At 44.0% G+C, this 144,179-nt stretch overlaps 2 pseudogenes; both read right to left on the bottom strand.

Annotated features, from left to right (window-relative positions):
- Window positions 1–34,022: 34,022 nt before the first annotated feature.
- On the bottom strand, window positions 34,023–108,830 carry LOC147960650 (protein FAR1-RELATED SEQUENCE 6-like; annotated as a pseudogene).
- A 10,673-nt stretch (window positions 108,831–119,503) lies between these two features.
- On the bottom strand, window positions 119,504–122,846 carry LOC147960649 (uncharacterized; annotated as a pseudogene).
- Window positions 122,847–144,179: the final 21,333 nt, after the last annotated feature.

The following is a 144,179-nucleotide window of genomic DNA, read 5'->3' as shown; positions in this document are numbered from 1 at the left end:
GAAGCAGACCTAGCCTAGCAGGCGTTCCAGTCTAATCCGGCACGCGCCGCTCAGTCGCTGACGTCACGAAGGCTTCAGCTGATACCACGATGTCGAGTGCCCATAAGTGTCCCCGCGTAGATGGTTAGTGTGTATAGACCAGTAGCCAGACTCAGATCAAATACCAAGATCTCGTTAAACGTATTATTTTGAAATAACCACGAACGCCGACCAGGGCCAGGCCCACCTCTCTCCTTTCGGACCCAATCCGTGAATCACTCGCGGGTACTCCTATGAGCCGACCTGTCTTTAGTCACCACAAGTATCATATATTATATAAAGGTATATACCCGTGATCAACTCCCGAGTGATCACGGCCCGATAGTATAGCATGGCAGACGGACAAGAATGTATGGCCACTAATGATAAACTAGCATCCTATACTAAGCATTAGGATTGCATGTAAAGGTAACAACAGTAGTAGCAAGGACAGGCTATGCATCAGGATAGGATTAACGGAAAGCAGTAACATGCTACAGTACTCTAATGCAAGCAGTATAGAGGAGAGTAGGCGATATCTGGTGATCAAGGGGGGGGCTTGCCTGGCTGCTCTGGCAAGAGAGAGGGGCCATCAACACCGTAGTCGTACTGGGTAGCAGCGGCGCCGGTCTCGGTGTCTAGTGAGAGAAGAGGGGGGAAGAAACAATAAATATCGAGCAAACAGATGCATAGCAATGCATGACATGACAAGTAGCGGTGCTAGGGGTGCCGTAACGCGGTAAGAGGTGGTACCGGTGAAGGGGGGAAACATCCGGGAAAATATCCCCGGTGTTTCACGTTTTCGGACAGATGAACCGGAGGGGAAAAGTTGCATGTTTGCTATGCTAGGGTTGCGTGACGGACGAACGGACTGCGTATCCGGGTTCGTCTCGTCGTTCTGAGCAACTTTCATGTACAAAGTTTTTGCATCCGAGCTATGGTTTAATTTATATTAATTTTAAAAGAATTAAATCATTTTTAGGATTTATTTAATTATTTTAATTCAACATCATCCAGAATAGTGTTTGCTGACGTCAGCATGACATCAGCAGTTGACCTGGTCAACCTGACAGGTGGGTCCCACTGGTCATAGACTGTTTAGTTAGCAGTTTAATTAGACAGAGTTAATTAGGTTAACTATCTAATTAGATAATTTAAACAAAATTTATTAAGTTAATTATTTAGTTAATTAATTAATTGATTTATATATATTTAATTCTCTTTTATTTTTTTATTTAAAACGTTCTGGGGCTGGGCCCCGTTTGTCATAGGCCCTAATTAACTTAGGTAGGGCCCGCTGGCAGTGGCACAGCCAGGCAAGGCAGAGGCCATGCTCGGGCATGCGTGCACGCACAGGGAGGGGCGCCGGCGGCCAACCATGACGGCAGCGGCTCGCCGCACCGGAGCTACAGGCGGCGGCCTGCGTCGCCGAGGCCACCGGAAGCTAGCCCGAGCCCGCGGGAATCCAGGGGAAGGAGAGGGGGCCCGCGTGGTTGGCTGGAGGGGGCTCATGGTGAAGCTTAGCGGGCGGGCGGCTGCGGCTATGCGGACGTGGCGAGGCAGCAGCCATGGCAGCAGGCGGTGGTGAGGCAAGGCGGAGGGCCACGGACGCAGGGGGAGGCGGCGCCGGAGAGGGCAATGGCCGGAATGGCCACGGGCGGCAACGGCAGCAGTGGGCGGCTGCGAGCGTGGGAGGTTGCCGAGGAGTGCGCGTGCAGGTGGCTAACAGCGCACGGAGGCGCAACAGATGGGGGTGGCGAGTGGAGGCGCATGGCATGCGGACGCGCGAGCGCGGCCAGGGACGGCACCGCACGGTGAACGAAGAGAGGAGGATGGGGGAAGCGAGCTCACGAGGCCCTGTAGTTGTGCTAAAAATGAGCTCGGGGAGGCGCTGGAGCTCGGGGTCGTGATGGTCGATGACGAGGATGGAGACGGCGCGATGCAGCCGCTGGGGAGGAGAGCCGTCAGGCAGGGGGGGTCCTCGGAGCGGCAGGCGGCGTCCGGAGCACCGCGGGGTCGAGCCCCCGATCTGGATCGATGGGGGGGAGAGCGAGCGACGTGGGCAGCGGGGAACGAGGGGGAGTGCAGGGTTCAGGAGCGAGGGAAGTGGGGATCGAGCGTGGGGGGGTCTCCCCTGGCGGCGCTGGAGGGAGAGGGAGGTGGGGATCGTGAGGAAATGGGGTTAGGCTAGGGTTAGGTCGGGCCATATAGGCCAGGGAGGGGTGCAGGGAATGGGCCGGCGTGACTGGTGGCTAGGTTGGTCGTGGCCCATTAGGGGGCTTCTTCCTTTTTTTTGTTAGCTTGTTTTCTGGTTTTTGCACTTTCTTTTCTTTTTTTCTTTTTTTCTTTCACTGTTTTATTAAACCTTAGTATTTATACAAAACAAAAGTGGTATCAAAAATAGTATTAATAAATATGCCACTGCCATGATTAATTTATGATTAATTTGGCACCTAAAACAATTTAGTTTGAAAATGTTTATTATTTTAGAAGCATTTAAATAATTGTTCTTGCTAAGTTTTATTCATTTTAGAGTATTTAAACATTTTATAAAAGTGGGGTTTCTCCACCATAATTACCTAAGCAATATTTGGTTCACTCCGAACACTTTAGTTTTAATATTTGAAAACTTTTATTGTTTGCTTGATTTTGAATTCGAATTTGAATCGGTTTTGAACTAACGCGAGATTAGCAACAGTAATCGAAGTGACGTGGCATCGTTAGCAGAGAATTACTGTAACTTAATTATCCGGGCGTCACACCAGGTTCGGGCCCTCTTGATGGAGGTAAAACCCTACGTCCTGCTTGATTTATTCTTGATGATATGAGTATTAAAAGAGTTGATCTACCACGAGATCGGAGAGGCTAAACCCTAAAAGCTAGCCTATGGTATGATTGTATGTCGTCCTACGGACTAAAACCCTTTGTTTTATATAGACACCAGAGGGGGCTAGGGTTACACAAGGTCGATTACAAAGGAGGAGATATACATATCCATATTGCCTAGCTTGCCTTCCACGCAAAGTAGAGTCCCATCCGGACACGAGACGAAGTCTTCAATCTTGTATCTTCATAGTCCAACAGTCCGGCCAAAGAATATAGTCCGGCTGTCCAAGGACCCCCTAATCCAGGACTCCCTCAACGATGGTGGTGGGGGAGGGGGCGGGCGCGAGGGGAATCGCAGGAGCGGTCATGAGTTAGCGGGTCTCAAATTTCGGAAAGCATTTTTGAATGTGCGCATGCTACATTTCCAAAAGATAACGCGAAAGCTCAAAGTGTTAAACTTAGTTCAAATTGATAGAATGAAATTAGCAATCCCGTATGGCATCCGTTTATAGTTGCTATGGTGAACAAAAAAAATAATCGGTTGAAATCTTTCTCAGTTAGTTATTGTCGAACTGATTACCCTAGCATGCTTACAAAGTAACTACACAAGACTTGGTGCATATAAATCGGTAGCAAAGTTGTTAAGATCCAAGATTAGCCTGAGGTTTGCGTCATGTTTGAGAAAATGAAATCATTTTATTTTCTGAAGCATGGATGCAGTGATTGTTTTAATATCTTGCAATGGTCGATTCTGCATTTAAGTAAGTTGATATATATATATATATATATATATCATAGAGAAATGATAAGACCCACCACCACATGTAACCATGCACAAGAAAATATTTTTATTTTATTATTCTATTGATATTCAATAAATATTTTATAACTATACATAATCAAATATAAATATAACATGTCGTATGTGTTTTAAATTTTGGCTACGTGTTATTTATCAAAATATTTATATTCCACACAATCAAATCTTCATTGAGATACATTGCAAGTTTGCAACCGATTCCCGTAGCAACACACGGGGTAACATCTAGTTTATATTGAGTTTAGTTGTTTAGTTAATGCTACCTCTTGAGCATGCCTTGGTTTTCCCTTGAAGAGGAAAGGGTGATGAAGCAAAGTAGCGTAAGTATTTTCCTCAATTTTTGAGACCAAGGTATCAATCCAATAGGAGACAACACACAAGTCACCTAGTACCTGCACAAACAATCAAGAACCTCGAAACCAACGCGATAAAGGGGTTGTCAATCCCTTCACGGTCACTTGCGAAAGTGAGATCTGATAGAGATAGAAAGATAAATATTTTTGGTATTTTGTTGTATAGATTGGAAAGTAAAGATTGCAAAATAGTAAACGAGTGCGATAATAAAAGAGATGCAATATAATAAGAAAGAGACCCGGGGGCCATAGGTTTCACTAGTGGCTTCTCTCATGATAACATGTATTATGGTGGGTGAACAAATTACTGCCGAGCAATTGATAGAAAAGTGCATAGTTATGAATACATCTAAGGCAATGATCATGAATATAGGCATCACATCCGTGTCAAGTAGACCTAAACGATTCCGCATCTACTATTATTACTCCACACATCGACCGCTATCCAGTATGCATCTAGAGTATTAAGTTCATAAGAACAGAGTAACACATTAAGCAAGATGACATGATGTAGAGGGATATACTCAACCAATATGATATAAACCCCATCTTTTTATCCTCGATGGCAACAATACAATACGTGCATTGCTGCCCGTACTATCACTGGGAAAGGACACCGCAAGATTGAACGCAAAGCTAAGCACTTCTCCCATTGCAAGAAAGATCGATCTAGTAGGCCAAACTAAACCGATAATTCGAAGAGACTTGCAAAGATATCAAATCATGCATATAAGAATTCAGAGAAGAACCAAATAATATTCATAGATAATCTTGTTCATAAATCCACAATTCATCGGATCTAGGCAAACACACCATAAAAGAGTATTACATCAAATAGATCTCCAAGAACATCGAGGAGAACTTTTTATTGAGAATCAAAGAGAGAGAAGAAGCCATCTAGCTAATAACTATGAACCCGAAGGTCTGTGGTAAACTACTCACGCTTCATCGGGGAGGTAATGGTGTTGATGTAGGAGCCCTCCATGATCGATTCCCCCTCTGGCAGATCGCCAGAAAAGGCCCCAAGATGGGATCTCACGTGTACAGAAGGTTGCGGCGGTGGAAAAGTGGTTTCGTGGCTCCCCCTGATGTTTTTAGGGTATAAGGGTATATATAGGCGAAAGAAGTACGTCAGTGGAGCTCCGTGGGGCCCACGAGGGTGGGGGGCACGCCTACCCCCTGGGGCGCCCTCCTGCCTCATGGCCGCCTCATGGAGTTCCAGACTTCCACTCCAAGTCTCCTAGTTTGCTTTTGGTCCAAGAAAGATCATCGCGAAGGTTTCATTCCATTTGGATTCTGTTTGGTATTCCTTTTCTGCGAAACACTAAAATAGGCAAAAAAAACAGAAACTGGCACTGGGCCTCCAGTTAATAGGTTAGTCCCAAAAATAATATAAAAGAGAATTTAAAGCCCATTAAACATCCAAAATATATAATATAATAGCATGGAACAATCAAAAATTATATTTACGTTGGAGACGTATCAAGCATCCCCAAGCTTAATTCCTGCTCGTCCTCGAGTAGGTAAATGATAAAAATAGAATTTTTGATGTGGAATGCTACCTAACATATTTATGAATGTAATTTTCTTTATTGTGGCATGAATGTTTAGATCTAAAAGATTCAAGACAAAAGTTTAATATTGACATAAAAATAATAATACTTCAAGCATACTAACAAAGTAATTATGTCCTCTCAAAATAACATGGCCAAAGAAAGTTCATCCCTACAAAATCATATAGTTTGGTCATGCTCCATCTTCGTCACACAAAATACTCAAATCATGCACAACTCCAATGACAAGCCAAGCAATTGTTTCATACTTTAGTAATATCAAACCTTTTCAACTTCCACGCAATACATGAGCGTGAGCCATGGACATAGCACTATAGGTGGAATAGAGTGGTGGTTGTGGAGAAGACAAAAAGGAGGAAGATGGTCTCACATCAACTAGGCGTATCAATGGACTATGGAGATGTCCATCAATAGATGTCAATGTGAGTGAGTAGGGATTGCCATGCAACCGATGCACTAGAGCTATAAACGTATGAAAGCTCAACAAAAGAAACTAAGTGGGTGTGCATCCAACTTGCTTGCTCACAAAGACCTAGGGCGTTTGAGGAAGCCCATCGTTGGAATATACAAGCCAAGTTCTATAATGAAAATTTCCCACTAGTATATGAAAGTGACAAAATAAGAGACTTTCTATCATGAAGCTCATGGTGCTATTTTGAAACACAAGTGTGGAAAAGGATAGTAGCATTGTCCCTTCTCTCTTTTTCTCTCATTTTTCGGGCCTTCTCTTTTTTTACTTGGCCTTTCTCTTTTTTTATTTCCTCACATGGGACAATGCTCTAATAATGATGATCATCACACTTCTATTTATTTACAACTCAAAGATTACAACTTGATACTTAGAACAAAAATATGAATCTATATGCATGCCTACGGCGGTGTACCGGGATGTGCAATGCATCAAGAGTGACATGTATGAAAAAATTATGAACGGTGGCTTTGCCACAAATACGATGTCAACTACATGATCATGCAAGGCAATATGACAATGATGCATCGTGTCATAATAAATGGACCGGTGGAAAGTTGCACGACAATATATCTCGGAATGGCTATGGAAATGCCATAATAGGTATGTATGGTGGCTGTTTTGAGGAAGGTAAATGGTGGGTTTATGGTGCCGGTGAAAGTTGCGCGGTACTAGAGAGGCTAGCAATGGTGGAAGGTTGAGAGTGCATATAATCCATGGCCTCAACATTAGTCATAAAGAATCACATACTTATTGCAAAAATCTACAAGTCATCAAAAACCAAGCACTACGCACATGCTCCTAGGGGGATAGATTGGTAGGAAAAGACCATCGCTCGTCCCCGACCACCACTCATAAGGAAGACAATCAAAGAAATACCTCATGCTTCAAATTTGTTACACAACGGTTACCATACGTGCATGCTACGGGACTTGCAAACCTCAACACAAGTATTTCTGAAATTCACAATTAGTTCACTAGCATGACTCTAATATCACCATCCTCATGTCTCAAAACAATCATCAAGTCTCAAACTTCTCCTAGTATTCAACCCACTTTATATGAATTTTTTTATTATACCCATCTTGGATGCCCATCATACTAGGACTAATTTATAACCAAAGCAAATTACCATGCTATTCTAAAAGACTCTCAAAATAATATAAGTGAAGCATGCGAGATCAACAATTTCTATAAAATAAAACCACCATCGTGCTCTAAAAATATATAAGTGAAGCACTAGAGCAAAATTGTATAGCTCAAAAGATATAAGTGGAGCACATAGAGTATTCTAATAAATTCCGATTCATGCGTGTCTCTCCCAAAAGGTGTGTACAGCAAGGATGATTGTGGTAAACTAAACAGCAAAGACTCAAATCATACAAGACGCTCCAAGCAAAACACATATCATGCGGTGAATAAAAATATAGCCTCAAGTAAATTTACTGATAGACGAAGACGAAAGAGGGGATGCCTTCCGGGGCATCCCCAAGCTTAGGCTTTTGCCACTCCTCGTTCCAAAATCCATCAAATGTTTACCCAAAAACTTGAAAACTTCACAACACAAAACTCAACAGAAAATCTCGTGAGCTCCGTTAGTATAAGAAAATAAACCACCACTTTAAGGTACTGTAATTAACTCATTCTTTATTTATATTCGTGTTAAACCTACTGTATTCCAACTTCTCTATGGTTCATACCACCCCCCCCCCCCGATACTGGCCATAGATGCATCAAAATAAGCAAACAACACGCGAAAAATAGAATCTGTCAAAAATAGAACAGTCTGTAGAAATCTGACTACTTCGAATACTTCGGGAACACCAAAAATTCTAAAACAATTAGGACGACCAGGAAAATTTGTATATTGATCTACTGCAATTGGAATTGGTATTTTGTCGCTCTATGGTAAAAAATGAAAATTATTTTCGTGAGCGCATACTTTCTGTTTTTATCAGCAAGATCAAACAACAATCACCCAAGAAGATCCAAACGGCTTTACGTGGCACAAACACTAAGTAAAACATAAAAAACACAATCATAACAGAGACTAGATAAATTATTTATTACTAAACAGGACTAAAGAGTAAAGAACAAAAATAAAATTGGGTTGCCTCTCAACAAGCGCTATCGTTTAACGCCCCTAGCTAGGCATAAAAGCGAGAATAGATCTAGGTATTGTAATCTTTGGTATGCAATCCATAAGTGGCTCTCATAATAAATTCATAAGGTAATTTAATTTTCTTCCTAGGAAAGTGTTCCATGCCTTTCCTTAACGGAAATTGGAATCTAATATTTCCTTACGGGCACATAATTCCTATTTGCAACAATAAGAACATCATTAATTCTTCCCATAGGTTTCTTAATGGTGGAATCCGCAAGATGCAAATTTGAAGAACAATCATCAAATTCACGGAAACCTAGCACATCACACAAAGTTTTTGGAATCGTGGAAACACTAGCACCAAAATCACATAAAGCATAGCATTCATAATCTTTAATCTTAATTTTAATAGTAGGTTTCCACTCATCATAAAGTTTTCTAGGGATAGAAACTTCTAGTTCAAGCTTTTCTTGATAGGATTGCATTAAAGCATCAACGATATGTTTACTAAAAGCTTTATTTTGATTATAAGCATGAGGAGAATTTAACATGGATTGCAACAAGGAAATACAATCTATCAAAGAGCAATTATCATAATTAAATTCCTTGAAATCCAAAATGGTGGGTTCATTGCTATGTAAAGTTTTGACCTCTTTAGTCCCACTTTTATCAATTTTTGCATCAAGATCTAAAAACTACAAATCATTGGGACGCCTTTTAAGTAAAGTTGACTCATCTCCAGTCCCATCTTTATCAAGATTCATATTGGAAAAAAAAAGATTTAATAGGAGACACTTCAATTAATTTTAGATCTTCATCATTATTATCATGAAAATTAGAAGAACACGCTTTCACAAAGCAATCTTTTCTAGCATGCATCCTAGCGGTTCTTTCTTTGCACTCATCAATGGAAATTATCATGGCTTTGAGAGACTCATTGATGTCATGCTTAGGAGGAATAGATCTAAGTTTCAAAGAATCAACATCTAGAGAAATTCTATCCACGTTCCTAGCCAACTCATCAATCTTAGGCAATTTTTCTTCAAGCAAAGCATTGAAATTCTTTTGCGAAATCATAAATTCTTTAACACTAGTCTCAAAATCAGAGGGCATCTTATTAAAATACCCATAAGAGTTGTTGTAGGAATTACCATAATTATTAGAGGAATTACTAGGAAACGGCCTAGAACTAAAATTTCCTCTATACGCATTGTTACCAAAATTCTTCCTACCAACAAAATTCACATCCTTAGATTCATTATTATTCTCAATCAAAGTGGACAAATGCATATCATTAAGATTAGAAGAAACACTTTTATTAGCAAATAATTTCATAAGTGCATCCATCTTTCCACTCAAAACATTAATCTCTTCAATTGCATGAACCTTTTTACTGGTGGATCTTTCGGTGTGACACTGAGAATAATTAATCATAATATTTTCTAGGAGTTTAGTAGCTTCTCCTAATGTGATTTCCATAAAAGTGCCTCCCACGGCCGAATCTAAAAGATTTCTAGAAGCAAAATTCAATCCGGGATAATTTTTTTGCATAATCATCCACAAATTCAAACCACGTGTAGGGCAATTACGTATCATTAATTTCATCCTCTCCCAAGCTTGTGCAACATGCTCATGATCAAGTTGCTTAAAATTCATAATATCATTCCTAAGGGAGATGATTTTAGCCGTAGGAAAATACTTAGAGATAAAAGCATCCTTGTACTTATTCCATGAGTCAATACTATTTTTAGGCAAAGAAGAGAACGAAGTTTTAGCACGATCTCTAAGCGAAAATGGAAATAGCTTAAATTTAACAATATCATTATTGTAACACCCCAGATGTAAAACTTCCATATTTGGCAATATATCCATGTTGATCTCCATCCAATTCCATTTGGGGTTCCATATTCCGGGCTCATCTTGTTTTTTATGTTGTTCTACTCATTGCATTTCCATGCTTACCTTGTCATATTGCATTTGTGCTTGTGTCTATTTGCATTCTCCATGTGTGGTTCTTGCACCATCACTCCTCCTTCCTTCCCTTTCTTCCATTTCTGCAAGTGCCATTTCCCCTTCTCTTTTGATGTTCATCTTTTCTCCAATATTCTAACACCTTGTACCTAGCCTCTCTGTCAAATTTCATCTCAATTGGAATTGTTTTGGTTAGGGTTTAAAATGGTTCAAGTTTGAATTTAATTCAAACTTGAATTATTTTTACTTCCTTAAAAATATCCAAACCAATTTTTTTAAATAGAGCACATTTTCAGGATCATGGGTATATTTTTATATTTCTCTAGATCCTCTCCTTTCCCCCTGCTCTTTCCTTTTTGTATTTCTGTCTGAAGGAATAGGAAGAAAAGAGAGCAGCAGCAGCAGCGACCCTAGCCCAGTCCCCGCGGCCCACCTTTTCCCCAGCGCCGGCCCATCCCTCTCCTAAGGCCCAGCCGCCCCACTCCCACATAAACCTAGCCCAATCCCCACGTGCACCCCCCTCCTCTCGATCTCCCTCGCGCCGCCAGGAGACAGCAAGCGTGCTGCCTTCCTCGATCTCCCTTTCCCCTCCCTCTTCCTCTCGCTCGCAGGGCTCCTCCCTCCTTTCGCTCTCTCCCTCACGCAGCGTACCCTGTCGCCCTGCTCCAGGACCTCGACTTCCTCCTCATGTTGGACCTCCTCTGGAGCCACGGCGCCTCCTGTCGGCCCAACCTTGCCTCGTTGCTCCGGCGACCTGCAAGCCGGCCACGCGCCACAGCCCGAGGACTTCTGCGCCGCCCATGCCGGCCTCTCCTTCCTCCTGCACGCGTCCCTCTACGGCCGGATCCTGCCTCGACCTCGTCGCTAGCAGCAACAGCAGCTGTTGCGCCCTCACGCCGTACCCTGCTGCCGCTGCCTTCGCCCGTGCCGGCGACCTCCACTACATCTTCGCCTGAGTCCTCCTAGTGCGCACCCCTGCCATCCTCAACCTCCTCCGAGCGCCGCCATGCCTCCCCTCCAGCTACTCCGGTGAGCTCCAGCAGCTCCACCACGTTCCTGTGCCGCCGGCTGATCTCGTCTTCCTTCTGCCCTGCTGCTGCCTTCGAGCACCATTGATGCATCTATGTGTGGAACCTGCCAAGTCCCGCATGCACCTCCACAGCCTTGGCGTCCAGGCATTGACCACCAAGACCATTGTGGGTTCTGTCAAGAATCTCCCTACCAGGGACGCAAGTTCATGTCCGTGGGTTTCACCAAGGCCCAAGACCCGAACGGCTACAATGAATTGTACATCTACGGAACATGTACTACTACCCGATGACCCGCCAAGTTCAACTACATTGACTACGTACGGTGACGACCCGAACATCTATGGAGAGTGTACGACTATAAACGTGTACCCCTACCGTCGACCCGCTAAGACCCTGTTGATGTCAAGTTCCGTGTCATGAACCCGAACATGTACGGAAACTTGTGCGACTAAGAATGTGAACGACTACCGTTGCCACGAGAACGACTACTTCCACTACCGTCCCGATGATCGCCGAAGACCAATAGTACCACTACTTCCACTACGACCATCCCAAGAACGTCTACTTCCCCTACACCGCATCGAACTCGACCCGTTTCGAAAACGTGTGCTTCGAAGGTATAACCCTGAGACGACCGTCCGAGAACGATTGCTTGTGTTGTATGAGATGCACCCTTTGTCTATACCGTGTCCGTAGTGTCTCTCGTTTTCATGCCATTGGCTCATGGGACATCGGGTATCCGGGAGCACCCCACCATCTTTTGCACGCTCCCACCACACTACCTTTTGCACCGGTATCTCCGTGAGCTACCGGAACCGATATGTTGCTGTGGCATCATTTTCGGATTCGTTGCCGTGGCACCCGTTTTGTTTCCGCCACGATGACAAATTCTTCATCATGCTCATATCAACATTTTCATAAAAATTGCATAAACTTGAACATGTCATCTGCATCATGATAATAACATTTAAACTGGTTAACATTGTTGTTGCATTAAATTGCTAAAGCACATGAGGATTACCGGAATTGTTGTTTGATGTTTCCGACCTCATTTAAAATGCCTAACTGTGTATTTTACTCATGTTTCACCTTTTGCCATGTTTAATAACATTTAATATTGTTGGGTACATAAGCGAGAGAGAACTAGATAATTGATGTGGTGTTTCGTCAATATGCAACTCGTGGCATATTGAGCTCCACTTAACATGTAGTTTTGTTTGTGCACTTTGCCATGCCATGCATTTTTAAATCGGACATGCATCATACTTGGTCGTGCATCAGGCCATGTTTATGTGGTGGTTGTTTACTATGTTGCTTGCTTTTTTCCAGGTTTCTTCTCTCGTTAGCTTCGGTTTCGTTCCGGAGTTGTGAGTATTCGTTCGATTACGTCCGTTTGTCTTCTTCATGGATTCGTTCTTCTTCTTTGCGGGATCTCAGGCAAGATGACCATACCCTCGAAATCACTTCCATCTTTGCTTGCTAGTTGTTTGCTCTATTGCTATGTCGCGCTACCTACCACTTGCTATATCATGCCTCCCACATTGCCGTGTTAAGCCTCTAACCCACCTTTCCTAGCAAACAGTTGTTTGGCTATGTTACCGCTTTTGCTCAGCCCCTCTTATAGCGTTGCTAGTTGTAGGTGAAGATGAAGTTTGCTCCATGTTTGGAACATGGATATGTTGAGATATCACAATATCTCTTATTTATATTAATGCATCTATATACTTGGTAAAAGGTGGAAGGCTCGGCCTTATGCCTGGTGTTTTGTTCCACTATTGCTGCCTTAGTTTCCGTCATACCGATGTTATGTTCCTTGATTTTGCGTTCCTTACGCGGTTGGGTGATAATGGGAACCCCTTGACAGTTCGCCTTGGATAAAACTCCTCCAGCAAGGCCCAACCTTGGTTTTACCATTTGCCACCTAAGCCTTTTTCCCTTGGGAGTCGCGCTCCCGAGGGTCATCTTTATTTTAAACCCCCGGGCCAGTGCTTCTCTAAGTGTTGGTCCAAACTAGAGCATCGTGCGGGACCGTCCCTTAGCAACTTGGGTTATGTTGGTACCTGTACGCTTAGCTTATCTGGTGTGCCCTTTGAACGATATATGTGCAGCCTCTATCGGGATTTGTCGGCACAATGGGTGGTCTTGCTGGTCTTGTTTTACCATTATCGAAATGTCTTGTAACCGGCATCCCGAGTCTGATCGGGTCTTCCTGGGAGAAGGAATATCCTTCGTTGACCGTGAGAGCTTGTGATGGGCTAAGTTGGGACACCCCTACAGGGTTTGAACTTTCGAAAGCCGTGCCCGCAGTTATGGGCAGATGGGAATTTGTTAATATCCGATTGTAGAAAACTTGACACATAACTTAATTAAAATGAATCAACCGCGTGTGTAGCCGTGATGGTCTCTTTTCGGCGGAGTCCGGGAAGAGAACACGGTCTCGTGTTATGTTTGTACGTAAGTAGCTTCAGGATCACTTCTTGATCACTTTTAGGTTCTCGACCGTGCTTTGCTTCTCTTCTCGCTCTCATTTGCGTAAGTTAGCCACCATATATGCTTATTGCTTTGCTGCAGCTCCACCTCACTTCCCCTTTCCTACCTTTAAGCTTAAATAGTCTTGATTGCGAGGGTGTGGGATTGCTGAGTCCCTGTGACTCACAGATACTTCCAAACAGTTGCAGGTGCCGATGTTACCAGTGCAGGTTAAGCAACTGAGCTCAAGTGGGAGCTCGATGGAGATCTTGATCGTTGTTTTGTGTCTTTTCCGATTGATCAGTAGTGGAGCCCAGTTGGGACGATCGGGGATCTAGCATTTGGGGTTGTCTTCTTTTATTTGGTTCCGTAGCCGGACCTTAATTATATTCTGGATGATGTATGTTTAACTTGTATTTGTGTGAAGTGGCAATTGTAAGCCAACTCTTTATCCCATTCTTATTCGGTACATGGGATTGTGTGAAGATTACCCCTCTTGCGACAAACCTACCATGCGGCTATGCCTCTAAGTCGTGCCCCGACATGTGGGAGATATAGCCGCATCGTGGGTGTTACAATTATCCACATCTTTCTTCTTTTGCATATCACACAAATCAACAAAGTTGTTTAGATGGGTAGCGGCATCTTCACTAGGAAGGACAGAAAATTGATCTTTCATAATAAGATTCAATAAAGCAGTATTAATTTCATAAGATTCAGCATCGGTAGTAGGAGCAATCGGAGTGCTAATAAAATCATTGTTGTTGGTATTGCAAAAGTCACACAATTTAGTATTATCTCGAGCCATTGTGCCAAACAATCAATCCAACACACAAGCACACAAGAAGCAAGCGAAAAGAGACGAACAGAAGAGGGCGAATAAAACGGCAAAGGTTTTCGAAAATCATTTTAGAAGTGGGGGAGAGGAAAACAAGAGGCAAATGGAATATAATGTAATGCGAGGGAGAAGAGTTTATGATGGGTACTTGGTATGTCTTGACTTGGCGTAGATCTCCCCGGCAACGGCGCCAGAAATTCTTCTTGCTACCTCTTGAGCATGCGTTGATTTCCCCTTGAAGAGGAAATGGTGATGCAGCAAAGTAGCGTAAGTATTTCCTTCAGTTTCTGAGAACCAAGGTATCAATCCAGTAGGAGACAACGCACAAGTCACCTAGTACCTGCACAAACAATCAAGAACCTCGCAACCATCATGTGCTTTGTCATTTTCATGCATGTTGTGTTGTTGCATGCTCCATGTGTGGTTCTTGCACCATCACTCCTCCTTCCTTCCCTTTCTTCCATTTCTGCAAGTGCCATTTCCCCTTCTCTTTTGATGTTCATCTTTTCTCCAATATTCTAACACCTTGTACCTAGCCTCTCTGTCAAATTTCATCTCAATTGGAATTGTTTTGGTTAGGGTTTAAAATGGTTCAAGTTTGAATTTAATTCAAGCTTGAATTATTTTTACTTCCTTAAAAATATCCAAACCAATTTTTTTAAATAGAGCACATTTCCAAGAAAGATCATCGCGAAGGTTTCATTCCATTTGGATTCCGTTTGGTATTCCTTTTCTGCGAAACACTGAAATAGGCAAAAAACAGAAACTGGTACTGGGCCTTCGGTTAATAGGTTAGTCCCAAAAATAATATAAAAGAGCATATTAAAGTCCATTAAACATCCAAAATAGATAATATAATAGCAAGGAGCAATCAAAAATTATAGATACATTGGAGACGTATCAATTCACTAGATGAAACGGGAGAGCAACACTTTTTTCGGAATACACAGTTGTGTGTCATTTCATGACAGTCTCAAGTTTGTGTGTCTGATTAAGACAGGTAGAAAATAGTGTTCAGTAGTAGTGTGAAGCTTGATTATGCAAGGTCGACCGTGCTTATGAACTACTCTTTCCATGGCCGGTGGGTACACCTCAAAGTGCAACAGGATATTATCAAACACCTACCCCTCTACCCTCTCCCCCACCCCCAAAAAAGTAAAACTTTGCCAGTGAGACGCCATCTTTTCTCTACCCACCGCTCAGGAGACCGGTGGTACGGAGGGCAGTACTGATGTCTCGGATCCGACTAGTAGTTTAGGCCAGGGGTTTTTTTCTCGCAGGGCGGTGTTTCGGCGGATGGCAACACTTCATGTCCGAGCTAGTTTTCCAGGCTTCGACCCTTTTTGAGTTCATCCATTGGGTTGGAGTGGATGAAGCTGTGGTGTAGATTCATGTCATCTCCCTAGAGCGACGAGGTTAGGAATTTTTGTAGTGAGTGCGCGCCAACGGGATTTGCTATCAGGCATTTCAGATCGATCAATGATTCAATGGCAACAATTGTGCCTCTAGGGAGATGGATTTTAGGGGCACATGCACGGACACTTCTCGAATACCATCAAAAAGGTCAAGCCAACTTTGATAGGGGAGCGGCAATAGCAGTGGGTCAATGGCTTGTTCTCACGACCATAGTGCTTTTTTGGTGGTGCAAGGTCATCCTCGATGTAATTTTTATTATATTTGGGGAGGGGAGGAAACATGAAACTGACCCTAGCACAGGTTAATGAAGAAAGCAAAGAAAATCTCAAAGGGTGAGCTACCACAACCTCCTCGCCTGTGTACTATATAGGGCCTACCCTGACGACGCTCGGCAGCGCGTCCAGGCCAGGCCCGGGGGCTCCTGTTGGTGCAACAAACCCCAGGCGTATGTTGCCCAGACTGTACACATGCTCAAGGGCAAGGTTGCAACATCCAAAGCAAGGCCAAGGAGAAGAGATAGCTCTTTGAGGAATCAAAGGGCAGATCAAGAGGACCAAGACAAGCCAAAGGAACAATATACCACTAAGGAAAAACCTCCCTTGCCGGGCAGGCGAGCCTAGCGAGGTTGAGGCTACCCCAAGGACAAGTCACCAGACTACCCCGGAAAGCTTGCCGGGAACGTCGAGGGAGGATTACCCCGCTAAGGCTCCACCACTCCACCTCACAGCAACGCAAGTCACCCATCGGTGCGGTGTCGATCCCCTAAGTGGTTAATTAAGTGGCTGTTATTTGGCACGTGGCAGCCATTTCTGAAGGAAATCACCTCCAAATGACACCCATCCAGGGAGTGTCACGCAGTCAGGAGAGAAGGTTGCTGAATGGCATGGCAAGGCTTGTCGGGCCGCACCCATGATGTGACACTAAGCGACGCATTTAATGCATCTTGTCCTATCTGCAGAGTTAGGTATGATAGCAATGTTTGCTATCTAATCAGTAGGTAATGACTGATTTGCCATTGTGGTGACCCCTTGACCTATAAAAGGAGGGTCGTGGAAACCCTAGAAAGGATTCGAACCCTTGTACACTCGTACACGCGTAGTTGCTCTTGTCCCGAGGCAACCTTTCCGGGCTAGAGCGATGCGCTCCCAACACGGTCCTTCCATCAATCCACCAAAGCAGGAGTAGGGTTTTACACCTCGCTACGGCCCGTACCTGGGTAAAAACTGCCTGTGTGATCACTGTCATGCTGCTCTGCGCTCTCAGCTCTTTGTGCAATGTGCTCTTCCCCCTTGCCGAACCACAAGGGGCCGATGGTCCCATAAGTGGCCGTGTTTTCCCATGACAAAGCAGTGGCAATAAACTGAACGATCATATGCTAAGCTAACGGATGGGTCTTGTCCATCACATCATTCTCCTAATGATGTGATCCTGTTATCAAATGACAACTCATGTCTATGGTTAGGAAACCTTAACCATCTTTTGATCAACGAGCTAGTCTAGTAGAGGCTTACTAGGGACATAGTCTTTGTTTATGTATCCACATATGTATTTAAGTTTCCGATCAATACAATTCTAGCCTGAATAATAAACCTTTATCATAAATATGGAAATATAATAATATTTCCTCTAGGGCATATTTCCATCAGTTTCCAACAGTTGCATTTTGAGCACAATGGTAACAAATGCTGCTCCTAGGTCTGAACAATATCTCCAGCAGCACCGAAGAACAACATCTCCTGCAGACAAGTAATCATTTGGAACAAAAAGAGATTTCTCTCAGTCTCTCATATGTTTCAGCTAAGCATCATAGTGGACCTAAGCTTCGATAACCCATACCCCTCTTAATAGTACGGAGATCCTATGACTCAAGTAAGAGAAGAAAAGTAACAACGAAAGGAATGCTACGTCTTCACTTCGCCTTCAATCTTCTCGACTGTAGTCATTTTTCCTCGGACACTCCGAACGAATATTTCTTCACTGCATCAATAATTTTAAGGGGTCAAATCCTTTGATACAATCTTTCACTGCCATGTCTTCTCAACATGTAGCTCATCCTTCTCTGCAAAGTAGATAATTTTCGGTGAAGTTCTTCGAACTTCTCTCCGCATACAACATTCTTCTTAGGCTTGCATGGACTCTTTCTCTCTGTGTGCACTAGCAAAAAAATCAGTCCATATATGTTTCTGGCAACAATCTCCAAAACACAATGGGGCAAACTATTGCACCAACATATATGTTCGTTTTTGTGGATCATAGATGAAAACTAACGGCTTCGAATGATGCTTTGAAAATGTTGATTGACCAAGTCACAACTATGATGGACTGGACTGAAACCTCATCGAGTTTTACACAACCAGAAGAGGTTCATACAAATAATTGTTCTTCTTTTGCATATGTGTTGCACATGATAATACAAAAGGTGTATCTCTATATATGTTTATTTTTGTAGGTTATGATAGAGATGAAGATATACTATGTCGATGTTAAAAAATAATCCATCGACGAGGGTCCCACGGCGATATCCTTGAAAGGACGAAAGATTCACCGAGTTTATACAACAATACAAATATATCATTGAAGGCACATGTCAATGCACAGGCGTTCTACTAGTAAGGTCTAATTTGAAAGAGCTTGGTATAAGGATTCCAACGGTTAAACGGATCTGAATTCCGATACATGCTCTGAAAGCTATGCCTTTTTCAATTTTGAAACCCGAATTTAAGGCAGAAAGCAAACTCTCATGGTGTGAATGCATTAATTGCAGGGGCATGAGACGTCCATCACATGGAAAGGAACATGTGGAATGGTTAGTTTTTAATTTCTTTTTTAGCTTTTTTTCCTTGTCAAGGATGACCAGGGACAAAATCCTTTCCAAAACGATGGCCACCATGTGAAATGATTGGTTGGTAAATTTTTCTTAGCTCTTTTTCCTTTCAAGATGATGATGGACAAAAACTTCCTTGAAAGGGTGGGGAGCGCTAATGAGTCAACGGTGGCTCGTTAGATGCGTCCAAATAAGAGTAATGCTACATCTACAAAGATTTATTAAAGATTTTATGTACAAACTATTGTGAAGTATTGTGATTGATAATAGGGGGGTAAGGGGGGCACCTCACTTAAAATCAGGGGGAGACAGGATTAGTTTGGGTGGCTAACTTAGACTAGTGTCATACATATGACACTAGTCTATGTTACTATTCTTATAGTGCAAAGTGTCATAGAAATAGTAACATATATGGTTGCATTTATTAGCTTGTACCTTGTAGACTCAACTTTTCTTGGGAAACGCTATGTGATGGTAACATAAATATGTTACTCCAAACACCTCTCTCGACATTAACTAGCTGCCACATAAGCAAACTTTTCTCGGGATGTGTTATGTTACTTGCCATGTTACTCCCACTATGGTCAGCCTAAGACTAGCCACAGTAGGAGTAACTTCAGCAGTAACGTTGAGTACAACTTTGCAAATTTGCCTATGTGGAAATGAATTAATGAGGAGAGAGATAGTTTGAGTAATACTAGCTAGTTACTGAGTCTATAGCCTAATAAGTGAAGCTTTGCATGACACCACACTTATGTGTTACTAACTATGAATGTAGTAACATAGTCTAGGGATATGTCGAAAGTGCGTAGGAGCACCCGGTGACTCCACACACCGAAATCTCACCCATTAACTAGCCTTGGGATTCACATCTTCTATATTAGTCAGTCTGTATTAGAAGTTTATTCGCCATGTATCTCTCACATGCATACTCTGTATCTAGGTCTGTTTTCTCCACCGACATTGTTGGACATTACACCCATGCCTCGATCGAGCTCAACCATTAGTGCCCAACCACCCAACACCCATCAATCTACTAAATCCACAGGCGCTCCACCCCTTTCTTCTCCCCATCACGACCCTTCTTCCCCTAGACACCAGTCCTTCCCCACCAATCCCTCCCCCAATCCTCTTCCAAGTTCATGCAATTTCCTTCACAGTCTTCTGCTTGCTACGTGAAACAAAGCCGGGATGAACTAGGAAGACTATGTTCACCCGGCTATCGTCTAAGCTTGCCGTCTCCTACGACACCACATCCGCCATGGCTGCCAACACCAAGTTATGAATTCTGCCGGCCAGCTACAACATCTGAGAAGAAAGCCATGTGGAAGACTATGCCAGCCATGATGGGCAAATCCAGGTGGCCGCCGTCTGTGCTTGCCACGTTTTGCATTCCCGTGGCCAGCGATAACTTCGTTGTCGGCCGCTTCCTTGAGTTACGTGTACGTCATCCGCATCCTGGCCGTTCTGGTCGTCGTCAAGCTTGGTCTGGCCATGCTTCGCCTCGGCAATAGACCAATAGTACAAGCTGTGCATGCCTTGGTCGAGGTCCTGGGCTTCATGCTCGTTGATGGCGTCCTTGACCTGGGTTTGCGCATGGCTTGCCTCCTCCGACCCGGTCCTGGAACCCGGATCCATGGTTAACCTATGCGAGTCCATGGTCAATCCACGCAAATAAGAACGTGTCTATGGGCCAATGGTCGTTCCCCTAAGTGAGTAATCTCAGAGCAGTTACCTTCCATGGTTGCTGAACCTGGATCCATCAGAAGATTTGACGTGGGAATCATCCCCCTTCCGTAAGTTTTGGAGAGATGGATTTCCACAGGAACTCACTGCCCCGCTTATCTTCTGTGACGCCCTCGATTCAATCGTACACTAATCATACACGCAAATGTGTACGATCAAGATCAAGGACTCACGGGAAGATATCACAACACAACTCTAGACACAAATTAAAATAATACAAGCTTTATATTACAAGCCAGGGGCCTCGAGAGCTCAAATACATAAGCTGGAAAACACAAGAGTCAGCGAAAGCAACAATATCTGAGTACAGACATAAGTTAGACAAGTTTTGCCTTAAGAAGGCTAGCACAAAAGCAACATTGATCGAAAAGGCAAGGCCTCCTGCCTGTGAGCCTCCTAACTACTACAGGTCGTCAGCGGCCATCACGTAGTAGTAGGCACCCTCGGGGTAGTAGTAGTCATCAATGGTGTCGTCTGGCTCCTGGGATCCGTCATCTGGTCGCAACAATCGGGTTTATGGGAAAAAGAGGTAGCAAAGCAACCATGAGTACTCATTCAAAGTACTCGCAAGACTTACATCATATCTAAACTAAGTATGCATCTGTATGAAAGGAAATGGGCTGTATCTGTGGACTAAACTGCAGAATGCCAGAAAAGAAGGGGAAAGCCTAGCCTATCGAAGACTAGCATGTTCAAGCATCTTCAAGCATCTTGCCGCATATAGAAGAGTACAGATCAACATAATGTAAAGTAGCAGTAGTGTTATCAACCTCGGCCAGAGATCCTTTCTCGACTCCCTGCGAGAAAGCAATCCCAGAGCCATACTATCCATTTCCCATAACCATTTCTCATCTCAAGTATCCAATTCTAGTTGTATCGATCGGGATACAACTCCAAGTGTCCGTTACCATAGGACAGGCTATCGATAGATGTTTTCTTCCCTGCAGGGGTGCACCAACTTACCCACCACGCTCGATTAACTTTGGCTGGACACACTTTCCTGGGTCATGCCCGGCCTTGGCCAAACAATACGCCGCAACCCGACCTAGGCTTAATAGAGAGGTCAGCACGCCGGACTAAGCCTATGCCCCCAGGGGTCTTGGGCCATCACCCCGGGAACTCCTGCACGTTGCATGGGCGGCCAGTGAGCAAACCTAGCTACCTCCTTAAAAAGGCAGGAGCTTACCAGTCCAACCCGGCGTGCGCCGCTCAGTCGCTGACGTCTAATAAGCTTCGGTTGATGTATACGACGCAGAACGCCCATACAATGCCCACGTGATGGTTAGTGCTATCAGGCCAGAGGCCCCTCGGATCAAATATCCAAATCGTAGTGGATTAGGAACGCGCGGTTACAAGTAGAGACTCACGAAAGATGTGACCCCGTTGCCCCATCTCAAGGACTTGCGGCAAGGGCTAGGAATGCCCGGCCACGCCTCGTAATTATCTCGCGGGCACCCTCTAGGTCAACCCGTCTCCACATCACTCGCGGGTACCCCTCAGGGTTGACCCGCCTTTTCAAGTAACAGTTGTGAAGTCCAAGTATTCGTGTCGGGGCCTGGACGTCGATCATGTTGATCGAGTCATCGAACGTAAAGCGGGGCAACTGGGACAAGGTGGGGGTCACTGATGGATCACTAACCAACCTATACTAAGTAGTTTAGGATAAGCAGGTAAGGTAATAATAAGCAGGTAACAAAAACAGGCTATGCATCATAGTAGGATCATACAGAAAGCAGTAGCAGTTCTAATGCAAGCATGAGAGGGAAAGAAATGGGCGATATCGGAATGCTCAAGGAGGGTTTGCTTGCCTGGAAGCTCTGCTGAAAAGGAAGAAGTGTCGTCGTTGACGTAGTCGATCATAAGGGGCAGCATCGGTCTCGGGGTCTACCGGAGAGAAGAGGGGGAAGAAGCAGTAAATACAGAGCAAACAGAGGTATCACTAAGCATGAAATGATGAAAAGCAGAACTAGGGTCAACCTAACGTAGTACTGCACGATATTGGTGAAGGGGGGATTCAACCGGGAATGTTTTCCTGGTTCCAGACCTGTGTCAGACAGATGACCGGAGGGGGAAAGTTCCATGTTCAGATAGTTAGAGGCATCTGACAGGTAAACGGACCGCGTATTCGGATTCATCTCATCGTTCTGACCAACTTTCATGTACATAGTATTTTCATCCGAGCTACGAATTATTTTCTACATTTTTTTCATAGATTTAAACAACATTCTAAATTTGTTATTAATTCGAAATTAAATAGCTAAAATGCTATGTTACCCAGCCCTGTGTACACAGATTGTACACAGAGGATGACAGTGGGGCCCAGGGGTCCCAGTTGGCAAGTACAATCGGCGTTGACTGGGTCAACGTTGACCAGTCAACAGAGTCAAAGGGCCCACATGTCATTGACTCTAGGTGTAGCTTACTTAGCCTGAATTATCTTTAAACTAGGGGGGCCACATGTCATTGTCACATGGGGGGGTCAAAATAGTTAAACTAATTTAATTAGGTGGATTAGCACTAATCAGGGGATTAGGCCCCCTAATTAAGTAGGGCCGGCCCCACTAGGCAGGGACACGGCCGGCCTCTCTGGCTGGCCTCGCAAGGGCACATGGGCGCCGGTGGGCACGCAGCAGGAGCCCTGGCCGGGGCGGCGGTGTGCGCAGGGCGGCTCGCCGGGGCAGCGGCGGACCCGGCCGGCATAGCGGGGCGCCGGCGGCCAGGGAAGGCGCGCGCGGCGGGCAACGGTGAGCGCTCACGGGGCTGCAGCAACGAAGCAGCAAGGGCGCATGGCAATAGGCGCGAGGCGCTGGTGCAGCGGCGACAGCGCGGTCGCAGCGGCCAAGCGACAGATGCGGTGTTGGCAGGGTTGCGGCGGGCGCAGGGACAGGCGATGCACTGGCGGGAAGTGGCGCGGGGCTGGGCGTTCGCGGTGACTGCGGCCACTGGCCGGACACTGGGCGGCTGCGGACGTCGGAATACGGCGGGGAAGACGGAAGGGGGAAGAGGGGAATCAGGGTGGCGCCCACAGAGCGAGACGGAGGCACGTTTGGCAGGGCGGAGGAGCTCCAGTGAGGTAGATCGGGCGCGGGGCAGCGGCGCCTGTAGGCGAGGAAGACGTGTCGATCCCAGCGATGCAGTGCTTCCCCGCTCGAACCGGTAGAAGTAGCCGAAGGAGACGTCCATGGCGCAGCTCCTGGACAACTTTTCAGGCGCCGGGGAAGTCGATGGACGCGACGACGACGACGTCCATGACGAGTATCTCTCGGACAAACTTCCGAATTGAAAGAGAGAGAGAGAGGCCCATGGATTTTGGGCTAGGGTATTCGTCTACTGGGTCGGGGTGACCTTATCCTCCTCATGGAGGTGCTGGATGCTCGACACGGGGGCCAGGGAGGCGTGGATGCCGCCCGATCCCTCTGCTTCCACTGTAGCGATAGGTAGCAGGAGACATGGAGGTGGGTTGGGCCTCCTCTTGTAGTAGTACGCCTAAGTGTGTAGCATTTTCTTCATTTTTTTCTTTTAAACTTTCTGTTTTGATTTGTTTTAGATCCGAATAAAATTTGTTACATAAGAAACTTGTCTCATAAATACTTTGTAATATTGTGGAACTATCCACGGGATTTTAGATTATTTTCGAAAGGCCTTAATTTCAGTTTGAATTTAAATGGACCACTTAAGCATTGTTGGTCCACTGTTTGATTTTCTAGGGGGGAAATGGGAAGTCAAAAGAGGTTGGTTTCTACATGATAAATACTTAAGGATTATTTTCCAAAACACTAACAATTTTGTTTGCATTTTTGAAAAAGTATAAATTTGACTTGCAATTTAATTTTGATTTTGAATTCATTTTCAATCAATGGGTAATTAGCTTAGTAAGTAGGGTGACTTGGCATCATTAGCGTGGAGTTACTGTAACATGATTCTCGGGGTGTTACAAATCTCCTCCACTACAAGAAATCGCGTCCTGAGATTTAAGAGGTGGAGTAAGGGGGAAAGGGTTGGTTACAAAATTCTAACGAGTGTTCACGGTCGTGGTTGCCCTTCTCGAAGAAGTTGATCCCTTTCCTTGATGCCTTCATTTCGCTGCATCGGGGCATCATGATGAAGCCATCGTCCTCCATTCAGGATCTTCACCATACTTACGAAAGGATGAGAGGGGAAACTTTGTAAGGCCGGGTTTTAACAAGATTGAGCATCGGACGATTAACTCAGGGGAAGAGGTATAAAGTGTCTCTCGAGTTGTTTGCATGAAACACCTCGAGAGCATTATAGGGGGGTACGAAAGTTTCAAATGGGTATGCAATCGTTCGATACCTGACGTAGAGTGTGAAGGGGATTCAGAGCAACGGAATAATTATTGTGTCTGATACCAGAATAGATTATATCTAGGACGGTGGCTCATGAATTACATACGAAGGCAACTGGAAAGGATACTTTAGAATCAAGGATGTACAGGAGAGTCAGGTTTCGATCCTATGAAACTGTGGGTTATGAGCTCACCATGTGGTTCAAAAGTAGGAAGGATGCTGACATATTGCACGGTCAGGATAGTCGGGTAGGTCAGAGGATAGCATGTCAGTTATGTTGGCATCAGTGTTGGTACCAAGGGCAAGGGACGAAGAGAACCATCTTCCTGCTCGTTGAACGAGGCGGACCAATAGGCAAAGTTCTCGTCCATCAGTGGTTACGAGAATGTCATCAACAATAGTAACAGGTTCTTACTGACAGAGTTCTACACCGAGGTGCTTACAAAAGCAGTGACTTATTACTGCTTAGATCATATATACCTCAAGAAGGTTTAAACAAAACAATGGAAAGGAAAATGTGATTAGTAGACTAAACAGAACAATGGAAAGGAAAATGTGATTATCAGACTAAACAGAACAATGGAAAGGAAAATGTGTTTAAACACATAATTCAGGGGGTATATCATTCGCAAGGACAAGCAGCGCATGATATCCATGATGGGATATAATTGTAGAAAACCCTTTAGGAAAGGGGAGAGAAATTTCATGACATTACCCATACAACGGTGTTTGGATAAATAAAACTTAGCATTGCGATTCCAATGCTCTTGTTGAGGTTTGAGTACCACAGTCATGCTTACAGATAGCATTGGCATGGTCTTCAAGCAAAGGTCAGACTTTGGATACACAAAGGATCCATCGGAAACCACTTAGAAAATAAGTCATACAATTTCAGCAAGGAAAAGATGAGGGTGTGGCCGATGGGCTCAGCAGCAATCCATCGACATGTCAAAAAAGGATGTATTTCCAAAATTATATGAACAAGTTTGTGTTGGGGAAGGCAAGGATGTTGTCGATGATAACACAAATCATCAAGGGGCAAGGATTGCATTTCTCATCATGAATTCGATTAATATCCTAGAAGAGCTCATGATGTTGATGATGACCACGACACATTTATCGAGAGATTTCATGAAGATGTAATCAATCGACGATAACATCAAGTCAAGGAATGATGAAGCGAAAGGTTACTAGAACCACGGGTACGACACAAACTAGAAATCCAGCTTGCTGTTCAAGGCGAAAAGATATGACGAGGAAGATCGACGTAAGATTACCTCATGGTCGAAATTTGTGCTTCGAGAAGAAGGACCAGGTAAAATAGTTAAAATCATCATGAAAATGATATAGTCTAACAGGATAGGAATGACTTGAAGGATTACTAAACTCATAAGCAACAAAAATTACTTAAGAGTTATAGAATCGGGGTGTGGAATCGATTCACTTATCGGCGTTCTCGAGTGACTAACAACTCAAAACCTAGGGAAATAAGAAATCGATGAGAAGCAATACCAGATGAAGACTCGTAGGAAGCAACACGGTTCTTTGTTATTCTCAAGATACCGGAGGGTAATGCTTGAGGGAAGATCAAAATAGAGGTTGCAAAGATGCATTTATCTACAGAAGACAAGTGCTTTAATTTGTCTGAGAAATGAAATCAAATGGGAACAATCATGGTCAGAACCACGGTTGCAAAGGATCAATTCATAGATACAAGATGAGCTTGTACCAAAGAAATAATTATTTTTACGAGCAGCTTCCATGACAACTTCTACATTGGGTCCATGGGCATGAACACAAAGGTTCAAGGTCAACTCCCACTTCTTAAATGCATAACCTCTCATTTACTTCTCGATCTTGACCAAGTTGTGGTGTAGAAATTTTTATCCGGCGTAACACCAGTAGAGTATGACCCATAGAAATTTTTGGGTTCACACAAATTAGGGAAAGCTTTAGTTCAACCCGTCGGGGCATCTTAGGAACATTTGCAAAAACTTCAGAGGTAATTAACTCAAGCTCGGAAGCAGAGCATGGTAGACAAAAGTAGGGGATTCAATTTACCAAAGGCATTATGTATTAGAGAAGAATTCGCAAGGTGATTAAATATGAAGGACACTGTGGGATGGTAGTCCAACAAAGGATCTGATGACCCATAACAGAGCTGATGTGGGTATCGGTACCCAATCAGACGAAGAAAGAATGCAAGGAGATGAGATTATAGAAACATCTGACTAACTCAAAGTTTAACAAAGAAATTATGAATTCCAAGACAAGGGATCAGAAGCAATGTTCTGATTAGGGATGGGTAAGTTGAATAGCCTTAGGGGTACAATTGATGACAATTTGATTGGTCGAGATCCAGCTCATGTTTAAAATAACGTCTGAGCCTGAAGGAGGAATTCTAGGATCTGATTGAGGATTGCGTGCATTCGCAACACATTGAATCAAGGGAGTCAAAATGATAACGACAAAGGATGGCAATAAGATTACCATACTTATGGGATTAATCCTAATGCAAGCAAGCAAAAATTTCAAGAGGAATAGGTTGTTGAGGATTTTCGGAATATCGAATGGTATTTTGAAGACTTTTATGAAATACATGAATCAACTGGGGATGAGCGGACACTCGGTAAGTGCAAGAAATTATCCGTAGGGGTATTCAGGTGGTAAATAACTGCAAGGAAGCAGGCACAAAGAATTCTCGGAGCAATAGAGAGAATTTCGGGGTATCTTGTAATAACAAGATCAACGGGGAATGATTGCATGAATGGCAAGTGTACATGGTTATCCATAGGGGGTTTATCGATGAAAGGGAATTGCAAAAGCGATGGCACATAGTCTCAAGAGAACATCGCAGAGTATCTTTGGAATCTTCTGGTGCAGCAGGTGATCATCTGTAATAAGGGGCTCTCCGGGTGGATGTGATCACGGGATCCTAATGTTAGAGTTAGTAAATTCATTTCAACCCGAATAGAAGAGAGATTAGAGTCCCAGAGTATAGGTTGAGGAATAAAACATCCTAATACCACCCAATGGCGATGTGGGCCCGTAAGACACACATCCAATGTTAGTAAAAGTTTTTCAGTGACTAGACTCAACTTCGGCCAAGGAGTTGGAAAGGGGGCTACCTACAGGCAGTCGGCTCTGATACCAACTTGTGACGCCCTCGATTCAATCATACACTAATCATACACGCAAATGTGTACGATCAAGATCAAGGACTCACGGGAAGATATCACAACACAACTCTAGACACAAATTAAAATAATACAAGCTTTATATTACAAGCCAGGGGCCTCGAGAGCTCAAATACATAAGCTGGAAAACACAAGAGTCAGCGAAAGCAACAATATCTGAGTACAGACATAAGTTAGACAAGTTTTGCCTTAAGAAGGCTAGCACAAAAGCAACATTGATCGAAAAGGCAAGGCCTCCTGCCTGTGAGCCTCCTAACTACTACAGGTCGTCAGCGGCCATCACGTAGTAGTAGGCACCCTCGGGGTAGTAGTAGTCATCAATGGTGTCGTCTGGCTCCTGGGATCCGTCATCTGGTCGCAACAATCGGGTTTATGGGAAAAAGAGGTAGCAAAGCAACCATGAGTACTCATTCAAAGTACTCGCAAGACTTACATCATATCTAAACTAAGTATGCATCTGTATGAAAGGAAATGGGTTGTATCTGTGGACTAAACTGCAGAATGCCAGAAAAGAAGGGGAAAGCCTAGCCTATCGAAGACTAGCATGTTCAAGCATCTTGCCGCATATAGAAGAGTACATATCAACATAATGTAAAGTAGTAGTGTTATCAACCTCGGCCAGAGATCCTTTCTCGACTCCCTACGAGAAAGCAATCCCAGAGCCATACTATCCATTTCTCATAATCGTTTCTCATCTCAAGTATCCAATTCTAGTTGTATCGATCGGGATACAACTCCAAGTGTACGTTACCGTAGGACAGGCTATCGATAGATGTTTTCTTCCCTGCAGGGGTGCACCAACTTACCCACAACGCTCGATTAACTCCGGCCGAACACACTTTCCTGGGTCATGCCCGACCTCGGCCAAACAATACGCCGCAACCCGACCTAGGCTTAATAGAGAGGTCAGCATGCCGGACTAAGCCTATGCCCCCAGGGGTCTTGGGCCATCGCCCCGGGAACTCCTGCACGTTGCATGGGCGGCCGGTGAGCAGACTAGCAACCTCCTTAAAAAGGCAGGAGCTTACCAGTCCAACCCGGCGTGTGCCGCTTAGTCGCTGACGTCTAATAAGCTTCGGCTGATGTATACGATGCAGAACGCCCATACAATGCCCACGTGATGGTTAGTGCTATCAGGCTAGAGGCCCCTCAGATCAAATATCCAAATCGTAGTGGATTAGGAACGCGCGGTTACAAGCAGAGACTCACGAAAGATGTGACCCCGTTGCCCCGTCTCGAGGACTTGCGGCAAGGGCTAGGAATGCCCGGCCATGCCTCGTAATTATCTCGCGGGCACCATCCAAGTCAACCCGTCTCCACATCACTCGCGGGTACCCCTCAGGGTTGACCCGCCTTTTCAAGTAACAGTTGTAAAGTCCAAGTATTCGTGTGTCCAAACAGCAAGGGGAAAACCCGAGGAATCACCCCCGGTGAATTCCACTCGATGTAATCATCAAGGTGAACGTAAGAGGATCCACCCTCGAGGTTCACACTTGAGGGGTTTCACGACAGAGCCGTATCGGAAGTGGTTAAGTGGGAAATCACCCTCGATGACCACGACCAAATAGCTACACTATAGAGGTCTCACCAGGAGTGATGTATTAGGTTCCACCCTCGACACTCGATGGTAACTCTGCAGAGTCGTACAACTAGGGGGGTAATGTGCGGTGTCGGGGCCTGGACGTCGATCATGTTGATCGAGTCATCGAACGTAAAGCGGGGCAACTGGGACAAGGTGGGGGTCACTGATGGATCACTAACCAACCTATACTAAGTAGTTTAGGATAAGCAGGTATGGTAACAATAAGCAGGTAACAAAAACAGGCTATGCATCATAGTAGGATCATACAGAAAGCAGTAGCAGTTCTAATGCAAGCATGAGAGGGAAAGAAATGGGTGATATCGGAATGCTCAAGGAGGGTTTGCTTGCCTGGAAGCTCTGCTGAAAAGGAAGAAGTGTCATCGTCGACATAGTCGATCACAAGGGCAGCATCGGTCTCGGGGTCTACCAAAGAGAAGAGGGGGAAGAAGCAGTAAATACAGAGCAAACAGAGGTATCACTAAGCATGATATGACGAAAAGCAGAACTAGGGTCGACCTAACGTAGTACTGCACGATATTGGTGAAGGGGGGGATTCAACCGGGAATGTTTTCCTGGTTCCGGACCTGTGTTAGACAGATGATCGGAGGGGGAAAGTTCCATTTTCAGATAGTTAGAGGCATCTGCCAGGTAAACGGACCGTGCGTTTGGATTCATCTCGTTGTTCTGAGCAACTTTTATGTACAAAGTATTTTCATCCGAGCTACGGATTATTTTCTACGATTTTTCAAAGATTTAAACAATATTCTGAATTTGTTATTAATTCGAAATTAAATAGCTAAAATGCTATGTTACCCAGCCCTGTGTACACAGATTGTACACAGAGGATGACAGTGGGGCCCAGGGGTCCTAGTTGGCAGGTACAGTCAGCGTTGACTGGGTCAACGTTGACCAGTCAACAGAGTCAAAGGGCCCATATGTCATTGACTCTAGGTGTAGCTTACTTAGCCTGAATTATCTTTAAACTAGGGGGACCACATGTCATTGTCACAAGGGGGGGTTAAAATAGTTAAACTAATTTAATTAGGAGGATTAGCACTAATCAGGGGATTAGGCCCCCTAATTAAGCAGGGCCGGCCCCACTAGGCAGGGACACGGCCGGCCTCTCTGGCTGGCCTCGCACGGGCACATGGGCGCCGGCGGGTACGCAGCAGGAGCCCTGACCGGGGCGGCGGTGTGCGCAGGGCGGCTCGCCGGGGCAGCGGCGGACCCGGCCGGCATAGCGGGGCGCCGGCGGCCAGGGAAGGCGCGCGCGGCGGGCAACGGCGAGCGCTCACGGGGCTGCAGCAACGAAGCAGCAAGGGCGCGCGGCAATAGGCACGAGGCGCTGGTGCAGCGACGGAAGCGCGGTCGCAGCGGGCAAGCGACGGATGCGGCGTTGGCAGGGTCGCGGCGGGCGCAGGGACGGGCGATGCGCTGGCGGGAAGTGGCGCGGGGCTGGGCGTTCGCGGTGACTGCGGCCACTGGCCGGAGACCGGGCGGCTGCGGACGTCGGACTACGGCGGGGAAGACGGAAGGGGGAAGGGGGGAATCAGGGTGGCGCCCACAGAGGGAGATGGAGGCACGTCTGGCAGGGCGGAGGAGCTCCGGTGAGGTAGATCGGGCGCGGGGCAGCGGCGCGTGTAGGCGAGGAAGACGCGTCGATCCCGGCGATGCAGTGCTTCCCCGCTCGAACCGGTAGAAGTAGCCGAAGGAGACGTCCATGGCGCAGCTCCCGGACAGCTTTTCAGGCACCGGGGAAGTCGGTGGACGCGACGACGACGACGTCCATGACGAGTATCTCGGACAAACTTCCGAATCGAAAGAGAGAGAGAGAGAGAGGCCGAGGGATTTGGGGCTAGGGTATTCGTCTACTGGGTCGGGGGTGACTTTATCCTCCTCGTGGAGGTGCTGGATGCTCGACACGGGGGCCAGGGAGGCGTGGATGCCGCCCGATCCCTCTGCTCCCTCTGTAGCGAGAGGTAGCAGGAGACGTGGAGGTCGGTTGGGCCTCCTCTTGTAGTAGTAGGCCTAAGTGTGTAGCATTTTCTTCATTTTGTTTCTTTTAAACTTTCTGTTTTGATTTGTTTTAGATCCGAATAAAATTTGTTACATAAGAAACTTGTCTCATAAATACTTTGTAACATTGTGGAAGTATCCACGGGGTTTTAGATTATTTTCGAAAGACTTTAATTTCAGTTTGAATTTAAATGGACCACTTAAGCGTTGTTGGTCCACTGTTTGATTTTCTAGGGGGGAAATGGGAAGTCAAAAGAGGTTGGTTTCTACATGATAAATACTTAGGGATTATTTTCCAAAACACTAACTATTTTGCTTGCATTTTTGAAATAGTATAAATTTGACTTGCAATTTAATTTTGATTTTGAATTCATTTTCAATCAATGGGCAATTAGTTTAGTAAGTAGGGTGACTTGGCATCATTAGCGTGGAGTTACTGTAGTATGATTCTCGGAGTGTTACATCTTCCCCCCTCGCTGGATATGGAATGGAGGCGTGTGTATGGAAGATGAACAGTGGACTCTTGAATGGATCCTTGCTTTTATTTGATCCGGCAATGGAGGGTATGCGGCTCGATCTATAGCAGAATGGACTCACTCTAACACGGGACCTATTTAATGCGACACACACGGTTCTGTTTTCTAGTGTACCCCATACAAACCTATTCAATGTTGATGCACAGTTACACGCTGTTTCAATGTACATTGCAGGCATGTATTCATATACTCCCTCTCTCTTAGTTTACATGGCGTGCACATACCTCTAGGTTGTCAACTTGACCAATCTAATACAAATCATATATTACAAAAAATATACCAACATAAACTTCAGATGTTCTATTTTCAAACGGTATAATTTTTGTGTTATATATTTTATATTAGGGTGATAAAATTGGCAACCTAGGTATACGCGCAGGACTTGTAAACTGGAACGGAGGGAGTATGAGAAATCTTTTAGTCCAAATATGCACGCATCCCCAACTGCCACGGCAGCGACCGTGATTTCAATGTGTTGAGTCGCCGAGTGCTCTTCGTCCGCTTTCAGCGATATGTGTATGTTATTAGTGTATATTACTCTCTAGTCTAAGTAAATCTTTGTAAGTCTTTGTAGGTCTACAATTATTGTCCAAATAATTAAGATCATACTATGCGTCTAGTGTGTACTACCTACCATACCTCAAATAGGACGTAGGACCAATGATACAGGAAGCCATTTCGCAAAAAAAAGATACAACAAGCAATGTACAGTTACGCAACCAGCAGTGACGTGCTGCAGCGACGGCCGGATCGGGTGCGGAGTTGCTGTCGGAGATTACTAGTACTACTCCGTACTTCTTATTGGAGTGTTCAATGTTTTGATTGCCGGACAATGCTAGACTTATGTAAAATCTGTTACGTGTTCTACGTAACCAGCATCGTGTAGAGGGTTTATTGGATCGATAGGTGAGGAGGGCAATAATGCTATACGCACGGACTAATAGGACGTTTATGGGGCTGACTAGGAAACCATCCGATGTGGCTGTGGGAGCGCAAAGAAAAGGTTATTAATTAAGAAAAAACACCGGGCCGAGCAAACTGTAGTTCCCCTCATGGCGCTGCGATGCGGCGACTTCCCAATCGGCGGCCCGACGCGGAGACGATGGACTAATCTGCTGGGCCAGATCATTGCTCAATTTTGTAACTTGCAGATTCTGAACTTTTGTGCAAATTCTGAACTTTGTGCAAGCTCTGAATTTTCTTCTGCTTTACAGTGAAAGGACTATAGACACTCCAGCATAAGTGGTATCCTCTGTGCAATGCGACAAGAAACACAAAGTGTTGTTTCACCAAATGAAGAGAGACCAAAATCAAAGGCCACATAAAATTGCAGATTATGCGTGTGTCTGCGGAAGATAACTTGAATGTTCCCAACAGAATTGCTCATGTAGTTCCTGTTGAGTGTAACATGTATTTCTCAGAAGTGCTCATGTAGTTGCTTTCAATTGTAACATGTACTTCTCGCTACATGAATTTGTGTACCCTGACCTTATCAATGAAATCAATATATAAAGTTGTTCAGTTCTGGAAAATTAAGGATGGAAACATCCTTATGTATTGTTGTTCTGGCAATGATTTTTGAGATTCTTAAGAGTAAATAAAGAGTATCACGCTGGGGATAGTTGTACATTGTTGCTGTCAATTTAGACAAGATTGACGTGGAAGCCATCTTACATACACTACATAATCCTGAAGCTCATGCAAGCAGGTAGTCATGTGTGAGACAAAAAGCTCTGTGATTGGAATTAGCCAGCGGCAATGTACACGCACATATATCCATGGATAGTAGCAGTTCTATTACTTTAGGGAAAAACAAAATGATAAAACATAAATTTGTTTACTTTCTAGGGCCCTGGTGCCTTTCATCTATTACCCTAAAGTTGCCAAGTGCCCTGGTGCCTTTCAACAAATTACATAAATCATGGCTAACTCTGATCCATCGTATTGTTGAGCCCTCCAATTCCATCAGAGTGTAACTCTGTAGAACTTGGCCGTATAGTCGATCCTTGGTGAACTTGAAACAACATACTTGTATATTCTCCTAAAATTGGAGGCATAAGCATTGCCGATGAACCTCCAAATGATACTGCAGTCGATCCTTGAGGTGGATTTATGTTCCCAGTGGTAATGCCCAGGCCAAATGGTTCCTGCCGCAAAGAACGCGATAGAATGACATGGATGCTCAAATGATTACTAGAGGTAAAAAGATAAGAAACAAAGATACCTGCGCTGTAGTACTACAAGCTTGGCCATCCAAATAAAAAGCTTGTGGACTCTGTTTCAGATTGCAAGAGTGTTAACTCGGAAAAGTGCATGAAACAAATAGTATTAAGAAACCGACAACAAGAAATACATACCGTATGTTCCATAACATTTTGTTCTAGAATATCATCCTTCGAGGATTTTCTCTTTTTACTGGACCTTTTCTTTTTCAAATTCATGGAGCGAGCCTGAAATAAATATGAATGTAGTGAGCTCAACAGGCGCGAATTTGGGTGCTTTTCAAAATAGAAAAACGTAATTTAAGCAACAATACCTTTTCTGCAGCCACCTTCTTCTCCTTCTGTGCAACCTTTTTTGCTCCCTTAGTTCATCTTTCTTCTTCTTTTCCTTCGCTTGCCGAATAAGCTTATCAACCTTAGATTCTTTTTTCAATGAAGGAGGATGTGACACTCCCGATTCAAACGTACACTAATCACACACGCAAACGTGTACGATCAAGATCAGGGACTGACGGGAAGATATCACAACACAACTCTAAAAATAAAATAAGTCATACAAGCATCATATTACAAGCTAGGGGCCTCGAGGGCTCGAATACAAGAGCTCGATCATAGACGAGTCAGCGGAAGCAACAATATCTGAGTACAGACATAAGTTAAACAAGTTGCCATAAGAAGCTAGCACAAACTGGGATACAGATCGAAAGAGGCGCATGCCTCCTGCATGGGATCCTCCTAAACTACTCCTGGTCGTCGTCAGCGGCCTGCACGTAGTAGTAGGCACCTCCAGTGTAGTAGGAGTCATCGTTGACGGTGGCGTCTGGCTCCTGGGCTCCAATGTCTGGTCACAACAACCAGGTATAGAAAGGGGGAAAGGGGGGAGCAAAACAACCGTGAGTACTCATCCAAAGTACTCGCAAGCAAGGAGCTACACTACATATGCATTGTTATCAATGAAAGGGGTAGTATATGTGGACTGAACTGTAGACTGCCAGAATAAGAGGGGGATAGCTAGTCCTAGCTATCAAAAACTACGCTTCTGGCAGCCTCCATCTTGAAGAGTAGAAGAGAGTAGATGGTAAGTTAACCAAGTATCATCGCATAGCATAATCCTACCCGACCATCCTCTCCTCATCGCCCTGTAGAGAGCGATCACCGGGTTGTATCTGGCACTTGAAAGGGTGTGTTTTATTAAGTATCCAGTTCTCGTTGTCATAAGGTCAAGGTACAACTCCAGGTCGTCCTTTTACCGAGGGACACGGCTATTAGAATAGATAAACTTCCCTGCAGGGGTGCACCACATTTCCCAACACGCTCGATCCCCTTTGGCCGGACACACTTTCGTGGGTCATGCTCTGGCCTTGGCAGATCAACACGTCGCAGCCCCACCTAGGCACAACATAGAGGTCAGCACGCCAGTCTAAATCCTATGCGCGCAGGGGTCTGGGCCCATCGCCCATTGCACACATGCATGTTGCGAACGTGGCCGGAAGCAGACCTAACCTTCCTAATACAGGAGCAGGCATTCCATCCCAATCCGGCGCGTGCCGCATAGTCGCTGACGTCAAGAAGGCTTCGGCGGATACCACGACGTTGAGTGCTCATAACCGTTCCCGCGTAATTGGTTAGTGCGTATAGGCCAGTGGCCAGACTCGGATCAAATACCAAGATCTCATTAAGCGTGTTAATTGAAGTAACCACAGACGCCGACCAGGGCCAGACCCACCTCTCTCCTAGGTGGTCTCAACCTGCCATGTCGCTCTGCCAAAAAGGTCCACTCAGAGGGCCGTCGGGACAAACGTCCTTTAGGACCCAATCCGTGAATCACTCGCGGGTACTCTAGGAGCCGACCCAACTTTAGTCACTACAGGTATCATATATTATGTATATAAGTATATACCCGTGATCACCTCCCGAGTGATCACGACCCGATAGTATAGCATGGCAGACGGACAAGAATGTCGGGCCACTGATGGAATACTAGCATCCTATACTAAGAGCATTTAGGATTGCAGGTAAAGGTAACAATAGTAGTAGCAAAGACAGGCTATGCATCAGGATAGGATTATCGGAAAGCAGTAACATGCTACACTACCCTAATGCAAGCAGTAGAGAGAAGAATAGGCGATATCTGGTGATCAGGGGGGGCTTGCCTGGTTGCTCTGGTAAGGAGGGGTCGTCAACGATGTAGTCGATCGGGGCACCAACAGCGGCGTCAGTCTCGTAGTCTATCAGAGAGAAGAGGGGGAAGAAACAATGAATACAATGCAAACATATGCATATCGATGCAAGACATGACAAGTAACGGTGCTAGGAGTGCCCTAACATGGTAGGAGGTGATACCGGCAAAGGGGGGAAACATCCGTGAAAGTATCCCCAGTGTTTCGCATTTTCGGACAGATGAACCGGAGGGGAAAAGTTGTGTGTTCGCTATGCTAGGGATGTGTGGCGGATGAACGGGCTGCGTATACGGATTCGCCTCGTCGTTCTGAGCAACTTTCATGTACAAAGTATTTTCATCCGAGCTACAGATTATTTTATATTAATTTCTAAAGATTTAAATCATTTTTAAGATTTATTTAATTATTTTAAATCAACATTATCTAGAATAGTGATGATGTCAGCATGACGTCAGCAGTCAACAGGGGGTTGACTGGGTCAAACCGACGTGTGGGTCCCGATGTCATTGACTGTTTAGTTAATTAACAATAGTTAATTAGCTAATTAGGTTAATTAAACATAATTAATTAAGTTAATTAATTTAATTAATCAATATATTTTATTTTTCTTCTGTGGGCAGGGCCCATATGTCATAGGCCCAGAGGCCTTAACGGGCACTGGGCAGACGGACGACGGGCGCCTGGGCGGGCGCTCGCCTGCAGGGAGTGCGGCAGGGCCAAGCCAGTGGCCGGCCGGCATGGGGAAGACGGAGTGCATGGCCGGCGACGAGCGGGCACACGGGTGGCAGAGGAGCAGCAGTAGGGGAGCCGAGGCGCGGCGGCGACGGCAGCGCAACAGCGCAGCGGTGGGGCGTGGGCGCAAGGCCAGCGTAGTTACTGCGCGACACGGGCACATCAGGGGGGCATGGTGAGTGCGTGGGTGGCCGAGGGCGGCGCCGCCGTGGTGAGCGCGAGGCGGAGCGATGGTCGGCGACGGGAGCAGCGGGGCGCGGCCGCGACGGGGAAAAGGCGCAGACGAGCGGGGCAGGGGAAAGCGGGGCGAGCGGCGAGGGGACGAGGCCGCGGCGGGATGGCAGGGCAAGTGCGGCGCCGCGGTGGCCACGGGGTGCAGCAATAGGGGAGGTCTGGGGCCGGTGCGGCCGGCGTGCATGACGGCGATGGCGAGTAGCCGAGGTGGGGGTGGGAAACGACGACGTGGCCGGCACGGCTGTGAGCGCGCGGGCGCGGGCGACACGACAGGTGAGCGGGGCGGCCAGAAGGCGAGCAGGGCAGCCAGAAGGCGAGCGGGGGAAGAGGCAGTGCGCCGTGGTGGCCGACGAGGGATGGCCGCGGTGTTGTCCCGAGCGGTAGTCAGGTGCGGGCGCACGCGCGAAGGCGCGTCCGTGGGCGCTACGAGGCCATGGTGAGCGCGGGGCGAGGGAGAGAGGAGGACTGGGGTCCGCACCGGGGGCTGTAGGGGTTCGGGCAGAGGTACGTGAGGAGGAGGACGGAGACAGCGCGTCGCAGGGGAGGCAGGCCGTTGTGGTGGCTCCGGGCGGCGGCTTGGTCCGGTGAGTCGGGGAGGCCTTCGAGCGGCAGCAGACGGGGCACGGTCGTCAGGTCGGTCGCCTCGATCCAGATCCAGCAGGGGGAGAGGAGAGGAGTGGGGAACATGGGGGGTTACGGTTTGGGGGAACGAGGCCATATAGACCACGGGGTTAGGGTGGGCCGGCCTGGCTGTTGTCTAGGCCAAGTCTCAGGGAAAAGGGGGGTTTTCTTTTTCTCTTGTTTTGTTTTCAGTTTTGCCTTTTTCTTTTCTTTATTTTCCTTTTTCTGTTTTATTTATTGTAGAGTGTTTTATCATTTTCTAAAAAATGAGTTTCCTCCACTATTATTACCTGTGCAGTATTTGGCACCAACCGAACATTTTTGTTTCAATGTTTGAAAACTTTTATTGTTTGTCGTGACTTCAAATTAGAATTTTGACCGGTTTAGAATCAACGTGAGTTTAGCAATAGTAATCGCGATGACGTGGCATCCTTAACCGGGAATTACTGTAGCTTAAATATCCGGGCGTCACAATTCTCCTTCACTACAAGAAATCTCGTCTCGAGATTTTGGATGTAGAAGCAAACAGGACGGGGTATTCAGCACACAGGCGATCCTCGCGTTCCTGCTACCTCTTGAGCACCGCGTTGGTTTTCCCTTGAAGAGAAAAGGGTGATACAGCAAAGTAGCGTAAGTATTTCCCTCAGTTTTTGAGAACCAATGTATCAATCCATTAGGAGGCAGCACGCAAGTCCCTCGTACCTACACAAACAAATAAGAACCTCGCAACCAACGCGATAAAGGGGTTGTCAATCCCTTCACGGTCACTTACGAGAGTGAGATCTGATAGAGATGATAAGATAATATTTTTGGTCTTTTTATGATAAAGAGTAAAAGTAATGATTGCAAAATAAAAGGTAATGGAAATAACTTGTTGACGGAAGATTAATATGATGGAGAATAGACCAGGGGGCCATAGGTGTCACTAATGGCTTCTCTCAAGATAGCATAAGTATTATGGTCAGTGAACGATACGTCTCCACCGTATCTATAATTTTTGATTGCTCCATGCTATTATATATTCTGTTTTGGATGCTTAATGGGCTTATTTATACACTTTTATATTATTTTGGGACTAACCTGTTGACCGGAGGCCCAGCCCAAATTGTTGTTTTTTGTCTATTTCAGTGTTTCGCAGAAAAAGAATATCAAACAGAGTCCAAACGGAATGAAACCTTCGGGAGCGTGATTTTTGGAACAAACGTGATCTAGAGGACTTGGAGTGGACGTCAAGCAACCAATAAGGAGACCACGAGGCAGGGGGTGCGCCTACCACCTGGGCACGCCCTCCACCCTCGTGGGCCCCTCGTGGCTCCATCGACCTACTTCTTCCTCCTATATATACCTACGTACCGTGAAAACATTGAGGAGCACCACGAAAATCTAGTTCCACCACCGCAACCTTCTGTACCGTGAGATCCCATCTCGGGGCCTTTTTCGGCGCTCCACCGGAGGGGGCATTGATCACGGAGGGCTTCTACATCAACACCATAGCCTCTCTGATGATGTGTGAGTAGTTTACCTTAGACCTTCGGGTCCATAGTTATTAGCTAGATGGCTTCTTCTCTCTCTTTGGATCTCAATACAAAGTTCTCCTCGATTCTCTTGGAGATCTATTCGATGTAATCTTCTTTTGCGGTGTGTTTGTCGAGATCCGATGAATTGTGGGTTTATGATCAAGATTATCTATGAACAATATTTGAATCTTCTCTGAATTCTTTTTTGTATGATTGGTTATCTTTGCAAGTCTCTTCGAATTTTCAGTTTGGTTCGGCCTATTAGATTGTTCTTTCTTGCAATGGGAGAAGTGCTTAGCTTTGGGTTCAATCATGCGGTGCTCGATCCCAGTGACAGTAGGGGAAATGACATGTATTGTATTGTTGCCATCGAGGATAAAAAGATGGGGATTATATCATATTGCATGAGTTTATCCCTCTACATCATGTCATCTTGCTTAAAGCATTACTCCGTTCTTATGAACTTAATACTCTAGATGCATGCTGGATAGCAGTCGATGTGTGGAGTAATAGTAGTAGATGCAGGCAGGAGTCGGTCTGCTTGTCACGGACGTGATGCCTATATACATGATCATACCTAGATATTCTCATAACTATGCTCAATTCTATCAATTGATCAACAGTAATTTGTTCACCCACCGTAATACTTATGCTATCTTGAGAGAAGCCACTAGTGAAACCTGTGGCCCACGGGTCTATCTTCCATCATATTAATCTTCCGTCAACTAGCTATTTTTTGCACTGTTTATTTTGCAATCTTTACTTTCAATCTATATCATAAAAATACCAAAAATATTTATCTTATTATTATATCTCTATCAGATCTCACTTTTGCAAGTGGTCATGAAGGCATTGACAACCCCTTTATCGCGTTGGTTGCGAGGTTCTTATTTGTTTGTGTAGGTAAAAGGTGACTCGCGCGTGGTCTCCTATTGGATTGATACCTTGGTTCTAAAAAACTGAGGGAAATACTGATGCTGCTTTGCTGCATCACCCTTTCCTCTTCAAGGGAAAACCAACGCATGCTCAAGAGGTAGCAAGAAGGATTTCTGGCGCCATTGTCGGGGAGATCTATGCCAAGTCAAGACATACCAAGTACCCATCACAACTCTTATCCTTCGCATTACATTATTTGCCATCTGCCTCTCGTTTTCCTCTCCCCCACTTCACCCTTGCCTTTTTATTCGCCCTCTTTTTCCGTTCTCCTTCTTCCCGTATGTATCTTTCTTTGTGTTTCCACATGCCTTCTATTTGCTTGCTAAAAATCTATTGATATGGATCCACTTAAAGTGTTCTACTTGGATCATCTTCGATCCTTATGCACTCGTGCTGAAACCCCAACTAGCCTAGTTGATGGGAAATCTTTAGATGAGCATGCTCATTTTGTGCATCACCATTATTCTGAAAGAGGGAGACTCTTATGGGATCAAATAAACAAATTGCTATGTTATGTTTGGAATCTTTGTGAAATTTTTGATCTTACTTGTTGCTCTAAGAACCCTAAAAAACACCTCCCCTACATATGTGAGTTTAATGATAATGAAATCTTATCTTCTTATGCAAAGGGTGTTTATAGTTACTATGATATCGAACAAATTGAAGAATTTGTTGCTTTTAAGGGTGCTTATGAAGTTGCTTCTTTGATTGAAAAGTATGATATTACTCTCTACGAATTTGAAAATTTTGACATACTTAAATATTGCTTTGAAAACTATGCTCATAATGTCCATGTCAAAGAATTTATTGAAAGAATGACCGTTTCTTCGGAAGAAAATAATGATATTCATGAATCTATAGATAATTATGATTCCGATGATTTTATTGAAATATCCCTTGATGAACATGATGCTTGCTATTCTTGTGGCCATGATGCCAATATTTATGAAGATGAATTTGCTATAGTTCCTTATGTTAAACATGAGATCGTTGCTATTGCACCCATACTTGATAGTTCCTTCGATGAAAAGCATGATTGCAATGATGTTATTATAAATTCTCTTAATGTCAATTGTGTTAATGATATGCAAAACCTCAAGCTTGGGGATGCTAGTTTTGCTATGACTACTATTTGTTGCAATGATCATGATTGGGGTGATTCTTCTTTTGATCTTGAAAATTTATTTAAGCCCCATGATGAATAAGAGATTGATGATAGTGTTTGCAATATTATTGAAAGTGGGTTTGGAAGAGTGTCAACTTTAGATCCCACATATTTGGAGCATGTTCAATCTTATGATAAAAGTGGGTTTGGAGAGGTCATGACTTTAGTTAATTTTAATCCCACTATTTTGGAAGAGTGTCAACTTTGCATACATGTGGATCGTGTTAAGAATATGTTTTGTGATAGCTATATTGTTGAATTTTCTTATGATCCTACATGTAATTATTATGAGAGAGGAAAATATGGTTGTAGAAATTTTCATGTTACTAAATTACCTTTCGTTATGTTGAGATTGCTATTGTTTCTTTCCGATTCCTTGCATATACCAGTTTTTGCTTGCCTTGATAATTTGTTTGCCTATAATATGCCTATGCATAGGAAGTATGTTAGACTTAGATGTGTTTTTCACGTGTTTTATGATGCTCCCTTTGTGATTCAATTCTTGTCTTTCATGTGAGCATCATCGAAATTATCAATGCCTAGCTAGGGGCGTTAAACGATAGCGTTTGTTGGGAGGCAACCCAATTTTTGTTTTGTTCCTGTTTAGTAATAAATAATTTATCTACCCTCTGGGCTGTGTTTTTGTGTTTAATTAGTGTTTGTGCCAAGTAGAACCGTTGGGAAGACTTGGGAAAAGTCTTTTTGATCTTGCTGTAAAAAACATAAACTTTAGCGCTCGCGAGAATTGCTGCCATTTTTATTGGAGAGTTCTATTTAGTTAATTATTTTTGAATATGATTAATAGGTAAATTCCTCACGTCCAGCAATTTATTTTAGAATTTTGGGGTTCCATAAGTTTGCGTTAGTTACAGATTACTACAGACTATTCTGTTTTGACAGATTCTGTTTTTCGTGTGTTGTTTGCTTATTTTGATGAATCTATGGCTAGTAATGGAGTTTATAAACCATAGATAAGTTGGAATACAGTAGGGTTAACACCAATATAAATAAAGAATGAGTTCATTATACTACCTTGAAGTGGTGTTTTCTTTTCTTTCGCTAACGGAGCTCACGAGATTTTCTGTTAAGTTTTGTGTTCTGAAGTTTTCAAGTTTTGGGTAAAGATTTGATGGATTGTGGAACAAGGAGTGGCAAGAGCCTAAGATTGGGGATGCCCAAGGAACCCCAAGGGAAAATCCAAGGACACCAAAAATCCTAAGCTTGGGGATGCCCCAGAAGGCATCCCCTCTTTTGTCTTCGTTCATCGGTAACTTTACTTGGAGCTATATTTTTATTCACCACATGATATGTGTTTTGCTTGGAGAGTCTTGTATGATTTGAGGCTTTGATTTTTAGTTTACCACAATCATCCTTGCTATACACACCTTTTGAGAGAGACACACATGAATCGAAGGTTATTAGAATACTCTATGTGCTTCACTTATATCTTTTGAGCTATATAGTTTTTGCTCTAGTGCTTCACTTATATCTTTTAGAGCACGGCGGTGGTTTCATTTTATAGAAATAATTGATCTCTCATGCTTCACTTATATTATTTTCAGAGTACTTTAGAACAACATGGTAATTTGCTTTTGATACTATACAATAACTTTCATATAAAGTGCATTGAGTACTAAGAGAAGTTTGATACTTGATGATTGTTTTGAGATATGGAGATAGTAATATTAAAGTTGTGCTAGTTGAGTAGTTGTGAATTTGAGAAATACTTGTGTTGAAGTTTGCAAGTATCGTAGCATGCACGGATGGTAAACGTTGTGTAACAAATTTGAAACATTAGGTGTTATTTGAGTGTCTTCCTTATGAGTGGCGGTCAGGGACGAGCGATGATATTTTCCTACCAATCTATCCCCCTAGGAGCATGCGCGTAATACTTGGTTTTTGATGACTTGTAGATTTTTGCAATAATTATGTGAGTTCTTTATGACTAATGTTGAGTCCATGGATTATATGCACTCTCACCCTTCCATCATTGCTAGCCTCTTCGGTACCGTGCATTGCCCTTTCTCACCATGAGAGTTGGTGCAAACTTCGCTGGTGCATCCAAACCCCGTGATACGATAAGCTCTATCACACATAAACCTCCTTATATCTTCCTCAAAATAGCCATCATGCCTACCTATTATGGCATTTCCATAGCCATTCCGAGATATATTGCCATGCAACTTTCCACCGTTCCGTTTATTATGACACACATCATCATTGTCATATTGCCTTGCATGATCATGTAGTTGACATCGTATTTGTGGCAAAGCCACCATTCATAATTTTTCATACATGTCACTCATGAGTCATTGCACATCCCGGTACACCGCCGGAGGCATTCATATAGAGTCATATCTTGTTCTAGTATCGAGTTGTAATCATTGAGTTGTAAATAAATAAATAAATAGAAGTGTGATGATCATCATTAATAGAGCATTGTCCCAAAAAACAAAAAAGAAAGGCCAAATAAAAAAAGGCCGAAAAAGGGGCAATGCTACTATCCTTTTTTTCCAAACTTGTGCTTCAAAGTAGCACCATGATCTTTATGATAGAGAGTCTCTTGTTTTGTCATTTTCATATACTAGTGGGAATTTTTCAGTATAGAACTTGGCTTGTATATTCCAACAATGGGCCTCCTCAAGTGCCCTAGGTCTTCTTGAACAAGCAAGTTGGATGCGCACCCACTTAGTTTCTTTTGTTGAGCTTTCATACATTTATAGCTCTAGTGCATCCATTGCATGGCAATCCCTACTCCTTGCATTGACATCAATTGATGGGCATCTCCCTAGCCCATTGATTAGCCGTGTCAATGTGAGACTTTCTCCTTTTTGTCTTCTCCACATAACCCCCTTCATTATATTCTATTCCACCCATAGTGCTATATCCATGGCTCACGCTCATGTATTGCGTGAAAGTTGAAAAAAAATTGAGAGTACTAAAGTATGAAACAATTGCTTGGCTTCTCATTGGGGTTTTGCATGATGAGAGCATTCTTGTGTGACGAAAATGGAGCATGACCAAACTATATGATTTTGTAGGGATGAACTTTCTTTGGCCATGTTATTTTGAGAAGACATGATTGCTTAGTTAGAATGCTTGAAGTATTATTATTTTTATGTTAATATTAAACTTTTATCTTGAATCTTTCGGATATGAAAATTCATGCCACAATAAATAAAATTACATTGAGAAATATGTTAGGAAGCATTCCACATCAAAAATTCTGTTTTTATCATTTACCTACTCGAGGACAAGCAGGAGTTAAGCTTGGGGATGCTTGATATGTCTCCAACGTATCTATAATTTTTGATTGCTCCATGCTATTATATATTCTGTTTTGGATGTTTAATGGGCTTATTTATACACTTCTATATTATTTTTGGGACTAACCTATTAATCGGAGGCCCAGCCCAAATTGCTGTTTTTTTGCCTATTTCAGTGTTTCACAGAAAAAGAATATCAAACGGAGTCCAGACGGAATGAAACCTTCAGGAGCGTGATTTTTGGAACAAACATGATCCAGAGGACTTGCAGTGGATGTCAAGCAACCAATGAGGAGGCCACAAGGCAGGGGGCGCCTACCCCCTGGGCGCACCCTCCACCCTGGTGGGCCCCTCGTGGCTCCACCGACCTACTTCTTCCTCCTATATATACCTACGTACCCTGAAAACATCGAGGAGCACCACGATAACCTAATTCCACCGCCGCAACCTTCTGTACTCGTGAGATCCCATCTCGGGGCCTTTTCCGGCGCTCCGCCGGAGGGGCATTGATCACGGAGGGCTTCTACATCAACACCATAGCCTCTCCGATGATGTGTGAGTAGTTTACCTCAAACCTTTGGGTCCACAGTTATTAGCTATATGGATTATTCTCTCTCTTTGGATCTCAATACAAAGTTCTCCTTGATTCTCTTGGAGATCTATTCGATGTAATCTTATTTTGCAGTGTGTTTGTCGAGATCCGATGAATTGTGGGTTTATGATCAAGATTATCTATGAACAATATTTGAATCTTCTCTGAATTCTTTTATGTATGATTGGTTATCTTTGCAAGTCTCTTCGAATTTTCAGTTTGGTTTGGCCTACTAGATTCATCTTTCTTGCAATGGGAGAAGTGCTTAGCTTTGGGTTCAATCTTGCGGTGCTCGATCCCAGTGACAGTAGGGGAAACGACATGTATTGTATTGTTGCCATCGAGGATAAAAAGATGGGGTTTATATCATATTGCATGAGTTTATCCCTCTACATCATGTCATCTTGCTTAAAGCGTTACTCCATTCTTATGAACATAATACTCTAGATGCATGCTGGATAGCGGTCGATGTGTGGAGTAATAGTAGTAGATGCAGGCAGGAGTCGGTCTACTTGTCACGAACGTGATGCCTATATACATGATCATACCTAGATATTCTCATAACTATGCTCAATTCTATCAATTGCTCGACAGTAATTTGATCACCCACTGTAATACTTATGCTATCTTGAGAGAAGCCACTAGTGAAACCTATGGCCCCCGGGTCTATCTTCCATCATATTAATCTTCCGTCAACCAGCTATTTCTGGCACCGTTCATTTTGCAATCTTTACTTTCAATCTATATCATAAAAATACCAAAAATATTTATCTTATTATTATTATCTCTATCAGATCTCACTGTTGCAAGTGGCCGTGAAGGATCGACAACCCCTTTACCGCGTTGGTTGCGAGGTTCTTATTTGTTTGTGTAGGTACGAGGTGACTCGCGCGTGGTCTCCTACTGGATTGATACCTTGGTTCTCAAAAACTGAGGGAAATACTTACGCTGCTTTGCTACATCACCCTTTCCTCTTGAAGGGAAAACCAACGCATGCTCAAGAGGTAGCAGTGAACAAATTACTGTCGAGCAATTGATAGAAAAACGAATAATTATGAGAATATCTAGGCATGATCATGTATATAGGCATCACGTCCGTGACAAGTAGACCAACTCCTTCCTGCATCTACTACTATTACTCCACACATCGACCGCTATCCAGCATGCTTCTAGAGTATTAAGTTCATAAGAACAGAGTAACGCATTAGGTAAGATGACATTATGTAGAGGGATAAACTCAAGCAATAAGATATAAACCCCATCTTTTTATCCTCGATGGCAACTATACAATACGTGTTGTTTTTCTTTCTGTCACTGGGATCGAGCACCGCAACATTGAACCCAAAGCTAAGCACTTATCCCATTGCAAGAAAGATCAATCTAGTAGGCCAAACCAAACTAATAATTCGAAGAGACTTGCAAAGATAACCATTTAATGCATAAAAGATTTCAGAGAAGAATCAAATATTGTCCATAGATAGACTTGATCATAAACCCACAATTCATCGGATCTCGACAAACACACTGGAAAAAGAGTTACATCAAATAGATCTCCAAGAATATCGAGGAAAACTTTGTATTGAGATTCAAAGAGAGAGAAGAAGCCATCTAGCTAATAACTATGGACCCGAAGGTCTGAAGTAAACTACTCTTACATCATCGGAGGGGCCATAGAGTTGATGTAGAGGCCCTCCGTGATCGATGCCCCCTCCGGTGGAGCTCGGGAAAAAGCCCCAAGATGGGATCTCTTGGGTACATAAGGTTGCAGCGGTGGAAATAGAGTTTCGTGGTGCTCCTGGATGTTTTCAGGGTATATGAGTATATATAGGAGGAAGAAGTAGGTCGGTTGAGCCACGAGGGGCCCACGAGGGGGGAGGGTGCGCCCCCCTGCCTCATGGACACCTCGTTCATTTCTTGACGTCCACTCCAAGTCCTCTGGACCACGTTTGTTCCAAAAAGCACGTTCCCGAATGTTTCATTCCGTTTGGATTCCGTTTGATATTCCTTTTCTGCGAAACACTGAAATAGGCAAAAAAACAACAATTTGCACCGGGTTAATAGGTTGGTCCCAAAAATAATATAAAAGTGTAAAATAAAGCCCATTAACATCGAAAACAGGTAATATAATAGCATGGAACAATCAAAAATTATAGATACATTATTGTGGCATGAATATTCAGATCCGAAAGATTCAAGACAAAAGTTTAATATTGACATAAAAATAATAATACTTCAAGCATAATAACTAAGCAATTATGTCTTCTCAAAATAACATGGCAAAAGAATGTTCATCCCTACAAAATCATATAGTTTGGTCATGATCCATTTTCATCACACAAGAATGCTCTCATCATGCACAACCCCGATGACAAGCCAAGCAATTGTTTCACACTTTAGTAATCTCAAACTTTTTTCAACTTTCACGCAATACATGAGCGTGAGCCATGGATATAGCACTATGGGTGGAATAGAATATGATGATGGGGGTTATGTGGAGAAAAAAAAGGAGAAAGTCTCACATCGACGCGGCTAATCAATGGGCTAGGGAGATGCCCATCAATTGATGTCAATGCAAGGATCAGGGATTGCCATGCAACGGATGCACTAGAGCTATAAATGTATGAAAGCTCAACAAAAGAAACTAAGTGGGTGTGCATCCAACTTGCTTTCTCACGAAGACCTAGGGCATTTGAGGAATTCCATTGTTGGAATATACAAGCCAAGTTATATAATGAAAAATTCCCACTAGTATATGAAAGTGACAAAACAAGAGACTCTTTATCATAAAGACCATGGTGCTACTTTGAAGCACAAGTGTGGAAAAAGGATAGTAGCATTGCCCATTTTTATTTTTATATTTCTTGGGCCTTCTTTTTTTATTTGGCCTTTCTCTTTTTTGGGGAACAATGCTCTATTAATGATGATCATCACACTTCTATTTATTTACAACTCAATGATTACAACTCGATACTAGAACAAAGTACGACTCTATATGAATGCCTCCGGCGGTGTACCGGGAAGGGCAATGAATCAAGAGTGACATGTATGAAAAATTATGAACGGTGGCTTTGCCACAAATACGATGTCAACTACATGATCATGCAAGGCAATATGACAATGATGATGTGTGTCATGGTAAACGGAATGGTGGAAAGTTGCATGGCAATATATCTCGGAATGGCTATGGAAATGCCATAATAGGTAGGTATGGTGGCTGTTTTGAGGAAGATATAAGGAGGTTTATGTGTGACAGAGCGTATCATATCACGGGGTTTGGATGCACCGGCGAAGTTTGCACCAACTCTCAAGGTGAGAAAGGGCAATGCACGGTACCGAAGAGGCTAGCAATGATGGAAGCGTGAGAGTGCGTATAATCCATGGACTCAACATTAGTCATAAAGAACTCACATACTTATTGCAAAAATCTACAAGTCATCAAAAGCCAAGCATTACGCGCATGCTCGTAGGGGGATAGATTGGTAGCAAAAGACCATCACTCGTCCCTGACCGCCACTCATAAGGAAGACAATCAAATAACACCTCATGTTTCATATTTGTTACACAACGGTCACCATATGTGCATGCTACGGGACTTGCACCCTTCAACACAAGTATTTCTCACATTCACAACTACTCAACTAGCACACTGTAATATTACCACCTTTATATCTGAAAACAATTATCAAGTATCAAACTTATCCTAGTACTCAATGCACTTTTTATGAAAGTTTTTATTATACCGATCTTGGATGCCTATCATATTAGGAATAAATTCATAACCAAAGCAAATTACCATGCTGTTCTAAGGGACTCTCAAAATAATATAAGTGAATCATAAGAGATCAATAATTTCTATAAAATAAAACCACCACCGTGCTCTAAAAGATATAAGCGAAGCACTAGAGCAAAATTATCTAGCTCAAAAGGTTTAAGTGAAGCACATAGAGTATTCTAATAAATTCCGATTCATGTGTGTCTCTCCCAAAAGGTGTGTACAGAAAGGATGATTGTGGTAAACTAAAAAGCAAAGACTCAAATCATACAAGACGCTCCAAGCAAAACACATATCATGTGGCGAATAAAAATATAGCTCCAAGTAAAGTTACCGATGGACGAAGACGAAAGAGGGGATACCTTCCAGGGCATCCCCAAGCTTAGGCTTTAGGTTGTCCTTGTATTTTACCTTGGGGTGCCTTGGGAATCCCCAAGCTTCAGCTCTTGCCTCTCCTTGTTCCATAGTCCATCAAAGCTTTACCCAAAACTTGAAAACTCCACAACACAAAACTTAAAAGAAAATCTCGTGAGCTCCATTAGTAAAAGAAAACAAACCACCACTTCAAGGTACTGTAATGAACTCATTATTCATTTATATTGGTGTTAAATCTACTGTATTCCAACTTTTATATGGTTCATAAACTCTATTACTAGCCATAGATTCGTCAAAATAAGCAAATAACACACGAAAAAACAGAATCTGTCAAAAACAGAACAGTCTGTAGTAATCTATAGGTTTTGAATACTTCTGGAACCCCAAAAATTCTAAAATAAATTGTTGGACGTGATGAATTTATCTATTAATCATCTTCAGAAAGAATTAACTAAATAGCACTCTCCAGTAAAAATAGCAGCAAATCTCGTGAGCGCTAAAGTTTCTTTTTTTTACAGCAAGATCGCAAAGACTTTCCCCAAGTCTTCCCAAAGGTTCTACTTGGCACAAACACTAATTAAAAGCATAAAACCACATCTAAACAGAGGATAGATGAATTATTTATTACTAAACAGAACCAAAAAGCAAGGAACAAAAATAAAATTGGGTTGCATCCCAACAAGCGCTATCGTTTAACGCCCCTAGCTAGGCATAAAAGCAAGGATAGATCTAGGTATTGTCATCTTTGGTATGCAATCCATAAGTGGCTCTCATAATAGATTCATAAGGTAATTTAATTTTATTTCTTGGAAAGTGTTCCATGCCCTTCCTTAACGGAAATTGGAATCTAATTTTCCTTTCTTTCATATCAATAATTGCACCAATCGTTCTAAGGAATGGTCTACAGAGAATAATAGGACATGAAGATTGCAATCAATATCAACAAAAATGAAATCTACGGGCACATAATTCCTATTTGCAAAGATAAGAACATCATTAATTCTTCCCATAGGTTTCTTAATGGTGGAATCCGCAAGATGCAAGTTTAAAGAACAATCATCAAATTCACGGAAACCTAGCAAATCACACAAAGTTTTAGGAATCGTGAAAACACTAGCACCCAAATCACATAAAGCAAAGCATTCATGATATTTAATTTTAATTTTAATAGTAGGTTCCCACTCATCATAAAGTTTTCTTGGGATAGAAACTTCCAATTCAAGCTTTTCTTCATAAGATTGCATTAAAGCATCAACGATATGTTTAGTAAAAGCTTTATTTTGACTATAAGCATGCGGAGAATTTAGCACAGATTGCAACAAGGAAATGCAATCTATCAAAGAGCAATTATCATAATTAAATTCCTTGAAATCCAAGCTAGTGTGTTCATTGCTATTTAAAGTTTTGACCTCTCCAATCCCACTTTTATCAATTTTTGCATCAAGATCTAAAAACTCCGAATCATTGGGACGCCTTCTAACTAAAATTGACTCATCTCCAGTCCCACCATTATCAAGATTCATATTGAAAAACAAATATTTAATAGGGGACACATCAATAACTTTTAGATCTTCATCATTATTACCATGGAAACTAGAAGAACACGCTTTCACAAAGCAATCTTTTTTTGCACGCATCCTAGTGGTTCTTTCTTTGCACTCATCAATGGAAATTCTCATAGCTTTGAGAGACTCATTGATATCATGCTTAGGTGGAATAGATCTAAGTTTCAAAGAATCAACATCAAGAGAAATTCTGTCCACGTTCCTAGCCAACTCATCAATCTTAGACAAATTTTCTTCAATCAAAGCATTGAAATTCTTTTGCGAACTAATAAATTATTTAATATTAGATTGAAAATCAGAGGGCATCTTATTATAATTTCCATAAGAATTGTTCTAGGAATTACCATAATTATTAGAGGAATTACTAGGAAACGTCCTAGGATTAAAATTACCTCTATACGCGTTATTACCAAAATTGTTCCTACCAACAAAATTCACATCCATAGATTCATTATTATTCTCAATCAAAGTAGACAAAGGCATATCATTAGGATCAGAAGAAACGCTTTTATTAGCAAACAATTTCATAAGTTCATCCATCTTTCCACTCAAAACATTGATTTCTTCTATTGCATCCACCTTTTTATTAGTAGATCTTTCAGTATGCCATTGAGAACAATTAACCATAATATTATCTAGGAGTTTAGTAGCTTCTCCTAAAGTGATTTCCATAAAAGTGCCTCCCGCGGCCGAATCTAAAAGATTTATAGAAGAAAAGTTCAATCCGGCATAAATTTTTTGTATAATCATCCAAAGATTCAAACCATGTGTAGGGCAATTACATATCATTAATTTCATCCTCTCCCAAGCTTGTGCAACATGTTCATGATCAAGTTTCTTAAAATTCATAATATCGTTTTAAGAGTGATGATCTTAGCGGGAGGAAAATACTTAGAGATAAAAGCATCTTTGCACTTATTCCATGAATCGATACTATTTTTAGGCAAAGACGAAAACCAAGTTTTAGCATGATCTCTAAGAGAAAACGGGAATAGCTTCAGTTTAACAATATCATTATCCACATCTTACTTCTTTTGCATATCACATAAATCAACAAAGTTTTTTAGATGGTTAGCAACATCTTCACTAGGAAGGCCGGAAAAAAGATCTTTCATGACATGATTCAACAAAGAAGCATTAATTTCACAAGATTCAGCTTCGTTAAGAGGAGCAATCGAAGTGCTAATAAAATCATTATTGTTGGTATTGGAAAAATCACACAATTTAGTATTATGTTGAGCCATCGTGACAAGCAAGCAATCCAACACACAGGCAAACAAGAAACAAGCAAAAAGAGGCGAACTGGAAAAGAGAAGGGGAACGGAAAAAATAGGGAGAAAAAATTGGTAAGGGTGAAGTGGGGGAGAGGAAAACGAGAGGAAAATGGAAAATAATGTAATGCGAGGGATAAGAGTTTGTGATGGGTACTTGGTATGTCTTGACTTGTGCGTAGACTCCTCGGCAACGGCGCCAGAAATCCTTCTTGCTACCTCTTGAGCACTGCATTGGTTTTCCCTTGAAGAGGAAAAGGTGATGCAGCAAAGTATCGTAAGTGTTTCCCTCAGTTTTTGAGAACCAAGGTATCAATCCAGTAGGAGGCCACACGCAAGTCGCTCGTACCTACACAAATAAAATAAGAACCTCGCAGCCAAGGCGATAAAGGGGTTGCCAATCCCTTCACGGTCACTTACGAGAGTGAGATCTGATAGAGATGATAAGATAATATTTGTGGTATTTTTATGATAAAGACTAAAAGTAAAGATTGCAAAATAAAAGGTAATGGAAATACCTTGTTGACGGAAGATTAATATGATGGAGAATAGACCCGGGGGCCATAGGCTTCACTAGTGGCTTCTCTCAAGATAGCATAAGTATTACGGTGAGTGAACAAATTACTGTCGAGCAATTAATAGAAAAGCGAATAATTATGAGAATATCTAGGCATGATCATGTATATAGGCATCACATCCGTGACAAGTAGACCGACTCCTGCCTGCATCTACTACTATTACTCCACACATCGACCGCTATGCAACATGCATCTAGAGTATTACGTTCATAAGAACAAAGTAACGCATTAGGTAAGTTGACATGATGTAGAGGGATAAACTCAAGCAATATGATATAAACCCCATCTTTTTATCCTCGATGGAAGCAATACAATACGTGTCATTTCCCTTTCTATCACTGGGATCGAGCACCGCAAGATTGAACCCAAAGCTAAGCACTTCTCCCATTGCAAGAAATATCAATCTAGTAGGCCAAACCAAACTGATAATTCGAAGAGACTTGCAAAGATAACCAATCATGCATAAAAGATTTCAGAGAAGAATCAAATATTGTTCATAGATAGACTTGATCATAAACCCACAATTCATTGGATCTTGACAAACACACCGCAAAAAGAGTTACATCAAATAGATCTCCAAGAAGATCGAGGAGAACTTTGTATTGAGATTCAAAGAGAGAGAAGAAGCCATCTAGCTAATAACTATGGACCCGAAGGTCTGAAGTAAACTACTCACACATCATCAGAGGGGCCATGGAGTTGATGTAGAGGTCCTCCGTGATCGATGCCCCCTCCAGCGGAGCTCCGGAAAAGGCCCCAAGATGGGATCTCTTGGGTAAAGAAGGTTGCGGCGGTGGAAATAGGGTTTCGTGATGCTCCTGGATGTTTTTAGGGTATATGAGTATATATAGGAGGAAGAAGTAGGTCGGTTGAGCCACGAGGGGGAGGGCGCGCCTAGGGGGGTAGGCACACCCCCTGCCTCATGGACACCTTGTTCGTTTCTTGACGTCCACTCCAAGTCCTCTGGATCACGTTTGTTCCAAAAATCACGTTCCCGAAGGTTTCATTCCGTTTGGATTTTGTTTGATATTCCTTTTCTGCGAAACACTGGAATAGGCAAAAAAACAGCAATTTGCATTGGGCCTTGGGTTAATATGTTAGTCCCAAAAATAATATAAAAGTGTAAAATAAAGCCCATTAACATCCAAAACATGTAATATAATAGCATGGAACAACAAAAAAATTATAGATACATTGGAGACGTATCAGTTCCCAAGTGGATTCATCTTCAGAATGGTGCGACCAATGGACCTTGAGGAACTTGATCGCCTTCTGACGTGTGTGGCGTTCAGCTTGGTCGAGAATGCGGACCGGATGCTCTTTATAGGATAGGTCCTGTTGCAATTCGAGCACTTCATGATCCACTGCTCGGATTGGGTCCTTGAAGCAGCGGCGGAGTTGTGACACGTGGAACACATCAAGAACCTGAGAAAGGTTTGACGGAAGCTCCAGTTGATATGCCAGTTTGCCACGCCTTTCAAGAATAGGGAATGGGTCAATATAGCGAGGAGCTAGCTTGCCCTTGATCCTGAAGCGGTAAGCACCCTTCATTGGTGTAGCCCGAAGATAAGCCTTTTCGCAAGGTTGATAGACCATGTCTTTGTGATGACAGTCATACTGACTTTTCTGATGTGACTGAGCAGTCTTGAGATTCTCGTGAATAATGCGGACTTGTTCTTCGGCATGTTGGATAATATCCGGACCGAAGAGTGGACGTTCCCCAGTTTCTGACCAGTTCAGAGGGGTTCGGCACTTTCGTCCGTATAGCACTTCAAAGGGGGCCATCTTCAGACTAGCTTGATAGCTATTATTATAAGAGAACTCGGCATACGGGAGAGATTCCTTCCATTTCTTGCCGAAGGAAATAACACACGCTCGAAGCATGTCTTCGAGGATTTGGTTGACACATTCAACTTGCCCTTTCGACTGAGAATGAAACGCAGTACTGAACGATAGATGAGTTCCCATAGCTTCTTGGAAACTTGCCCAGAATCTTAAAGTGAATAACCTACCACGGTCCAAACTGATAACCAGTGGAATACCATGAAGTGAAACAATTCTGGACATGTAGAGAGTTGCAAGATGACTAGCAGTGATTGTTTCTTTGACCGCTAGAAAATGTCCAACCTTAGAAAGCCGGTCAATGACGACCAGAATAGCATCATTACCTTTCTTCGATTTGGGAAATCCAGTAACGAAGTCCATTTCAACATGGTCCCATTTCCATTCAGGAATAGAGATAGGTTGTAGAATTCCAGCAGGCCTTTGATGCTCTACTTTGATACGACAGCAAACATCACACTCAACAACATATCGAGCAATGTCTTGCTTCATATTAGACCACCAGAATCTCTGACGGATGTCTTGGTACATCTTTGTACTAGATGAATAGACAAAGGCGTATCCTGAGCTTCTTTCATAACCTCATGTGTCATATCATGGTTTTCCTCTGAACATGCCACCACTAGGCGGCCCTTGAAGTACAAGATGCCATCATCAGCAATAGTGAAAAACGAGGGCCTTCCTTCAGCGAGGTAGCGCTTAATCTTGTGGGCTTGAGAGTCATAATTCTGTAGCGTTTTGATGTTGTCCACTAGATTAGGTTTAGTAACCAGGGTCTTGAGAGAACCCTAGGAAACAACATGGAGGTTCATCTTGCGGCACTCTGGAGGAAGGGGAGCGAGTGCACCAGAAGGAACTATATGGAGGTTCAGCTTTCTAAATTCTTCAACAAGCGAGGGCTGAATTTTTCGAACCTGGAGGTGGTTGCAGTAAGAATTGCGGCGCAAGGCATCAGCCATTACATTAGCCTTGCCTGGGGTATAGGAAATACCCAAGTCAAAGTCTGCAATAGTCTCCATCCATCCCTGCTGACGGAGGTTAAGGTCTAGCTGAGTAAACAGATACTTCAGACTTTGGTGGTCGGTGAAGATCTCGCAACGATTACCGAGAAGGTAATGTCGCCATTCCTTCAGTGCATGAATGACAGCAGCAAGCTCGAGGTCATGAACCGGGTAGTTTTCTTCGTGAGGGTGTAATCGACGAGAGGCATAAGCAACCACTTTACGCTCTTGCATTAGGACACAGCCTAATCCTTGACGGGAAGCATCATAGTAAATGATGAAGTCCTTCTTAGTATCAGGTGGAGCAAGTACTGCGGCAAAAGTCAACTTGTCTTTGAGTGCCTGGAAACTTTTCTGACATTTGTTTGTCCATTGGAACTTGACGCCCTTATGCAACAGGTTAGTCAGAGGCCTGGCGATCTTGGAGAAGTTCTCGACGAATCGACGGCAATAGCTAGCAAGACCGAGGAAACTTCTGACTTGTTTGACATTCTTCGGAGGAGTCCAATCGAGAATATCCTGGACTCGTTCAGGGTTGACGGCAATACCATCCTTGGAGATGACATGCCCAAGATAGGTTACTTCGGGAAGCCGGAATTCACACTTGGAATACTTAGCATAGAGTTGATGCTCTCAAAGCTTTTCCAGCACAAGACGAAGATGTTCAGCATGCTCTTCTTTGTTCTTGGAAAATACAAGAATATCATCCAGATAAATCACGATGAACTGATCGAGGTAATCCATGAATATATAGTTCATCAGGCGAGAGAAGGCGGCTGGAGCATTGGTTAAGCTGAATGACATGACAGTGTACTCGTATGATCCATATCGAGTCATGAAGGCGGTCTTTGGGATAACCTCTTCACGAACACAGATCTGGTGGTAACCCAGCCTCAAGTCGAGTTTGGAGAACACTGATGAACTAGCCAGTTGATCATGCAGATCATTTATCCGAGGGAGGGGATATTTGTTCTGAATGTTGGCTTGGTTAATAGGACGATAATCCTGGACCACTCGGTTTGTCCCATCCTTCTTCTTAACAAAGAGAGAAGGTGTTCCCCAAGGAGAGCAACTAGGGCGAATGAAACCTTTGGGAAGAGATTTGTCGATTTCCTCCTTAAGCTCAATGAGTTCATGCGGCGACATCTTGTAGGGTCGTTTGGCTATAGGAGTGGTGCCTGGTTTCAAGTCGATGATGAATTTGATAGCTATAGCAGGGGGAATCCCTGGAAGTTATTCAGGAAAGATATCGAGGAGTTCCCGCATGACGAGAATGTTTTCAATGCCCTCGAGTGGTGCAGCATTCAATGCATTCAACGCATAGAGCCTTGCCTCGGCATTCTGAACCAGGCGGGCATTGTAGCTTATTATTTCATCAGAAGGGTGTAGCAGATGGACAATCTTAGTGGCACAAACTATAGAAGCAGTATGCGCTTTCAACCAATCCATTCCCAAAATGAGATCAATGCTATAGGACTTCAGTGCGATGGGAGAGACAAGGAATTCCAGTCCTTCGATTTCAACGAGAACATTGTGACTAACCATAGAGGTTTGACATTGGCCCGCAGGGGTGTGTACCACTATCGCAGTGTTCATCTCTTCGTATTTAATGCCATGCATGAATGCAAACTCAACTGATATGAACGAATGTGATGCTCTTGTATCAAATAAAACGGATGCTAGTACAGAATTTACGAGGAGTGTACCCATCACAGTAGCAGGCTGGTCTAGAACTTCATTGAGATCAACGTGGTTGGCATGTGTAACGCCCTCGATGCGGCTATATCTCCTACGTGTCGAAGCACGACTTAGAGGCATAACCGCATTGAAAGCAATGTCACAAGTGAGGTAATTTTCACAACAACCCATGTAAATAAAGAGAAAAGGTACATAGTTCGCTTACACTCGCCACGTCACACAAATACATAAATAAGTCATTACGTTCATCCAATACACTCAAGGTTCGACTACGGAACCAAAATAAAGATCAACCCCCAAATGTGACAAAGTCCCCGATCGCCCAACTGGGCACCACTACTGATGATTTGGGAAAGACACGTAGTAACGACGAGAGTCTTCATCGAACTCCCACTTGAGCTTGGTCATATCATCTGGAGCGGTATCGTCGGTCCCTGCATCTAGTTTGGAAGTAATCTGTGAGTCACGGGGACTCATCAATCTCGCACCCTCGCGATCAAGACTATTTAAGCTTATAGGAAGGGTAAGGTATGATGTGGAGCTGCAGCAAGCGACTAGCATATATGGTGGCTAACATATTCGCAAAAGAGAGCGAGAAGAGGAGGCAAAAGCACGGTCAAACAACTATGATCAAGAAGTGATCCTAGAACAACCTATGTCAAGCATTACTCCAACACCGTGTTCACTTCCCGGACTCCGCCGAGAAGAGACCATCACGGTTACACACGCGGTTGGTGCATTTTAATTAAGTTAAGTTTCAGGTTATCTACAACCGGACATTAACAAATTCCCATCTGCCCATAACCGCGGCACGGCTTTCGAAAGTTCAAATCTCTGCAGGGGTGTCCCAACTTAGCCAATCACAAGCTCTCATGGTCAACGAAGGATATTCGTTCTCCCAAGACAATCCGATCAGACTCGGCATCCCGGTTACAAGACATCCTCGACAATGGTAAAGCAAGTCCAGCAAGACCACCCGATGTGCCGACAAATCCCGATAGGAGCTGCACATATCTCGTTCTCAGGGCACGCCGGATAAGCTAAGCGTATGGAAGCCAAAGTAACCCAAGTTGCCAAGGGACGGCCCCGCACGGTGCTCTGGGTTGGACCAACACTTAGAGAAGCACTGGCCCGGGGGTTTAAAATAAAGATGACCCTTGAGTCCGCGAAACCCAAGGGAAAAAGGCTAGGTGGCGAATGGTAAAACCAATGTTGGGCCATGCTGGAAAAGTTTTATTCAAGGTGAACTGTCAAGGGGTTCCCATTATAACCCAACCGTGTAAGGAACGCAAAATCCGGGAACATAACACCGATATGACAGAAACTAGGGCGGCAAGAGTGGAGCAAAACACCAGGCATAAGGCCGAGCCTTCCACCCTTTACCAAGTATATAGGTGCATTAAGATAAACAAGATAATATGGTGATATCCCAACAATAAACATGTTCCAACAAGGAACGATCTCCAATCTTCACCTGCAACTAGCAACGCTATAAGAGGGGCTGAGCAAAGCGGTAACATAGCCAAACAACGGTTTGCTAGGACATGGTGGGTTAAAGGTTTGACATGGAAATATGGGAGGCATGATAAGCAAGTCGTAGGTATCGTAGCATAGGCATAGCAAAAGAGCGAGCATCTAGCAAGCAAAGATAGAAGTGATTTCGAGGGTATGGTCATCTTGCCTGCAAAGTATGAACAATAAGCGTACTCAACGGGCTCCTCGTTCATGTACTCGTCTCCCGGCTCTACCCAAGCAAGAACAATAAGCAAAAGGAACACAATCAACCACGTGCAATGCTCAAGCAACATGATGCAAACATGGTATGATATGCGGGATGCGATATGTGATGCATATGCATGATTTGCAAAGGGATGATTTAACCTGGCCTCAAAATGGAAAACCAAGAGTGCCACTGGAAGGGTGAGGTTATTTCGGTAGAAATCGATATAAAGATCACCGGAAACGGATGCACGGTTTGGAAATGGCAAGCAAAACAAATATGGCACCGGTCTGCGATTAACAGCAAGCAGCCTTCTAAATGAATCAAGAACAACATTCTACATCACTCCAACATGACAACAAAATACATGGCAGGGATCCACTCATGATGCTTGAAAAAATATGAACACTGAGCTATGGCTAATTCAGTCAATAGCAGGTTCAAAACAAGCATGGCAAAAGTGCAAAAGATAACAGGTTTCAGACTTAGTGAAAAACTGGAGCATGCAAAACATATAACGAGTAGGCATGTTTACAAGCACGATGCACTCACTACAAGGCATTGCATGACAAACTAAGCATACACCCAGCAAATAGACATGGCATAGAAGCTAGACATGGCAAGAACAACAACATAGCATGTACGGATCAACAACAACAAGCTTGGCAACATTGCTAAACATGTTAACAATCTGCCAGGAACATTTTATAGCAAAAGTAGAGCTCGATTGACTCAAGCTAGGTTGCTCCATAATTGCAAACAAAGACATGGATGGATAGATCTCAACATTATCTACAAAACATCCTTACTGATCATGCTCAAAAGAGGCACGGATCACTAGAAAACAACATGAACATATGGCATAAAAACAATAACAGGACAAGGACTTAGTGAAATTCTAAGTCCCTGAAATCAGCATCATTGAGTAAGCTACTTTGCATGCTCGTGCTAGTCACCACAGAGATCACAAAAATACATGGCATACACCCCTGTAAAGATGGCATGGCATTATTCAAAACACACGTAGAGCTCAGGATCATAGCATGCACACATTAAACATTGCAAAAATGACAAAAGCGCATTTGCTGAAACAGATCTGAAACTATCATCACATAGCCCTCTTCCAACACCATTTTGGAATTCAAGATGAGCTCAAATGAAAATGATGCAATGAGATAAAATGATGTACTCATCGAGACGAACATTTTGATATGCTACATGCATGAATCGGAGCTACGATGAGGAAGTTATGATACTGTGAACATGAGCAAAAATTATAGAGCGAGAGGGAAAGTCAACCCTAGTTAGGGTTTACTGTAGCAGTGCGGATCCAGATCCGATCGGGATCTCGCCGGAAATGGAGGTTGCGGTGGCCGGAGATGCTGCGAAGCTCGCCGGAGACGTCGTGGATCGCCGGAGGAGGTGCGCCGGCGAGGGAGGAAGAGGCGGCGGCCGGCGTGCTCCTCCACGGGCGCGCGTGCACGCAGGGCTCCGGTGGCCGCCTCGGGGCGTGGGCGGCATGCGAGCGCTGCTGCGGCGAGGCCGGCTTGGTGCGGTGGCGGGCGGCGCCGTCATCGAAGGAGCGGAGCGCTGCGGGAGGGGCACGCGCGAGGAGGCGACGGCCCGGTCGGGCGCGGGGAGGGCCAGCGCTGGGCCGCGCGGGCCTGGCATCGGCGGGGATAGGTGGCAGCGCTCTATTGGTCCGGGTCGGCGGCGGCTGGACGTCCGGACGGAACGGACATGTCCGGCGCGGCAGAAGGAGATTTTCTAGGGTTTCGGGGGAGGAGACCCGGGATTTAGAGTGGGGGGTCTTTAAATAGAGGTAGAGGGAGCTAGGAGTCTCCAAATTGAGCACGGTTTGCGGCCACGCGATCGTGATCGAATGCTCTAGATGATGGAGGAGGTTTAGGTGGGTTTTGGGCCACTTTGGACGGGTGTTGGGCTGCGACACACATGAGGCCTTTTCAGTCCCTCGGTTAACCATTGGAGTATCAAACGTAGTCCAAATGGCACGAAACTTGACAGGCGGTCTACTAGTAGTAAACCAAGGCCGCATGACAAGTCTCGGTCCAATCCAAAAACGTTAACACCCGCACACGAAAAAGAGGTAGAAAGGAACACCGGAGGACATAGGAGCGCCGGAATGCAAAACGGACAACGGGGAAAGTGCTCGGATGCATGAGACAAACACGTATGCAAATGCAATGCACATGATGACATGATATGAGATGCATGACAAAGACAAAAAAACACGAAGGCAAAAACCCGAAAACGATGAAATAACATAACTTAGTGCCGGAAATGGCAAGAGTTGGAATAGAAATAAGGTAAATTACATCCGGGGTGTTACAACACTCCACCACTACGAAAGGATCTCGTTCTGAGATCTAGGACTGGAAAAACTCCGGGTACTCAGAACGGAGGTGATCCTCGCATTCCCAGGTGGCTTCACGGTCGGAATGATGTGACCACTTGACTTTCAGGAATTTGATTGACTTGTTGCGAGTCTTGCGCTCAGTTTCTTCAAGAATAGCAACTGGGTGCTCATGATAAGACATGTTTTCTTGGAGATCAATGTCTTTGAAGTTGACGGTGCGGTCAGGGGTCTTGAAACAGTTGCGGAGCTGAGAGACATGAAACACGTCGTGCACGTTTGCAAAGTTGGAGGGAAACTCAAGTTGATAGGCAAGATCGCCTCTCTTGCTGACGATCTTGAAAGGACCCATGTATCTAGGGGCAAGCTTCCCTTTGATACCAAAGCGACGAGTACCATTCATTGTGGAGACGCGGAGGTAGACATGGTCTCCGATCTCGAAAGCCAAGTCATGATGCTTACTATCATAGTAACTCTTCTGGCGCGATTGCGCGGCTTTGAGATTATCACGAATGACTTTGCACATCTCTTCTGCCTCTGTGATCAAGTCATTGCCAAGAAGTTGACATTCACCAGTTTCTGACCAGTTAAGAGGAGTACGGCACTTCCTGCCATAGAGAATTTCGAATGGGGCCTTGCCCGAACTCGCTTGAAAGTTGTTGTTGTAGGAGAACTCGGCATATGGAAGACAATCTTCCCACTTCATACCGAAAGAGATGATGCAAGCCCTGAGCATATCTTCAAGAATTTGATTTACTCGCTCGACTTGGCCACTAGTTTGAGGATGAAAAGCTGTGCTGAAATGGATGTTGGTGCCCATGGCCTTCTAAAAAGAATCCCAAAACTTGGAGGTCAAGATGCTGACACGATCTAAAGAAATCAACTATGGAATGTCGTGCAGAGAGACAATCTGGGAGGTATATAGCTCTGCCAATTGAGCTGCTGTGATAGATTCTTTGATAGGAAGGAAATGAGCCACTTTAGTGAGTTTGTCGATGACAACGAAGATAGCATCATTGCCACGCTTGGACTTTGGAAATCCAGTCATGAAGTCCATCTCAATATGGTCAAACTTCCATTCTGGAATGGCAAGGGGTTGGAGGAGACCAGGTGGTCGTTGGTGTTCTGCCTTCACTCTTCTGCAGACATCACATTCATTCATGAACTGAGCAATCTCACGCTTCCTTCAAGTTCACCAATATGACTGCTTGAGGTCCTGGTACATCTTTGTACTTCCAGGCTGGATAGAGAGGAGTGAATTGTGAGCCTCGTTCATAATGACTTTATGAAGATCACCTTTAGGCACAACAATGCGATCCTCGAAGAATAGAGTATCCTTGTCATCAAGGCGATAGCACTTGTACTTAGGTTGACTCTTAGCAATCCCAATCTTCACCTTCTTCACCATAGCATCAAGAAGTTGAGCCTCGCGAATCTGATCTTCCAAAGTAGGAGAGACTTGGAGGTTGCCGAGGAAACCTTGAGGAACAACTTGCAGATTGAGTTTGCGGAAAGCTTCACAAAGCTCGGGTTGGTAGGGCTTGATGATCAAACTGTTGCAGTAAGCCTTCCTGCTCAAAGCATCAGCAATTACATTGGCCTTGCCTGGAGTATATTCGATACTCGGATTATACTCTTGAATCATTTCGACCCAACAAGTCTGCCTGAGGTTGAGATTAGGCTGAGTGAAGATGTACTTGAGACTCTTATGATCAGTGAAGATGTCCACTTTTCTTCCCAATAAGAGATGTCTCCAAGTTAAAAGAGCATGCACAACTGCCGCCAAGTCGAGGTCATGAGTGGGGTAGTTCTTTTCGTTGGGCTTCAACTGGCGAGAGGTATAGGCCACAACTTTCTTCTCTTGCATCAACACTGCACCAAGGCCTTGAAGGGAAGCATCACAGAAGACCTCAAACGGTTTGGATTCATCAGGAGGAGTCAGAACTAGAGCAGTGACTAACTTCTCTTTCAGGGTGTTGAATGCGATGTCACATTTAGGAGACCAGACGTACTTCACATGCTTCTGGAGAAGGTTGGAAATAGGCTTCGCGATCTTTGAGAAGTTCTCAACGAACCTTCAACAATAGCTTGCGAGCCCAAGGAAGTTGCGGAGTTGCTTCACGTTCTGAGGTGGTTCCCAATTCACAATTGCAGACACCTTCTCAGGATTCACCGTTATGCCCTTGGCAGAAATGATATGCCCAAGGTAGAGAACCTCATCAAGCCAAAACTCACACTTTGAAAACTTGGCATAGAACTGATGTTCTCTAAACTTATCCAGCACCAAACGCAAGTGCTTGGCATGATCTTCCTTGTTCTTGGAAAAGACCAAAATGTCATCGAGGTAGACCAAGACGAAGTCATTTGTGTAGGCGTTGAAGATGAAGTTCATCATGCGAGAGAATGTTGGCGGAGCATTGACGAGGCCGAAAGACATGACAGTGTATTCGTATGAACCATAGCTTGTTCTGAATGCTATCTTGGGGATATCTTGTTCATGAATGCGAATCTGGTGATAGCCCATACGGAGATCAAGCTTGGAGAAAACTTGAGCACCTTTGAGTTGTTCAAACAGCTCGTTGATGTTGGGAAATGGGTACTTGTTCTTTATGTTCTTCTTGTTCAATGGACGGTAGTCGACACAGAGTCGGTCCGTTCCATCCTTCTTCTTAACAAAAAGAACACCACAACTCCATGGAGAAGAACTAGGTCGGATGAGACCCATTCACTCTTGAATATTGAGTTGCTTCTTCAGCTCCTTCAACTCTTCAGGTCCAAGCTTGTAAGGACGTTTGCAAACAGGTTCTGTGCCAGGCTCAAGATCGATGACGAATTCAACTGGCCAGTGCGGAGGCATTCCTGGAAGCTCTTCTGGAAAGACGTCTTGATATTCGCAAATGACTGGAATTTGAGAGATGGCATCCAGCTCGCCCTTCTCATTGAGAGAAAACAGTTGAATGGTATCGTCATTAGCGGCAAAGACGATTACATCCTCAGACGAATGAGTCAATTGAATCTGCCTGGCAGCACAATCAAGCTGAGCCTTGTGCTTAGAAAGCCAGTCCATTCCAAGAATAAGATCAATATCCGAGTTACCAAGGACCATTGGGGAAGCCAGAAACTTGAAGTCGCCCATCATGATAGAAACATCCGGGACTATCGAGGTAGCCCTCAGAGACTTAGCCAGACAAACCACTCCCATAGGTTTACCCAACATTTCCGAAACAAAGTCATGCTTTGAAACAAATGATCTTGACATGAAACAATGCGATGCACCAGTATCAAAAAGGACTTTTGCAGGAGTAGAGTTAACTGGAAAGTTACCCATAATCACATCTGACGAGTCCTCTGCCTGAGCTGCATTCAACAAGTTGACCTTGGCGTGCTTGGGATTATGCTTGACCACTACGGTGCTGGCAGATCTCACAGGAGGAGGAGGAGGAAGATGCCTCTGATTGAAGCATTTGTTGGCATAGTGACCCTTCTGCTGACACTTGTTGCACGTGACCTCCGAGAGTGGACGGTGATACGGAGCACTTGATCTTGGAGCATGAGACGAAGCCTTTTTCTGAAAGCCTGGGTTGGGTGGGTGGGAAGATCCATTGCCACCTTTGCTCTTCTGCTGATAAGGCTAACGGAACGGAGGAGGAGGCAGCCAATACTTTTGCTGCTTAGCCACTTGAGTTGAGGAAGAAGGAGTCGCATCTCTGACTCGCTTCTTGGAAGCATCGCACTTGAGTTGAGCAGTCTCTTGCTTCATTGCCATATTGTAGAACTCATCATACTTCTTCTGCTCAAAAAGGATGAGAGCTAGTTGGAGATCTTCTCTGAGGCCACCCCTGAACTGATAAATCATGCTCTTCTCGTCAGGGACGTCTTGCTTGGCGAAACGAGCGAGCCTCTGGAACAGAATGTTATACTGCTAAACAGACAAGCTGCCTTGCTTCAGGTTGCGGAATTCCTCACGCTTGCTTTCAACAATGCTCTGAGGAATGTGATGAGCTTTGAAGTCTTGACGGAATTCATCCCAGGTAATCACACGGCCTCCTCTGGAATCTTTGTATTGCTGAAACCATTCTGTAGCTTGGTCCTTGAGTTGGAAGGAAGCAAACTTGACAAAGTCCTCAGGCATGACGTTACTGCACTCGAAATGCTTGCATATATCCATGAGCCAATCATCAGCGTCTGAGGCCTCGACACAATTGCTGAAGGTCTTTGGCTGGTTAGTGAGGAACTGGTTGAGTGTAGCAAACTGATTCAGATTTTGCCATGGCCATGATTCCCTTGGTTGCGCTCTTGCAGAATTTGCATGATCAGCTGCGTGTTTGCATTGGTAGCAGCCATCACAGCTTGCCATGCCTCCGGAGGTGGATGTGGTGGTAGCGGATCCTGATTCTGATTCTGACCCTTAGAAGGAGCCATCCTGAAGAGGGTGACATCCGTTAGCATCTTGACAGACAAATATAGAAGCTGAATCCAAGGATAGAAATTGCAACATATAGTCTTAACATCCGAACAAAATGAACGAATGCATTCCAATTGAAATGGTCACATTTCCATAAATTGAGAAGCCACTTAGATAGAGGTAGAAGAATAAAACAACAAGGTACGGACAAGAACAAATACTTGGTGAGGATTACCCAATCACAAACCAAATATCCGCGGAAGAAGTACTAGAGCTACAAGAATTCCCACCTATGAAACTCCCGAACCTTTCCAGTTATGCAATCAGGTGTTGGGGATACAGGGGAAGCATAATATCTCACCCAAAGCTAGCAAATCCTACATCCAGTTGTATCCATCCTTCAACACATAACCAAGAAATCTTCGGAAATCATTTACCTCAACCTTCAAAAAGCATCCGTTATACAAGTTATGGCAATACTCCCGAACTCCCGCCCCAGTACTGGGTGGCATCGAGGTTATCTCACCAACAACTGCATAAAAGAGATTTTCGATGTCGGCAAAACTCAAGTATTCCAGAATTGCAACGAGAAAATTGTGACGACAACACCTCAGAGCTCAACTCCCCGGGACACTGCTACAACCCCTAAATGTCAGGAGGCACCAAGAACAATGTTCTCGTCACAAAACCATCGGAACGATTCCAAGATACCCGCGTGATCCTAAAAAAATTTAGTGAAATTTGAGAAGAGAAGAGTCAAAACTCTACGTCAGGATGCCTCACCAGAGCGACGAAGGGACAGAGGAGTAAAAAGAATTCCTAACTCTATGATATATATAATCCTAAATGACTCAAAACATTTTTCTAGACTCAACAACGCCAACAATTCGATCAAGCAGGGGGCTCCTAAGGTCGGGGAAGGATATTCCTGAGCTCTACATGTGCTTTGAAGAATGCCATGCCATCTTTACCAACATTTTGATACCAACTTGTAACGCCCTTGATGCGACTATATCTCCTACATGTCGAAGCACGACTTAGAGGCATAACCGCATTGAAAGCAATGTCGCAAGTGAGGTAATCTTCACACCAACCCATGTAAATAAATAAAGGGGAAAGGTACATAGTTGGCTTACACTCGCCACGTCACACTGATAACCCACAAGTATAGGGGATCGCAACAGTTTTCAATAAGTAAGAGTGTCGAACCCAACGAGGAGCTAAAGGTAGAACAAATATTCCCTCAAGTTCTATCGACCACCGATACAACTCTACGCACGCTTGATGTTCGCTTTACCTAGAACAAGTATGAAACTAGAAGTACTTTGTAGGTGTTGTTGGATAGGTTTGCAAGATAATAAAGAGCAAGAAAATAAAACTAGGGGCTGTTAAGGTAAAGAAGCAACTAAAGTAAATATAGCGAGTGTGGAAAAGTGGTGGTAGGAGTTCCGAAATTGCCCCTAAGCAATTGACTACTTTACTAGACCGATAGCAAGTATTATGTGGAAGAGGCCACTGCTAGCATGTCATCCCTGACTTGGAATTCTATGCACTTATGATTGGAACTATTAGCAAGCATCTGCAACTACTAATGTTCATTAAGGTAAAACCCAACCATAGCATTAAGATATATTGGTCCCCCTTCAATCCCGTATGCATCAATTTCTATGCTAGGTTGAAGCTTCTGTCACTCTTGCCCTCCAATACATAGTCCTATCAACATACAACTAACCCTAGGGTGTGATTCACACGCGCAATCATATGATGGGCACCAAAGGACAGCAACATAAACACAAGAAAATTAAATCAATCATAGCAGTTCATCAACCACCGATAGGACAACGAAAATCTACTCAGACATCATAGGATGGCAACACATCATTGGATAATAATATGAAGCATAAAGCACCATGTTCAAGTAGAGGGTACAGCGGGTTGCGGGAGAGTGGACCGCTGTAGATAGAGGGGGGAAGGTGACGGAGATGTTGGTGAAGATGGCGGAGGTGTTGGTGAAGATCACGGTGATGATGATGATGATGGCCACGGCGGCATTCCGGCGCCACCGGAGGAGAGGGGGAGAGGGGGCCCCTTCTTCCTCTTATTCCTTGACCTCCTCCCTAGACGGGAGAAGGGTTTCCCCTCTAGTCCTTGGCCTCCATGGCATGGGAGGGGCGAGAGCCCCTCCGAGATTGGATCTATCTCTCTGTTTCTCTCTGGTTCTGCGCTCTGTTCTGGCTCTGTTTCACCGTTTCGTATATATATGGAGATCCGTAACTCCGATTGGCCTGAAACCTTCTCCGTGATTTTTTTCCGAATATTAGCTTTCTTGCGGCAAAAGAAGAGTGTCAACCGCCTTACGGTGGGCTCACGAGGGTAGGGGCGTGCCCTAGGGGGGCGCCCCCTGCCTCGTGACCACCTCAGGCACTGGTTCGCATTGATTTTCCTTCCGAATTTTCCATATTTTCCAAAAATAAGCTCCGTCCGTTTTTATCCTGTTTGGACTCCGTTTGATATGGATATTCTGCGAAACCAAAAACATGCAACAGACAGGAACTGGCACTGGGCACTGGATTAATATGTTAGTCCCAAAAATAATATAAAAAGTTGCCAAAAGTATATAAAAGTTGAATAATATTGGCATGGAACAATAAAAAATTATAGATACGACGGAGATGTATCACACACAAATACATAAATAAGTCATGACATTCATCCAATACACTCAAGGTCCGACTACGGAACCAAAATAAAGATCAACCCCCAAATGCAACAAAGTCCCCGATCGCCCCAACTGGGCACCACTACTGATCATCTGGGAAAGACACGTAGTAACGACGAGAGTCTTCATCGAACTCCCACTTGAGCTCGATCATATATCCTCGAGCGGTATCGTTGGTCCCTGCATCTAGTTTGGAAGTAATCCGTGAGTCACGGGGACTCAGCAATCTCACACCCTCGCGATCAAGACTATTTAAGCTTATAGGAAGGGTAAGGTATGATGTGCAGCTGCAGTAAGCGACTAGCATATATGGTGGCTAACATATTCGCAAAAGAGAGCGAGAAGAGGAGGCAAAAGCACGGTCGAACAACTATGATCAAGAAGTGATCCTAGAACAACCTACGTCAAGCATTACTCCAACACCGTGTTCACTTCCCGGACTCCGCCGAGAAGAGACCATCATGGTTACACATGTGGTTGGTGCATTTTAATTAAGTTAAGTTTCAGGTTATCTACAACCGGACATTAAGAAATTCCCATCTGCCCATAACCGCGGTTACGGCTTTCGAAAGTTCAAATCCCTGCAGGGGTGTCCCAACTTAGCCCATCACAAGCTCTCATGGTCAACGAAGGATATTCCTTCTCCCCAGACAATCCGATCAGACTCGGCATCCTGGTTACAAGACATCCTCAATAATGGTAAAGCAAGTCCAGCAAGACCACCCGCTGTGCCGACAAATCCCGATAGGAGCTGCACATATCTCGTTCTCAGGGTACACCGGATAAACTAAGCGTATGGAAGCCAACGTAACCCAAGTTGCCAAGGGACGGCCCCACACGGTGCTCTGGGTTGGACCAACACTTAGAGAAGCACTGGCCCGGGGGTTTAAAATAAAGATGACCCTTGAGTCCGCGAAACCCAAGGGAAAAGGCTAGGTGGCGAATGGTAAAACCAATGTTGGGCCATGCTGGAAAAGTTTTATTCAAGGCGAATTGTCAAGGGGTTCCCATTATAACCCAACCGTGTAAGGAACGCAAAATCCGGGAACATAACACCGATATGACGGAAACTAGGGCAGCAGGAGTGGAACAAAACACCAGGCATAAGGCCGAGTCTTCCACCCTTTACCAAGTATATAGGTGCATTAAGATAAACAAGATAATATGGTGATATCCCAACAATAAACATGTTCCAACAAGGAATGATCTCCAATCTTCACTTGCAACTAGCAACGCTATAAGAGGGGCTGAGCAAAGCAGTAACATAGCCAAACAACGGTTTGCTAGGACATGGTGGGTTAGAGGTTTGACATGGCAATATGGGAGGCATGATAAGCAAGTGGTAGGTATCGTAGCATAGGCATAGCAAAAGAGCGAGCATCTAGCAAGCAAAGATAGAAGTGATTTCGAGGGTATGGTCATCTTGCCTGCAAAGTTCTCAGAGTTGCCTTGATCCTCGAAAGCATACTCAACGGGCTCCTTGTTCATGTACTCGTCTTCCGGCTCTACCCAAGCAAGAACAACAAGCAAAAGGAACACAATCAACGACGTGCAATGCTCCAGCAATATGATGCAAACATGGTATGATATGCGGGATACGATATGTGATGCATATGCATGATTTGCAAAGGGATGATTGAACCTGGCCTCAACTTGGAAAACCAAGAGTTCCATTGGAAGGGTGAGGTGATTTCGGTCGAAATAGATATAAAGATCACCGGAAACGGATGCACGGTTTGGAAATGGCAAGCAAAACAAATATGGCACCGGTCTGCGATTAACAGCAAGTAGCCTTTTAATGCATCAAGAACAACATGCTACAGCACTCCAACATGACAACAAAGTATATGGAAGGGATCCACTCATGATGCTTGACAAAAGATGAACACTGAGCTACGGCTAATTCACTCAATAGCAGGTTCAAAACAAGCATGGCAAAAGTGCAAAAGATAACAGGTTTCAGACTTAGTGAAAAACTGGAGCATGCAAAACAGATAACGAGTAGGCATGTTTACGAGCTCGATGCACTCACTACGAGGCATTGCATGAAAAACTAAGCATACACCCAGCAAATAGACATGGCATAGAACCTAGACATGGCAAGAACAACAACATAGCATGCATGGATCAACAACAAGAAGCTCGGCAAAATTGCTAAACATGTTAACAATCTGCCAGGAACATTTTATAGCAAAAGTAGAGGTCGATTGACTCAAGCTAGGGTGCTCCATAATTGCAAACAAAGACATGGATGGATAGAGCTCAACATTATCTACAAAACATCCTTACTCATCACGCTCAAAAGAGGCACGGATCACTAGGAAACAACATGAACATATGGCATAAAAACAATAACAGGAAAAAGGACTTAGTGAAATTCTAAGTCCCTGAAATCAGCATCATTGAGTAAGCTACTTTGCATGCTCGTGCTAGTCACCACAGAGATCACAAAAATACATGGCATACACCCCTGTAAAGATGGCATGGCATTCTTCAAAACACATGTAGAGCTCAGGATCATAGCATGCACACATTAAACATGGCAAAAATGACACAAGTGCATTTGCTGAAACAGATCTGAAACTATCATCACATAGCCCTCTTCCAACAGCATTCCGGGCATCAAGATGAGCTCAAATGAAACTGATGCAATGAGATGAAATAATGTACTCATCGAGACGAACATTTTGATATGCTACACGCACGAATCGGAGCTACGATGAGGAAGTTATGATGCTGTGAACATGAGCAAAAATTATAGAGCGAGATGGAAAGTCAACCCTAGTTAGGGTTTACTGTAGCAGCGCGGATCCAGATCCGATCGGGATCTCCCCGGAAATGGAGGTTGCGGTGGTCGGAGATGCTGCGAAGCTCGCTGGAGACATCGTGGATCACCGAAGGAGGCGCGCCGGCAAGGGGGGAAGAGGTGGCGATCGGCGTGCTCCTCCACGGGCGCGCGTGCGCGCAGGGCTCCGTTGGCCGCCTCGGGGCGCGGGCGGCATCGGCGAGATCGGTTGTAGATAACCTAAAACTTAACTTAATTAACATGCACCAACAGCGTGTGTAACCGTGATGGTCTCTTCTCGGCGGAGTCCGGGAAGTGAACACAGTGTTGGAGTAATGCTTGACGTAGGTTGTTCTTGGATCACTTCTTGATCATAGTTGTTCGACCGTGCTTTTGCCTCCTCTTCTCGCTCTCTTTTGCGAATATGTTAGCCACCATATATGCTAGTCGCTTGCTGCAGCTCCACATCATACCTTACCCTTCCTATAAGCTTAAATAGTCTTGATCGCGAGGGTGTGAGATTGCTGAGTCCCCGTGACTCATAGATTACGTCCAAACCAGATGCAGGGACCAACGATACCGCTCCAGATGATATGACCGATCTCAAGTGGGAGTTCGATGAAGACTCTCATCGTTACTACGTGTCTTTCCCAGATTATTAGTAGTGGTGCCCAGTTGGGGCGATCAGGGACTTTGTCGCATTTGGGGGTTGATCTTTATTTTGGTTCCATAGTCGGACCTTGAGTGTATTGGATGAATGTAATGACATATTTATGTATTTGTGTGACGTGGCGAGTGTAAGCCAACTATGTACCTTTCCCCTTTATTTACATGGGTTGTTGTGAAGATTACCTCACTTGCGACATTGCTTTCAATGCGGTTATGCCTCTAAGTCGTGCTTCGACACGTAGGAGATATAGCCGCATTGAGGGCGTTACAAGTTGGTATCAGAGACGACCCTCGCGGTTACATGGATGTTTGCGGACAGGTGCGCGGTCATGTTGTTCATGACGTTTGTGACCCGTCGTGGCACACGACATGACATATGTACCAGACTGGATGCACAGACGTATGTGCCAAGAGGGAACGTTCCTGTGGCCCGATGAGGACGTATGTTCCTCTGAGTGGGGATGTATGTGATAACCTGGCTTATTAGGGATGATAGACTACTCATATCAATAAGGAATTCCTTTTTTTCCGGGAGCCCATTCGGACAGAACTCCAATGTTAAGCGTGCTCAGCTTGGAGTAGTTTCAGGATGGGTGACCAACCGGGAAGTTGCTCCCGGGTGCGCACGAGTGAGGACAAAGTGCGCAGAAAAGACTATTATTGATCTGTGGGGCCAGTCTAGATCCCGCTAGGAGTAATGACCACCGGTGGGTGTGTCCAGGGCGTTACACATGAACACGACCATAAGACTCTGGCATTGTTGTTGCGAGGCTGGTTGCTTCCATGGCCAGCTGCGGGAAGGGCCAGTTGATTCTGGTTTTGCTTGCATTCCCTAGCATGGTGTCCTGGTTGACCACTCCTGAAGCACAGACCATTATTGGGAGTGCGAACAGGAGCTCGGGGTGGTGGAGCTGGAAGTCTTGGCTGCCTAGATGGTGGGGGAGGCAGACACGGTGCAGCATAAGACTGCTTTGGAGCAGGTGCAGTTGGCTGGTACATGCTGTTGGGAATCCATATCCTATGCTTCTGCGAGGACGGGCCCTAAGATGAGCCCGTGTCACGGTTGCACCTGTGAGAGCTCTAGTTTTCCTGCAGACCAGTTTCGACATTGATGGCCTTGTTCATCAAGGTGGCGAAATCAGCAAAGTCATGCACTAGTAGTGCGAGCTTGACGTCAGCTCGTAGTCCATCATGAAACTTCTCCTGTCTGCGAGCATCAGTTGCAATGTCCTCTTCAGCATAGCGGGAAAGGTCCAGAAACTCCCACTGATAAGCTTCCACAGTTTTGTTACCTTGGGTGAGGTTACGGAACTCGTGCTTCTTCCGGTCCATGACTCCTTGAGGAATGAAACGGGCACGGAAAGCGGCTTGAAAATCTGGCCAGGTGATGATTGGTCGAACCGACAGAGTGCGCCTGTGGCTGTCACACCATTGAGCAGCGGGTCCTTTCAGGAAGAAGGAAGCAAAGGTGACATAGCTGGCAGGGGCTACATCAGCAGACTCCATCTCATAGGTGATTTCATGGAGCCAGTCATCAGCATCTAGAGGCTGAGTTGGGCTGCGGTACACAGTTGGGTTGAGGCGCATGAAATCCTGCAGAGTCACTTGGGCTGGCTGCTGGTTCATATTGGGGCGAGGAAACTGAGCCATAATGTTCTCCATGAACTGCCGATTCAGCTCGAACTGTTGCATCATACCAGCCATGTACTCAGGTGGTGGTGGGGATCGCCACCATGACCACGACCACCTGGTCTAACCATCCTGCTAATATATAACAGGGGTAGTTCAGCATTGTGAAATTTGCAAAGACAAAAATCATTCATGATGAAACATGCACAATGAAAGGAGCATGATAGATACTACATAGTAGTCGACATATCTTACAAGAGGGACCATGCATAGAGTTCGGTACACAGAGTTAAGTACATAGACTATAGACATCATAGGTGGCACGTAGGCTCGCGATGAATGCATCTAGTACTAATAAGCAAGCCTACATCAGTCCCAGGAGGAACTGTGGAGGTAGGTGTAGCCTGACAGCTGGTAGTGACGCGACGAGAAGTCCTCCACGTCGGTAGTCTGGGGTCCGCGGATACTCTGGTGCAGAACCCGATGTTCAGGTGGCAGAAGAGGACCAAATGCAGGAGAGTAGCCTCCCACATCTGGCCAGCTGACACCCTGGGGCATCACGGTCCTGGCTGGGTAGATCACAGATCGCGACAGATCACCAGATCGGACAAGGGGGTGCAACATCATCAGAGCATGGTAAAGGTGCTGGCGGGTGGTGTACAACTCGTGGCGAAGAGCTCGGTTAGCTCTATCCAACCCATCAGCATGCAGAACCAGGTTCTGATGGTAGAAGGGCTTTCGGGTGATAGTGGAGTAGGCAGCAGTGTAGTATCCCTCCGCACCAACATCGGATGCGATAGCAATGTCCCTGAAAGGGGAGGTGTCCAACTCCCGATACTCTCCATGAAGACGTGTCAGAGCAGCATAAGCAGCATCGTGGACTGCCATATCGATAGTCACTCCAACACCATGAGCACTGTGCAGCACAGTAGTGGAGTCATACTCCCGAGAGTAGAGGTGGACGATGGCACGGTACTGCTCCTGGTTAAAGTCCTGGTACTGCTCGTACACGGTGTACTCAGGGTGCCAGCGATAATCCAGATAGGTCATCATCTTAGCTAACACAGCAGGTGATCCTAAGACTCCAATGGCCGTCGTGTGGCGCACGACCTATCTCGTGGGTTCCATCTGAAAACAAAGATGTTTCAAAGGAATCAAATGACAGTGTGGGTATTGTTCAAAATACTACTCTAAGGAATAACTAGGGCTTATCCAACTTCGGGGTGAATGCAGCCACGGGATCGTAATGTTAGAGTTAGTAAATTCGTTTAACCCGAGTAGAATAGAGTTCAGAGTCCCAGAGTAAAGATCGAGGAGTAAAAGATCCTACTACCACCCAAATGCCGATGTGGCCCCGTAAGACACATAGCCATGTTAGTAAAAGTTTTGCAATGTCTAGACTCGACTTCGGCCAAGGAGTGTGGAAGGGGGATTCCTACAGGCAGTCGGCTCTGATACCAACTTGTGACGCCCCCGATTCAATCGTACACTAATCATACACGCAAACGTGTACGATCAAGATCAGGGACTCACGGGAAAATATCACAACACAACTCTAAAAATAAAATAAGTCATACAAGCATCATATTACAAGCCAGGGGCCTCGAGGACTCGGATAAAAGAGCTCGATCATAGATGAGTTAGCGGAAGCAACAATATCTGAGTACAGACATAAGTTAAACAAGTTGCCATAAGATGGCTAGCACAAACTGGGATACAGATTGAAAGAGGCGCAGGACTCCTGCCTGAGATCCTCCTAAACTACTCCTGGTCGTCGTCAGCGGCCTGCACGTAGTAGTAGGCACCTCCAGTGTAGTAGGAGTCGTCGTCAACGGTGGCGTCTGGCTCCTGGGCTCCAATGTCAGGTTGCAACAACCAGGTATAGAAACGGGGGAAAAGGGGGAGCAAAGCAACCGTGAGTACTCATCCAAAGTACTCGGAAGCAATGAGCTACACCACATATGCATTGTCATCAATGAAAGGGGTAGTATATATGGACTGAACTGTAGAATGCCAGAATAAGAGGGGGATAGCTAGTCCTATCGAAGACTACGCTTCTGGTAGCCTTCATCTTGAAGCAGTAGAAGAGAGTAGATGGTAAGTGCTACCTCTTGAGCACTTGCGTTGGTTTTCCCCTGAAGAGGAAAGGGTGATGCAGCAAAGTAGCATAACTATTTCCCTCAGTTTTTTGAGAACCAAGGTATCAATCCAGTAGGAGGACACACACAAGTCCCTCGCACCTACATAAACAAATAAATCCTCGCAACCAACGCGATAAGGGGTTGTCAATCCCTACACGGTCACTTATGAGAGTGAGATCTTATAGATATGATAAGATAATATTTTTGGTATTTTTATGATAAAGATGCAAAGTAAAAAAATGTCAAAGGAAATAACTAAGTATTGGAAGGTTAATATGATGGAAGATAGACCCGGGGGCCATAGGTTTCACTAGTGGCTTCTCTCAAGAGCATAAGTATTCATGGTGGGTAAACAAATTACTGTTGAGCAATTGACAGAATTGAGCATAGTTATGAGAATATCTAGGTATGATCATGTATATAGGCATCACGTCCGAGACAAGTAGACCGACTCCTGCCTGCATCTACTACTATTACTCCACACATCGACCGCTATCCTACATGCATCTAGAGTATTAAGTTTAAGAGAACAGAGTAACGCTTTAAGCAAGATGACATGATGTAGAGGGATAAACTCATGCAATATGAAATAAACCCCATCTTGTTATCCTCGATGGCAACAATACAATATGTGCCTTGCTGCCCCTACTGTCACTGGGAAAGGACACCGCAAGATTGAACCCAAAGATAAGCACTTCTCCCATTGCAAGAAAGATCAATCTAGTAGGCCAAACCAAACTAATAATCCAAAGAGACTTGCAAAGATAACCAATCATACATAAAAGAATTCAGAGAAGATTCAAATATTGTTCATAGATAAAGTTGATCATAAACCCACAGTTCATCGGTCTCAACAACCACACCGCAAAAGAAGATTACATCGAATAGATCTCCACAAGAGAGGGGGAGAACTTTGTATTGAGATCCAAAAAGAGAGAAGAAGCCATCTAGCTAATAACTATGGACCCGTAGGTTTGAGGTAAACTACTCACACTTCATCGGAGAGGCTATGGTGTTGATGTAGAAGCCCTCCGTGATCGATGCCTCCTCCGGCGGAGCTCCAAAAAAGGCCCCAAGATGGGATCTCATAGATATTGAAAGTTACGGCAGTGGAATTAGGGTTTTGGCTCCGTATCTGGTAGTTTGGGGGTACGTAGGTATATATAGGAGGAAGGAGTATGTCGGTGCAGCAACAGGGGGCCCACGAGGGTGGAGGGCGCGCCTAGGAGGGTAGGCGCGCCCCCTACCTCATGCCCTCCTTGTTGATTGCTTGATGTAGGGTCCAAGTCCTCTGGATCATGTTCGTTCCGAAAATCACGTTCCCGAAAGTTTCATTGCGTTTGGACTCCGTTTGATACTCTTTTTCTGCGAAACCCTAAAATAGGCAAAAAACAGCAATTCTGGGCTGGGCCTCCGGTTAATAGGTTAGTCCTAAAAATAATATAAAAGTGTATAATAAAGCCCAATAATGTCCAAAACATAATATAATATAGCATGGAACAATCAAAAATTATAGATACTTTGGAGACATATCAAGCATCCCTAAGCTTAATTCCCGCTCGTCCTCGAGTAGGTAAATGATAAAAACAGAATTTTTGATGTGGAATGCTACTTGGCATAATTTCAATGTAATTCTTCTTAATTGTGGTATGAATATTCAGATCCGAAAGATTCAAGACAAAATTTCAATATTGACATAGAAATAATAATACTTCAAGCATACTAACTAAGCAATTATGTCTCTTCAAAATAACATGGCCAAAGAAAGTTATCCCTACAAAATCATATAGTCTGGCTATGCTCTATCTTCACCACACAAAGTATTTAAATCATGCACAACCCCGATGACAAGCCAATCAATTGTTTCATAATTTTGGTGTTCTCAAACTTTTTCAATCTTCACGCAATACATGAGCGTGAGCCATGGACATAGCACTTTAGGTGGAATAGAATGGTGGTTGTGGAGGAGACAAAAAGGGGAAGATAGTCTCACATCAACTAGGCGTATCAACGGGCTATGGAGATGCCCATCAATAGATATCAATGTGAGTGAGTAGGGATTGCCATGCAACGGATGCACTAGAGCTATAAGTATATGGAAGCTCAACCAAAGGAACTAAGTGGGTGTGCATCCAACTTGCTTGCTCACGAAGACCTAGGGCATTTTGAGGAAGCCCATCATTGGAATATACAAGCCAAGTTCTATAATGAAATATTCCCACTAGTATATGAAAGTGGTAACATAGGAGACTCTCTATTATGAAGATCATGGTGCTACTTTGAAGCACAAGTGTGGTAAAAGGATAGGAGCATTGTCCCTTCTCTCTTTTTCTCTCATATTTTTTTGTTTGGGCCTTTTTTATGGCCTCCTTTTTTTATTTGGGCTTCTTTGGCCTCTTTTTTTCGTCCGGAGTCTCGTCCCGACTTGTGGGGGAATCATAGTCTCCATCATCCTTTCCTCACTTGGGACAATGATATAAAAATGATGATCATCACACTTTTATTTACTTACAACTCAACAATTACAACTCGATACTTAGAACAAAATATGACTCTATGTGAATGCCTCCGGTGGTGTACCGGGATATGCAATGAATCAAGAGTGACATGTATGAAAGAATTATGAACGGTGGCTTTGCCACAAATACAATGTCAACTACATGATCATGCAAAGCAATATGACAATGATGGAGCATGTCATAGTAAACGGAACGGTGGAAAGTTGCATGGCAATATATCTCGGAATGGCTATGGAAATGCCATGATAGGTAGGTATGGTGGATGTTTTGAGGAAGGTATATGGTGGGTGTATGATACCGGCGAAAGGTGCGCGGTATTAGAGAGGCTAGCAATGGTGGAAGGAAGAAAAGTGCGTATGATCCATGGACTCAACCTTAGTCATAAAGAACTCATATACTTATTGCAAAAATCTACAAGTTATCAAAGCAAAGTATTACGCGCATGCTCCTAGGGGGATAGATTGGTAGGAAAAGACCATCACTCGTCCCCAACCGCCACTCATAAGGAAGACAATCAATAAATAAATCATGCTCCGACTTCATCACATAATGGTTCACCATACGTGCATGCTACGGGAATCACAAAATTTTACACAAGTATTTCTCAAATTAACAACTACTCAACTAGCATGACTCTAATATTACCATCTCCATATCTCAAAACAATTATCAAGTATCAAACTTCTCATAGTATTCAACACACTCATAAGAAAAAAAATTATTTAATCTTGAATGCCTAACATAATTAAAGCAAATTACCATGCTGTTTTGTAGGGCTCTCAAAATAATATAAGTGAAGCATGAGAGAAAAATAGTTTTTATAAAACAAATCCACCGACGTGCTCTAAAAGATATAAGTGAAGCACTAGAGCAAAAACTATATAACTCAAAAGATATAAGTGAAGCACATAGAGTATTCTAAAAATTTCCGAATCATGTGTGTCTCTCTCAAAAGGTGTGTACAGCAAGGATGATTTTGGTAAACTAAAAATCAAAGACTCAAATCATACAAGGTGCTCCAAGCAAAACATGTATCATGTGGTAAATAAAAATATAGCTCCAAGTAAAGTTACGATGGAAGTAGACGAAAGAGGGTTTGCCTTCCGAGGCATCCCCAAGATTTGGCTTTTAGGTGTCCTTAGATTATCTTGGGGGTTCCATGGGCATCCCCAAGCTTAGGATCTTGCCACTCCTTGTTCCATAATCCATCAAATCTTTCACCCAAAACTTGAAAACTTCACAACACAAAACTTAAAGTAGAAAATCTCGTGAGCTCCGTTAGCGAAAGAAAACAAAACACCACTTCAAGGTACTGTAATGAACTAATTCTTTATTTATATTGGTGTTAAACCTACTGTATTCCAACTTCTCTATGGTTTATAAACTATTTTACTAGCCATAGATTCATTAAAATAAGCAAACAACACACGAAAAACAGAATCTGTCAAAAACAGAACAGTCTGTAGTAATCTGTATCTAACGCAAGATCTGGAACCCCAAAAACTCTAAAATAAATTTCTGGACGTGAGGAATTTATCTATTAATCATCTGCAAAAATATTTAACTAAATAGCGCTTTCCAAATAAAAATGGCAGCAATTCTCGTGAGTGCTAAAGTTTCTGTTTTTTACAGCAAGATTAAAAAGACTTTCCCCAAGTCTTCCCAACGGTTCTACTTTCCACAAACACTAATTAAACACAAAAAACACAACCAAAACAGAGGCTAGATAAATTATTTATTACTAAACAGGAGCAAAAAGAAAGGGATAAAAATAAAATTGGGTTGCCCCCCAACAAGCGCTATCGTTTAACGCCCCTAGCTAGGCATAAAAAGCAAGGATAGATCTAGATATCTTTAGTTGGTAATTCTTTAATGAGACATCTATAACCTTTAGGAGTTTCTTTCCTTTTATCAATAATCAAACTTCTAGGCACAAGATTGAAAAAATCATTAGTGGCAAATGGTTCCTTAATGATAGCAAAAAGATTAGGATGAATACTTATAGATTTGAGATCCACAGTTTCTTTGCTAGAGGATTCACCCTTATTTTTAGGAACATACATAAGCTTGGAAATTTTAGTTGGAGGACTTAGAGTATTCTTTACGGAAGAAAAAGCGGTTCCCAAGTTGGTAATGATACCCTCAAGTTTATTGATTCTAGTGGAATCATGATTTATTCTTTCATTAACTATAGGTTCCTTATCTTTAATATTTTTCAAATTTACTCCTAGTTTAGATCCATATTGGGTAATTTGTTTGTGGATCTTTTTATCGGAATTTTCAATTAACTCAACGGTAGCAACTTTATTTTCAATAATTTCAAGTTTTTGCATTACATGCTCCAAAGTTAACATAGTTCCATTAACCAAAAGAGGGGGTGAGCCAAATAAATCTATCATAGCATTATAGGAATCAAAAGTGTGGCTACCCAAGAAGTTCCCTCCGGTAATGGTATCAAGGACATATCTGTGCCAAGCAATAGCACCTACATAAAAATTGCGAGGAAGAATAGAAGTAGATTGCTTCCTGGTAGATCTATTTTGAGCATTGAAAATTCTATACCAAGCGTCTTTTAGGTTTTCTCCTTCCCTTTGCTTAAAATTAAGAACTTCATTTTCGGGAGACAACGGAGAAGATAGGGGACTAGCCACACTCACACCGAAAACCGAAAAACCGAACCGAACCAAACCGATTTAACCAATTTATGTGTTTATTTGGTGTATGGTTTTTTGGTTCGGTGGCAATTTTATTTTCCATTGGGTGTTCGGTGCAACTTCGGTTTCATACGGTCACAAACCGAAATCACCGAAGAAACCGTTATTTTTCTACGATGGCCACCCCACCAGTACGTGATTGTGGCTGTGCCCTGTGAGCGGCTGAGCGCAACCCATTTGTCCTTCGGCCCAACAGCCTTTGATTTGCCTAATGTATAGGTATATAATCATCCGACGTTCACATCACATGTACGTGAAACCCTAGTCAACGCCCATCGCTCGATCCTTTCGTCAGGCGACGCCCTCTCCTCTCCAACCCTAGATGCCAGATCAGCTACTCATCGAGTCGGCTCCGGCGAGTCGGCGTTCGGCGGTCAGCAACAAATCCTGTGGTTGAGACGGACGTAAGCCATCTGCTTGCTTCTCCAAGTTCTAATCTCTCAAATCTCAGTACAAGTAGCTTGTACACTATGAACGTAACTCCATGTAGTGATCAGTTTGATCTACTACTAGCAGGAATATTTTAGTATTGTTTTGCAAGAAACGATTGCCATGAGAGCTAGTGTACCAGCAAGTACTTGTACGATTTCTATCCATATATCTTCTCGTGTACATGTGCAGTGCAAATAGCTGGTCATATAAGTGGTGGCTCTAATTGGTGCACGTACTTCGGTTTTTCTGTTAACCGAATAAACCGAACCAATATATTTAGGTTAATATGGTTCGGTTTCTATTTTTTGTGTGATTATTTCGGTTGCCATTTCTCTAAAACCGAAATTATAAAAAACCGAATAAACCAAACCATAGTAACCATATTAACTGAACGCCCAGCCCTACTAGCCATAACGACAAGCAAGCGAAAAAGAGGCGAATAGAGAAAGAGAGGGAGGATGGAGAGAGAGGGTGAATAAAACGGCAAGGGTGAAGAGGGGGAGAGGGAAACGAGAGGCAAATGGAAAATAATGTAATGCGGGAGATAAGGGTTTGTGATGGGTACTTGGTGTGTTGACTTTTGCGTAGATCTCCCCGGCAACGGCGCCAGAAATCCTTCTTGCTACCTCTTGAGCACTTGCGTTGGTTTTCCCTTGAAGAGGAAAGGGTGATGCAGCAAAGTAGCGTAAGTATTTCCCTCAGTTTTTGAGAACCAAGGTATCAATCCAGTAGGAGGCAATGCACGAGTCCCTTGCACCTACACAAACAAATAAATCCTCGCAACCAACGCGATAAGGGGTTGTCAATCCCTATACGGTCACTTACGAGAGTGAGATCTGATAGATATGATAAGATAAGATTTTTGGTATTTTTATGATAAAGATGCAAAGTAAAATAAATGGCAAAGGAAATAACTAAGTATTGGAAGATTAATGTGATGGAAGATAGACCCGAGGGCCATAGGTTTCACTAGTGGCTTCTCTCAAGAGCACAAGTATTCACGGTGGGTAAACAAATTACTGTTGAGCAATTGACATAATTGAGCATAGTTATGAGAATATCTATGTATGATCATGTATATAGGAATCACGTCCGAGACAAGTAGACTGACGCCTGCCTGCATCTACTACTGTTACTCCACACATCGACCGCTATCCAGCATGCATCTAGAGTATTAAGTTCAAGACAATAGAGTAGCGCTTTAAGCAAGATGACATGATGTAGAGGGATAAACTCATGCAATATGAAATAAACCCCATCTTGTTATCCTCGATGGCAACAATACAATACGTTCCGTGCTTCCCCTACTGTCACTGGGAAAGGACACCGCAAGATTGAACCCAAAGCTAAGCACTTCTCCCATTGCAAGAAAGATCAATCTAGTAGGCCAAACCAAACTGATAATTCGAAGAGACTTGCAAAGATAACCAATCATACATAAAAGAATTCAGAGAAGATTCAAATATTGTTCATAGATAAACTTGATCATAAACCCACAATTCATCGGTCTCAACAAACACACCGCAAAAGAAGATTACATCGAATAGATCTCCACAAGAGAGGGGGAGAACTTTGTATTGAGATCCAAAAAGAGAGAAGAAGCCATCTAGCTAATAACTATGGACCTGTAGGTCTAGGGTAAACTACTCACACTTCATCGGAGAGGCTATGGTGTTGATGTAGAAGCCCTCCGTGATCGATGCCTCCTCCGGCGGAGCTCCGAAAAAGGCCCCAAGATGGGATCTCGTGGATACAGAAAGTTACAGCGGTGGAATTAGGGTTTTGGCTCTGTATCTGGTAGTTTGGGGGTACGTAGGTATATATAGGAGGAAGGAGTACGTTGGTGGAGCAACAGGGGGCCCACAAGGGTGCAGGGCGCGCCTGGGGGGGGGGGGGGTAGGCGCGCCCCCCTACCTCGTGCCCTCCTCATTGATTGCTTGACGTAGGGTCCAAGTCCTCTGGATCATGTTCGTTCCGAAAATCACGTTCCTGAAAGTTTCATTCCGTTTGATATTCTTTTTCTGCGAAACCCTAAAATAGGCAAAAAAAACAGCAATTCTGGGTTGGGCCTCCAGTTAATAGGTTAGTCCCAAAAATAATATAAGTGTATAATAAAGCCCAATAATGTCCAAAACAGAATATAATATAGCATGTAATAATAAAAAATTATAGATACGTTGGAGACGTATCAGTAAGTTAACCAAGTATCATCGCATAGCATAATCCTACCCGGTGATCCTCTCCTCGTCGCCCTGTTAGAGAGCGATCACCGGGTTGTATCTGGCACTTGAAAGGGTGTGTTTCATTAAGTATCCGGTTCTAGTTGTCATAAGGTCAAGGCACAACTCCGTGTCGTCCTTTTACCAAGGGACACGGCTATTTGAATAGATAAACTTCCCTACAGGGGTGCACCACATTTCCTAACACGCTCGATCCCCTTTGGTCGGACACACTTTCCTGTGTCATGCCCGGCCTCAGAAGATCAACACGTCGCAGCCCCACCTAGGCACAACAGAGAGGCAGCACGTCGGTCTAAATCCTATGCACGCAGGGGTCTGGGCCCATCGCCCATTGCACACCTGCATGTTGCGAATGCGTCCGGAAGCGGATCTAGCCTCCCTAATACAAGAGCAGGCGTTCCAGCCCAATCCGGTGCGCGTCGCTCAGTCGCTGACGTCAAGAAGGCATCGGCTGATACCACGATGTCGAGTGCCCATAACTGTTCCTGCGTAGTTGGTTAGTGCGTATAGGCCAATGGCCAGACTCAGATCAAATACCAAGACCTCGTTAAGCGTGTTAATTGAAATAATCACGGACGCCGACCAGGGCCAGGCCCACCTCTCTCCTAGGTGGTCTCAACCTTCCCTGTCGCTCCGTCACAAAGGTCCACTTAGAGGGCCGTCGGGACAAATGTCCTCTCAGACCCAATCCGTGATTCACTCGCGGGTACTCTACGAGCCCACCCGACTTTAGTCACCACAGGTACCATATATCATGTATATAAGTATATACCCGTGATCACCTCCTGAGTGGTCATGACCCGATAGTATAGCATGGCAGACGGACAAGAATGTAGGGCCACTGATGGAATACTAGCATCCTATACTAAGCATTTAGGATTGCAGGTAAAGGTAACAACAGTAGTAGCAACAACAGGATATGCATCAGGATAGGATTATCAGAAAGCAGTAACATGCTACACTACTCTAATGCAAGAAGTAGAGAGAAGAATATGTGATATCTGGTGATCAAGGGGGGGCTTGCCTGGTTGCTCTGGCAAGGAGGGGTCGTCAACGATGTAGTCGATCGGAGCACTAGCAGCGGCGTCAGTCTCGTAGTCTACCGGAGAGAAGAGGGGGAAGAAACAATGAATACAATGCAAACAGATGCATATCGATGCAAGACATGGCATGTAACGGTGCTAGGAGTGCCCTAACGCGGTAGGAGGTGATACCGACGAAGGAGGGAAACATCCGGGAAAGTATACCCGGTGTTTCACGTTTTTGGACAAATGAAACAGAGGGGGAAAGTTGCGTGTTCGCGATGCTAGGGATGTGTGGCGGACGAATGGGTTGCGTATTCGGATTCGCCTCGTCGTTGATGCGTCTCCAATGTATCTATAATTTTTGATTGTTCCATGCTATTATATTATGTATTTTGGATGTTGATGGGCTTTATTAAACACTACTATTATATTATTTTTGGGACTACCTATTAACCCAGAGCCCAGTGCCAGTTTCTGTTTCCCCCCTTGTTTTAGTGTTTCGCAGAAAAGGAATATCAAATGGAGTCCAAATGGAATGAAACCTTTGGGAGCATGATTTTTGGAACGAACGTGATCCAGGAGACTTGGAGTTGAAGTCAAGGAAGCTTCGAGGTGGCCACGAGGCAGGGAGGCGCGCATGCCCCCCTAGGCGCGCCCCCCACCCTCGTGGGCCCATCGTGACTCCCCTAACCGACTTCTTTCGCCTATATATGTCCATATACCCTAAAAACATCAGAGAGCATAATAGATCGGGAGTTCCGTCGCCAAAAGCCTCCGTAGCCACCGAAAACCAATCTAGACCCGTTCTGACACCCTGTCGGGGGGGAATCCCTCTCCGGTGGCCATCTTCATCATCCCGGCGCTCTCCATGACGAGGAGGGAGTAGTTCACCCTCGGGGATGAGGGTATGTACCAGTAGCTATGTGTTTGATCTCTCTCTCTCTCTCTCTCTCTCGTGTTCTTGAGGTGGTACGATCTTGATGTATCGCGAGCTTTGCTATTATCGTTGGATCTTATGATGTTTCTCCCCCTCTACTCTCTTGTAATGGATTGAGTTTTCCCTTTGAAGTTATCTTATCGGATTGAGTCTTTAAGGATTTGAGAACACTTGATGTATGTCTTGCATGTGCTTATCTGTGGTGATAATGGGATATCACGTGATCCACTTGATGTATGTTTTGTTGATCAACTTGCGAGTTCCGTGATCGTGAACTTATGCATAGGGGTTGGCACACATTTTCGTCTTGACTCTTCGGTAGAAACTTTGGGGCACTCTTTGAAGTTCTTTGCGTTGGTTGAATAGATGAATCTGAGATTGTGTGATGCATATCGTATAATCATACCCATGGATACTTGAGGTGACATTGGAGTATCTAGGTGACATTAGGGTTTTGGTTGATTTGTGTCTTAAGGTGTTATTCTAGTACGAACTCTATGATAGATTGACAGAAAGAATAGCTTTGTGTTATTTTACTACGGACTCTTGAATAGATCGATCAGAAAGGATAACTTTGAGGTGGTTTCGTACCCTACAATAATCTCTTTGTTTGTTCTCTGCTATTAGCGACTTTGGAGTGACTCTTTGTTGCATGTTGAGGGATAGTTATATGATCCAATTATGTTATTATTGTTGAGAGAACTTGCACTAGTGAAAGTATGAACCCTAGGCCTTGTTTCGTAGCATTGCAATACCATTTGTGCTCACTTTTATCATTAGTTACCTTGCTGTTTTTATATTTTCAGATTACAAAAACCTATATCTACCATCCATATTGCACTTGTATCACCATCTCTTCGCCGAACTAGTGCACCTATACAATTTACCATTATACTGGGTGTGTTGGGGACACAAGAGACTCTTTGTTATTTGGTTGCAGGGTTGTTTGAGAGAGAGCATCTTCATCCTACGCCTCCCACAGATTGATAAACCTTAGGTCATCCACTTGAGGGAAATTTGCTACTGTCCTACAAACCTCTGCACTTGGAGGCCCAACAACGTCTACAAGAAGAATGTTGTGTAGTAGACATCAAGCTCTTTTCTGGCGCCGTTGCCGGGGAGGTTAGCGCTTGAAGGTATATCTTTTGATCTTGCAATCGAATCTTTTTGTTTCTTGTTTTATCACTAGTTTAGTCTATAAAAGAAAACTACAAAAAATGGAATTGAGTTTGCCTCATACGCTTCATCTTTTTAATATCTTTCGTGAGAATGATGGAAAGGAAAATTGTGCTCAAATTCTAGAAGAAGAAGTCTATAAAATGTTTGGCACTAAATCTTTGAATGATGAGGATGATTGCAATTTTGTTAGTATGAACTCTTTGAATACCCATAGTACTAATGATGATTGCACTAGTCATGATGAAAATGTCTCTTATAAGCATATCAACTTTTGTGGAGTGCATAGAGTTTGCAAGTACACACCAATTAGGGAAAATAGATTTTGCAAGAGGCATAAGTATTTAGAAACTAAATGGTTGCAAGAGATGCTAGATGTTTGTGCTGAAAATTTAAAATTTCTTAGCCATACTTGTGAACTTTGCAATGAACATGATCATTTCAGTACCCAATGCAAATTGTTTCATGATCGCATCGTGTCCAAAAATTGTGATGACTTGATTTCCCTTGCACATCATAATGAACTTAGTTTGCTCTTGGGTTATGAAGAAATGAAACGTATATCTAAGGTTATTCCAGAATTTGCCCTTGATAGAGTTCTTAATTTTGATCTAGAGGAAATTTATATGTATTGTGCGGTGAATTTCATTGAAAATCCATATATTTCCAAGTATATAAAGAAGAGAAAAGAAATAGAAGATGAAGAGAATACTAATGAAAGGGAAGAGACTTCCCAATATCCTCCTATTATTTCTTTAGATGAATCAAGGAACGAGGAGGAGCTTTCTATTCAACCAATCCCATTAATAAGGAGCTCAAAAGAGAGGGTTAAACCCACACATGATGTGAAGAAGAAAAAGAAAAGACGGAGAAGTAAAGGTAGAACGGTATCCCTCCCAAATGATGTTGCTCCTATTACTCATTGTGATGGTGATAATTGATATACTATCGGTGCTATCCATACTATTAATGATGAGAGTGATTATGCTTTTGATATGAAAAGGCCCAAGCTTGGGGATGCTATGTTTGATGAGAATGACATGTTTGAGAATGTATTTGCTGCAATTAATGTCTGCCACAAGCTTGGGGAAGCTATGTTTGATGAAGATGATATTTTTTGTCCCCCAAGTTTTGATGAGAAAATTTATTATGATGAAAGCATGCCTCCTATTTATGATGATTATATTGATGAAAGTGGATTCGGAGAGGTCATGACTTTATTTTGTGATGAATCCACTATTTCGGAAGAGGTTCCAATTGATTATGAGAATAAAGTTGCTACCTATGATGATTATTGTGATGACATGTATGCTATAAAGATTTATGATAACCATCAAACTTGTCATCATGATTTTAGTTTTCAATTGGATTATGCCTCACATGATAGTTATTTTGTTGAGTTTGCTCCCACTACTATTCATGAGAAGAAGTTTGCTTATGTGGAGAGTAATAAAAATTCTATGCTTGTGCATCATGAAAATAGTGCTTTATGTGATAGTTATATTTTTGAATTCATTCATGATGCTACTGAAAATTATTATGAGGGAGGAATATATGCTTGTAGGAGTTGCAATAATATCAAGTTTCCTCTCTATGTGCTTAAAATCTTGAAGTTTTTCTTGCTTTACCTTCCTACGCAAGTTGATTCTTGTTCCCATAACTTGTTTGCTCACAAAATCCCTATGCATAGGAAGTGGGTTAGACTTAAATGTGCTTGTCATATGCTTCATGATGCTCCCATTATGTTTCAAGTCTTATCTTTTATGCGAGCATCGTTCAAACCATCATGCCTAGCTAGGGGCGTTAAACGATAGCGCTTGTTGGGAGGCAACCCAATTTTATTTTTGTTCCTTGCTTTTTGTTCCTGTTTAGTAATAAATAAATCATCTACCTTTGTTATGATTGTGCTTTTTATGTTTTAATGTAACACCCACGATGCAGCTATATCTCCCACGTGTCGGGGCACGACTTAGAGGCATAACCGCATGGTAGGCATGTCACAAGAGGGGTAATCTTTACGCATCCCATGTACTAAATAAGAAGGGGATAAAGAATTGGCTTACAATCGCCACTTTGCACAAATACAAGTTAAAACATACATCATCCAGAGTACAATCAAGGTCCGTCTACAGAACCAAAATAAAAGAGGACAACACCAAATGCTAGATCCCCGATCGCCCAACTGGGCTCCACTACTGATCAACAGGAAACGAAACAAAACAACGATCAAGATCTTCACCGAGCTCCCACTTGATCTGGGTTGCGTCACCTCCACTGGTATCATTGGCACCTGCAACTGTTTGGAAGAATCTGTGAGTCACGAGGACTCAGCAATCTCACACCCGCGAGATCAAGACTATTTAAGCTTATGGGTAGGAAGGGTAGTGAGGTGGAGCTACAGCAAGCACTAGCATATATGGTGGCTAACATACGCAAATAAGAGCGAGAAGAGAAGAAATGCAACGGTCGTGAACTAGATTGATCAAGAAGTGATCCTGAAAGCTACTTACGTTCAAGCATAACACAAGACCGTGTTCACTTCCCGGACTCCACCGAGAAGAGACCATCATGGCTACACACGCGGTTGATTCATTTTAATTAAGTTAAGTATCAAGTTCTCTACAACCGGACATTAACAAAATCCCATTTGCCCATAACCGCGGGCCCGGCTTTTGAAAGTTCAAAACCCTGCAGGGGTGTCCCAACTTAGCCCATCACAAGCTCTCACAGTCAACGAAGGATATTCCTTCTCCCAGGAAGACCCGATCAGACTCGGAATCCTGGTTACAAGACATTTCGACAACGGTAAAACAAGAACAACAAAGCCGCCCGGATGTGCCGACAAATCCTGATAGGATCTGCACATATCTCGTTCTCAGGGCACACCAGATGAGCCAGACGTCGGGTTGGCATAGACCCTGGTTACCCAGGGGGCGCCGGACATCGCTCAGGTTGGACCAACACTTAGAGAAGCACTGGCCCGAGGGGGTTAAAATAAAGATGACCCTCGGGCTCCGGAAACCCAAGGGAAAAAGGCTAAGTGAGGCAAATGTAAAACCAAGGTTGGGCCTTGCTGGAGGAGTTTTATTCAAAGCGAACTGTCAAGGGGTTCCCATAACACCAAACCGTGTAAGGAACGCAAAATCAAGGAACATAACACCGGTATGACAGAAACTAGGGCGGCAAGAGTGGAACAAAACACCAGGCATAAGGCCGAGCCTTCCACCCTTTACCAAGTATATAGGTGCATTAATTAAATAAGAGATATTGTGATATCCCAACATAACCATGTTCCAACATGGAACAAACATCAGCTTCACCTGCAACTAACAACGCTATAAGAGGGGCTGAGCAAAAGCGGTAACATAGCCAAACAACGGTTTGCTAGGAAAGGTGGGTTAGAGGTTGACATGGCAAAATGGGAGGCATGATATAGCAAGTGGTAGGTATCGCGGCATAGCAATAGAGCGAGTAACTAGCAAGCAAAGATATAAGTGATTTTGAGGGTATGGTCATCTTGCCTGAGATCCCGCAAGGAAGAAGAACGAGTCCATGAAGAAGACAAACGGACGTAGTCGAACGGATCCTCACAACTCCGGAACGAAACCAAAGCTAACGAGAGTAGCAACCCGAAAATAAGCAAGCAACATAGTAAACAACCACCACATAAACATGGCATGATGCACAACGAAGTATGATGCATGTCCGGTTTCAAGAGGCATGGCATGGCAAAGTGCACAAGCAAAACTACAAGTTAAGTGGAGCTCAATATGCAACAAGTTGCATATTGACGAAACACCACAACAAGTTATTTAGTTCGATCTCGTTTATGTACCAAACAATATTAAATGTTGATTAACATGGCAAGAGGTGAAGCAAATGAAAACTACCTATCTAGGCAAGTTTAAATGAGGCCCGAACAACAAACAACAAGTCCGGAAACTCCTCATGTGCATATTTTAGGTTTGGTACTGCTCTGCCCTAAACCATATTTTAGAGTTGTTAAACATGCAAAGTAAAGCCACCATGTTATACTAGGCATTTTTCTACCCCATTTACATATAAAGTTTATTTATAACCGAGCTACGGTTAATTAGTTATGAATTAAATCATTTTAGCATGGCAATATAGCAAAACAAAGAAACAACAAGTTTAAACATTTTTAACATGCATCGAACTTGCAAATTATTGATCTACACAAAATTCTAAGCATTTTACATATAAAGTTTATTGGGTTTCGATGCACGGGTGAAAAGTTATTATATGCATGATGTTGGAGGGCTTTTCTATAAAACCACAGTCTCTGGAAAAAAGGAAAAACGTTCTAAGGAAAAAACACGAAACGGGTCGAAAGAGAGGTCGTCCCAACATTGCACAGGGGCGGGGGCTGCTCACCAGGCCTCATGGGCCGGACGGTGGAGGAAGGAGTTGGGCCGTGGATCTGGGCAGGCTGCGGGGCCCATCCAGGAAGGTGGCTGCGCTCGCCGTCTCCCACGCACAGGAGGTCGATCGAGGCCATGGCGAGGCCGGCGACGACTCCGGTGATGGGGAGGCCGGGACTGGCTCTGGGGATGGACGCAGGGGACAGATCTGGGCGTGGACCGCTCGATCCGATGGAGGGTAGCACCGGAGGAGGTCGGTGGAGGCGGATCCGGCCGGTGCTTTGCCGGATTCGGACAACGACGACGGTTGGCGGGACTCCAAGTGCGGAGGCGGAGCTTCCATGGCAGATAGAGGGAGAAAGGTTAGAGAGAAAAATGAAGGAGGAGGGAGAAGGAAGGAGCACGGGGGCGGCGACCTATGGGGAGCCGGCGACATGGCGGAGCACGACGCCAGCGAGGATTCGGCGAAGACGACGACCGGTGACGAGGTTGGGGCAGCGCTGGAGTAGGTAGCGTAGTTCGTGAGCTCAGGGAGGAGCCAGTGGAGCGCTCGGGCCCTGATGGGCTTCCCAGGGCCCGGTCCGGGTCTTGGCGGGCCCAAAGGCTTCACGGCGGCGCGGGGTGACCAGGGGGCGACGTGGAGGCGTGGGAGTGGCCCTGGGCGGCGGTGCAGGTGGCGGCCGGCCCTGTGGGACGGTGCCAAGTGGCGAGGAGGGGCTGGAGCGGCACGGAAATTGAGGGGAAGGGGGCTAGATGTAGGTGGAGGGCTAGGGATGCCCAAAAATGGCAAGGGGACTGTTTAAATAGTGTAGGGGTTAGGGTTTGGTGGGTTTGAGGCCGTTTCTGGACCCTCCGATCGCAATCAAACGGTTCCGGTCAGAGGGGGGTTAGGTGGGCTGCAGATGGGCTGTGTAGAGTGCGATGGCTGAGAGGAGAGAAAAGAAAGCAGCCCGTCAACGGTTTCCAGAGACCAAAAACGTCCGGCGTTTTGACCGACTATAATGCCGCTATAGTTATATGTTGGGGCGTCAAATGAACTCTGAATGCGATGACACTTGGCAGGCGGTCTACTGACAACATAATAAGACCGTGCGCCAACTTTCAACCCATTCCGAGAACATTTTCCGGCCACTTATAAAATAATATTTCGGACGTGCCGCGGGCGCGTGCAAATGTGTCTGGGCTCAGAACGGACAACGGACGGAACTGGGGGAACCCGGACGGATGCAAGTTTCGAAAACATGCAGATGCAATGCGGATGATGACATGGCAAGATGCAACACGCAAGCGAATGACATGGCAACGACAGCGAATAAATGGAAGACACCTGGCGCATCGGTCTCGGGGCGTCACAACACTCCACCACTACGAGAGGATCTCGTCCCGAGATCTAGGATGGCACCGGAGGGAAACGGAAGAGGAAGAGAAGAGGTAAAACTAAGTTTCTCCCTTAACAAACGAGTGAAACTGAAGAACCTTGAGAGGTTAAACAAATCGAAAGACAGAATACAACGAAGATGAACAAAGTTGCAAACACTCCGTTGGAAAAGAGGAGCAAGGAACATTACTAGAACCTTGTGGGTTGAAACACATAAGAAAAAGGTTTGCAATGGACAAGAAGTACATGCAAGCACTCCGGTAGAAACGAGATGTACAAAGAACGATAAGGATCAATTATGACAACACTCCGGTTGGAAATGGAAGGCAGTAATATGAACTTGGCAAAAATGAAGGCACTTGGATGAGAGTCCGGTTAGAAGAGGAATGATAGACATAACACTCCGGTTAAAACAAGATAAAGAAGGAATAAGAATGATATAATTTGGACAACACTCCGACTGTAAATGGAAAGAATTCAACATGAACTTGCAAAGATGAGAGGGTACTTGAAGAAATCAACAACTTCAACCGGAGCTATTGAAAGAAAAGCACAATGGGTAAGAAAGATTTCAGACAGCACTCCGGTTGAGAAGGGAGGCAAAACTTGATAAGATGAGAGAACTTGAATGAAGGACACGACACTCCGGTTAAATGGATAAGCAAAGGAAAGAACATGATCTTTGCAAAAAAAATGGGATGATGGGTCGAAGAGTGCAACATCACAATGTCTCCGGAACAAAAGAATAGAAGCTAGATTGTTGGGATAAAGGGACAGAGAATAAAATGACAACTTCTGCCACAAATGAGCTTGAAAAAGCATATTTAGGAGAAGGGTCAAACGGAGTTGTTTGGAAAAACCAACAACGAAATGAGTAAGCTTGTTGTGGGCTTATGGAAAACATCTCGAAATCTTGAGGTGAAATTCTGCCACAAATGAAAAACAATAGATAGGATTGATATCAACAAGGAGACGAGAAACTTATATCACCGGGAGGATAAATGAAGAACTTGGGTCATTTACAAGCACCATAAATAGCAACAATCCTTAGGGACAACTTTAGGTGAAATATAACCCAAGATAACTCCAACGAAGAGATTGATGGATTGAGAAAAGCTCATGCTCGAAGAAATTGATGGGTTTAACTATCTCATTCTTGACAACTGTTGAATCATGACACACGAAGGGAAATTGTCAAGAATGACATAACACCACCTCAAAAGATAAGAAAGAAAGAATTGCACTTCGGAATGCAAGATGAAGAATGCTTGAACTCCTCAAAACAAGACATGTGTTGAACACCATGTTTATTTGAGAGTATAGCTTGGCGGATCTTAACTTCGAGAGAAATCTTGAGGACAATTGAAGAATGAAAGAAATCCTTGATGAACCACCATGTAGAGCCTCCATGAAGAACTCCGGCAATAAAAGAATGATCAAACGAAAAGGGAAAGTTGAAAAGAACTCCAGGAGAAGCCTTGCAATGATTAGGTGAAGCTTTGAAATGATATAACCGAGAAAACTTGGAACTGAGGAAAGAAAGAAGAACAACTGAAATCAAGAATTTTGATGAACCTCTGGAATAAGGAATTAATCACTTGGATGAAACATGAATAAGAATTACATTATGCTTATCCTGCATCAATTAAATTGATGACAAGCAACGGATTTGGCATACTACTTATTCTCATAGAAAGGATTAAGAGAGATATTGTGCAAACTTGGGAAGGTCTTCAACGAACCACCAGTAGGATTGAAACAACGAATAAATCGATATGATAACGAAGGAAAAGAAATCTTGAATGAACCACCGTAAGAATTGAAAAACGAACGAAGTAAAGGGATGAATCACCGGTAAGAATTAGCAAATGAATGAAGATACATGAGAGAGTTTAGATATAAGAGAACGAAGAGATCATGAACTGATTAGAGGATATTTGATCGATGCACCGGTAATATTTGGAGAAACGAGAGCTGAAAGCTGGAATGAATTATTCTTAGATGATGTGCTCCATAGAAACAAACTGAAAAGACTCCTGAATTGCTCGATGGGTGAAAAGAATTTTCACAATCAAAATAATTATGAAAGGGTGGCAACAAGCTGGAATCACGAATCTTCGAGAGAATGGACAAGATTGAGAGAGAGAAAATCTTCTTCGGTCTTCAAATCCGAGAATGACGACGAGAAACACCACCATGAATTGTTGAGATACTCCGGGATGACGAACAGAAAGGTTGAGCCAACGGTGAAAAGAATTTGACAGATCTTGGAGAAAAAACATATGACTGATGATAATTCATTCTTACGTCAAACTTGGAGAAGAATTTGAGAGTAACACCAGGAAAATTAGAAGAGTTAGGTAAGATCCTGGGAAAAGACCTATGGGTTAGGGCCCACTCAAGAGGAACACCGTTGAATGTTTAAAAGAGAGATTGCACCGGTTGATTTAAATGGCTTGAATGAGGTAACAACCTCGAAAGATCTTGAATGAATGCAGAGTGGAAACACGAATCTTCGAGATATCTTCAGCACTCCGGAACAAATGAATAGTGAGAGGTGAATGATTAAGAGGTGCACCGGCATGAGAAAGCATTTCAAACAAGGAAAGGGATATGATCAACACCGAAAATTTGGATTGAATCCACCGGAGAAGAAATAGAACGAAGAATGGTGAACTTGTAGAGCATCTTCATGAGAACCACCGAGTAAGAACACTGAAATTAAGGAATGAAGAGACTTCACATCCATAAGATGGATACTTGATTAAGAAATCTGAGTCCTTGAAGAAAAAAGGGTGGGCGGGCGGGAAAAATAAAGGCAACTTGGGGACAGATGAAACGAACAACGTTGGGAAAACCGAGAGGTGATCTTGTGGATGTTGAAAATGATCGGATCCACTTGAAGAGAAACACGTTGGTTGGAAAAGAATTGACATGACAATCTCGATTATCATGAAGGATTAGTATTCACATAGAAGTGTGAGAACACCACTTAGAAAAGGTATGGAATCAACACTTGACTTCGAAGCAACTCGAATACCAAAAACCAAAACAAAATAAAGGATTGTCTTACAAAATAAGCCAGAAACAAACATATGATAGACCCCAAATCGTATCATGTGTTTGTTGGAAAGATATTCTAGGAGCTACTTGAATTCCCACTTATAAACTCCCGAAACTTTCTGGCTATGCAATCAGGTGTTCGGGATACAGGGGAAGCATAATATCTCACCCAAACTAACAATACCTACATTCAGTTGTATCCATCCTTCAACACATAACCAAGAAACCTTCGGAAATCGTGTACCTCAACCTTCGTAAAGCACCCATTATACGAGTTATGGCAATACTCCTGAACTCCCGCCCCAGTACTGGGTGGCGTCGAGGTTATCTCACCAACAACTACATAAAGGAGATTTTCGATGTTGGCGAAACTCAGGTATTCCAGAACTGCAACGATAAAATTGTGACGACAACACCTCGGAGCTCAACTCCCTGGGACACTGCCACAACCCCTAAATATCAGGAGGCACCAAGAACAATGTTCTCATCACAAAACCATCGGAATGATTCCAAGATACCCGCGTGATCCTAAATTTTTTTTCGTGAAATTTGAGGAGAGAAGAGTCAAAACTTGTATGTCAGGAGGCCTCACCAAAGCGACGAAGGGACTAAGGAGTAAAAAGAATCCTACTCTCCGATATATATATAATTCTAAGACTCAAAACATTTTGTTCTAGACTCAACAACGTCAGCGATTCGATCAAGCAGGGGGCTCCTAGGTTGGGGATGGCTCTGATTACCAACTTGTAACTCCCACGATGCGGCTATATCTCCCATCTGTCGGGGCACGACTTAGAGGCATAACCGCATGGTAGGCATGTCGCAAGAGGGGTAATCTTTATGCATCCCATGTACTGAATAAGAAAGGGATAAAGAGTTGGCTTACAATCGCCACTTCACACAAATACAAGTTAAAACATACATCATCCAGAGTACAATCAAGGTCCGTCTACGGAACCAAAATAAAAGAAGACAACCCCAAATGCTAGATCCCCGATCATCCCAACTGGGCTCCACTACTGATCAACAAGAAACGAAACAAAACAATGATCAAGATCTTCATCGAGCTCCCACTTGAGCTTGGTTGCATCACCTGCACTGGTATCATCGGCACCTGCAACTGTTTGGAAGAATATGTGAGTCACGAGGACTCAGCAATCTCACACCCGCGAGATCAAGACTATTTAAGCTTATGGGTAGGAAGGGTAGTGAGGTGGAGCTACAGCAAGCACTAGCATATATGGTGGCTAACATATGCAAATAAGAGCGAGAAGAGAAGCAATGCAACGGTCATGAACTAGATGTGATCAAGAAGTGATCCTGAAAGCTACTTACGTTCAAACATAACACAAGACCGTGTTCACTTCCCGGACTCCGCCAAGAAGAGACCATGGCTACACACGCGGTTGATTCATTTTAATTAAGTTAAGTATCAAGTTCTCTACAACCGTACATTAACAAAATCCCATCTTCCCATAACCGCGGGCATGGCTTTCGAAAGTTCAAAACCCTGCAGGGGTGTCCCAACTTAGCCCATCACAAGCTCTCACGGTCAACAAAGGATATTCCTTCTCCCAGGAAGACCCGATCAGACTCGGAATCCTGGTTATTAGACATTTCGACAATGGTAAAACAAAACCAGCAAAGCCGCCCGGATGTGCCGACAAATCCCGATAGGAGCTGCACATATCTCGTTCTCAGGGCACACCGAATAAGCCAGGCGTTGGGTTGGCATAGACCATGGTTTCCCAGGGGGCGCCGGACATCGCTCAGGTTGGACCAACACTTAGAGAAGCACTGGCCCGGGGGGTTAAAATAAAGATGACCCTCGGGTTCCGGAAACCCAAGGGAAAAAGGCTAGGTGAGGCAAATGTAAAACCAATGTTGGGCCTTGCTGGAGGAGTTTTATTCAAAGCGAACTGTCAAGGGGTTCCCATAACACCCAACCGCGTAAGGAACGCAAAATCAAGGAACATAACACCAGTATGACAGAAACTAGGGCGGCAAGAGTGGAACAAAACACCAGGCATAAGGTCGAGCCTTCCACCCTTTACCAAGTATATAGGTGCATTAATTAAATAAGAGATATTGTGATATCCCAACATAACCATGTTCCAACATGGAACAAACATCAGCTTCACCTGCAACTAACAACGCTATAAGAGGGGTTGAGCAAAAGCGGTAACATAGCCAAACAACGGTTTGCTAGGAAAGGTGGGTTAGAGGCTGACATGGCAAAATGGGAGGCATGATATAGCAAGTGGTAGGTATCGCGGCATAGTAATAGAGCGAGCAACTAGCAAGCAAAGATAGAAGTGATTTCGAGGGTATGGTCATTTTGCCTAAGATCCCGCAAGGAAGAAGAACGAGTCCATGAAGAAGAGAAACGGACGTAGTTGAATGGATCCTCACAACTCCGGAACGAAACCAAAGCTAACGAGAGTAGCAACCCGGAAAGAAGCAAGCAACATAGTAAACAACCACCACATAAACATGGCATGATGCACAACCAAGTATGATGCATGTCCGATTTCAAGAGGCATGGCATGGCAAAGTGCACAAGCAAAACTACAAGTTAAGTGGAGCTCAATATGCAATGAGTTGCATATTAACGAAACACCACAACAAGTTATTTAGTTCGATCTCATTTATGTACCCAACAATATTAAATGTTGATTAACATGGCAAGAGGTGAAGCAAATGAAAACTACCTATCTAGGCAAGTTTAAATGAGGCCGGAACAACAAACAACAAGTCCGGAAACTCCTCATGTGCATATTTTAGGTTTGGTACTACTCTGCCCTAATCCATATTTTAGAGTTGTTAAACATGCAAAGTAAATCCATCATGTTAAACTAGGCATTTTTCTACCCCATTTACATATAAAGTTTATTTAAAACTGAGCTATGGTTAATTAGTTATGAATTAAGTCATTCTAGCATGACAATATAGCAAAACAAAGCAAACAACAAGTTTAAACATTTTTCACATGCATGAAAGTTGCAAATTATTGATCTACACAAAATTCTAAGCATTTTACATATAAATTTTATTAGGTTCCGATGCACGGGTGAAAAGTTATTATATGCATGATGTTGTAGGGCTTTTCTATAAAATTGCAGTCTCTGGAAAAAAGGAAAAATGTTCTAAGGAAAAAACACAAAATGGGCCAAAACAGAGGCCGACACAACATTGCATAGGGGCGGGGGCTGCTCACCAGGCCTCATGGGCCGGACGATAGAGGAAGGAGTTGGGTCGTGGATCTGGGTAGGCTGTGGGGCCCATCCAGGGAGGTGGCGGCGCTCGCCGTCTCCCACGCACAGGAGGTCAATCGAGGCCATGGCGAGGCCAGCGACGACTCCGGCAACGGGGAGGCCGGGACTGGCTCCGGGGATGGACCCAGGGGACGGATCTGGGCATGGGCGGCTCAATCCGGTGGAGGGTAGCGCCGGAGGAGGTCGGTGGAGGCGGATCCGGCCGGTGCTTTGCTGGATACGGACAACGGCAACGGTTGGCGGGACTCTAAGTGCGGCGGCGGAGCTTCTATGGCAGAGAGAGGGAGAAAGGTTAGAGAGAAAAATGAAGGAGGCAGGAGAAGGAAGGAGCACAGGGGCGGCGACCTGTGGGGCACCGGCGACAAGGCGGAGCACGATGATGGCGAGGATTCGGCGAAGACGATGATCGGCGACGAGGTTGGGGCGGCGCTGGAGTAGGTAGCGCGGTTCGGGAGCTCGGGGAGGAGCCAGGGGAGCGATGGTGGAGCGCTTAGGCCCCGATGGGCTTCCCAGGGGCCGATCCGGGTCCTGGCGGACCCACGGGCTACGCGGCGGCGCAGGGTGACCAGGGGGCGACGTGGAGGCGTGGGAGTGGCCCTGGGCGGTGGCGCAGGTGGCGGCCGGCCCTGTGGGACAGCGCCAAGTGGCGAGGAGGGGCTGGAGCGGCGCGGAAATTGAGGGGGAGGGGGCTAGAGGTAGGTGGAGGGCTAGGGATGGCCAAAAATTGCAAGGGGACTGTTTAAATAGGGTAGGGGTTAGGGTTTGGTGGGTTTGAGGCCGTTTCTGGACCCTCCGATCGCAATCGGACGGTTCCAATCAGGGGGGTTAGGTGGGCTGCAGGCGGGCTGTGCAGAGTGCGATGGCTAAGAGGAGAGAAAAGAAAGCAGCTCGTCAACGGTTTCCGAAGACCGAAAACGTCCGATGTTTTGACCGACTATAATGTCGCTATAGTTATCCATTGGGGCGTCAAACGAACTCCGAATGCGATGAAACTTGGCAGGCGGTCTACTAACAACATAATAACATCGCACGCCAACTTTCAACCCATTCCGAGAACATTTTCCGGCCACTTATAAAATAATATTTCGGATGTGTCATGGGCGTGTGCAAGTGTGTCTGGGCTCAGAACGGATAACGGACGGAACTAGGGGAACCCAGACGGATGCAAGTTTTGAAAACATGCAGATGCAATGCGGATGATGACATGGCAAGATGGAACATGCAAGAGAATGACATGGCAACGACAGCGAATAACTGGAAGACACCTGGCGCATCGGTCTCGGGGCATCACATTTAATTAGTGTTTGTGCCAAGTAAAGCCTTTAGGATCTTCTTGGGTGATTGTTATGTGATCTAGCTGTAAAAAACAGAAAGTATGCGCTCACGAGAATAATTTTCATTTTTTACCAGAGAGCGATAAAATACCAATTCCACATGCAGTAGATTAATAAACAAATTCTCTAGGACTTCCTAATTTCTCAGGATTTTTGGGGTTCTAGAAGTATACGTTTGATACAGATTACTACAGACTGTTCTGTTTTTGACAGATTCTGTTTTCTATGTGTTGTTTGCTTATTTTGATGAATCTATGAGTAGTATAGGAGGGTATGAACCATAGAGAAGTTGGAATACAGTAGATATTACACTAATATGAATTTAGAATGAGTACACAACAGTACCTAAGTGGTGATTTATTTTCTTATACTAACGGAGTTTACGAGTTTTCTGTTAAGTTTTGTGTTCTGAAGTTTTCAAGTTTTGGGTAAAGATTTGATGGACTATGGAATAAGGAGTGGCAAGAGGCTAAGCTTGGGATGCCCAAGGAACCCCAAGGTAATATTCAAGGACAACCAAGAGCCTAAGCTTGGGGATGCCCCTGATGGCATCCCCTCTTTCGTCTTCATTCATCGGTAACTTTACATGGAGCTATATTTTTATTCACCACATGATATGTGTTTTGCTTGGAGCGTCATTTTATTTTTGTTTTGTTTTGCTTGCTGTTTTAATAAAATACCAAGATCTGAAACTCTTAAATGTTAGAGAGTCTTCACATAGTTACATAATTATTCGACTACTTATTGATCTTCACTTATATCTTTTGGAGTAGTTTGTCATTTGCTCTAGTGCTTCACTTATATCCTTTTAGAGAATGGTGGTGGTTTTATTTTATAGAAATTAATGAACTCTCATGCTTCACTTATATCATTTTGAGAGTCTTTAGAACAGCATGGTAGTTTGCTTTGGTTATGAATGTAGTCCTAATATGATAGGCATCCAAGAGGGATATAATAAAAACTTTCATATAAAGTGCATTGAATACTATGAGAAGTTTGATACTTGATGATTGTTTTGAGATATGAAGATGGTGATATTAGAGTCATGCTAGTTGAGTAGTTGTGAATTTGAGAAATACTTGTGTTGAAGTTTGTGATTTCCGTAGCATGCACGTATGGTGAACCGTTATGTGGTGAAGTCGGAGCATGATTTATTTATTGATTGTCTTCCTTATGAGTGGCGGTCGAGGACGAGCGATGGTCTTTTCCTACCAATCTATCCCCCTAGGAGCATGCGCGTAGTACTTTATTTCGATAATAATTGGTTTTTGCAATAAGTATGTGAGTTCTTTATGACTAATGTTGAGTCCATGGATTATACGCACTCTCACACTCCCACCATTGCTAGCCTCTCTTGTGCCGCGCAACTTTCGCCGGTACCATATCACCCACCATTACCTTCCTCAAAACAGCCACAATACCTACCTATTATGGCATTTCCATAGCCATTCCGAGATATATTGCCATGCTACTTTCCACCATTCCGTTTATTATGACACGCTCCATCATTGTCATATTGCTTTGCATGATCATGTAGTTGACATCGTATTTGTGGCAAAGCCACCGTTCATAATTCTTTCATACATGTCACTCATGAGTCATCGCACATCCCGGTACACCGCCGGAGGCATTCATATAGAGTCATATTTTGTTCTAAGTATCGAGTTGTAATTCTTGAGTTGTAAGTAAATAAAAGTGTGATGATCATCATTATTAGAGCATTGTCCCATGTGAGGAAAGGATGATGGAGACTATGATTCCCCCACAAGTCGGGATGAGACTCTGGACGAAAAATAAATAAAAAAGAAAAAAGAGGCCATAAAAAAGAGAAGTCCCAAGAAAAAAATGAGAGAAAAAGAGAGAAGGGGCAATGCTACTATCCTTTTACCACACTTGTGCTTCAAAGTAGCACAATGATCTTCATGATAGAGAGTCTCCTATGTTGTCACTTTCATATACTAGTGGGAATCTTTCATTATAGAACTTGGCTTGTATATTCCAATGATGGGCTTCCTCAAAATGCCCTAGGTCTTCTTGAGCAAGCGAGTTGGATGCACACCCACTTAGTTTCTTTTTGAGCTTTCATACACTTATAGCTCTAGTGCATCCGTTGCATGGCAATCCCTACTCACTCACATTGATATCTATTGATGGGCATCTCCATAGCCCGTTGATACGCCTAGTTGATGTGAGACTATCTTCTCCTTTTTGTCTTCTCCACAACCATCATTCTATTCCACCTATATATAGTGCTATGTCCATGGCTCACGCTCATGTATTGCGTGAAGATTGAAAAACTTTGAGAACATCAAAAGTATTAAATAATTGCTTGGCTTGTCATCGGGGTTGTGCATGATTTAAATATTTTGTGTGATGAAGATAGAGCATAGCCAGACTATATGATTTTGTAGGGATAGCTTTCTTTGGCCATGTTATTTTGAGAAGACATGATTGCTTTGTTAGTATGCTTGAAGTATTATTATTTTTATGTCAATATTAAACTTTTGTCATGAATCTTATGGATCTAAATATTCTTGCCACAATAAAGAAGATTACATGGATAAATATGTTAGGTAGAATTCCACATCAAAAATTCTGTTTTTATCATTTACCTACTCGAGGATGAGCAGGAATTAAGCTTGGGCATGCTGATACATCTCCAATGTATCTATAATTTTTGATTGTTCCATGCTATTATATTATTTGTTTTGGATGTTTATGGGCTTTATTCAACACTTTTGTATTATTTTTGGGACTAAACTATTAACCCAGAGCCTAGTGCCAGTTTCTGTTTTTCCCCTTGTTTCAGTGTTTCACAGAAAAGGAATATCAAATGGAGTCCAAACGGAATGAAACCTTCGGGAGCACGATTTTTTGGAACGAACGTGATCCAGGAGACTTGGAGTTGAAGTCAAGGAAGCTTCGAGGTAGCCACGAGGCAGGGAGGCACGCCTGCCCCCCTGGGCGCACCCCCCGCCCTCGTGGGCCCCTCATGGCTCCCCTGACCGACTTCTTTTGCCTATATATGTCCATATACCCTAAAAACATCAGAGAGCGGAATAGATTGGGAGTTCTGCCACCAGAAGCCTCCATAGCCACCGAAAACCAATCTAGACCCGTTCCAGCACCCTGCCGGAGGGGGGAATCCCTCTCCGGTGGCCACCTTCATCATCCCGACGCTCTCCATGACGAGGAGGGATTAGTTCACCCTCGGGGCTGAGGGTATGTACCAGTGGCTATGTGTTTGATCTCTCTCTCTCTCTCTCTCTCTCGTGTTCTTGAGGTGGTACGATCTTGATGTATCGCGAGCTTTGCTATTATAGTTGGATCTTATGATGTTTCTCCCCCTCTACTCTCTTGTAATGGATTGAGTTTTCCCTTTGAAGTTATCTTATCAGATTGATTCTTTAAGGATTTGAGAACACTTGATGTATGTATTGCATGTGCTTATCTGTGGTGAAAATGGGATATCACGTGATCCACTTGATGTATGTTTTGGTGATCAACTTGCGAATTCCGTGACCTCGTGAACTTATGCATAGGGGTTGGCACACGTTTTCGTCTTGACTCTCCGATAGAAACTTTGGGGCACTCTTTGAAGTTCTTTGTGTTGGTTGAATAGATGAATCTGAGATTGTGTGATGCATATCGTATAATCATACCCGTGGATACTTGAGGTGACATTGGAGTATCTAGGTGACATTAGGGTTTTGGTTGATTTGTGTCTTAAGGTATTATTCTAGTATGAACTCCTATGATAGATTGAACGGAAAGAATAGCTTTGTGTTATTTTACTACGGACTCTTGAATAGATCAATCAGAAAGGATAACTTTGAGGTGGTTTCGTACCCTACAATAATCTCTTCGTTTGTTCTCTGCTATTAGTGTCTTTGGAGTGACTCTTTTTTGCATGTTGAGGGATAGTTATATGATCCAATGATGTTATTATTGTTGAGAGAACTTGCACTAGTGAAAGTATGAACCCTAGGCCTTGTTTCGTAGCATTGGAATACCGTTTGTGCTCACTTTTATCATTAGTTACCTTGCTGTTTTTATATTTTCAGATTACAAAAACCTATATCTACCATCCATATTGCACTTGTATCACCATCTCTTCGCCAAACTAGTGCACCTATACAATTTACCATTGTATTGGGTGTGTTGGGGACACAAGAGACTCTTTGTTATTTGGTTGCAGGGTTGTTTGAGAGAGACCATCTTCATCCTAAGCCTCCCATGGATTGATAAACCTTAGGTCATCCAGTTGAGGGAAATTTGCTACTGTCCTACAAACCTCTGCACTTGGAGGCCCAACAACGTCTACAAGAAGGTTGTGTAGTAGACATCAGTCGTTCTGATTAACCTTCATGTACAAAGTATTTTCATCCGAGCTACGGATCATTTCATATTAATTTCTAAAGATTTAAATCATTGTTAGGATTTATTTAATTATTTTAAATCAACATTATCCAGAATAGTGTATGCTGATGTCAGCATGACGTCAGCAGTCAACAGGGCGTTGCCTGGGTCAAACTGACTTGTGAGTCCAGCATGTCATTGACTGTTTAGTTAACTAACAATAGTTAATTAGGTTAATTAGCTAATTAGGTTAATTAAACATAATTAATTAAATTAATTAATTGGTATCTTATTTTTAATTTTTTTAATTTTTGTTCTGTGGGCGGGGCCCATATGTCATAGGCCCAGAGGCCTTAACAGGCGCTGGGCAGACGGGCGACGGGCGCCTGGGCGGGCGCTTGCCCGCAGGGAGTGCGGCGGGGCCAGGCCAATGGCCAGGGCGGCCGCGGTGGCCGGCCGGCGTGGGGGTGATGGAGTGCGGGGCCGGCAACGAGCGGGCGCGCGGGTGGCAGAGGAGCAGCAGCAGGGGAGACGGAGCACGGCGGCGACGGCAGCGCAGCGGTGGGGTGTGGGCGCGCGGCCAGCGCAGCTACGACGCGGCACGGGAACAGCAGGGGGCTTAGTGAGTGCGTGGGTGGCCGCGGGTGGCGCAACCGCGGTGAGCGCGAGGTGGAGCGATGGTCGGCGGCGGGAGCAGTGGGGCGCGGTCGCAGCGGGGAGAAGGCACAGGCGAGCGGGGCAGGGGAAAGCGGAGCGAGCGGCGAGGGGACGAGGCCGTGGTGGGGCGGCATGGCAAGTGCGGTGCGGCGGCTGCCACAGGGTGCAGCAGCAGGGGAGGTCCGGGGCCGTCGTGGCCGGCGTGCATGACGGCGAAGGCGACTAGGTGAGGTGGGGTGGGAAACGACGACGCGGCCGGCACGGCTGTGAGCACGCGGGCGCGGGCGACGTGGCAGGTGAGCGGGGCAGCCAGAAGGCGAGCGGGGGAAGATGTCGTGCGCCGTGGTGGCCACTGAGGGGTGGCCGCAGCGTTGTCCCAAGCGGCAGCCAGGCGCGGGAGCGCGCGCGAAGGTGCGTCCGTGGGCGCTATGGGGCCATGGTGAGCGCGGGGCGAGGGAGAGAGGAGGACCAGGGTCCTCACCGGGGGCTGTAGGGGTTCGGGCAGCGGTGTGTGAGGAGGAGGATGGAGATGGCGTGTCGCAAGGGAGGCAGGCCGTCGTGGTGGCTCCGGGTGGCGACGGGGTCCGGTGAGTCGGGGAGGCCTTCGAGCGGCAGCGGACGGGGCGCGGTCATCGGGGTCGTTGCCCCGATCCAGATCCAGCGGGAGGGAGAGGAGAGGAGTGGGGAACATGGGGGTTAGGGTTTGGGGGAACGAGGCCATATAGGCCAGGGGGTTGGGGTGGGCCGGCCTGGCTGTTGTCTGGGCCAAGGCCCAGGGAAAAGGGGGGTTTTCTCTTGTTTTATTTTCAGTTTTGCCTTTTTCTTTTCTTTATTTTCCTTTTTCTGTTTTATTTATTTAGAGCATTTTAGCATTTTCTAAAAATGAGTTTCCTCCGCTATTATTACCTGTGCAGTATTTGGCATCAACCGAGCATTTTTGTTTCAATGTTTGAAAACTTTTATTGTTTGTCGTGACTTTGAATTTGAATTTTGACTGGTTTCGAATCAACGTGAGTTTAGCAGCATTAACCGTGGTGACCTGGCAACATTAATAGGGAATTACTGTAGCTTAAATATTCGGCCGTCACAGAGGACGACCAGCACATCTAACAGCTATTGGACTTAGTATAGTTTTACTTCTTGGTGGCCCATTAGAAGGTGCATCTTCCTGCAATTGATCTTCTTGTGTACCGGCCTTATCCTTGTTATTTTCAGAACTTGAGTTGCTACTGTACTTAATTTGGAAGGTGCGGAGATCTTCAGTCAAGGAATTGAAAAAATCATCTGACATGGCGCCTATATCTGCAGTTGGGTAGATAGAACTACACAAACTATCAAAACTTTTTGCAACAGGAGTGTCTTCCATGCCGCCATATGTGCATCTGATAAAGTTATGTTTTCTTTTCACATTTTTTTCCACCGCTCAAGGATGTATTTTGGAGGAACCTCCTTGATTTTCTTCTGTGTGAGCACACATAACACATGCCTACAGAGAATACCTCTAAACTCGAAGTGGGCACATGAACACTTAACTTCAAACTCTTCCTCATTGAAATAAACATGGTACACAATATCTTTTCTCCATCCTTTTTCTTCGTCAATTAGCACATCCTCGGTTATCTCGTGCGTTTCTATTGGCCCTTCTTTTTGTATCAACTTCTGCTCACAGTACATAATATCTGTTAGCTCTTCTTGAAATTCTTTGAACTTCGAATTTGTATAGATTGATTGAAATTGCTTCTCGATGTCAAATCTTGTGATAGAAGGTATGGTTGAATTGAAAGAATTGAAATCGGCAATATTCCCCTTCTCAACTTTATCACGAAGAACATTCTTGTATTGGCTAACAAAATGCTTCAATGTAGTTTTTTCATTAACATACCAATCAAAGAAGGCATTCATACTCTCACTACGTTGTGCAGTAGACATACCTGCCCAAAAGGCGTCTTTCACAAATGCTGGAACCCAACGGTGCCGATATTCATAAATCCCTTTAAGCCATTCATTATCTCCAATATCATACTTCTCAAGCATATGTAGCCAAGAAACTTCAAACTCTGTAATTGTTAATGAATCATAAACTGCCTTGCCAACATCAACTTTGATGTGATCATATTCTTCATATCCACCTAACTTCTTTGGTATTTTTTTCATAATATGCCACATGCACCATCTGTATCGAAATTCTGAAAAACTATTGCCACGGCATTTTGAATTGATTTTGCTTGATCGGTAACAACATCTTTTGGTGGACGATTTGACATACATGTGAGCCATGCTTGAAATAACCAAACAAATGTTGCAGTATCTTCATTTGATAATAAAGCACATCCTAGCAGTACTGATTGACCATGATGATTCACTCCAACAAAACAAGCAAAAAGGCATATCATATTTGTTCATCAAATATGTTGTGTCAAAAGTGATGACGTCATGAAAAGAGTCATACACTGCTCTACTTCTAGCATCGGCCCAAAATACATTCCTAAGTCGTGATTCATCATCAACATCCATGACACTAAAAAAGTTTGGGTTGTCGGATTGCATTTTGACGAAATAGTCACGAACCGCTTCAGCATCACCAGTGCCAAGTTTCAACCTTCTTGTTTTCTCTAGATAATGCAAGAATCTTTCTCACCAACAGTTAGGTTGTCCTGACCATCTGCTGCCACAACAAGAGAATTGAAGTTCTTGTTTACTCGAATTCCAGCCCGGTCATTCAACTCAAGCTTTCGCTTGACATGAAGATCTAACCTTTTGTTGCATCTGAATAACCAAGATTTTTGTGTACTTAATGGATGATTATGATCCAAAATGACAGTTGAAAGATAAAGCTTTCCATGGGGACCACGAGCAATATTAATTTTATCTTTGCATCCTAACCCGGCTGATGGATTTGGCCTCAACATATTTCTTGATTTGGACTGAGTCTTACCATTGCGAGTGCAGGAAAGTGTAAGGTACTTCAGTTGTCCATTAGCATCAGTATTGGAACTTATTTTCATCACACCAAAGCCTTTCGCTTTAGCATATTTTGTGTAGTACTCTCGCACGTCATTCTCATTATCAAAGGTCATTTCCAATTCTGGTTCTCCAAGTAACGCATGCGGCTAAGCTTCACCATGGTGATGTTCAACTTCCACATTGTTTCCATTTTGTTCCTTAATGTCGTCATCATCGCTTGATATAGACATGTCACTTGATTCTTGAACACCACAAGTTCCATCATCCATTCCTGTAGACCATGAATATTTTAATCATTCTTGTTTGAAGGGAATATAACTAAACTGAATGGTAGTAACAAATTGACCTGAAGATTGGCATGTTAAACTGAACTATGAAACTGTATGTTGAACTTTACAAAATGTATACACTCAGAAACAATCATAAGAATTTTGCTGTTTTGATGTGGCATGATATAGTATTGTACAAACCATTTGTAACCTTCATCTCTCATAAGTCCGATTAGCCTTATCTAGTACTTCAAGGTTTACTAAAAATAACTCGCATATGACTTTGATCAAGATGGACAACTCACGTACATGGCTTTGATCTACAGATACTCTGCTTCGGCCGGGTAAGCCTTCCTCTGGATGCTCCGGCCGGGCATGGTCCAGATAACCAGCTCCACATGTTAGAAGATATTGTATATAGGGATGGCAATTTTATCCATGGATCTGGATACCCATGGATACCCGACCCAGTTGGGCAAGGGTATGGAGCACATTTCTGCCCATGGGTCCGTGGATATGGATACCCATGAACAGACAGGTTTGGCATGGTTATAGTTTGTGCTCCATGGATATCCAATGGATACTCGTATGACATGTGGGGCCAAATTCCAGTGACAGTAGAAAGAGCGAATCAATGGGAGATGGCAGGAAATATGCAACTTGTGCCATGAGCTATATGCTACATAATCAACCTCTGGTATGTCACACTTAAGGACTCATCGTATTACTTGTTACCTACTTATGCATGTAGCTTATGTTATCATTTGTGAGTGAATGATGATGAGTTGATTTGATCTTTGGGAAGGCTTCATGCTGACTTTTCTATGCCCATGGAGCTCCATGGGTATGTGGGTATCCAGCGGGTTTGGGCATGGGAACAAGTTGTGCCCATGGATAATTTGGTGGATGTGCGGAGGGTAGGAAGATGGGTCATGGGTTGGATTTGGACCAGCTCCACCCGCCCCAAACCCGACCCATTGCCATCCCTAATTGTATAGGGATAGGAAAGGTGTTTAACTTGTATCTCTTTTTATCTCTTCTTCTATTCTATCTCCTCAAACCTCCTGTAACAATCACGATCGATCTCCTCTCGATCTGATTCTTGTAAGCCACGGCACACAACATATATATACAACCGCGGCCCGAGCAAAGGGTTCGACGCTTCCATCTAGTTTTATATGGTAACAGCGCCTCTTCCTCGATAGATTGGATAGAGATCACATCTAGCTACCCAGGCGAGCGCAGCTATGACCACCACCTCCGCCGCCATGACGTCGAGCACCATGGGTGCCCTCACCACCGACTCCTCCTCCTCCACTTTTGCATCATCATCCACTTCCACTTCCACCAACTCCTTCCTTGGATTGCCGCCGCAAGAGAAGCTGATGAGAGGCAACTTCCTCCTCTGGAAGGCTATTATCCTACCCCAGATTAAGGGCGCGCAGATGGAGCACTATCTTGATGCAAAGAGTCCAGCGCCGCCACCCACCCTCACCATTACCAAGGACGGCAAAGAAGAACAGGTGGTGAACTTTGCCAGATCCCTCTGGTACGCATAGCAGGAATAACTCTAAGGTTACTTGATGGGCTCCCTCTCCCGCGACATCCTTGCACAGGTGGCCACGCTCCAGACTCCGGCGGAAGTCTGGCACGCCATCCACGACATGTTCACCGCCCAGAGCCAAGCACAAGCAATCAATACTCGCATCGATCTTACGAACATTTAAAAAGGTAACATGACTATGGCAGAATATCTTGGCAAGATTAAGAGCCTCGCCGATGAAGTTGCATGCACTGCCACCGCGCTCTCCGATCCGGAGATCGTGTCCAAGATCTTGGCCGAACTGGACATGGATTATAATCTAGTCGTCTTGGCCCTTGCCGCTCGGGTGGAACCGATCACCGTCCAGGAGCTGTATAGTCAGCTCCTGAGCTTCGACGCCCGCCTCAGTCTTCTTCATGGTGCCGCTTTTCACCAATCCTCCGCCAACGCCGTCTCGCGTGGACGCGGCCGTGGGCGCAGTCACCATGCGCAACGCAGCGGTGGGCGCGGGCGCAGCAACTCCCAGGGCAACAGCAGCTACACCAACAACTACGGCAACACAGGAGGCGGCAGCTACAACAACTCCGGCAACAGAACAGGGGGTGGTGGCTTCAACATCAACACTAGCCGCTGCCCCTCCTCATCTTCTTGTGGTCATCCTTGCTGTCAACTCTGCAAGAAGGCTGGCCATGAGGTTATGGATTGCTGGCACCGCTATGATGAAGACTTTGTTCCAGATTCTCGCCAGGTTGCTGCAGCCATGCGTGAGCAAGGAGGAGATGGAGTGTGGTATGTTGATTCTGGTGCCACCGATCATGTTACAAGTGAGCTAGAGCAGCTTTCTCTTCGTGAAAAATATCATGGCAATGATCAGATTCACACCACAAGCGGTGGAGGTATGGATATTTGACACATTGGTCAAGCTTTTATTAATTCCCCTGTGCTTAAACGTGATCTAGTCTTAAAAGATATTCTTCATCTTCCTCAAGCCGACAAAAACCTTGCCTCTATGTCTCGTTTAGCCACTGATAATAATGTCTTCTTTGAAACTCACCCTCCTTACTTTTTTATAAAGGATCGGGCAACGAGGGAACTTCTACACCACAGTAGATGCATTGGCGGCCTCTACCCCATCACATCCGAAGCACTTAGTCGCAAGCATCGTCAGGTCTACTCCGTCATCAAGCCCTCTTTGGCAAGGTGGCATCAACGTCTAGGACATCCTTCTTCGGTCATAGTTAAGCAAGTAGTCAATAAAGGCAAACTTTCTTTGTCACATAGTCCTATTAGTGATTCGGTTTGTGAAGCTTGTCAATGTGCCAAGAGTCACCAACTTCCCTATCCTAAGTCCAGTAGTGTTTCTCATGCTCCTTTAAAGCTTATTTTCAGTGATGTATGGGGACATGCCAGAGATTCTTTTGGCAGAAAAAAAAATTATGTCTGTTTTATCAATGATTATAGCAAGCTTACTTGGATTTATTTACTTAAACATAAATCTGAAGTCTTCTCTATATTCCAAGAGTTTCAAAAACTTGTTGAAAGACACTTTGACAGAAAAATCTTGACAGTCCAAAGTGACTGGGGAGGGGAGTATGGGAAGCTCAACTCCTTTCGTAGCATGGGCATTGCTCACCATGTGTCTTGTCCCCATGCTCATAAACAGAATGGCTCTGCCGAGCGTAAACATCGCCACATTGTTGAAGTTGGCCTCCCTTTACTTGCTCATGCCTCCATGCCTCTTAAATATTGGGATGAAGCTTCAATCACTGCCACATACCTTATTAATCGTTTGCCTAGCAAAGTTATTGGCAATTCTACTCCTTTGGAACGTCTTTATCATCAAAAACCAGATTATAACTCTCCCAAAACTTTTGGGTGTGCATGCTATCCCAATCTTCGTCCATACAATCATCATAAGCTTGAGTTTTGTTCTACTCAATGTGTTTTTCTTGGCTATAGCAATCTTCACAAAAGGCTACAAGTGCCTAGAAGTTGCTACTGGACGTATTTATATTTCTAGAGATGTTGTTTTTGATGAAAATCTTTTTTATGTTTGCCAAGCTTCATCCAAATGCAGGCGCCCTTCTCCGTGCTGAAATAGCCCTTCTTCCTGATCACGGGGGTGAATTAACTATAGCTGATCATGTGAAAAATTCCATAGAAACTTGTATTTCTGCAGATTCTGGCCGTCATTTTATGTGTGCAGGTCCGGACGAAATAAGCACAGGATCCAACACTGATTCGGCTGGCAGTAGCGCCGGATCCCATCATGGTTCCCGCGTCAGAGCTGCAGTCCCTGACGGTGTGTGATCCCAGGAGGATTGCTCTCCCCTGCATGCATCTCCTCGCGCGCGAGCGGCCGACCGGGTGGACCCCGCCTATCCCGATGCACGGTTGGCTGAGGTCGCCAGCCCAGGCGCGGGCACAGGCGCGCGCGTGGCCGACAGCCCCCACATGGTGGAGCCCACCAGCTCAGGCGCGGGCGGGACCTTATCACCGCGTGCCACTTGTCCGCGGGATGACGAGGCGCGGGACGACACGACAACTGATTCGCGTGCGCCATCAGGTGCAGGTACAGAATCGTCCTTGGATCTGGTGCCTGGATCTTCTATGGATAACTCTGCCTCTCCGAATGCTTCCGGATCATTTGTGCCCACATCAGCAGCTCCTTCTCAGGCTCCTCGTCGACACACCCGATCACAGTCAGGTATCGTCAAAAATAAAGAGTACAAAGATGGTACGGTCCGATATGATCGAGTCAAATGTGCTTTTCTAAGGAGTGTCGGAGAACCAGTTAATTTGCATGATGCTCTAGGTCATAAAGAATGGAAAGAGGCTATGGATAATGAATATGATGCGCTTATGAAAAATAGAACTTGGCACTTGGTACCTTCAAGGAAGAGCAACAATGTCATAGATTGCAAATGGGTATATAAGATAAAAAGGAAATATGATGGAAGTATAGACAGATATAAGGCTAGATTAGTTGCCAAAGGGTTTAAACATAGATTTGGTATTGATTATGAAGATACATTTAGTCCTGTTGTTAAGGCAGCTACCATTCGACTTGTATTCACTAGTGTAGAACCGGGATGTATCACCGGTTCGTAAGGGCCTTTAGTGCCGGTTTTGCAACCGGAACTAAAGGGTGGGGACAAAAGGTCCCCCCCTTTAGTACCGGTTCTGCACGAACTGCCGCTAAAGGGCCACCACGTGGCATGAGCCAGCGTCGAGGGCAGGGAGACCTTTAGTACCGGTTGGTAACACGAACCGGTGCTAAAATGTTTGGGGGGTTTTGGTTTCATGATTTCTTTTTCCTTTAATTTTGTGTTTTCCATTTAATTATTTTTTGTTTGCTGCTATTTTATGATACTACATATTGTACATGTTATGCATATATAAATATATATATATATATCATCGAATGTCTCACAACCACCATTATTCACACACACACACATGTGTGTATATATACATACAATTAGGTATATATACAATTTCTCCAACATGTTGCATTTGTGCCTTTGGAGCACGACGAAAATTGGGAGTGGTTCATGGGGGCGATAGCGGGTAATAGTATTCTCCTTTGGGATCTATGACCTGGTTGAGCAAAAATCCCGCTATTTCCTCTTGAAGTGCTCGTATGCGCTCTGTTGCTAGGAGCTGGTCCCGCACCTCTTTGAACTGTTAAGAAGAAGATCAATATGCATGTGTATTAGTTGTGTGACTAGATATCGATAATGATGTAAAAATTGTGAATAGTGTTCTGGCAAACGTACCCATTCCTGTCTTTGAGATTTGCTCCTTTCGGACGCCATCATGCGAATGTTCTCGAAAACGTAGTATGCACACACATCAGTCCCCGGCGCCTGCTTCAGGGCCTTTACGAGAATATAATTTAATCAGATAATAATTAATCAAGCATGATAATTAATTAATGGTATTGAAACAAGAATTAAAGAGATGGTAGCTAGTTAGTACTACTTAATTACTTACCCTGGGTCGATACCAAAACAACTTTTGTCGCCATTTTCCTGGAGTCACCTTGATGAACTTTGCCCAAGCCCTGCCCGCCGGCAAAGAAAATTAATAAAGGGGTTATTAAATAGTTGATATCAGGAAATGATGAACTAAATAGGCCGAGATATAGTTAATAATGATTGAAATTACCTGTCGAGTATCCCCTTCACGATGGTGAAGTCACTTTCTTTTTTAAGTAGTGGGTCCAGTACTTCAACTTTTCCTTCTTCAACTTTAATGTCTAACAAGACCCAGTGGTAACTGCATGTGCACACGTTTGCATGTCTTAATTAAGCGGGCATGTGCATAACACTAATCAACTACCCTAAACCCTATACACTTAATTATTAACATCTAGCTAGCTAGTAAGCAAAAATAGAATTTGTAGTACAAGACAGTGTGACTCACCGGAAGTTGTAAGGAAGTAGTATATCTTCATTGCTACTGAGGCGCTTCAAGAACTCTAGCATTTTATTCTCTGCATCTTGTTTATAATATTCATATGTCCATGTCTTTTCATTAATGGTATTTGGGTCAATGAACCCAATGCCATAGCGTCCATCTTTTTCATTTCATACATTTTCATCCTGCATAATACCACAAAAAAGAATATAGTGAGGATAATTACAGGTAATGATTGATCAATGAGCACTAAATATAGCTTGAGACTTAAATTACAGAAAGAAATCACTTACAGACAATAGCAACTGATGATATATTTGTCGAGTGCATCTTGATTGAATAACTGAAATAGTTCTGAATATGCAATGGACAGAGCTAGCTTATGGAAGTAATGTTCTTCCTTGACCTTCACCATGAGGGACTCTCGATTGGAACTCTTGGTAATTTTCATGTACCAATCATGCAATTCATACATTCTTGTTGGGAGGTTCTTGACCTCCTCGGGATCGACCAAAGGTTGGCAGTGGACATATTTTCGTTTTATTTCCTCCTCTCTAAGCGGAGACATGGACTCGATCTCGAGGAGTTGTCCAACAGTGATATTGAGCATTTTAGCCTGCATTATATGCTCCTCGGTTATTACCAGATTGCCCAGCTGGGGAACGGTTTGCCCACATATATATAGGGCGGCGGTACTCTCATGTGTTGTTGGCACAACAAACGGGGGGATCGACTGTGCCGCCTGTTCTCCCAGCTGGGGAACGGTTTTCCCGCATTTTTTGCCAGCTGCTTGGCTCAAGCTCAAGCTCGACTCCTTCTGTAGTCGTGCTCGATGTGCCTTCCTGATTTGGCGCTCATAGTCTGAGTCAATAGGCTTGGGAGCTGGTGGTCTAGCCATACGAATGAAGTGGTCAATCTTTTCCTCAGGCACTTTCTCCCATGGCGGCGGTGCCGGTTTCGGTCCAAAATGAGCGTCCACTTGGGCATGCACTATGGCTGCATTTTGCTCCTCGGTCATGTCATAAGGCCTCTGAGGAAGAGGAGTGAGGCTTGGACCCTATTTATATCGCTTGCCTCCGCCTGTACCTCCTGTACTACCTTGACTCATAGTGCTACGAACCATAGCTGCAGCGGCTCTCTTCTGTGATTGCTGAGGCGGTGGAGACGGCTGACATGGCTGAGTTGAAGCAGGAGGAGTGGCCTGACGCTGTGCCTGACTTGGAGGAGGAGTGGCTTGACGCGTTGGTGCACTTGGAGGAGCGAGAGTCTGCTGACGCGGTGGCGGACTTCGAGAAGGAGTCTGCTGACGTTGTGCCGGACTTGAAGCAGGAGGAGTGGCCTGACGCTTTGCCGGACTTGGAGGAGGAGGAGGAGGAGGAGGAGGAGTGGCCTGACGCTTTGCCAGACTTGGAGGAGGAGGAGGAGTGGCCTGACGCGGTGGCGACTTGGAGGAGCGGGAGTCTGCTGACGTGGTGGCAGACTTCAAGGAGGAGTCGGCTGACGCGGTGTCGGTGGCCTTGGAAAGATGATGCAATCCTTTCTCCATAGGATGATACGATGTTTGGCCTCTCCCAGTGTGTGCTCCTCGTCACCTCCAGGAGTGTCAAGCGCTAGGCCTGAATATTGGTCCACCACTTCATCAACCTGGACACGAGCATAGCCGGCTAGAATCGGGTTGCAATGGAAGGTTGCATCGGGGGAATTTGTATAAGCAATGGCGTCCGCCACCTTCATGGATATGTTCTTCATTTTGAAGTGTAGCTCACAGTTAGTGCTCTCCATGATGTCATCCACAAGGTATCTATCCAGCAGTGCGTCGCCGGGGCGGAACCAATGCTGCTTCTCGGCATGGATGGGACGGTGCTAGCCAATGCTGGATCATCCGCTAGCCGATGCCGCTGCTGAGACCCCCTTTCCTGGCTAAGTGAGTCGATCTGCTGCTGCTGCCGCTGGAATTTGAGTGCCAAGTCCGTGATTCTAGGCCTTGAAGGCGTTCTGCTTCCTGCTTCCTCTGCTCCTCCTCCAGCTTCCTCTTCTTCTCCTCCTCCATCTTCCTTCTTGCACAGGTTCTGTAGTCGGCGTTCCAGTCCGAAAAGCCCTCAGACCACGGAACAATGCCCTTGCCTCATGTTCTTCCCGGGTGTTCAGGATTTCCCAGGGCGCGCGTAAGCTCGTTGTTCTCTCTATTGGGCGTGAACACCCTCGTTCGAGCATCTTCTATTGCTTGAAGTAACTTATCTTCGGCTCCTTTTAGACTTGCCTTCTTCGAAACCAGGCCTGTCTTTGGGTCCAACGCCCCCCCATGCGCATAGAACCAAGTTCTGCACCTGGGGGGCTAGCTCCTAGTAACTGGATCGACCCCTGCATCCAGCATCTCTTGCTCAGACTTATCCCACTTAGGCATTGCCACCGCGTAGCCACCTAGCCCCAGCCTATGGAACTGCGTCTTTTTTGCGGCATTGGCCTTGTTTTTTCTCGACCGTTCCTTAGATAATTCTGATTCCTTGAATTTCACGAAAGCGGGCCAGTGTTCTCTTTGCTTCTCCAGTGTTCTCTTTGCTTCTCTAGTGTTCCCTTGAATTCTGGAGTCTTCCTTCCTCCTTCGACATAGTTGGCCCATACAGTTTTCTTGTGGGTGTCGAATGCAATTGCCATCTTCCTAAGAGCAGCGTCCTTGACTTTCTGCACATCTGCATCAGTGAAATGATCTGGTAGGGTGAAATGTTCCATGAGAGATTCCCAAAGCGTTTTTTTTGCTCTGTCGTCGACCCAAGTAACATCTGGATGTTTATTTTTTGGCTCTTTCCATTCTTGAATGGAGATCGGGAGTTGGTCCTTCACAAGAACTTCGCACTGACGAATGAACTTGTTCGCAATGTTCTTAGGCGTGATTGGTTCGCCATTAGGTTTGATGGCATCGATGTTGTACTTTACACCATCCTTCAACTTTTTGCCCGGGCCTTGCTTTTACTGCTGTCTGTAGAAGTAGATTTGCTCAATCCGGAGGGATGAAAGAAGAAAGATCGATTCATTAATATATCTTCAAATCAAAAAACATGTGATGATCACCAGATGCCTGCTTCTATAAATATACCTCGCCGGTCTTTGTTATTTCAAGATCAACATTGTCTGCGTCATCATAATCATAATCATAGTTCATGACTTCATCAATTCAGTCATCGAGATCGAATATCTTATCATCACCCTCCCCGGTATTGTTCAGATATTCGGAGCCGTCATAATCTTCAGTTTGATCATCTGGCCCGCGAGGGCTGCGTATGATCTCGAACATGGTCTCTTCTTCCTCTCTGCCGGTATTGTCCGCCATAGTTTTTATTTAACTAATCCATAAGAAATATAAAACAATTTAGTATTCAAATTACAATGCATGGATGCAATCAATAAGGAAAAACTGAATCATAGTGCATAATATGCATCGTCTCGAATACATCGTCTCGAATAATATAAAATATCGAATACATCATCTCTAATAATATATATAATCTCGAATACATCGTCTTGAATATTATATATAGAATACATCACTAGCTAGCTAGCTAATAAAGATCGAATACTACAGAAGAATCTAGGCCACTCGCGGTTCCTGAGGCGCGGGCGGTGGACACCTAAAAAGAAGGAACCATCACACTATCATATCTCCGGTCATCTGCCCAAAGAACCTGCCATGTATTGGAGAACCTGACGTCCATAGCAGCCATGTAGCGATGGACGTGCTCGTCCTCCTCCCTGACATGGCGATGCACTACCTCCGGTTGAAGCCACGACCCGGTACTAAAGTGGGTGCACTGCCAGGCGAGGAGCGCAAAGTTTAGTCCCACCTCGCCTAGCGAAGGGCTGACGCACTGGTTTATAAACCCAGCCGCGGCTACTCCTTCGAGCTCCTCTCCAAAGCAGGCCTTCTAGGCCTACCTGTTTTGTGCTGCCCTGTGGGCCAACTGGGCCTTGCGGGCCTGCATCCTGGCCCAACAATAGGTTGGGTTTCTAGTCGTATGCAGGCCGCTGTGGCCCAGTAGGCGGGCTTTTTTTCTTTTTTTTCTTTTTTGCTTTATTTATTTTCTTTTATTTATTTCTGAGTTGTTTTTTGCTGTATTTAGAGTTTCTTTGTGAATATTTTTTCTTTAGGTACAAAAAATTACAAACTTTCTGTTAGTGCCGGTAGTTTTCAAATTTGAAAATTTTAAATTTTGAATTATTTGAAATTTGTGTGAATCACTAGTTTGTGAATAACTTAACTTTAAAAATAGATTTTCCAGTGATTCTTTTTTCTTATGTTTAATATTAGTGTGTTTTATCATTATATTCAATTTGTTAATGCTTACGTTATTTAAAAAATGAAATGCCTTTGTAACATATGAGTTTTCATCCGAAACCCTGATACTTCGAAAGAGATTGTCCATTTTGTACACGAAGTGCATCTAGTTTTTGTCGTAACCCTCTCTACTTTCTTGCACATGCTATGTGGGTGAAATTATGATACCATGCCAACTTTCAACCTTTTCGGAGTTCATTTGAAGTGTTTTTAATTTCAGGGTCATTTAGCTGAAAAAATCAGTAAATGCATGAAAGAATTTGTTTGCAAATAAAATTTCTTCACGTTTCAAATGCTAAAACACATAACTACCCTAACTATTACAGAGATTCCGTCCTGGGTGTGAAACACGGAAGAAAGTGATGATAGTGAAGCCGATCACATCCCAGGTCTTTGGGTGTGAAACTTTTTCTTCGCGTGTGCCCCTTTGCACCGTAACCATTGAAAATCTTCATCATTTAACTCGATGCTCGGGACAATATTCACTGTGAATGGAGCAATTTCATCAAACTTTTCATAATCTTCTGACATGTATGTCTTGTCATCCACTCCGACGATGTTTCTCTTTCCAAAAAGAACTATGTGGCGCTTTGGCTCATCGTATGATGCATTCGCTTCCTTATCTTTTCTTTTTCTTGGCTTGGTAGACATGTCCTTCACATAGAAAACATGTGCCACATCATTGGTTAGGACGAATGGTTCGTCTGCATACGCAAGATTGTTGAGATCCACTATTGTCATTCCGTACTGCGGGTCTTCCATTAATCCACCTCATGTCATATTGACCAATTTGCACCGAAACAAAGGGACCTTCAAACCAAGTCCATAGTCAAGTTCCCATATGTCCTCTATGTAACCATAATATGTTTCCTTACCCGTCTTGGCTGCTGCATCAAAGCAGACACCACTGTTTTGCTTGGTGCTCTTCTTATCTTGAGCGATCATGTAAAATGTATTCCCATTTATCTCGTACCCTTTGAAAGTCATTATATTCGAAGATGGTAACTGGGACAGTAAGTACAGGTCATCTTCAATAGAGGCATCATGCATGGCACGTGTCTGCAACCAGCCGGCGAAAGTCCCCGTTTGTTCACGTGTAATCCAGTCATCAGACCACTCCGGGTGTTTGGAGCGTAGAAAATTCTTGTGTTCGTCCATATACGGAGCCACCAAGGCGGAATTCTGTAGAACTGTGTAGCGTGCTTCAGTGAGAGAATGCCCGTCCATACATATTATTTGATCCCCTCCTAGCATGCCTTTTCCATCCAGTCTGCCCTTATGTCGTGATTCAGGAACACCAATCGGCTTAAGGTCAGGAATAAAGTCAATATAAAACTCAATGACCTCCTAATTTTCATGGCCCTTGGAGATGCTTCCTTCTGGCCTAGCACGGTTATGAACATATTTCTTTAAGACTCCCATGAACCTCTCAAAGGGGAACATATTGTGTAGAAATACAGGACCCAAAACACTAATCTCTTTGCATAGGTGAACTAGGACGTGCTTCATGATGTTGAAGAAGGATGGTGGGAACACCAACTCGAAACTGACAAGACATTGCACCAAATCATTCTCTAACCTTGGTATGATCTCTGGATCGATTACCTTCTGAGAGATTGCATTGAGGAGTGCACATAGCTTGACAATGGCTAATTGAACATTTTCCGGTAGAAGCCCCCTCAATGCAACCAGAAGCAGTTGCGTCATAATCACGTGGCAGTCATGAGACTTTAGGTTTTGGAACTTTTTTCTCTACCATATTTATTATTTCCTTTATATACGACGAGAAGCCAGACGGTACCTTAATACTAAGCAGGCATTCAAAGAAGATTTCCTTCTCTTCTTTAGTAAGAGTGTATCTGGCATGACCCTAATGTATGTCGTCTTTTCCGTGCATATGTTGCTGGTCCTCCCGTGCCTCAGGTGTATCTTTTGTCTTCCCATACACGCCCAAGAAGCCAAGCAGGGTCACACAAAGATTCTTTGTCACGTGCATCACGTCGATTGCGGAGCGGACCTCTAGGTCTTTCCAATAGGGCAAGTCCCAAAATATAGATTTCTTCTTCCACATGGGTGCACGTCCGTCGGCATCATTCGGAATAGGTTGTCCGCCAGGACCCTTTCCAAAGACTACCTTCAAATCCTTGACCATATCATGTACATCAGCACCAGTACGATGGCGAGGCTTCGTCCGGTGATCTGCCTCACCTTTGAAATGCTTGCCTTTCTTTCTTACGGGATGCCTGCTCGGAAGAAATCGATGATGTCCCAGGTACACATTCTTCCTACAATTACCCAAATATATATTGTCGGTATCATCCAAGCAGTGCGTGCATGTGCGGTATCCCTTGTTTGTCTGTCCTGAAATATTACTGAGAGCAGGCCAATCATTGATGGTCATGAACAGCAACGCCTTTAGGTCAAATTCTTCCCCCATGTGCTCATCCCATGCATGTACACCTGTTCCATTCCATAGTTGTAAGAGTTCTTCAACTAATGGCCTTAGGTACACATCAATATCGTTGCTGGGTTGCTTAGGGCCTTGGATGAGCACTGGCATCATAATGAACTTCCGCTTCATGCACAACCAAGGAGGAAGGTTATACAAACATAGAGTCACAGGCCAAGTGCTATGGTTGCTGCTCTGCTCCCCAAAAGGATTAATGCCATCTGCGCTTAGACCAAACCATACGTTCCTTGCGTCACCTGCAAACTCCTTCCTGTACTTTCTCTCAATTTTTCTCCACTACGACCCGTCAGCGGGTACTCTCAACTTTCCGTCTTTCTTACGGTCTTCTCGGTGCCATCGCATCGCCTTGGCATGCTCTTTGTTTTGGAACAAACGTTTCAACCGTGGTATTATAGGAGCATACCACATCACCTTGGTAGGAATCTTCTTCCTAGGGCGCTCGCCCTCGACATCACCAGGGTCATCGCGGCTGATCTTATAGCGCAATGCACCGCATACCGGGCAAGCATTCAAATCCTCGTACTCACCGCGGTAGAGGATGCAGTCATTAGGGCATGCATGTATCTTCTGCACCTCTAACCCTAGAGGGCAGACAGCCTCCTTTGCTTTGTACGTACTCTCAGGCAATTCATTGTCCTTTGGAAGCATATTCTTTATCATTACAAGCATCTTTCCAAATCCCTTGTCAGATACACCATTCTCTGCCTTCCATTGCTACAATTCCAGTGGGGTGCCCAACTTTTTCTTGTCAGCTTCGCAATTTGGGTACAACAATTTCTTGTGATCCTCTAACATGCGCTGCAACTTCTTCTTCTCCAAATCACTTGCGCAGTTTCTCTTTGCATCGGCAATAGCCCGACCTAGATCATCAGTGGGCTCATCTGATGCCTCTTCTTCAACTTCTTCCCACATTGCCGGCTCAGCTTCTTCCCCCATTGTTGTATCATCGTATTCAGGGAACCCATGGCCAGGATAGCTGTCGTCGTCCTCCTCTTCTTCATTGTCTTCCATCATAACCCCTCTTTCTCCGTGCTTGGTCCAAACATTATAGTGGGGCATGAAACCGGACTCAAACAGGTGGACGTGAATGGTTCTTGACTTAGAGTAATTGTGATCATTCTTACAGCCAGCACATGGACAAGGCATAAAACCATCCGCCCGCTTGTTTGCCTCAGCCGCAAGCAGAAAAGTTTGCACGCCATTAATGAACTCGGGAGAGCATCGGTCATCGTACATCCATTGTCGGCTCATGTTCATTACACAACACCGAAAAGACCAAATTAAAACAAGTTCATGCATAGAGTTCATACAACACTTAAATGCAACAAACAAATAACTCTCTAGCTAAAGCATTTAAATGCAACAACAAATGCAATCAAGATCGCAACTAAGGTAACAATTGATCCAACAGCATAATGATACCAAGCCTCACTATGAATGGCATATTTTCTAATCTTTCTAATCTTCAAGCGCATTTTCTCCATCTTGATCTTGTGATCATCGACAACATCGGTAACATGCAACTCCAATTCCATCTTCTCCCCCTCAATTCTTTTCAATTTTTCTTTCAAATACTTGTTTTCTCTTTCAACTAAATTTAACCCCTCGACAATAGGGTCGATTGGAATTTCTGATTCACATACCTCCTACATAAAAATATCTATGTCAACTTGATGGGCATAATTTGTCATAAACACGAAATGCAACAAATAGTTTTAAAAGAGAATATACCACATCTGAATCATAACAAGGACTAGGGCCGACGGGGATGGATATCAAAACCATGGCACTATGTATAACAAACAATGTGCGTGTAAGATAATTATACGAGTAACTATATATCCAAATCACACAAACATCAATTTTTTATATAAAAAATGCATGAACAAGAGGCTCACCACAAGGTGGTGCCGGCGACAGGACGGTGCGGGCGATCGATGGTGGTTACAACGGAGATTTAGAAGGCACTAAGTAAACCACACCTAGATATGCAAACTAAGTGTTATTTTGACCTCAAATTGCATATAAATCAAATACTACCCCATATAATTCCTCCCAAATTACTAAAACACACAAATTAATCACTATATAAACCATTGCAAGAGCTAATCTAGCAATGAGAGATGAAAGGACAAAGTTGCTAACCTTTGTGGTCATTTGAATGGATGGGGGGCTTCAAATCTTGACAAAATTTGGGCAAGATTTGTGATGAGCTCGAGAGGAAGGGAAGAACAGAGGAGAGGGGAAAGGGGGAAGAAGCGAGCTCGGATGGACGAAGGGTTTATATAGGGCGACCTTTAGTACCGGTTCGTGAGTGGTGGCAGGATGTTGTCAGTCTGGGGCCCCACCAGCACCTTTAGTACTGGTTCGTGGCACGAACCGGTACTAAAGGTGTTGGTGGCCACGAACCGGTACTAAAGGTGCTGGTGGCCACGAAGCGGTACTAAAGGTGCTGGTGGGGCCCCAGACTGACAACATCCTGCCACCACTCTCATTAGTACCGGTTCGTTGCACGAACCGGTGCTAAAAGTTCGGCAAGAACCGGTACTAATGAGAGTGGCCCGGCTAGCCGTTGGAACCGGCACTAATGGACACATTAGTGCCGGCTCAAATTCAAACCAGCACTAATGAGCTGAACATTTGACCCTTTTTCTACTAGTGATTGTCTATTGTTATTTCCAGAGGTTGGAGTCTACGGCAGCTCGATGTTCAGAACGCGTTTCTTCATGGTGTTCTTGAGGAAGAAGTGTTCATGCGGCAGCCACCTGGATATGAGAATCAAAGCACGCCACATTATGTCTGTAAGTTGGATAAGGCTTTGTATGGTTTGAAACAGGCCCCAAGAGCTTAGTACTCAAGGTTGAGCATGCAGTTACAACAACTTGGTTTTACACCATCTAAAGCAGATACTTCATTGTTCTTTTATCATAAGGACAATATCACTATCTTTGTGCTTGTTTATGTTGATGATATAATTGTTGCAAGTTCAAGTTCAGATGCTACCACTTGTTTGCTTAAAGATATTAAGTTGGAGTTTGCTCTCAAAGATTTGGGAGATCTTCACTACTTCCTTGGCATAGAAGTCAAGCAGATTAAGGATGGTATTCTCCTTATTCAGGAAAAGTACACTACTGACATACTCAGAAGAGTAGGACTGCAACATTGTAAGCCTGTAAGTACACCAATTTCAACTTCTGAAAAACTTACAACTGAGAGTGGAGAAGCACTTGGACCAGAGGATGCAACTAATTACAGAAGTGTTGTGGGTGCTTTGCAATATTTGACTCTTACACGTCCTGATATTTCTTACTCTGTGAATAAGGTATGTCAGTATTTACATGCACCTAGAACAACTCACTAGACTACAGTCAAGAGGATTTTAAGGTATCTTAAGTTTTCTGAAGGAGTTGGACTTCAAATTACCAAGTGTCCATCTCTGCTTGTTACTGCTTACTCTGATGCAGACTGGGCTGGTTGTGCTGATGATAGAAGATCTATAGGTGGTTTTGCTATGTTTATGGGAACTAATCTTATATCCTGGACTGCAAGAAAACAGGCTACTGTCTCACGATCAAGTACAGAGGCTGAATATAAAGCTTTGGCAAATGCTACAGCTGAAGTAATGTGGATACAAGCATTGCTCTATGAACTTGGAATCAAGGCTCCACAAGCTGCTAGATTATGGTGTGATAATATTGGTGCAACCTATCTTTCAGCCAATCTTGTTTTTCATGCACGTACTAAACATATTGAAGTTGATTTCCACTTTGTCAGAGAAAGGATAGCTCGAAAGCTACTTGATATTCGGTTTGTACCTACTGGAGATCAACTTGCTGATGGCTTTACAAAACCTCTCACCATGAGGATATTGGATGAGTTCAAGTACAATCTTAACCTTGCGAAAGTTTCTTGAGGTTTAGATTGAGGGGGAGTGTTAGAAGATATTGTATGGGGATAGGAAAGATGTTTAACTTGTATCTCTTTCTATCTCTTCTTCTGTTATATCTCCTCAAACCTCCTGTAACAATCATGATCGATCTCCTCTTGATCTGATTCTTGTAAGCCACGGCGCACAGCATATATATACAACCGCGGCTCGAGCAAAGGGTTCAACACTTCCATCTAGTTTTATACCGCGCTCCTCCGAGAAACCGTCGCGGCAGTGGGATACCGCAACGGGCGTGTCATCGAGTGGGCTCCTCAGCGAGACGTATTGCGCCATCGAGCGGTGGGCTGCTTCCTGACACACGCCGGATGGAACTCGACGCTGGAGTGCGCCGTCGAGGGCGTCCCGATGGTGTGATGGCCCTTCTTCGCCGACCAGCAGACCAACAGCCGCTTCGTGGGCGCCGTGTGGAGGACGGGGCTGAACATGAAAGACGTCTGTGACAGAGGCGTCGTCGAGAGGATGGTGAGGAAGGCCATGGTGTCCGACAAAATCAAGGAGGCGGCCCAAGCCATGGCGCAACAGTTGAGGTTGGATGTGGCGGAGGGGGTCGTCGTCGTTCGAGTTCCAGCGGCTCGTCCGCTTCAGTAGGGAGCTCAACATCAGCTCCTCTCTGAAGCCCAGAATTAATGAAGACTAGCACAGGCTGGTAACAATTTGCCACACACACACACACATGGAGTAAAATAATCGCATTGTTAAGTGCCACCATCAATTATGGAGTTATATTCAGAGCGGTAATGTTTTTCTCAGGAGATTAGATCGTTGCCTTGTGTGTTGTAAAGAAATATTAAATAATTTAAAGTACTTTTATGGTACATCATTTTTTAATACAGTATAGACGCAAGCGCTCATACATACACGCATACACTCACCCCTATGAAAGCACACACATAGATCCTACCCCTATGAGCACCTTCGACAGAAGGAGCAGGCATATCATTTTGAGATTTAGAAGTCACCGTAGGCACCTCGTCGTCGACGGGAACGTCTCCTCCCACTGAAACGCATCGCCAGAAATTCTGAAATAAATCCAAAATGGATGAAACACCTTGCAATTATTTCACTAAATTGATTGACGATAGCTTGTTGTTGCTGATGAAACCAAAGAAACTGTATCTATCCCCGGCCAGTTGCCAACCAAACCAACATTGTCTCAGTTAGCGGTTCAAAGATGTCTAAATCACGCACAAACATTTCAGTTGATACATACACCATAAGTTTGGTTGTCCGCACTTTTAGATGCCCGGCAACATGATTCTCAAGAGCATTGCTCAGTGAACATAAGATCAAATGTTCCAATGTATTTTATTGCTCAAGAATTGGTGTTCTGTTGTGTTACCTACCGAGGTTGCGACACTATATGGCATCAGGTTGTTTGCTTCTATCAATTGGCTTGTGGGTTGTGCTTTGCACTGTTATCAGTGTTTCTGTTAGATTATTGTCGAGCTTAATGATCTATTCCACCAATGGAAGTTGTTGGTGTGGTGACTGCCATAGGGCCCGGGCTGTCTGGCAGGAAAGTTTGGGATGTTATTGCGTACGCGGGCAGGCAGCTGGGCTCCTATGCTAAAGAGCGGATTATTCCAGCCAATGTTGGTTCCCGTCACGCCTTTGATTGATCACACAGTGGCTGCTATCATGTTGAAGGGGATGACTGTCCGTATGCTGGTTCGCCATATATTTAAGGTGCATTTTGTCTTGTTCCTGCTGTGTGACATACTGACCTGTTGCACATCCGCGTGAAGCACACCCACTCGCTGCCGGAGGCGTCCCGCGCCCACGCTGACCTCAAGGCCCTGAAGACGTCGGGCTCCATACTGCTAACCCCGTATAACTAAGCATCGCCATCTTTTTTTTTGGGTAGGAGAAGAAGGAATAAACAGGGGACTTGGCGATGTATGCGCTCTAGAATCTACAATGTTTGTGAATATGTTCGCAGGTGTTGGTATGAATCCTCTGTCTTTGGTTGTGTGCATCCTAGCTATGCAGAGGCTGGGTGTGTACTCATTGTGTTTTGTATTCTCTTGATGCATCATTATGAGTCAATAAAATCCACCCATTGTCGAAAAATGAATCCTTTGTATGTCTATTTCACCTGGTTCTGTTGGATTCAGTATGAATGAGTGTGTTTGGTGGTTATGAGTTGGATTGTGGTCTTGTTGTGCACATCACTGTTTGAAGCATGACGAGTTGTAAAGACCAATATTTTTCAATATAGTAACCTAGCAGGACAAGTATTTTCCTCGGTTTGTATATTTTTTATATTCATGTCAACTTGTACACTAGACTAATTAAAACATCATGAACGTATAAGGCATGACGAGTTCATGTCAAGAACCTACAACTTGATCGTGAGCAAGTCGATAACATTGCGTACTTGGTTTTACAAATTAAACTAACACGCGCAAATAACAATCCGTCGGTGCACCACAAGGCGCCATTTGTAGGGTAACGCAGCAAAAAACAAAAAAATTCTGACCAATGCACCAGCCCAGGACCACTATGAAGACTGCATATATGGTTTGATCTTTTTCGTTACCGACTCGTAGCGCAGTGGAGGTAGAGTCGATGACGAATGGCGGTGCAGATCCCCGCAGCTAGGATTTACAACCTCCCAACCACGAGGATGTATACCCTCATCCGCCCCACGAACAGCCCTCCGGGAGGCGGTCGGACAGTCCCTTGGACGGTGTCGCGTACAGCCCTTCGGGAGGACCCTCAAAACTCGGACGGTCACTTGAACAACCCTTCGGGAGGACTCACAAAACTCGGACCGTCACTTGGACAGCCCTTCGGGAGACACTCTCAAAACAGCCCCTCGGGCAAAAGGATCGAAACTACAACCTCTCTACGGGGTTGGACACATACGGTGTCATCTATCCAGCAGGGCTTCGCCGTCTAGAACTAGTTCCTGCCGGAACCCAGACAACCTTTTGGCTCTACGAAACTATTTCGCTGGGAGGGAGAGAGAGAGCCAGATCATGCATGGCATTTGTATGAGAGCAAGAGTGTGTCTTTAGGCAGCCACCTCTGCCCCTATTTATAGGCCAATCCCAAGGGTGGCTTCTCCAAGAAGCCAAAGGGGATAATACCAAAAGGCCCTCAAGGTGGCTTCTCCAAGAAGCCAAGCAAAAAGCACTTTCACTGTTCACGACGACATTTTTCAGCGTCCGTTCGAACTGAAAATATTTATGTGGGCTCAGAACATTTCCAGTACCCACTAAAATAATTTTCATCGCATTCGAACCAAATTCGGTTTAGTGAATTACATCTGCGAAAAGCAAACAAGAATGCGTTTTCACTATTCATGAAGACAATTTTTCGCATCCATTAAATCCGAAAATATTTCTGTGGGTCTTAGAATAATTCCAATACCCACTACAATGATTTTGGATTCATTCCGAAACAATTTCAGATTAGTGAATTTCATCTGCGAAAAGCAACCAAACCGGTACCGACAGCTCTGGAACAATTCCAGCTTTTATCCCGGAAAATTCCAGAAAGTTTCCAGAATGACTCTGGCACCCTCCAAGAATTATCAGGCATGTGCCGAAATGAATTTGACTTAGTAGTATATCCCGAGACAACTTTTCGGTTTCACCGAAACTCATCTGATGACCTCTCTCTGCGGAACTTTTCCGTTGTCCGAAACATTTCGGTGTCCGAAACTTTTTCGGTGATTTTCTCTCAAACTCCATGTCTAGTATTCAGCAGATAGATGACCCTTAAGCGTGTGACCCTATAGGTTCGGTGAAGCATAGACATGACCGGAACACTTTCCGATCAATGATCAACATCGGAGCCGTGGACACCCATATTGGCCCCTATACCCACACGAATCAATATTCGAGCGAACCTCCAGTTGTCGTGTGCTATTCTTGTTGCTTCGTGATATGTTACAAATACCCGAGATAAGACATGTTGGCATCCCCGTGGATCAACAACTTGTCCACTATGCAAGTTACCTCATTACCAGTATTGTTCTCTTTTCTTGTTCCCGTGTTCCGGCATCCCCGTGATCAAATCACAAAGTGTCTGGCCAGACGATGATGGATATCGTAACACCGAGAGGGCCCAGAGATATCTCTCCATCGTCGAAGGAGCAAATCCCAATCTTGAGCTATCAAGTTACTTGGCATACTTTTCCATGAACCCGTAAGCCGCCGTAATAGCCACCCATTTACGGTGACGTTTAACAAACCCCAATGTTCATGAAGCAAGCATGAATAAACTCGATACTCTCATGATCTAAGGAATCATGCAAACGTTAACCATCTTTGTGTTATGTACCATTAACTTATGACGAATGAATCTCATAGCATGACATCAATCCGGGTCGATTCAACAGAAATTTTCTCTTAATATTGTGTCCTCAAAGTTGTTGGCATAGACATGCCCATGATCAGGAAAATAGAACCATCATGCAACACTTGAGCTAGTCTTAGAGGCCAGACCAAGAATACTTCTTACCTTTTATTATTCCACACGTGCATATGAGTCTTCCTCCGAGCCTCGTGTTATTGTAGACTCGAGAACCATAGTAGTTATAGCATGGAACATAAACATAATTATGAACTTGGAGATAAATAATATCATTTATTATTTCCTCTAGGGCATATGTCCTACAGACTCCCACTTGCACTAGAGTTAATAATCTAGTTAATGCTAATGCACTTTACACCTATGGCATACTGGTGTAAAAAATGCTTCGCATGTGGTATAGCCTGATGTCCATCGGATCTGACAACTTCAGCTCCATGTGTATCTCTGCATATCCTCGTGTTTTCATGCTTTCACAAAATTCATATTTTGTGCGTACTTGGCTTTGTAAATATGTGAATTATTGATTGAAACCTGATTCTCAGACTGAGTTATGGAGCAACTATCTGCAATAGTGTCCCATTGACCAAAGCCTTCTTGGAACCATACTAAGTTCATGAATGAACTATATGATTCTACATCTTTGTCTTTGTCGCTTCTAAAGCGGCAACATACTTCGCCTCTGTTATAGAATTCGCCACAGTAACTTGTTTGGAACAATTTCCAACTAACTGCACCACCATATTGTGTGTTACACAAAACCCTCAATTTAAATTGAAAATCGCATGGAGAAATGATGAAGATTGTATCGATGTAACCTTTTACAATGAACTCTTCATGATCTCCACTTGCGAGAAAACATGTCATCAGTGCTACTTTAGTACTCAATGATCCTTTTTCACTGTTGTCCCATGATCAGTACTTTTGATCACTTTGGTATCTATACTCGCAACAGCTTTGGAGTATTGGACATATCTGGTTGTTTTACATACCATGGAATACATGATTAATCCAAACATAGGAGTATGTGGAATCTCCATCATGTATTTTGCTCATCAGTGTTTTGGGACACTGATTCTTGCAAAACCTCTTTCCATGTGACTTCGGCAAGAATCAATCCTTGTCGTTCTTAGTGCTAAACGGTTTTAGCATCTTGTCAATATGTATTTTTGCTCAGCCCTATTAGGTAAATCTATCTACATAGATCATTATGCCTAATATCAAGGCTATTTAGCCCAAGCACTTCATCAAAAACTATTTTCAAATGAAGTCCTAATTCGTGTCAAGAAATTTATTTCCAATTAACAATGTGTCAAGCACACAAGGTTTTCAGAAATATTATTATGCTCACACTTACTTTCTTGAAACCACAAGCATCTTCGTTACCCATTGATGAAGTCAAATCCCTTTGACCATTCCATCAAAAACAAAGATTTCAACTCCATTTTGCTCTCTTCTATCCATTGCTGGAACTCTAAAGCTAGCATACTTACTAGCATCCTTTGGACCGACAAAATACTTTGGAATGTATCACATACAAGTCCTAGGTTGCAATTCCATTTCATGTAAATTCTTTTGTCATCCATGTTTCATATCTCACGTTTTGAAATACGTATTAATTGCTAGTTTAACCCGAACCGACTTTAAGCATTGCTACGGTGAGACAATCTCATTGTAGTCAACTCGTTGAACTTGTTATTGCAACAAGTCGAGCTCAATGGATAAAACATTTTTATCCATATCAGTTTACAGTCCCATTACAATCCGTTAGACTCCAATTCTTTCGGAGGGTTTATCAAGATTTAAATCTTGAATCATTTATGGAAACTATCTCGGATTATATTTGCATTCAGCCAATTCTGGAGTCAGGGCCCATCAACGCTTCCTTGTGTATCATAGGTATACTTTTGTCTAACAACAATATCTCGTTTGCGCACCTGAGAGGTTTGCACGAGCTTTTTCCTATGTTGTTCAGCTACAAGTTCGACCGAAGTCCATACATCTATTGTAGAGGCTTCCGTATCAGTCGCCAAGGGCGGACCCAGGAAAAAATATGAGAGGGGGCAAGAGATTTTTTTGATGATGCAAGGAGGGTGCTCCTGCCATTTCATATAGATAGGAAAAAGGGAAAAATAGAGTGGCCCAGTCTATTAAAAGATAAACTAGGCCGAAAAACAAAAGAGAAAGTAAGAAGAACAAAAAAGAACAAAGTTGGTGCCGGTATACCAAAACACTACCACCAAATCGTGAGCGAGCAGCCCCCTGGATGAAGGAAACAAAGGCTCGCCATCGCCGGAGGGGGTTGCCGGTGACAAGAAGAGAGAGGGCAGGGAGAAGGGGGGAATACCGAATTTGGGCAGTTGCTCTGGGGAGGGAGTGGCATAGGGTATGCGTCAAAATTTTTAATGTTCTTCTTACAAGTGAAAGTGAAACGATGCGTAAGAATGTATGGTCATATACTCATATTCAAGGAATAATAAGGCAAAGGAAATGTCCCAATAAACTAAAATTGGGGAGTTGGGGCTCCGGTTGAAGTGTGCTAGGATTCAAATATACTTCTTTGTAAACAAGTGTCTAAAACGTCTTATATTTGTTTATTACAAAGGGAGTAGTATAATAGATAATCCGAAGTAGAAAGCTACAAACTTAAATCTATATGTCAATTTTATTCAAGGTAGAAAGTTGCAAACTTAAATCTATATGTCATAACCGAATTGCTTGAGCAGCTGAACTGATCTGATCATCCAAATTGATAAAATATACACGTAAATAGATGAGACGAACATGGTTTCTATCATAGAATTTGCAAACAAACAAAAAAGTCGCAATCAAAAAAACCCTAGATGACTTATATGGCATACCTTGGTGTCATGTAGAATTACGGAGTTGCAAAATAAACGGGGCTGTTTTGTGGCATCTTGCTATGCAAGGCCGAGAGGGATGGACGACGGCAAGGCTGCGATTGCCTGTAGGGGCAACATCGCCGTGAGCCGGCGGCTGCATGATCGCTTCAGGGGAGAGATTAGGGCTTCGGCCGTCTCATGCGTGCATCAGGTGCGTGTGTGTACGCTAAGATCTGGAGCGAGGCACCGAGCCACAAGGCCACTATGATCGAGTTAGCCGAGATGCAAACGCAGGCTGCGGGCTACATGCTACAGCAAATAATGGGCTGCTTCTTTATAGTTTAGAGTACGTGGGTTTATGAAAATACAAAAGAAACTGTGGCAAACGGGGGCAAAGTATTCGGCCTAGTGGGGGCACCCACGTATTTGGAGGACTATGCATACGCGGATGAAAAAACGAGTGGGGGCAGCTGCCCCCACAACCTATAACGTGGGTTTGCCCCTGTCAGTCGCAGTAGGAAACTCTGGAATTACTTCCAAGGTTCCTTTCCTTTGACCTGATGACGAAGATACTTGTTATCTCGTCGAGTTGCATTGTCCTCCCACTTACCCTTTTGCAAGAACTATTCTCTTTAAAAGCATACCGTTTTGTGGCAAAAATCCTTTGCCTCGGTATAGTGGTGGGGGAATACCCAATGACTTGGGATAACTTACAAAGTAGCACTTGTCTAATTTGGAATAGGTCTGTAACCTTTTACACAAGGCCCATATTCCAAATGTTAAGAAAAGATATAACATGGTTGGGCGTACCATACCATGTCGTCATTTCAACAGACCTGATGGAGATCTTTTCAGTGTAAAAGCCGCAGTCTCTAAAGCATTACTCTTTAAAAGTGATAATGGCAAATTTATTTATGTCATCTTTGATCTTACCATGTCATAAATGGTTTGATTACATCTTCACAGACATTCCACTCATAGTGGTGTTCCGGGAGTTCTAAGTTATGAAACTCTTTTCACAACTCATCAGACATTCGCTAAGCTTGTAACTCAAATATTCCTTTCTGCAATAAAATTGCAGAAACATAATTTCCTTGTTACAATAAATTATACTTCATTTTTGAAAACCTTTCAAAAGATCCAGACTTACATCTCATCAAGAAAATATCCATATATCTGCTTGAGTCATTTCTGAAGATATATAAATCCACTACTTGCAACAACATTTATTGAACTACACACATCAAAATGTATGATCACCAATAAGTTTGTTGCTCGTTCCTTATGGCATGTGAACGGTATTTCAGTCACTTCACTTTTCGGAGAAAAGTTGCAAGTGCCAGATGATTCAAAATCAAACGACTTCAAAATCCATCATAATGGAATTTTTCCATGCGGGTTTCTCCAATGTGACCAAATGCAGTGCCACACATGTGTGGTATTCTCATAGTCTTGCGACATTTAGCGTCAGTGTTATGGATGTATCATTTTACCATCAATATTCATAACATACATCCCATCTTGGATGGAAGCATGGCCCTTCATGTTATTCATAATACTGAACAACAATTGTTCTTTTATGAACAACTCTTTTGCAATAACCATTGTGCAATGGGCTAGAGTGTAAGAAACTCTAAAATGAATTGTGAAAGTAAACATAGAGGTAATATATTAATATCATTATTCATAACATACATCTCATTCATAATGAAAGTATGGCCCTTATGTTTATTCATAATACTGAACATCAAAAGTTCTCTTATGAACAACCTTCTTGCAAGATACCTTATGCAAAGGGCTAGAGTGTGAGAAACTCTAAAATGAATTATGAAAGAAAATACATAGGTAATACACCGATGGAAGGTATAGTAACTTTTACTATGTTCCCAGCATGTATTAAAACCTCATTCCTAGCCAATCTTTTAGGCCATAGTAGTTCTTACATCGAGTTGCAACAAAATGCAATCGAGCGGGTATCTTTGTGATTAACTCACAATACCCTAGAATTAGTGATTAACATGTTTAACCATAACTCCCAAGAACTATATCTTTGACCAGCCTTCTATACATCAAAAACTTGTATGACATTCATACATGAGCTAGATATTCCAGTCATCTTTCTTTCTGCCTTTATACATCTAACAGTTTAACTTTTAGTATTTTCTACTCGCAAAAGAAGCACCCAACTTAAGAGTGGCGTTATCCCCGGACTTCCTAGGCATGTAAGTATACTAACACCCTTTCGACACTTCCTTTCTCTTTAAGTTGTTGTTTTATTCACCTTTCATCATATGACAAGCGTTCTTCTGGATCCATCTCTTATCAGTCTAATGCATAATAAATATTTTACTAATAATTTGCAAACAAACATTGCTTTGGATATTTCATATCTTTCAGCCTTTGTTTGTATCTAAAAATTAATTTTCAGTTCCATGAATATCACATAACTATCCCAAAACTTTCGAAGTTCGGGTTTCATGGAAGCAAACATATTGCACTTGACCGTAATGGAATTCTAGCTTTTGGATCGAAGGACGAGAGTCTCATCATCCATTGCCTTTAGCGGGAGTATACGGAAAGCATGTGATAGGACAAAGTCCTTCTCGGCACTTTTGAGGACAATCCTCACATTACGTTACCAATCATAAAGTTTTAACCAGATATTTAATAGCTATTCAATTTTAACAGGGAAGGTGAAAATGCGGGCCATTATTCTACAACTATTTTGCAAAAAACACTTAGACAGTGTTCATAATTAATTGCATTGAGAATTAAACATGTTAATTCAACAGTGCGCTCCCACTCAAATCAATATCTCTCAAAATTGATTATGAGTGACACAAGACCCACATATCCATTCAACGCCATTGAACGAGATGAACGCTGATGGCGCGAAATTCAATCAGTAGGCAAACTTGTCGATCACATCTTTATGTGACTCTTGTTCCTCTTTCGATGGGTGTGTTCGGAGCTTAGGGAGATCCTTATAAAACGTCAAGACAACCAAGTGATCTTGCTGTGAGGTCTCAACTCACTCGCCTCACACTTCCCTAATCGTTCGTACCCAGGGAGATCCTGCAATACCCCAAAAAGTTAGGTGCCGTGACGGTGCTACACTTGGGAGAACACTAACCACTTGATATTTTTTTGAGAGATCACCCTAATAAAAGCGACTACCGCGCAATCAAGAAGGGTGCATCAGGAGGGATAAACATCTCAGGCAATTCATAATAGTATGATATGGTATAGCCTCTTCTGACGGAGAAGTCAAGTATTTCTTCATCTTCGGCATTCGCGTCGGTGTTCACCTTCGCGAAGATTGCCACCACCTTGTCGATGCACCAGATAATATCGATATCTCCATAGCGGATAAAATAAATGCATTACTTAAGGTTGACACGCAGGTCATTAAAGTGCAATCATATGGCTCCAGCCATCATGTCGAATCATGACATGCAGGTCATGTTAATTACATCATATAGTCATCTCATACATAATCAAATTATTATGAGCATTGCTATACCACATCACATGCACATGCAAACCCTCCTGCAAAACCAAGTTAGACGCCTCTAATCGGTTCATGCAAAAACTTGTTTTTCGTGTCTTCTAAGGTTTTGAAACAAACCGAAGCTACCAACGTCCATCATCAAGTATGATAATTCAAGTCACTAGATCAACTTTGCGGGGTGTATGAAACACGACATAATAAAATCTCGAGCGCCATACTGAACTTCGTCATACGCATGACCCCCGTGCAGATCATATCTGCATTGCCCTTTTGTTTGCAAAATTTCATCTTTCTTTCTAACTATGGTGGATTTCAACAAATTGTTAGCACTTCATTGATCAATCAGGATCGCGGATTGCCAGAACATTGAAAATCCACCATGCCATTATCAAGATCAGAAATATGCAAATTCCAGGGAATCAACAAGAACATCGGGTAACAGATTTCATCTGCTACCCACACAAATAATTTTTAGTAATAGAACTCATCTACTACAAATTATATTGTGCAACACTCATACATCTCTACGTATTCTAGATCACAACCTGCATCTATGCATACCACGGCTCATGATGCCACTGTAGGTTAACGCAGTAGAAAACAAAAGATTTCCGACCCACGCACCAGCCCAGGACCACTATGGAGACTGCATACATGGTTTGATCTTTTTCGTTACCGACTCGTAGCGCAGCGGAAGTAGAGTCGATGACGAATGGTGGTGCAGATCCCCGCAGCTAGGATTTACAACCTCCCAACCACGAGGATGTATACCCTCATCCGCCCCACGGACAGCCCTCTGGGAGGCGGTCGGACAGTCCCACGCACGGTGTCGCGGACAACCCTTCGGGAGGACCCTCAAAACTCGGACGGTCACTCGGACAGCCCTTCGGGAGGACTCATAGAACTCGGACCGTCACTTGGACAGCCCTTCGGGAGGCACTCTCGAAACAGCCCATCGGGCAAAAGGATCGAAACTACAACCTCTCTATGGGGTTGCACACATACGGTGTCATCTATCCGATAGGGCTTCGCCATCCAGAACTAGTTCCTGCCGAAACCCAGACAGCCTTTCGGCTCTATGAAACTATTTCGCTGGGAGGGAGAGAGAGAGAGAGAGTCAGATCATGCATGGCATTTGTATGAGAGCAAGAGTGTGTCTTTAGGCATCCCCCTCCACCCCTATTTATAGGCCAAGCCCAAGGGTGGCTTCTCCAAGAAGCCAAAGGGGATAATACCAAAAGGCCCTCAAGGTGGCTTCTCCAAGAAGCCAAGCAAAAAGCACTTTCACTATTCACGACGACATTTTTCAGCGTCCATTCGAACTGAAAATATTTATGTGGGCTCAGAACATTTCCAGTACCCACTAAAATAATTTTCATCGCATTCCGAACCAATTTCGGTTTAGTGAATTTCATCTGCGAAAAGCAAACAAGAATGCGTTTTCACTATTCATGAAGACAATTTTTCGCGTCCATTAAATCCGAAAATATTTCTGTGGGTCTTAGATAATTCCAGTACCCACTAAAATGATTTTGAATTCATTCCAAAACAATTTCAGATTAGTGAATTTCATGTGCGAAAAGCAACCAAACCGGTACCGACAGCTCCAGAATAATTCCAGCTTTTATCCCGGGAAATTCCAGAAAGTTTCCAGAATGACTTTGGCACCCTCCAACAATTATCAGGCATGTGCTGAAACCAATTTGACTTAATAGTATATCCCGAAACAACTTTTCGGTTTCACCGAAACTCATCCGATGACCTCTCTCTGCGAAACTTTTCCGCCGTCCGAAACTTTTTCGGTGACTTTCTCTCAAACTCCCTGTCTAGTATTCAGCAGATAGATGACCCTTAAGCGTGTGACCCTATAGGTTCACTGAAGCATAGACATGACCGGAACACTTTCCGATCAATGATCAACATCGGAGCCGTGGACACCCATATTGACCCCTATACCCACACGAATGAATATTCCAGCGAACCTCCAGTTGACGTGTGCTATTCCTGTTGCTTCGTGATATGTTACAAATATCCAAGGTGAGACATGTTGGCATCCCCGTGGATCAACAACTTGTCCACTATGCCAGTTACCTCATTACCGGTATTGTTCTCTTTTCTCGTTCCCGTCTTCCGGCATCCCCATGATCAAATCACAAAGTGTCTGGCCAGACGATGATGGATACCGTACCACCGAGAGGGCCCAGAGATATCTCTCCATCGTCGGAGGAGCAAATCCCAATCTTGAGCTATCAAGTTACTTGACATACTTTTCCATGAACCCGTAAGCCACCGTAATAGCCACTCATTTACGGATGACGTTTAACAAACCCCAAAGTTCATGAAGCAAGCATGAAAAAACTCGATACTCTCATGGTCTAAGGAATCATGCAAACGTTAACCATCTCTGTGTTATGTACCATTAACTTGTGACGAATGAATCTCATAGCATAACATCAATCCGGGTCGATTCAACAGAAATGTTCTCTTAACATTGTGCCCTCAAAGTTGTTGGCATAGACATGCCCATGATCAGGAAAACAGAACCATCATGCAACACTTGAGCTAGTCTTAGAGGCCAGACTAAGAATACTTCTTACCATTTATTATTCCACACGTGCATATGAGTCTTCCTCTGAGCCTCGTGTTATTGCAGACTCGAGAACCATAGCAGTTATAGCATGGAACATAAACATAATTATGAACTTGGAGATAAATAATATCATTTATTATTGCCTCTAGGGCATATCTCCTACAGCATCAGCGTTGCCGGGTGAGAGGCTGCGGTGGATCGGTGTTGCTAGGAATTGGTTTGGTTGTGTCAGGTGTGGGCTTGAAGCAAGCCTCTCTGGCCTCCTACCCAGCATTGGGGGTAGACTGAAGAGGGGTAATTAAACAAAGATATATGTAAAATTGCAAAATCAAGTGCTTTTTTCTCGCATTGTAAAATTATTTTGTTTCTCCCGTTGCAACGCACGAGCACATTTACTAGTTAAAACCTAAACGCTGAAGGAGCTCTAGCAGGTAATCCCAAGCTACAGAAACGAAGCCCCGAGATATATCTAGTTTGATGAGGAGCGTCGGCTTGGTCTTCCTATGAAGGCTTCTAACACAGTTTTGCACATACAGGAAGGAGTCGTGTATGAATTTCTTCTTCTGAAAATCACTTGGCGCCAGCGATATTATACTCTGGATCACTCATACCAAACGGATCAAAAGCACCTTTGCAAGCAGCTTGCTGATCGAGTGAATGAGGTTGATCGGCCGATAGGGCCCGATCTCATAAGGGTCGTCCTTCTTTGGGAGAAGGGCTATCATGGTCGTGTTGATTGCTGCTACATTAGTTCCCCAGGTGGTAGAATTTATGAAAAACTTGCATTATGTCTTCTTTGATGATTGCCTAGCAGGGAAAGTCAATTTTCTTTAACTTTGAGCAAGTTCAGAGCAAAAAATATCGACATCTACAATATTAAACAATAAAAGTATGGAAATTCAGTTCATGATGAATTTAGTCATACCGTTTGATATTATGAGTTTTGATATATCTCTCTATAAATTTTATCAAACTTAAAAGGTTTGACTTTTCAAAAAATTAATAAACCTTATATTTTAAAACAGCATGAGTATTTTTATTTAAGAATATCCAACAACACCAAAGGCGCAACAAAGCGTATCTAACCCTTATGGTAAATATCTTTTTTGAATGGTCCATCAGCTCAGTCATCTTCTCAAAATTTCTGCTAAAAAAAGAAACATAGATCATTTTCTGGAAGATAACATCCTGACCAAGGATGTTATTGTTGAGAAGAGGGTGGTTGGCAAATGATCAATGCCATTTCCTCTCATAAAAAGAAAATGGATTATTGGTTGTTTTAGTGTTATCTTGCAAAATTTGTTTGGCAGGTTATTTGTTGTGATTTTGAGCTTTACATGACTCCATTGAGTGTGGCCAGTCTCTTTGGAAATTGGTTGAGGACTTCCGCAAAAGAGCAGAGAGGTTTGGTACTCAGTGGGCTGCTGCAGTATACTAGACTGTCTGCAAAACTAGAAACACAACGCTTGCTCTTGACGGATATTTCCTGGTGATCCCATTGGAGTGATTTTATCATCTTTATAATTCATTAATTCTTGGGCTTTTCTTCAGAAGGGAAAGGGCCGAAGAAGACCTGAAGAGGGCGTGAATATTATCAAGATTGTGATCAAGGAGGTGTATGTTTAGAAGACTAGGATGGGCTCTAGTGGCAAGAAGAATCGAGGGCTAAAGAAAGTGAAATGGACGTCGAAAGTTTGTAATATTGAAGTGTGTTTTCTCGGGAGCTCCTAAGCCGCGCCTTTAGCGCCCGTAACGCGTACTGGCACCCACGCGCTGCCTACCTGGGCCTGGCCCAACAAGGCCGACGCGCCTGTGCAGTGAAATTAACTAAAAAACAGCAAAAGGTGCACTTCCCAGGATCCGAACTAGAGACCCTGTCTTCCTGTACAAGTGTGCCTAACCACTAGAACAACTTAACTTTGGTGTTTTATTGAAGTGCCAAAAGTATAAGAACGCGCAGCCGAGCTATTAATAACTTAATTTTATGAATTATTTGCATTAAATTCGTGAATTTGAATAGGTTCATCATTTTTGAAGAAAGGTCCACAAAATTGAAAAAAGTTCATGGAATTTGGAAAAAAGTTCACCAATTTGAAAATAGTTCATCGACTTGGAAAAAAAGGTTCATCGATTTGAAAAAAGTTCATCCATTTTGAAAAAAGTTCATCCAGTTTGAAAAAAGTTCATCAAATTTGGAAAAGAGTTCACCGAATTTGAAAAAAGTTCATGGAATTTGGAAAAAAGTTCACCGATTTGAAAATAGTTCATCGACTTTGAAAAAAGGTTCATCGATTTGACAAAAGGTTCATCAATTTTGAAAAAAAGTTCACTGATTTGAATTAAAGTTCATGAATTTGAAAAAAAAAGGGTTCACACACTTAGAAGAAGAAGAAAGGAAAAAACCGAACAAAATCGTTCGTAGGAAAAAACATACGGAAACAAAAGGGTGAAAAGCTCTAACGCAACACAAACAGGTAAGGTGGTTGAGTGGTTCTGGCAGCGTGCTTATATGAGGGAGGTCACCAGTTCGAATCTTGCCCAGCACTAGCAGATTTTTGCATTTTTAGAAGAAAAAAAGGAGAATGGGCCGGCCCAGTTCGGCAGGAGGGTGTGCGCCCGATTGCATAAATAACTAAAATGGGCGCTATAAGCGCCGTTTAGGAATTGCATGTTTTCCCCACCTTCTCGTTTTTTGCGAGGGGGTAGCTTTAATTTCCTGGGCTCTGAGAGACATTGTGGCATGTTTTTTGTTGTTTTTTCTCTTATTTTTTCAAATTTCTATGGGTTGCTTGAGCGCCCTTCTTAATGACTTTGACGGTTTCTTTAATGGAAAACGACTAATAGGTGTTAGACTATTACTTGGCTCTCAAGTTATCTAGTCCTAGTTGTATTGTAATCTAGTCTTAAATTGTAATAGGCCTAGTTGGCTTGTAAACTCTTATATATGCCGCTATATGCGGCCAGCAAATCAGTATCAATAGTTCTATTCAAAGCTTACATGGTATCTTAGAGTTCCTGGTCCTAGGGTATGGCTTCGCCGCCACCCCACCGCCGCTGCCGCCGCCCGGCTACTTCGAGCGCCGGGCTGCTACCCTCGCCCGCGCCGCCGCCACGGCTTCCTCCTCCTCTACCCTAGCTCTACCACCACCACCTATGCCCCCCCCCCTCCCCGTGATCTCCTTCACCGATACAATCTCTGATATTAGTCCCTATATACCCATCACCCTCGATCTCAACTTTCACAACTACTATCATTGGCGCCACCTCTTCGAAGTTCACCTCGGGCGTTGCAATCATCGCTCCCACGCTGACGCCACCACCGTGCCGCAATCCCATGATCCCCAATGGGTCAAGGATGACCTCGCCATCATCCAATGGATCTACATGCACGTCTCCACTGAGATCTTCAATCTCGTTTTCCGGAACACCGCCACCGCCGCCGGTCTCTGGGCGGCTCTTCAGCAGTTGTTCCAAGAAAACGTTGATGCTCGCACCAATCTACTCCATACCGAGCTCAGGAATACGGTGCAAGGCGACTCCTCTCTCAGTGTCTACTGCCAACGCCTCAGGTCCATCGCTGATGAACTCCGTGAACTTGGCGATCCCGTTGAAGACCGGCAGCTCATCAACATCCTCCTCATTGGGCTCGGTGAAAAGTTCGACAAGCAGACCTCCTTCATCCCCATGATGCGGGCCCAACCAACTTTTGCCGAGGTGCACTCCATCCTCCAGTGGGCCGATCGTGCTCAGTCCAACAAGGACGCTCGCCCTCAGCTCTTTGCCGTCGTTCCGCGTGCTCCGGCACCCGTGGCGCCACCATCAACAGCGGTCCCTCCCTCCCCAGCAGCGCCCGCTCCACCGCCAGGCTAGCGCCCCAGCCCTAATTATCGTGGCAAGAACCCCATCTATAGGCCGCCTACGACGCGCTCGGTGTCTACTCCTCCACCTTGGCCCGCTCCAAGTACGCCACCAGCATCTACACCTTGGCGTCCTCCACATGATCCCTGGATGGGGCTCGTCCAAGCTTGGACCATGCCATGGTCCGCTCCGGCTCCCCTAGGCACTCCACCGTCTTATACCGGTGCCTGGCAGCCTGGCGTGCGGCCCCACACTGGTGCCCCAGGATTACTCACGCCTCGCCCGCCGGCCCGCGCCTATCATGCTGCTCCAACTTATGGCGCTCCCTACTACGCTGATGGAGGTCACTACTACACCCCACCGTCGGCCCTACTGCCCTTGCCGTCGTACCAGTCGGCTCTCCTGCCGTCGCCTCCATCGTCGTCCCTACTGCCCTCGCCGTCGTACCAGCCGGCTCTGCTGCCAACATCGACCTCTGCTGCACCGCCAAGCTGGGACCAGGCCGCCTTCATCCAGGCCATGAATAATTTTGCCACCCAAGGCAACACAGGTACTGATTGGATTTTCGATTCCGGTGCTTCTAGTCATATGTCTGCATCTAATACGTTTCTCTCCTCTTGCACTTCACCCCTCTTTAAATCCATCACCCTCGGTGACGGTTCTTCTATTCCCATCTATTGTGCTGGTCAGGCTCAACTTCCCTCCACCACTAAACCCCTTCTTCTTCGTGATGTACTTGTTGCTCCTGGTCTTATCAAAAAATTAATCTCTGTCCGTCAATTCACATGTGATAATCTTTTTACTATCGAATTTGACCCCTTTGGCTTATCTGTGAAGGATTATCAGACCAAGGTCGAGATCGCGCGGTTCAATAGCTCCGGCGACTTATACTCTCTCAATGGTGATCCTGTCGCCGCTTCTCCAACCTCCATGATGGCATCTGTTGATCTCTGGCATCGGCGTTTAGGGCATCCCAACCCTGCAGTTTTAGGATCTGTTCTAGAGAATTTACCATACCTTGTAATAGAGATTCTCACGATTCCTCCGTTTGTGAGTCATGTCAATTAGGCAAGCATGCGCGTCTTCCTTTTAGTTCGTCTAGTTCTGCAAGCACTTATCCCTTTGAATTAATACATTGTGATCTTTGGACATCGCCTATTGCTAGTGTCTCTGGTTTTAAATACTATCTTATCATTTTAGATGATTTTACACACTTTGTCTGGACTTTTCCTCTCCGCAACAAATCCGACGTTCACGCCCTCTTTCTCAATTTTCAGCGATACGTCTCTGTACACTTCTTTCTCCCTATTCGCTTCATCCAATGTGATAATGGTCGTGAATTTGATAATATCAAAAATCGCACCTTCTTTCTTAACCATGGCATTCTTCTCTGTTTTTCTTGTCCCTACACTTCTCAAAACGGCAAAGCTAAACGTTCTTTGCGTACTATCAATGATATTATTCGTACCCTTCTTCTTCAATCTTCCATACCACCCCAATACTGGGTTGAAGC

The sequence above is a fragment of the Triticum urartu genome, chromosome 7A (genome assembly GCF_056163025.1).
Source record: "Triticum urartu cultivar PI428250 chromosome 7A, HENAU_Tu73, whole genome shotgun sequence".
NCBI classification, from domain to species: Eukaryota; Viridiplantae; Streptophyta; class Magnoliopsida; order Poales; family Poaceae; genus Triticum; species Triticum urartu.
Note: the sequence above shows the minus strand (reverse complement) of the source record. Positions and strands in the feature narration are given on the sequence as shown.